At 43.4% G+C, this 122727-nt stretch overlaps 3 protein-coding genes across 7 annotated transcripts; all 3 read left to right on the forward strand.

Annotated features, from left to right (window-relative positions):
• The first annotated feature begins 6038 nt into the window (after nucleotides 1-6038).
• PAIP1 (poly(A) binding protein interacting protein 1) lies at nucleotides 6039-53632 on the forward strand. Its single transcript, XM_025179674.3, has 11 exons — nucleotides 6039-6433; nucleotides 8202-8371; nucleotides 12601-12789; nucleotides 25457-25569; nucleotides 30047-30158; nucleotides 31874-31999; nucleotides 38176-38282; nucleotides 42026-42143; nucleotides 42310-42364; nucleotides 45844-45937; nucleotides 51682-53632. The coding sequence occupies exons 1-11, from the start codon at nucleotides 6208-6210 to the stop codon at nucleotides 51773-51775; spliced, it is 1404 nt and encodes a 467-aa protein (XP_025035459.2). The 5' UTR covers nucleotides 6039-6207; the 3' UTR covers nucleotides 51776-53632.
• Nucleotides 53633-69644: 16012 nt separating this feature from the next.
• On the forward strand, nucleotides 69645-89493 carry C6H5orf34 (chromosome 6 C5orf34 homolog). Of its 4 annotated transcripts, none has more exons than XM_025179688.3 (14): nucleotides 69645-70318; nucleotides 70710-70923; nucleotides 71617-71706; nucleotides 75330-75982; nucleotides 76820-76921; nucleotides 78980-79103; nucleotides 80755-80846; nucleotides 81840-81909; nucleotides 82393-82563; nucleotides 83598-83725; nucleotides 85338-85418; nucleotides 87121-87209; nucleotides 87335-87424; nucleotides 88788-89493. In XM_025179688.3, the coding sequence occupies exons 2-14, from the start codon at nucleotides 70729-70731 to the stop codon at nucleotides 88976-88978; spliced, it is 2076 nt and encodes a 691-aa protein (XP_025035473.2). In that variant the 5' UTR covers nucleotides 69645-70318; nucleotides 70710-70728; the 3' UTR covers nucleotides 88979-89493. The 4 variants fall into 4 exon arrangements, with proteins under 4 accessions (XP_025035473.2, XP_014437260.2, XP_025035477.2 ...); XM_014581774.4 differs by having other exon boundaries at nucleotides 69646-70318; nucleotides 70696-70923; XM_014581772.4 differs by lacking the exon at nucleotides 69645-70318 and adding an exon at nucleotides 70338-70611 and having other exon boundaries at nucleotides 70696-70923.
• Nucleotides 89494-92468: 2975 nt separating this feature from the next.
• Nucleotides 92469-118439, forward strand: TMEM267 (transmembrane protein 267). 2 transcript variants are annotated; one of them, XM_075932503.2, is made up of 4 exons: nucleotides 92469-92628; nucleotides 98575-98962; nucleotides 108889-113530; nucleotides 113920-118439. In XM_075932503.2, the coding sequence occupies exons 2-3, from the start codon at nucleotides 98651-98653 to the stop codon at nucleotides 109222-109224; spliced, it is 648 nt and encodes a 215-aa protein (XP_075788618.1). In that variant the 5' UTR covers nucleotides 92469-92628; nucleotides 98575-98650; the 3' UTR covers nucleotides 109225-113530; nucleotides 113920-118439. The 2 variants fall into 2 exon arrangements, with proteins under 2 accessions (XP_075788618.1, XP_075788617.1); XM_075932502.2 differs by having other exon boundaries at nucleotides 108889-113525; nucleotides 113937-118439.
• The last annotated feature ends 4288 nt before the right edge of the window (nucleotides 118440-122727 follow it).

The following is a 122727-nucleotide window of genomic DNA, read 5'->3' on the forward strand; positions in this document are numbered from 1 at the left end:
TTATAAGCTTCCTCAATAAACCTGTAACTGTTTAAGCTTTAACCTGACTCCTTCACTTGCTGTAGCAGAACCAGGCACAATTTAAAAGAACTTCAGCCGGTCTTAAGGGACAGATATAGGGAGAGCTTGGGCGTTTGGATTTGTGTCACTCCCAGGTGGCAGATCTGTTGGTTGGCAGAATTGGGGCGCTCGTCAATCTCCTCCAGGTTGCCCGCTGCAAGGGACCCCAGTCTCAGCAGTTGAAGTCTCGGGTGTATAGCACACACACACACCACTCACTGCCCTGAACGTCGGCTGACACTACATCAATGACATCATCATATGGACCCATGGAAAACAAACTTTTGAAGAATTTCACAAGGATTTCAACAACTTCCACCCCACGATCAACCTCAGCCTGGACCAGTCCACATGAGAAATCCACTTCCTGGACACTACAGTAAAGTTAAATAATGGACAAATTTCCACCACCCTATACCGGAAACCCACCGACCACCACACTTACCTTCATGCCTCCAGCTTCCATCCCAGACACATTTCTCAGTCTATTGTATATAGCCAAGCCCTAAGATACAACTGGATTTGCTCTGATCCCACAGACAGAGACTATTATCTACTTTATAGAGTATTCCTAAAACTGAAATACCCACCTGGAGACGTGAAAAAACAAATTGACAGAGCCAAAAAAGTAATCAGACATGAACTACTTCAAGACAGACCCAAAAGAGAAAATAACAGAACTCCTCTGGTTATTACCTTTAGTCCACAACTCAGACCCCTCCAGCACATTATACACAATCTGCAACCCATCTTGGAACATGATCCCTCACTCTCAGAGGCTTTGGGAGAAAAGCCTATTCTTACCTACAGACAATCCCCCAACCTGAAGCAAATTGTTTCCGGTAACCATGCCATACAACCACATCATAAGCAGCCAGGAACACAGCCCTGCAACCAAACGCAATGCCAACTCTGCCCACATATCTATACTAGTGAATTCATCACTGGGGCCAACAACATAAGCTACCAAATCAAAAGATCATTTGACTGCATGTCCAGTAATTTGATCTATGCCGTGCCAGCAATGCCCCACTGCCATATATATTGGACAAACTGGACAATCTCTGCGGGAAAGAATCAATGGACACAAATCAGATATACGTAAAGGTAACATACAGAAACCTGTTGGGGAACATTTCAATTTTCCTAATCACGGTTTAAAAGATCTTCAAGTGGCTGTCTTGTCACAAACTAATTCTACTAGCCAGATATACAGAGAAGTATTGGAATTAGAGTGACGAGGAGTCCTGTGGCACCTTATAGACTAACAAATTTATTGGAGCATAAGCTTTCGTGGGCAAAGACCCACTTCATCAGATGCATGTAGTGGAAATTCCACAGGCAGGTATAAATATACGGGCATAAGAAAAGAGTACCAATCAAGAGTAAGGCTCGAGATAACGAGGTCAATTCAGTCAGGGAGGATAAGGCCCACTTCTAGCAGCTGATGTGGAGGTGTGAACACCAAGAAAGGAGAAACTGTTTTTATAGTTGGCTAGCCATTCACAGTATTTGTTTAATCCTAAACTGATGGCATCACATTTGCAGATGAACTATAGCTCAGCAGTTTCTCTTTGAAGTCTGTTCTTAACGTTTTTTTGTTGCAGGATGGTTACCTTTAAATCTGCTACTGTGTGTCCAGGGAGATTGAAGTGTTCTCCTACAGGTTTTTGTATATTTCCATTCCTGATATCTGATTTGTGTCCGTTTATTCTTTTACGTAGGGACTGTCCAGTTTGGCTGATGTATATAGCAGAGGGGCATTGCTGGCACATGATAGAGTATATTACATTGGTAGATGTGCAGGTGAATGAACCCATAATGGTGTGGCTGGTGTAGATATGTGGGCAGAGTTGGCACCGAGGTTTGTTGCAGGGATTGGTTCCTAGTTAGACTTACTGTAGTGCAGTGTATAGTTGCTGGTGAAAATTTGCTTCAGGTTGGCGGGTTGTCCGTGAGCAAGGACTGGTCTGCCTCCCAAGGCCTGTGAAAGTGAGGGATCATTGTCCAGGATGGGTTGTAGATCACTGACGATGCGTTAGAGAAGTTTTAGCTGAGGACCGTAGGTGATGGCCAGTGGTATTCTGTAGGTTTCTTTGTTGGGCTTGTTTTGTAGTAGGAGGCTTTTGGGTACACATCTGGCTCTGTTAATCTGTTTCCTCACTTCCTCGGGTGGGTATTGTACTTTAAAGAATGCTTGGTGAGGATCTTGTAGGTGTTTATCTCTGTCTGAGAGGTTGGAGCAAATGTGGTTATACCTTAGTGCTTGGCTGTAGACAATGGATCATGTGATGTGTCTGGGATGGAAGCTGGAGCCATGAAGGTAGGTTTAGCGGTAAGTAGGTTTTCGGAAGGTGGTGTTTATGTGACCATCACTTATTTGCACCATAGTGTCCAGGAAGTGGATCTCTTGTGTAGACTGGTCGAGGCTGAGGTTGATGGCGGGGTGGAAATTGTTGAAATCGCGGTGGAATTCTTCCAGAGCCTCCTTCTCATGGGTCCAGATGATGAAGATGTCATCAATGTAGCATAAGTAGAGAAGGGGTACTAGTGGACGAGAGCTGAGGAAGCGTTGCTCCAAGTCAGCCATAAAAATGTTGGCATATTGTGGGGCCATTTGGGTGCCCATAACGATGCCACTGGTTTGGAGGTATATATTGTCACCAAATCTGAAATAGTTGTGTGAAAGGATAAAGTTGCTCAGCCACCAGTTGTTCTGTGGCATCGTCAGGGATACTGTTCCTGACAGCTTGTATTCCATCTATGTGTGGGATGTAGTTGTAGAGAGCCTCTACATCCATGGTGGCTAGGATGGTGTTTTCTGGAAGATCACCAACGCATTGTAGTTTTCTCAGGAAATCAGTGGTGTCTCGAAGGTAGCTGGGAGTGCTGGTGGCATAGGGTCTGAGAAGAGAGTCCACATATCCAGACAGTCCTGCTGTGAGAGTGCCAATGCCCAAGATGATGGGGCATCCAGGATTTCTAGGTTTGTGGATCTTGGGTAGTAGATAGAATAACCCCGGTTGGGTTTCTAAGGGTGTGTTTGTGTAGATTTGTTCCTGTGCTTGTGTATGGAGTGTCTTGAGCAGATGGTGCAGTTTCTTAGTGTATTCCTCAGTGGGATCTGAGGAAAGTGGCCTGTAGAATGTGCTATCAGAGAGTTGTCTGGTAACCTCCTTTTGGTAGTCAGACCTATTCATGGTGACAACAGCACCTCTTTTATCAGCTTCTTTGATTATAATGTTAGAGTTGTTTCTGAGGCTGTGGATGGCATTGCGTTCCACATGGCTGAGATTACAGGGCAAGCGATGCTGTTTTTCCACAATTTCTGCCTGTGCACGTTTGTGGGAGTGGTGGGACAAAAAAGTCCTCAAGATAGGACAGACACTTCTGCCGGGCTGAGTGTGTAGTTGGATAGATTGATGATATTGCTGGCTGAGTTAAGGGTACCACTATTGTCAGGGCTCACCAAGCGGCAGCGAGCACCGCTTGCCAGCCGCGTGGAAGTGCATGCTGCGCATGCGCAGACCGCTCTACGCAAGCACTAACTGCACTGCACAGCCCCTCCAGCTTAAAATCTACTCACCATTTGTCAAGCCCTGACTATTGTGGCCCCTGTGGCAGGTAGGATTTTAGACAGTTTACATTCCTTTTTCCTCTGTAGAGAAGTGTGTAATGTAAATCGCCTGTCTTATTTTAGTAAAGTCCACCCATGTTTAATTTTGTGTGGAAGGTTGTTTTTGTTATGGAAGTCTCCAGATTTGAGAGCTCTTTTATGTTTTCCTGTTTGCTGTACAGGATGCTGATCAGGTGATTCCTCAGTTTCTTTGAGAGTGTATGGCATCATCTCTCAGCATAGTCTGTGCAGTATGTCAATTGTAATGGATTTTTCACCTTCAGTCCACTTGGTATGATGTCCATCTGCTTGCATTTGGAGAGAAAGATAATATCCGCAAATTCAATTCTCCTGCTAATGGACTCAATTGTGATGAAGGCTGGTTGGGGCACTATCTACTTAACTTTCAATAGAGGTGCAAACAGCTCTTTGAGTAGATTCCTATGTCAGGAAGGATACTATCAATTGACTTTGATTTTTATCTGCTTCATTTTAACTACCCTCAAAAAAGATATACTGGCATTAGAAAAGGTTCAGAGAAGGGCAACTAAAATGATTAGGGGTTTTGAACAAGTCCCATATGAGGAGAGATTAAAGAGACTGGGACTTTTCAGCTTGGAAAAGAGGAGACTAAGGGGGGATATGATAGAGGTCTATAAAATCATGCGTGGTGTGAAGAAAGTGAATAAGGAAAAGTTATTTACTTGTTCCCACAATATAAGAACTAGGGGCCACCAAATGAAACTAATGGGCAGCAGGTTAAAAACAAATAAAAGGAAGTTCTTCACACAGCACATAGTCAATCTGTGGAACTCCTTGCCTGAGGAGGTTGTGAAGTCTAGGACTATAACAGGGTTTAAAAGAGAACTAGATAAATTCATGGAGGTTAAGTGCATAAATGGCTATTAGCCAGAATGAGTAAGGAATGGTGTCCCTACCGTCTGTTTGTCAGAGGGTGGAGATGGATGGCAGGAGAGAGATTGCTTGATCATTACCTGCTTGATTCACTCCCTCTGGGACACCTAGCATTGGCCACTGTTGGCAGACAGGCTACTGGGCTAGATGGACCTTTGGTCTGACTCAGTATGGCCATTCTTATATTCTTACCCAATCTTCAGATACTCATTGATTCCCTTAAGACCCCCATTTTCTATACCCTCTGCTCCCTGTCTCCCACCCCCCTATTTTTATCCTTCCCTCCCCCTTCTCTATTTATTTTAGGTCTGCACCCCCCGCCAGCTGTTTCCCGCTCCCCCTTCCTCCTGGCCACCCTTGTGGCCCCCGATCCCTCCCAGCTGTGCTTCCCGCCCCCCCTTACTCTCGGCCAGCACCGTACCCTTCCAGCTGGTCCCCCCTCCCCTGATATCCCGCGGCCAGCCCTGTTCCACCTGACCCTCTCCCATGACCAGCCCTGCTTCCCGTTGCCCCCCTCATCTCCTCCGGCCAGCCCCGATGCCGCCCCCCCCCCCCCCGTTAGCTGTTTCCAGGGTCCCCCTTCTTGGCCAGCACCACTCCCTTCCTGGCTGGTGTGTCCCCCCCTCCCCCCCGCAATTAAGCATTTTTGGAGGGTTTTTTTTAAATGATTACCTGGTAACCGCTAGCAGCGATCCAGGTTCTCGGAGGTTGGGGGGGGGGGGGGTTTGCTCAACAACTTTGCACCCCCTCCCCCTTTATTTTCCTTCAACAAAATTTTTTCCTGGGCGTTTTTTTTTGGGGGGGGGTGTGGTGTTTTGGTATTTTTCTTTCAGCCATCTGGCAACCCTCGTCACCCTGCTCCTTTTACAAGCGCATGGGCATGGTGTTCTAGGACCAGCATCCAACCAGTTCTGAAGCTGTAGCCAATAGCATGGCTTTTACTATAGCGAACCGCTACACCCAAGGGGCCAAATAGCCACATGTGGCTAGTGTGTTGGGCACCACGGTGCTAGGAGGTTCAAGGGAAAATGTGGTTCTCAGACCATCTGGAAGGTTCCCTGGGAGTTTTGGCTGGTCGATCATTCTAGGTGAGCGAGCAAGGAACCCGCTCCCCTGGATCCAGAAACACACGCGCCCCTTTCCCTTGTGTGGCTCACAAACCAGCCCCCGGAGCCCCAAAGTGGTCGCCTGGGTCACATGCCCCTAAATCCAGCCCTGCTCTTGCACAGGGGCCCAGCGGGCACACAGAAGGCCCTTCCTCACACGGCGCCCCCCCCCCCCCCCCAAACCTGCCCCAAACCATTCGCAGGCGCGAGGCGGGGCGAATCCTGTTCTAGTCACTGCCCTGGGGGGGGGGGGGGGGGCGGGGCTCGATCTGCCTCCCCCCGCCCAGCGGAGCACAGAGAGCCTCGGCAGGGCCCGGTTACTATGGCAATGGGGCCTTGGTGGCCTCCCGGCCGCTAGGGGCGCCGTGAGCCGCCGCCGGGCCTGGGGTGAAACTGAAAGTAAAGGGCTGCGGCTGCAGCTGCCGTGAGGGAGGGAAGCGGCCCGCGGGAGCTGTCTTGGGCCCGGCGTCTCGCTCCCTCCCATGAGTGCTTGAGCGACCCGGCTCGAGCATGTCGGACTGTTTCGACCGGGCTCCAGGAGCCGGCCGAGGCCGGGGCCGGGGCGGCGGCGCCCTGCTAAGCGGATCCGGCACCGCGGAGAGCGGGAGCAGCGGGGCCCGTCTCGGGGGCAGCGGCTTCCATAGCCCGGGGGGCGCCGAAGCGCAGCACAAGCCGGCCTTCCTGCCGGAGCCGCTACGGCCGCCCAAGACTGTACCGCCGGGCACCGGAAGCGCAGGTATTGCCCTCCCTGGGCCCGCCACCGCAGCCCCGGGGAGACCCTCCCGCCCCCTTTCTTCGCCCTTCCCCCCGCTACTGGGCACTGGGGAACCCCCTTCCCCAGCCAAGAGAGCCGTCTCGCCAGGTGCTGGGCATGGGAGCCCCCCCAATACCCTTCGCCTCCTGCCTGCTTGCTGGGATGCCCTCCTATCTAATCCCCTGCTCTAGGGGCAGCGTGGGATCAGCCCCGAGACCCATGTCTCGTCCTACTGGTGAGACCTGTGTCTCGCCCCTCGCCCAAGGGCCTTGATAGAGCAGTGACCTAACCCATGCGCATTTTATCCCCCCGCCCCCCGACTGAAACAAGTGGAGTTAAGCCTGGGCAGGCAGCTGCCCGTTCCCACCAGGACCCTATCACCTTCTCGCTGATGCCTCCAGTCAGGTGGTTAGATGTGATGTTTCCATTATATATCGCCACAGGTTTCCCCTGATCTGTCATCTGCTGTGTTTTCTGCCCATCCACGCGTCTCTTTTATTTGGCACCGATTGTGAGGTTGGGATCTCCACCTTTTGTAAATAGTTACCCCCTCAGCTCTCTTACAACGGAATATTTTTTCTGTGAAAATAATTTAACTGAAGCAGCTAACAAAGACACAGTGCTAGGTATCCACACTTCGACTTCCACAACTCAGGTGGTTAAAGGTAACAAGTAAAGATATAAAAATACACCTGAACATGCAAATACTTTTTCAAAAAAAGAAATTCAGCTTGATATTTCTCTCAGGCAATAACTTACAAGAGGGTGAATGGGAGAGGGTGTCTATTAAAATATAAATTCAGTAATTTTCATAGTATTTGACAATAAATGAGTCTTACAAGATGTATTTTTAAAAAACTGTTTAGGAATCCAGAAGATTAGCCAAATGTTTCTTCAGAATTAATTCTTAATTCTTAAAAATTATGATTTCTGTGGTTTCAGATTTCTTAAATGATTGTGCACCTGCAAAATAGAAAAAATAGGCTTTTGCTTCTTTCCAGTGTATAGAAGAGGCCTGGAATGTGTTTTGTTAAAAACAAAATCATGTATGTGTTTCGGGACTGGGTTTTTTTTTAAACCAAAATTCAGAACTTCTCCACTCTAGAAATTTTTGTAATAATTAGAGAACTACTTAAGGGTGTGATTCTGCAAAAACTTATGTATGATTTACTATGAGTAATTTACTACTATTGTAGTAAATTAACCTACTTATAGTAGTAAACATAAGCAGATGCATAAGTGTTTTTATCAAAGCCTAAATTATGACATCATAAACTGAAAATTGAGCAATTGAAAGAAGAGATTTTTAGTCAGCTTGGTATAGAAATATTTTGGTAAAACATCTGAGAGAAAAAAATGTTTGCTACAGATTCAGAGCCTTCTCTCCTGTTTTAGTTAAGATATGAGAAATCATGAAAATCTGACATCCTCACAAGAATTTTTCTACCAAAACCATTGAAAACCACACTTGATATTTCTTAGAAATACTAGATTAAAAAAAAACTCTCAAAAGGTTTTTAGTGTTAGGTCTTCTTACACCTTAATGACTTAATGATCACAATATTGATTTTTAGAAGTTCTCTGCAGGTTGCCTTGTGTGTGACTCCTAAAGTCATCTTGCTTTCTCTTTCATCCACCAAGAATACTAATTCCATTGTATGGTGGTTTTCTTGTGTGAAATTGCAGAAATTTGATACATTATAGGATTGAGGTGTTAATGTAACAATGATGGCTTTTAAAATCTTTACAGAACATATCCCACAGACAAAAGTCAGCCCTATATCACAAGATAAAATTGCACCTCGTGATTGTGGATCAGCAATGGCTAAACCTCAATTGGTTGTGGCACCAGTGGCAACATCAAAATTGTCAGTGAATGCACCTGAGTTTTACCCATCAGGATATAATCCTAGTTTTACCGTAAGTGTTTGATATTCCAATTTTAATATCTAACTCAGTTCAAATTGTCAGATTTTTTTTTCTCATAATTTTTTTGTGAGAGATGTCACAGACTTGTAAGCACTAGATTACTATGTAAACTTCAGCCATGCCAGGAGTCCAGTCTTATGGCAATAAATTGGAAAGTTAAGTGATCTGAATGAATATCACAAACCCATCTTTGTTGTGGTTTGATTTTTCTGCCCTACATATGTGCATTCCTTCCTGATTACACCACACAGTGATTTGACCAGTACCCCAATAAGCAATCTCTTCCTGAGTCTGAAGTGCTGCTTCATGACTGGCTTACAAGTGTAATGCAATGGACATCTCTTCGGACCTATCTGCACTATTGTCTTCAATGATAACTCTGTAATAATTCCATTCTTGAGAAGGCATGTGTGAATTCCTGGAGTCTTGCTTTCCATTTATTCCATAATAATCACTCAGATCATTTAGCATTTAAGTTGCATTCTCTGAACAATCAACTTCAAACTTTATTTCTGTTATTATTTTGTAAATGGTGGAATTCTTTTATACAGAAAAACTGTTTTGAGAAACATAGGTGGAGAAATAAAACAGGGTTTTTTAAATATCCTTTGATATGCATATTTTTAAAATCACTTGTGATATACAAATGCTGATGTGTTGAACTGACTAACAGTAAAAACGTGTGCACTGATGAAACTAAATTCAAGTGACATCTGTGATTGGTATCTTGTATTTCTAAACATTGCCAATTTTAACAACAGCTATATTAAAACATGAGGAAAGAGAACTGATTGGTAACGGATAGAGTTGTCACTTCTAAATCAGTGGCTTGTATTTGGACCAACTTGCTATCAGCTGTTTTATCAACTAATCATCTGTAAATTAGGGATGGAGATTTGAGCTAAACCTTCACTGAAAAAAGTAGTCACTCCAGAGTAGAGGAACGTAAAAGTTGCCTTTTCTGCTCCAACGTGTTGTCATCTGCGATCATTAATGTTAATATTTTTTTATTTGATGTTGTTTAGAATGCTGATACCCATTTGCATGATTTAAGGACCAGGACAGAACTATAAAGGGAAGCAAGAGTGCATTGCTTTTTAAAATTATATTAATTTGTAATGCACAAATCAAAAGATTCAATATTTCAAAGCAGATTGCATAATTGGTGTCGGATAGAAAACTGTATACCCTGTTTAATATATGTGAACTAATGTTAAGATGTTTAGTGATTATTTGATCAGATCTCACAACCAAAGGACTGTAGATTTCAGTTAATTAAAAATCCCTTTCAGGGAATTAGTTTACCAGTTGGTTAAATGATTAAATGGGGACAGGCTGGGCTGGAGTGGTCCTTCAAGTGCTGGCAGGAGCTGCTCCAGAGCCCAGCTGATTCTGACCCCCCACAGGGCTGGGAGTTGGCAGCCCAATGTGGGTTGGAAGCAGCAGCCCCGTGCGGCGTGACGGCCACTTCTCGCCCAATGCTGTGCTTCCAGCTCTCATTCTGTGGGGGCTTGCTGGGGCTGGAGCAATTACCCCTGGATAATGCTTATTTGGTAACCAGTTACCTGTTAGTATTCCTAATCCCTTTAGCTCTTTTTTGCAAAAATAAGCAGTTGAACTCTGTTGTTCAGGTCCAAATCAAATTGCATAATTACTTTCTGCCTAATACTTTTCCCAATTCATTTGTAATATTCTTTACTTCATAGTCTTGTCTGAAGCATAGTGTTGCTGTTGACCGTTAAATAACTGCTATCATTCAGAGACAACTGAAGTGGTTCTTATAGCTTGTATTTAAACTTGCACAGCTATTTGGAGTCCTTTAGAGTAAGATGCTATTTGGCCATAAAGAAGCTGCTAATGGTATCTGTATTTCAGTTTATCACGTTTCGGAGTTAATTTTAAGACTGTTCTTTTTGTTAATACTTTATTTTTTTAAATTTAGTCATGGGTTTACAGAGAGAGAATTAAAAACAGCCTCTCCCACTTGCATCTGGAAAAAGTCTTGGTGGAGTTGGGCGTTTGGGTGGATGAAGGGTTAGGATCCAGATTAATGTGGTTTGAGCAGAGAGCATGAAGAACTTCCTGCATCCTGGAGTGGTTTCTGTGGGTGGGCCTGACCTAGCACCAGCTGTTTCTTGCAGGGAAAGAGCAAGTCCCATATTTCTCTGCCCCTAGTCCAGCTGGGATTAGCAGCTAAGCCTCAAACAAGGTAGGGATCACTCTCTTGGATGTCCCCAACCCTCCCTCTCTGCCGGGGATGATTTACCTCTCCATAGCCTACTCTGAACACTCAAAAAATCAGGAGCCTGTGCTGCTGCAGAGGGGCACTTGATTACTCTTGCAAACTCCCTTGGCTTCCTTATGAGAGAGTCATTTTTTCTGAGGAGAAGCAAAGAAACTTGTGGTAGATATCAAATATGTACATGGCTCAGATTTCTGCAGGAACAGAATGTATGATAATATCATCAGTGTCACCTGAGCAGAAGGCTAGTGTGCTTTCACATCAGTAACTACTGCCACAATTCATTAGCAAAGGGGGTAAGTCCTATAAGATTCATCTGCTACATATATAATCTAAAGGCAGAGGAGTATCTTTTCTGCGAAGTCTAAAGAAATCTACAGATTGGACCTCTCTGGTCTGACACCCTCAAGACCTTTGCGGTCCCAGATGAGGGATTTTGCTGGGCCAGGGGAGGTCATTTTTGGACCCTGGCCTCTCAGCCAGCTCCCCACCTCCCGATAGCCCTGCTGTCCTGCCAATCTTGTGGGCAGCCATCACTGCTTTGCTGCCCTCATCCACCTCCCTATACTACGGCAGAACAAGCTTGTAGCCAAATCTTTTTAACAAATTTTCTTTGATTACTTTTCTTTATAAAGAAATCCTTTGAGATTTACCATTGAAAGGTGTTATATAACAGCATTATTGTTTTATTAGTCGACTGAGGGTTCTTTAAGGTGTAGTGCTAGATTTAAATTGACCCTTTATCAGGTGCTACCAAGTTAGTCCGGTATTGGTAGCATTAACATGTATGATGTATTTTTCCCTCCCATTGGATACACAATGTCCTAAGATATAATGCTTCAAAACTGTACTACACTAGAGCTACATATGATGGATGTGGTAAAGAAGTTATCCTTTAAACTACAGAAGGTTCATATTAACATAGGGATATTTGTAAGCTAATTGAAGCTTGAGGTCATCCTCAAAAAATGAATTCATTTTTATCCTCCTCCCAGATGAATTGTCATCTTCCTCCCATCTCCAAGTCCTTCATTTTTCTACCAATAAAGGTGTCCAGTACATCTCAGTAACTGTTGCTTTTATTTTTTGTAGTGTCTGCACAGCCCGCTGGCTATGCAACCAATTTTTGAGGATGTTATTTGAACCTACACCTGTTCTTTTGTACCTGTCTAACCTGAACTGTGGTTGCTATGCAATAACTCAGGCATTATGGGAAATAATTTTATTTTAGAATACTTAATTTTTTCACTTAATAGTTTACTGGAATATCATAAAGACTGATACTACATAATGTAGAAGAATGTTTTGTAAGCTGTATGAGGATTTGTTAATTAAGTATTGCATAAAACAGTGTGTGTAAAATCATTGCAAAGTTTAGTATTGCTCAGATATTTAAAATTGACAACTATGTTTCAATAATATTTTAACTCATTGTAGAAAGGATTTGTCTTCATATATGGTCTAAAGGAGTCTTTACCAAGCCACAGCTCCCAAAAGTACTCTTGGTTCAATTTGATCCTTTCAGTAGAGTCTGTAACTTATTAACTAGTCATTGGTTTAATTTAGGTAATGCGTGATCCTGTATAATTAACCAGATACACGTTTTTATTTAATTTTAATACAAGGGGGAAATGTGAAATTGTTAAAAAATAAAATGTTTGGAAGTAATTGAGGCCACAAGCTTAGGAAGATTCAGAAAAGGATTAGAAATATATATGTTTAACAAGAATATCCAGAGTTATTTTGGAGAGGCTATTAACCTTCATTCTTCTTGGTTTAAATTAATGTCCACCTATTAGAGATTAGGATGAAATTATTGTGGGGGGTGGTCATCTTACAGCTGCTCACAGCAGGGTTCTTACACTTTCCTTTGAAATATCTGGTATTGACCACTGTTAGAGATAGGATACTGGCACATATTATATAGATTGCTTTTTAAGTAGCTTTTAACCAAAGGTATACTACTCCATTGCTGTAGGATTCTGCTTTTGAAGATGGATGTGATGGTTATCCAACTCTGACAGAATATGTGCAAGATTTCTTAAATCATCTCACTGAGCAACCAGGCTGTTTTGAAACTGAAATAGAGCATTTTGCAGAGACATTGAATGGTTGGGTCACTACGGATGAAGCATTACAAGAGCTTGTTGAACTCATCTATCGACAGGTAGTTTGTGTTCTGATTTATAGCATTGTTCTATTGTAGATTTTTTGCTACAGAGCATCACTTTATTAAGATACACATCACCAGGAATCCTAGTTTTCCATAATTAACCCCCCCCCCCCCCACAAAATTCTCAGGTTAAAAAACAAACATAAAAATCCATGTTATCAACACTTAAAATGAAATATAGCAGCAGAGACCCCACTGCCAAGACTTGACAGCATTAATTTCCCATATCCCTCTTGTGTGCTAGTGATATGGGGTTCTCCTGTGTGTGTGTTTATTTTTTACAAAATGTAAGAAATAAAGATTGTCTGTAAAAACTTCTGTGGATTTTTTGCAGCAAATGGGTATCTAGGATTGTTGCATATCACCATATATCAACTTCCATTTCTGTATACATATAATATTTTAATAATGTATTTTCATTCATATTAGGGATGTGAAAGCTTAACTGGTAAGCATCACCCTTAACGGGTGACGCTTACCGGTTCTGGTGAATTTGTAGGGATGGAGCAGTTCCCTGCCAGCCAGAACAGGGGGTTGCTCCAGCTCTGCATGGGGCCTACCACAGACTGGGGCTGCTGTAGTCATTGAGAGCAGCTCCTGTCTGTGGCAGGCCTGAGCCCATCATGGACAGAACTGACCCGAAACAACCACTGCCTGTGGTGGGGAGGGAATGCGCCATACCAGCCCTTGCTTGTGTCAGGGTGGTGGAGAGCGGCTGCCCCCCCCCCCCCCAGCAACCTCCTCTTTAATCAGTTAACCAGTTCAACATAATGTTTATCCAGTTAACCAGTTGAATGGAATTTTACTTTCCTAATTCATATGTAATATTGAAGTTTCTAGGAAAAGCTTTTGCCCTGTACATTGAAAATAGTGACTGGAAGTGGTTTACCGTTTCATTGCTGCAAGGAAAAGAAAAATATCACTTGGTTGGTCACACCTCTATTTCCAGTTGTATTCATTTTTGTATTGCTCTGATAACATCTTGCAACTTGGGCATAAACATTGTCAGTGCTTGAAAAAAAGCAAACACAACAGTGAGCCTCAGAGCTTAGGTCAGTGCACTCGGGTTTGCTCTCTGGAGTTAAAAGTAGTAATATAGATGCTAGGGCTGGAGATGGGGTTCTAAAACCTGGAAAAAAGCATGGAGCTCAGAGCCTGGGTTCTGGCCTGAGCCCAAATGTTTCCACTGCTATTTTTAGATCCATAGTGCAAGCCGGTTGACCTGGGATATGAGACTTGTTGCTGCCTGTCTTTGAATTTTTTTTTCCTATTTGCCATGTACACATACCCTTACTATGAGATTCACTGTTCTGTGGGATTTGAAAGAGATACTTGTAGTCATACTTCTGAGGTTCAGTTTTAGTGCCTTGCCATTTGAGGGCTGCCAGGGGAATATATTTAAGTTCGTATCATAGAGGTTTATGAAAAGTGACAACAGGTTCCTCTGAATCCTTCTTCTCTAAACATGAACAAGCCAGTTAATTACTTCCTAGAACTATTATTGCAGATTTTCTGTGAACTCAGACTAAGGATGTTAAGTATCGGGTAATTGATTAATTGAAGAGTTGATTCATTTTTGCATTGACTATTTGATGAGTCAGTAGGATGCCTCCACCTTCGAAGTGTAAAGGCGAAAGTGCCAAAGCCCCGGGGTCAGCTGGGGAGTCCCCAGCTGATCCTGGGGTCCACGCAGCACTTCCACTTTGAAATGTTGCTAGGAGCCTAACACTGGGCTCTCCGCAGAATTCAAAGCGGCAGCGCCGCATGGAGTGACTGACCCTGGGCTTCATGTGGCGCTGCTGCTTTGAAGTACCCCCGTCTGATTCCCCTCACCCTTGCTGCCTCTGTCTGATACAGGCAGCAAGGTGCGGGAAGTGATTAGTCGGCTGTCCTGTCTACTATCCGATAAGAATTTGCTTATTGGATAGTCGGCTAGTCCTTCACATCCCTAACTCAGACAGACATTGCTGCATCATTTAAAATTGTCAGTTTTTGAGGATTTTCTTCTTAACAGAGATTTACTTTAAAAAATAACAGCTGAGACTGTAAAACAATAGAAGGACCTACCAGTGTTGCTTTACATGGCTCAAACTGGGAAACACTTCTCTACTAGGGATGTAAAATCCCATTTAATTGGGGAGGTGGGCAGGGGGACCACTCTGACTAGGCTGTTCCAGGCCCTGCCTCCAGCAGGCCTCGCAGGGTTGGCATAGCCCACAGTGGACAGGGAGCTGCTCCAAGAACTGGTAAATCTTACCCATTAAGGATAAGGCTAGTCAGTTAACCATTGTCTCCATGCTGAAGGTTCTGTGCTCCCATTGGAATGTATCTGTTTTGGAAGGTCATGATTGAAGAAAGCTAATCTCTGGAGTAAAGAGGTTTAATCCCATGGATGGTCATGAATATGAGGCTGGAGATCTTGAATTGAATTATAGGAGAGGCATTGAAAAGAACAGTGTAATAAATGTTATCAGTTGCTTTTCCAGGGCTTTTACTTACATTTATGCAATGTTTGTAATTACCACTTGTTACAGAAAGTGAAAAATAACCAATATTAATTAAAAAAAATTGTGTACAGCTTTAAAATAGAACTTTAATTATTCTAAAATATTTCAGGAGGGTGTAAGTTTATGAAGTAGGTTTGGTATCTGATGTGTGAGATGATTGGAAAAATATTGAGCTGAATGAATGGTTGATCAGTCATATAGGAGCCTAGCCTGTACACATTTTCTCAGATTTTTTTCCAAAAAGACTGATTGCAATTAAGCAAACAGTTCTTTCTTGCCCTGATAAAGAAAGTAAGCATGATTGGGCAGCATCACTATTATTTCTCCAATTTTAATTATCCTCGAGCACCATGAATAGAGAACTAATGTGTGCAACTCAAGTTTAATGAGGAGTATAGAAGGAATAGGCAAAATTGTTTTCTCGTATATTAATATGGAAGAAGTAAGGAGGTTTCATTTAGAGTGAAATTGTCTGACAGTTTTAATGGTGTTTAACAATTAGCCAGTTTCTTGCTTTTGCTTGGTTTTTGACTCTGAGTACATCAAATGAGATAGGGAGCCCGGCTGAGGTAGATCACCCAACGTAATACAGTGTATATGGAGCCCCAGTGCACACAATTTTAAACATAAGGTACTTATAATATCGAAACTGAAAAGCTTGCAAGTCTGTAGGTAAAACACAATATAATTGAGTTCCCCATCTACTAATTAGGCATACACAAAAATAATTGTATCATTCTAAATAGCATTATGCTTTTACCAACTTAATTCATTTTTCAGCATCTGATCTATTACCAAAATTTCAAACAAATCAATTCGTGTGTTATAAACACTTGCTCAGTCGATGCTGTCCTAAAAAAACAGAAGTAGTTTTAAAAAAAAAAGTCTGAATTCTGTCTTTCATGATTTGACATGTACAACTTTTTGCCATTTTGATGCAACGGTGTTGTCATACTGTTCTTTGGAAACATAGGATTTGCACTAATACCCAGAATACAGGCAGTCCCCGGGTTACATACAAGATAGGGACTGTAGGTTTGTTCTTAAGTTGAATCTGTATGTAAGTCGGAACTGGTGTCCAGATTCAGCCGCTGCTGAAACTGACCACCAGTTCTGACTTACATACAGATTCAACTTAAGAACCCCAAGCTTCCCCAAGTCAGCTGCTGCTGAAACTGATCAGCGCTGATTCCAGGAAGCCTGGCGCAGAGCAACTCTGCCTCGGGCTTCCTGTAGTCAGCGCTGGTCAGTTTCAGCAGCGGCTGACTTGGGGACGCCTGGGGCAGAGCAGCTGGGGTGCTGCTGGGTTGCTCCAGTAGCACCGCTCCTCGGCGCTACTGGACCAACCCAGCAGCACCCCAGCTGCTCTGCCCCAGGCGTCCTGATTCAGCCACTGCTGAAACTGACCAGCAGCGGCTGAATCAGGACCTGGAGCAGAGCAGCTGGGGTGCTGCCGGGTTGGTCCAGTAGTGCCCAGAGCGGCGCTGCAGGACCAATCGACAGCGCCCCAGCTGCTCTGCTCCAGGGTCCAAAACAAAAGCCTGGTCTGCTGGGGGGGGGGGGGCACACTAGCCACGCCCCGCCCCCCCCCAGCAGACCAGGGACACCAGGAGCAGAGCCGCAGCGGCAGCAGACCACAGGCACCGGGACTGGAGCGGCAGCAGCGGGCGGGTTCCCGCGCTTCTGAGGCTTTGCTCTGGCAAAGCCTCAGAAGCGCGGGAACCCGCCCGGTGTCCCTGGTCTGCTGGAGACGGTCTCCAGCAGACCAGGGGCACCAGAGCAGCTTACGAACGGGGCTTTCTCGCCCCGGAGCTCGCAGGTAGCAATCCGCTACCTCGACCTCCGGGGCGAGAGCCCCATTCGTAAGTGCGGATCCGACATAAGTCGGATCCGCGTAAGTCGGGGACTGCCTGTATTCCATTTTTAAATATTAGAGAAGGATAAATTTTTAGCATTACGTTCTATCAGCTACATTTTGGGTGTCAGTAAAGAAATGGCTTTGCTTTTGATTCCACCTCTGACCTTGGTTGGCTCAGTCATGTTGGCAAAATAATGAAAAAGTTCCAGGGAAAATGGATTTTCCGTTTTGTTCATGTGTGAGTCTAGTTCATCACTGAGATCAGATTCCAGTAAAATTGTAACACTTTCATCAACCTATAATCTTTCAAATCTCTTTGAAGCCTCCTTCAGTTATGTTTGTAATTTTAGTACCCTCTTATGTCAAATGTGTGCTATTTTGATGGTCACCTTTTTGCATGGTGCAAATTTCATCGCAGTTGAATGCAAATACAGACACATTCTTCCTAAAAGATTCAGAGTGGTTTAGGGAAATTGGGGCACTTTTTTTTTTTTTTTCAACCAAGCATTAAGACAATTGGTAGGGTTTTGTTTTGTAATATAGTGTTGGTACTTCATCAGTGGGTTTTAAATAGTTTTGAATGTTAGGCATTTTGGATTACCTTATTTTATTTTCATTAAGCAAATGGTAAAGACCTCCATGTCGGTATTTTTCTCATCCTTCTTGAAAGGCATCTTTTGCATCCTGACACACAGCTGTATTATTTTAATTTCAGATGTCTAATTAACAATTAAATAGGAATGTGTTTTTCCTGTATGGAATCTAACCACTATTTGATTCTTTTTCCTGATTGCCAAATTTATATTCTCAGTGTTGACTCTTAATTCTTGTATTTCTCTATTTGCAGTGGAGTCAAAATGTAAACTTGTCTGTAGTATATTGAGGCAAAAGTGCTTTGATTTTCTCTTATTCACTTTGTGCTATACTGAAGCTGATATAACATAAGAGAACTTTGTATCTTTCCTACCAAATTCAACTCTGGAATAATCACAGAATTTTCTATTTTTGGGGTGTCACAGACAAGTTTCTTCTGAAAGAAATTGAAGTTGACAAGTTCCTAGAAGTTCTGATTATGATGCCTGTATTGAAACTCTGTTGCTTGAAGCATCCTCAAATTAATCAATTTTCTGTTATTTCACTTCAATAGACAAAATTTCAGCAACATAATTGATTTTGAAGAATCAAAAGAAAATGACTTCCTAGATTAAGAATAGCATGACTCTATTATCCATTTTCATAGACATAGTGACATAGAATCACAAAACTGAAAGGAACCTCAAGAAGTCATCCAGTCCTATCCACTGCATTCATGGCTGAACCAAACACCATCTTAGAGCACACCTACTAGGTGCTTGTCTAATCTGCTCCCAAAAAATCTCCAATAATGGAGATTTCACAACATCACTAGGCAATTTATTCCAGTGACTAAGCACCCGGACAGAAAGACTTTCCTAATGTCCAACCTAAACCTCCCTTGCTTCAGTTTAAGCACATTGTTTCTTGTCTTGTCATCAGAGGTTATAGAGAATAATTTTTCTCCTTCCTCCCTGTCACAACCTTTAAGGTACTTGAAAACTGCTATTTGGTCCTGTCTGTCTTCTCTTTTCCAGACTAAACAAACCTAATCTTTCAATCTTCCCTCATAGGTCATGTTTTCTTGACCTTTAATCACTTTTGTTGCTCTTCTCTGGACTTTTTCTAATTTGTACACATCTGTCCTGAAATGTGGTGCTTAGAACTGGACACAGTACTCCAGTGGAGGCTAGGGATGTGAAGGACTGGTCAACTATCTGATAAGCAAATGCTTATCAGATAGTCGACAGGATAGTCAAATAGTTGCTCCCTCTCTTCCCCCCCTCCCCCCCCCCCCCGTTGCCTCGGTCATAGGCAGAAAGAGGGGGAAGAAGAGGGGATACTTCAAAGTGGCAGTGTCGCTTGAATCCTGGGGCCAGACTCCAGGCGGCACTGCCACTTTGAAACACCACATGTAGCCCAAGGCCAGCTGGGGTGTCCCCAGGCTGCTCGCAGCATTTCAAATCATCAGCACTGTGTAGAGCTCGGGATTCCCCAGCTAATCCCGGGCTCCACTCAGTCCTGCCACTTCGAAACGTTGCAGGGAGCCCGATGCCCAGCTCCTCGCAGCATTTCAAAGTGGCAGCTCTGTGTGGAGCCCGAAATCAGTCCCCAGCTGACCCTGAGCTCTGCAGCGCTTTTGTCTTTGAAGTGTAACAACAGCCCTGGCAAACAGCATCGACAGTTCAATTAGTCAATACCTAACGTCTTTAACGGAGGCCTAATCAGCACAGAATAGAGCGGAAGACTTACTACTTGTTTATTACTTTTCAACACTCCTGCTAATAAATCCCAGAATGATGTTTACTTTTTTTTGCAACAGTGTCACGGTGTTGACTCATTTAGCACGAGGTCCACTATGACCTCTGGACACCTTTCTGCAGTACTCTTTCCTAGACAGTCATTGCTCTTTTTGTATGTGTGCAACTGATTTTTTTTCCTTCTTAAGTGGAATACTTTCCATTTGTCCTTGTTAAACTTTATCCTATTTCCCTGAAACTATTTCTCCAGTTGGTCTAAGCTATTTTGAATTATAATCCTATCCCCCAAAGCACTGGCAAACCTTCCTATCTTGGTATTGTATGCAAACTTTGTAAGTATACTCTCTAGGCCATTATCTAAATTATTCATGAAGATATTGAACAGAATCAGTCCGAAAACTGATCTCTGCAGAACCCCACTCATTATCGCCTTCCAGCATGAATGTGCACCATTGATAAATACTCTGAGAATGAGTAGGTCCATCTACTCATTGTATTTGTATTTCTCTATTTTGTTAATGAGACAGTCATGTGAAATTGTATCAGATGCCTTACGAATGTCTGGATATACAACATCTGCTTCCCCACTTTGCATCAACAAGACTTGTTACCCTGTCAAATAAAGCTATCAGGTTGGTTTGATGAAATTTGTTCTTAACAAATCCATGCTGATTGTTACTTATCTTATTGTCTTCTACATGTTTGCAAATTGATTCCTTAATTATTTACTCCCATTATCTTTTCTGCTGCAAAAATTAATCTGACTAGTCTGTAATTTCCTGGATTATTCTTATTTCCCATTTACAGATGGGCACTATACTTGCTCTTTTCCAGTCTTCTCGAATCTCTTTTGCCTTCCATGACTTTTCAAAGATAATAGAAGATATCTGAGCCATTAGCTCAGTTAGCTCTCTGAATATTGTAGGATGCATTTTATCAGGCCCTGATAACCTGAAGACATCTAACTTGTCTAAGCAATTTTGAACTTGTTCTTTCCCTATTTTAGTTTCTGATCCTACTCCATTTTCACTGGCATTCACTGTTAAGCATCCAATCACCACCAACCTTCTTGATGAAAATGGAAACAAAGAAGTCATTAAATACTTATGCCATTTCCACATTTTCTGTTGTTTTTCCTCCTTAATTGAGAAACAGCCTTACCCTATCCTTGGTCTTCCTCTTGGTTCTAATGTGTTTGTAGAATGTTTTCTTGTTACCATTTATGTCTCTAGCTAGTTTGAGTTTGTTTTATGCGTTGGCCTTTCTAAATTGGTCATTATTTGCTTGTACTGTTTGTTTGTATTCATCCTTTGCAGTTTTACCTAATTTGCATTTTTGTAGGACTCTCTTTTTTCATTTTTAATCATTGAAGATCTCCTGGTTAAGCCAGGATGGTCTCTTGTCATATTTTCTATCTTTTCTACACAGTGGAATAATTTTGTCTTGTGCCCTTGAAGTCTCTTTGAAAAATGCCAACTGTCATGAATTGTTTTTCCTCTTAGACTTGATTCCCATGCGACCTTGCCTACCAACTCCCAAAGTTTGTTAAAGCCTGTCTCTTTATTTTGCTTCTGTCCCTCTCCCCTCAACCATCCCTTTGAATTATGAACTCTATCATTTCATGATCACTTTCACCCAAGCTGCCTTCCACTTTCAAATTCTCAACTAGTTCTTTCCTATTTGTCACAATGAAATCTAGAACAGCCTATCCCCTAGTAGCTTTTTCACTTTCTGAAATTAAAAATGTCTCCAGTACATTCCAGGAACTTGTTGAATAATCTGTGACTGCTGTGTTATTTCGCAACAAATGTCTGTAGTTGAATTCCGCCATCACCACTAAACCCTGTGCTTTGATATTTTTTGTAGTTCTTTAAATAAAGATTTTAAAGAAGCCTCGTCTCTCTCTTCTTCCTGATATGATTGTCTGTAATAGACCCCTATCATGATATCCTTGTTTTTTACCCCTTTTATTTTTACCCAGAGACTTGCAATAAATCTATTTCTTTTCATTTTAACTTCAGTCCAAGTATATACATTTTTAATATATATAGCAACACCTCCTTTTCCCCCCTGTCTATTCTTCCTGAACAAGCAGTAAACTTCTATCCCAGTATCCCAGTGGTGTATTATCCCACCAAGTCTTTGTGATGCCAGCAATGCTATAATTGTAATTTTACTAGCATTCTGAGTTCTTCCTGCTTACCTCTGTACGTCTCACATTAGCATACAGACATGTAGGATATTGATTTGATTTCCTCCTTGTCCATTTCTGTCTTCTCTCCTTTATCCCTGCTATTACAGCCCATGCTTCCCCCCAATTTCTGACTCTTTTCTCACATCTCCATGTTTGATTTACCTGTGAGCTTTGGTCACCTGTCCCCTTTGAACCTAGTTTACAGCTCTTCTCACTAAGTTATGTAGCCTGTATCCAAATGTGCACTTCCCCTTCCTCAGTAGATGGATCCCATCTCTGCTTAGCAGTCCTTCCTGGAACAGCATCCTATGGTCAAGGAAGCTGAAGCCTTCCTGACTACATCATCTTCATAGCCAGGCATTCACCTCCAAGATGCTTCTGTCTCTGTCTGGGCATCTACCTTTGACCAGAAGAGTTGTAGAGAATACCACCTGTGCTCCATACTCCTTCACCCATACTTCCAAAGCCCTGTAGTCACTTCTGGTCTGCTGAGGGTGATACTGCATGGTGTCATCAGTGCCCACATGGATGAGCAGTATGTGGTTATAGTCAGAGAGCTGGATAATTGTTAAAAATCCCTCTGTAATGTCTTGGATATGGGCCCCTAGCAGGCAGCATACCTCCTGGGATGCAGTGTCAAAGTGAGAGATGGTTGTCTCAGAAGAGTGTCCAACCATCACTCCCCTGTGGTTTCTCTTGGTAGTGGTGGCTGGAAACCTTCCAGTCTTGGGGGTAAATGGCTTCTCTTCCACTTTAGGGTGTCATTCTTCATCTCTCGTTGCCAAGGCAGCATAATGGTTTTCCATCTCTGTGGTGGGTGAATTAGGGAGTAGGGGTAGAACATTGCCTGCTGCCAAAAATAACCAGCTGCCGGAGCTCTCTCTTTCACCCTGGTGTTTTGATAGCAGTCCCTTGTAGCTGGATTGCCTCCTCGGCCTTGCATGTATCCCCACCTGCTTCCTGATATATTCTGCCATCCAGCACCTTTCACACTGGATGGTTTCTTCCCTTCCCCCCTCCCCGCCCTTCTAGATTTCTGTGAGTGGGAACTTTAGGCCACAGTCTGCAAATCTATGCTAGGATCGGGGCATTTAGGTTGTCTATCTGGATAGAGGTGCAAGTGGAGGAGATGGAGTAGCATTGGTGCAAGTAATGGGGCCCTTTCTAATCATACTGATTATATTTGTATTCCCTCTCTAATTCCCTTTTGTGATATCCTGGTTGCTTAGCTTCTTGCTTTTAAGGCCTTCTCTCTTTGATCACAAGGTTGATTGAGGCTGCTCAGAGATGATCAAGGGAACAAAGGTTAAAACAGTCCCCAGATACACAATCCCAATTGACTCAGTAACTGAAATACAGGCAGTCCCCGGGTTACGTACAAGATAGGGACTGTAGGTTTGTTCTTAAGTTGAATCTGTATGTAAGTCAGAACTGGCGTCCAGATTCAGCCGCTGCTGAAACTGACCGCCAGTTCTGACTTACATACAGAATCAACTTAAGAACCCCCAAGTGTCCCCAAGTCAGCTGCTGCTGAAACTGATCAGCAGCTGATTCCAGGAAGCCTGGGGCAGAGCAACTCTGCCTCGGGCTTCCTGTAGTCAGCGCTGGTCAGTTTCAGCAGCGGCTAAATCAGGACGCCTGGGGCAGAGCAGCTGGGGTGCTGCTGGGTTGGACCAGTAGCGCCCAGAGCGGCGCTGCGGGACCAACCGGCAGCACCCCAGCTGCTCTGCCACAGGCATCCGGAGAAAAGCCTAGTCTGCTGGGGGCGGCGTACTAGCTGCGCCCCCCCCCCCCCCACCCCAGCAGACCAGGAAGACACGGGCGGCGGACCGAGACGCACCGCGGTCCCGCCGCCTGGGTCCTCTGCGGCTTTGCTCCCCATCTCCCTGGTCTGCTGGAGACCAGCAGACCAGGGAGATGGGGAGCAAAGCCTCTGAGGACGCCGGCAGCGGGACAGCTGCGGGGCGTCTGGGCTGTCCCACTGCCGGCTTCCCTCGCGGCTTTGCAAAGCCTCGGGGAAGCCGGCAGCGGAGCAGCCCGAGCCCCCCCCCACGACTTTGCAAAGCCGCGGGGAAGCCGGCAGCGGAGCAGCCCAGGCGTGCCTGGGTTGCCCCGCTGCCTGAGCCCCTCCACGGCTTTGCTCTGCGTCTTCCTGGCCTGCAGACCAGGGAGACGCAGAGAAAGCCCCAGAGTACACGGGCGGCAGGACCGCGAGGTCCTGCAGTCCGTGTACTCTGGGGCAGCCCCGTTCGTAACTGCGGATCCGACATAAGTCGGAACCGCGTAAGTCGGGGACTGCCTGTAATCAGACACACACATACAATCAAGTAAACTCACCCTAAGATTAATACTCGCTCGCATCTTATTTGTTCAGTGAGAGGATTTCCTTCTTCTCCTCTCTAATGCCCTGTTCCTAATTTAATGTTTGTTTTAATTATTTCAGTCCAGTCAGCCATTTGTTTTGTACCACATTCTTTCTTCAGTTTGAAGCACCTTGAGTCAAATTCATATGCTAATGTTTTTAGTCACTTTATTTCACAGGACAATAGCTTGTGCATTTAGCTTTTCCTTTTACAAGAGAAACCACCATCTATGTGAATTCAGCACTGAAGACTTAAGAATAAAATGAATTAGCTACCTTGGTAAAGAGCAATCTTATCAAATGCCAGTACACCTCCTTTTAGTTTCTAGTAAACCAAACCCTCTTAACATTTCAGTTGCACCAAGTCTCATGTCTTTAGCATCTGACAGTTGATTTTAACTGCTAGCCATGTCCTTCTTTCTAATCACTAATTTTTTTACCCATTACCCTTGTAGAGGGCTCTCTAAATTTCATGGTGGGTGTGACAAAAGTCTTGATGTCCTTCCACTTTCAGTTTCAAGAATAATTTTTTATTCACAGATCAAAATGTTTCTTCTAATAAAAACACAGACTTGCAAATATTTTGCTGATTTTTATTTTTAGATCACTCTGAAATAAAATTTAGATCTCCCTTTCTCCCAGAATTTAAATATTGTCCTTTCTTTAGGTGAGCAGGGAGAAAATCAAGGTTTTGCAATCTTGACTAACTTTTATAATGGCTTTGATTCTGTTTTTCAGATGTTAAGTGCTTTGCCTGTTGAGTGATGCACAAGCATTTTAGTTGAACTTGTTGCTATTTAATGTTGACAACATTCTTAGATGAAAGTTCAGAAACACCTAAGTATTGATGTTTAGGTAAACAATAAATTATTACTTGAAGGTAACTTTCAAATACACTGGGCATTGGGATGTGAAGGGGAGGAGGAATTAAGGACATGCAGAATCACAGGGTTAGCAGGGATTGCAAGAGTCATCCAACCCCCAGTCAAGAGACAGGTTTTGTTGTATGTAATCCATCCAAGACTATAGGCTCCCAACCTCCTTTTTGAAAACCTCCAGTGAAGGGGCTTCCACAACCTCCCTACAAAGTCTGATCCATTGTCCTACTGTTCTTACAGGACCTTCGTGTTGGTGGATGTTGGCATTTTTACAAAGTCAAAACTGCAAGGTGTGGGAAACCCTGATTGATACTCAATTACCAGTAGACTCTGAGCAGTCCCTTGCTGAAAATAAGCATGTTGCAAATAACAAATATTGAAATTCTCTTTTTGCTCAATCTGTTTGCTCAATGATATAGCCAGCTTTTTAGAAATCGAGAGGTGTTGATCAAGTGCCAATATCTTTGTTTCCTAATGAGTTAATTTTCATTTATTGTGAATAATTTATTTTCTGAATTTATTTTGGAAGGCCACATCTGTCCCCAATTTCTCCTACATGGGAGCACGGCTGTGTAATTATCTATCTCATCATCTAACCATTAATCCACAAAGTGGAAACTTCCGGCAGTTGTTACTTCAGAGGTCAGTATCTATATATATTTTGTATGATGAGGAAAAACTAATGTTTAAAAGTCATTTGTTTTCCTCCTTCTGTATCTACTACTGAACTTAATGCAAAGGAGTCTAACTACACATTAATATAAAGCAATGTTTAGATTGGGATTTTAAATGAAAGCTGTATATTTGAGACCAAACACCTACTATCTGATTAATTACTAATATAGCTGACTGCAAACTAGTTCTTGCAAAAATCAGTGTAATATCCCCCACAATCTTTTTCCAGTTTCACAACTTCTGAAGAATCCTGTACTATCTTTTGTTTAAAAAGAAAGTGTTCTTCCTCAGTGAAACACCTTCCCCTTGAAATTGAAGAGTGCTATATTACTGCAATGTGTCTGTATCATATTGCTTCTGAATTTCTTTTGCATGTAAATATGCTGTGCTGCAGCCATTAACTATTCTTTAAATTTCCTGACTTGTCTGTTTTAAAAGCATTTTTAGGATTTTAATATTTCATTTATTTGTTCTCTGGTGAAAAACCAGAAATGTAGAGAAATACACTTATTGAGACTATGAGGTTAAATGGAGTATAAAAATAAGACTATCTCTTGAGTTCTTTTGACAAGGCACATTATTTTGATTCAGAGTTCTGTTGAGGTAACCCTATTTTGAATGATGGCTATTCTTGGCCTTTAATAAATTGTAGGGGGTACTTTTTATTAGTCTATATGGTAGGGATGTTAAATATCAGTTAATCAAATAGTCAAGAAACCTCATGCATTTTTATCAGTTACTCAACTATTCTGTAGTACCCAGGGTCGGAAGCCAGTGCACTCCAGCCCCACTCCCAAGAAGCCTTCCTGCCAGTCCACACTGCTGTCTCTTTATCAAAGGTGGCAGCATGGGATGCCAGGAAGGAGCTGGTCAATCAGGGGAGTCAATTTAAAAACAAGCTCTCCTCGCGGACCAGCTGCCTGTTAATGCATGCTGATCTGTCCGGGATGGCGGTCTGAGCTCCGGACCTGGTTGTGAGCCGGGCTGCCCGCCTGCCTACTTCCTAATACACATTGAATGCAGAACCACAGCGGGTATAGGTCCTGAACCCATCACAAACCAGGACTGTGTCAGGCTGCTAACCAGCGTGCTAAAAAATGTATTGGGCGCAGGGAAGAAATATGTTTAGTTTATAAGCTTTTGTGTATCGGATAATCAACTACACTGTTAAATCCCTACTGCATGGCAAAAGGCTTGACAGATGAGTACACTTGAAGGATATACTTAAATTACCTTTTTTTCTTCATAAGATTTAGTTTTTAAAATGATTATTTTCCCTAGAATCCTTTTGGTCATTGTTAGAGCTGTAAAGTTCTTTTCCTCTTAAATTGTTTACACACTCTTGTAGTCAGTAAATTTGTAGCTGAACATAGATTGAAAAGTATTGAGGCTATCCTGTCAGTGAATCAGAAGAAATCTGCTGATTTCAATAGGAGGCACTAATTCTTTCTGTCACTTTATTGAATCTGAGTTTCTATCTTTTGACCTCCCAGAAAAGATACTAAACATTGAATATATTTTTCTTTTGAATTACTTTTGACTACGATGGATTTCTAGGAACTCTCCAAAGACTACTCCAAAAAACTCTGTTTCATGATTAATAAATGATTTTATTGGAGCAGGGTCCATTAGCTTATTGTTGAATAGTTATTTCCTTCTTTCCCTGTGTGATTTGTGAGCATTTTAATTATAGATGGTTTATATCCAGTTAATAACTGTAGGATTTGTATTTACAAGTTATATGTATTAATATTGTCAGTGATGGCCACCTGACCTTTGGTAAATTCTTCCAATAACTTTTTACCCTCACTTAAAAAAGTATACCTTACATCATGCATCTCATTTTGCTAGTTGTCAGTTAACTTTATTCTAATCAGTATTTTAGTCTTCTGCTGAAAAGGCAAGCTGAACCACAACTCTGAAACTAGGTATAGTACACAAGTGATTTGAGAGAGACAAAGTTCAGTTGCTATTTAGAGCAAGTTATTTTTGTAGAAAACAAATGAGAGGATTGTTCAACCTTCCTTCTAGTTTTGTTTTTATTTTGTAACAACTAAAATTGGAGATAACTCTTACGGGTGTAACAAGTTAATTTAAATGTTGTTATAAGAACTCAAGTTGCCTGGCTTTGTTTGTAGAATCCAGTTTTTTAAAAGTATGGTGTCAGGTTATCTGAAGACGCTGAAATGGGGCAAACTGCTATAAACCAGGGCTTAAACCCCAAGCTAGTTGTGTGTTTGTATGCAGGTTGAATCTCTAGTCTGGCACTCTAGGGACCCTACTTGTGCTGAATGAGAGAATTTGCCGAACCACAGGAGATCAGTATTGTTTAGCAGTATTACCAATACTTCCACTGCTTACTGAGCTCTTAGAAAATAGTTAGGGCTAAATTAAACCTAAATAAGAGCACAGAAGTTGAGAGCCAGGAATGATGGCTGTAAACAAACTTGATGGGACACAGGAAGGTTGGTCATGCCTATGATAAGTAGAAATCTGGCTAGCTAAATCATGCCAGACCATGGATGTTGCCGGACTAGAGAGGGTCAGCCTGTATTAGATTCCACCAATCAACTAACAAATGTAAACTTGGCAGACATTATAACAATCAGTCCCGTTGGGCCCTCCAATTTACTTTGCCATGCGCTCAAGCTTGCCTTTGTCATAGACAGTCCCTTGCATGAAAAATCCCAGTGATATTATTTTATATTCCAAAGGGCCAATCACTCATCCTAGGTCAATTTTACTGTAGATCTCTCACCAAAGATAATGTTTGTTTGTAGCCAATTGTTAGTCCTGTAAATCTTAGGTTTACAGGATCTTTTGAAAAAGGCTTCTATTTTCGAAAGCACTGCATCTAGACTGTGGTTTCATTTTCGAAATAGCGCTTTTTTGAAAGAGTGCCATGATGTGAATATGCAAATGAAGCGCAGGAAATTCAAATCCTGGCTTCCTTTGCATTTTTGAAGTGTCTAATTTACATCCCTCTGTCGAAAGAGGGATGAAGTCTAGACACACTGTATAGGCACTCTTTTGTTGGGTAGGAGATGATAGCTCTTGTGGAATATTGGTATTGCTTCTCTCCTGACTGCTAAAGGTGAAAATCCCACAAACTTTTTATAGTTTACAGAGCAAACGCATAAATATCACTGGACAATACAAGATTCAGATCATATTTGTAAGATTAATACATGCAGCATCATACAAGCATTTCATAAAGTCTAAACACTAATCACACTTTCTTAACTATAATACTTATTTTAACATTAGCAACACACAGGTGAGTCAGACTGGTTTCCAGCTATGCATTTGTCTGTGTTCAGTGAGGTTTAGGAGCCTTGGCATGAGCTGGTACCTCATCTGTGAAGAAAACTATATGTAGCTTGGGCTTGAAAAAAACAAAAGCAGGGACTTGTCCAAAATTAATTAAAGCAACACCTCTTCGGGAGTATTTGGGAATAAAAGTTTATGGTTCTCAGTCTCAGAATAAATCCGTTAAACCACAATTATGCTCAGCTGTCTAGAAGTAGTACACATACATTTAGGAAGATTTGCCTTGTTGGTCCATCCAGAAAACTTAGTTAAGGTTGCTTCATGTGGTTTTCTTATTAGTGTTGACATTAAAAACCAGGAAACAACATTAATATTTATTCCAATGTCAACTTGCATGTTCTTCTATTCAACATAATCCTAAATCAGTCATCCTTCTCAGCTTCTAGCAAAGTCCCTTTCTGTTCCATCAAATTATCACTGGCAATGCTTGAAAAGAATTGACCCATAAGATCTGTTGTTGTGCACTGGAATGCCCATTTCCAAAGACCTTGTTTGGTACGGGTACTTTTAATTCTATCAAAATTGCCTGTTATCCCTTTTAATTTTTTATGTTCTGTATTTCCATTAAACTGTAAGTCCATGATTTCAGTTTGATTTACAGTTAAACTATACATACCTCTTAACTGAGGGGTCAAGCTTAGAGTGGTGATGCATGTGGATAATTGATGTGAAATAGTCTGTGATGTTGCAGGCAAAGACATTAATAGGAGGATATAAAAAAACAACCATTTAAAAAGTATCCTACTCATCATCATCTTAATGTGTGTAAGTTGCTTCTTCTTGGACCCACTTACCATTATGGAGGGGGAGGGGGAGAGAGCATTTCAAAAAGTGTTCTGTTCCATTTTGCTGTCTGCTTCCATTCTTTCAGCTCTAGAAAACACGTGGCCTTTTTGAAATCATACAGTTAAGTTAATGTAAAAAAAAAACCACAACATATTCTTGGTATGAAGTTCTATACATTCCTTCATGATTCAGTGCCTTTTTTATTAAAGTCCTTAAGATACTGTCCAGTTTTGTAGTTCATAGCATGGTAGCATATTAAACAGTTAACTCTTACGAACATAAGAATTTCTAGCAAAACAGTAGTTTGATTGTGAAGATGTTTTTGTAGGTGTCGAACGGAGTATGAAAACAGAGATCAAGCAGCAAAAGGTGATGAGACTACTCGAAAACAGTTTCATGCATTTGTACTGTTCTTAGCTGAACTTTATCTTAACCTTGAGGTAAGAAAAAAGTTCTGCATGGCCTTTTGTTACCCATTTAAAGTTTCTTTAAAAAAAAAAAAGAGAGAAACTAGGGGGGCTGAGCCCCCCAATTGCTATGCTCACCAACCTCCCTCCTTGGCCCCTTCTCCTTCCCCCATGTGGCTGTGCCATCCCAGGTCCTTTCTCTTCTTCCCCCCACAGCCTGACCCTTCCCCTCCTTCCCCCTGCCCAGCTGAGGCCGTGCCAGGCCCGGCTCTGCCCCCTGACAGCCAGGGAGGGCCGGGCTGGCAGTGGGTGGTGCTTGGCTGAGGGGGGAGGAGGAGAGGGACAGAGAGGGAAGGGGGCTTTTGTCATTCAAACTATAACCAACTAAGAACTTGAAACCTGATTCAATATAATCAGAGGTTAAATCTAGACTACGCAGACGATTCGAGAATATAGGCAAATTCCATGGATAGTTGGAATATGGCTTTTTTGGCAATGTAAAAAATGAGGTTTACGTGGCTTTTTGAAAAAGGGGGAGGTGTTTGCTTTCGAATGTGAGATTGGAAGAAGATATGCAAATCCTGTGGAATTTGCATATCTTTTGAATCTTCTACGTAGTCTAGATGAGCCCAGAGTCTTAGAAAACAACACAAGAACAAGCCATTTATAGCATAAAAATGCTTCTAATAGTAGATGTGTCTCTTTGGCCAGGTCTATACTAGCCCAGAAGGTCAGCTTAAGGAATGCAACTCCAGCTACATCAATAACGTAACTGGAATCTATGTACCATTAGCTGAGCTTGGCTCCATCTTCACAGCAGGAGGTTGATGGGAGCAAATGCTTCCATCACTTGCCTTATTCCTCGTGACAGTGGAGATTTTTTTGCCTCATAAAACCACCAGAACGTATATTGCTGTACTCAAATCCAAGAATCAGCTCGTAGGGGAAGCTTCCCCCACCCCCTCAAACTCTTGTCAGTTAGCATTTGCCTTATACCTTGAAGCATGTCGGTTCATTTTACATATCTCTGTAACTTTTAAAATCTTACTGTGATGAATATCACAGGTTGATTGTGTGATATGATTTTGAGTATATATTTCCTTTCATTGTTTTTTAAATTTAATACGTTTCAATTTAATTGAATGGTCCAGTAAGTTTAAATATGTACTTTGCTGGTTTGGGGACCTAATCACAAAGGTAAAAATAATGTATTGCATAATTTGTTATAACTAGATCTCAAGAAAGCCGTTTGCTGATGGCAGTTGGACAGTTTCCCCAGGTGACTGCCATCAGCTCTTGCAGACTATAACCTTTTATTTATTTATTTTTTAATCTAGAACTTCTAATTACAAAGAGAACCTTCCAAATGTGAGCAGGAGGGAGATGGGGAACAAGATGGTATGGTAGAAAGGTTTTTATTGTGAAGAGCTGGGGATGACTTTGTCACTCCATGAATAGTGAAGTCACACAAGCATTTATGTAGGTCCTCCCTAAAAATGCTTACATCATCATTATGCAGTATCCTTTAGCATGTATTCTGTATGTTCAATTTTTTTTTTTTTTAAAAGCTACTTCAGAATTTTTTGGGGGGAGAGTTGTTAAACTTTCTCATGAGCTACCACCAGTCTAGTCCAATTGTTGTATTGTTGCATCAAACTGTTCAGAATTGAAGAGGAGGAAATTTTATAGCAAATATTATAAATTTGAATCTTTTGAAGTATTCAGACATGACTTTTGATCATTTGTAGATTAAGGGAACAAAAGGGCAGGTAACGCGAGCAGAGATTCTGCAGACTGGCCTTCGGGAATTACTGAATGCACTTTTTTCAAATCCCGTGGACAACAATTTGATCTGTGCAGTAAAGTTACTAAAGGTAGGAAGAGTTCAGTTTATACTTTCAAAAGAAAGAAAAAATTGTAACTGCTACTGTTTGCAAACTTTAATGGTTGATGAAATGTTGCAGGTTTTGTCATAATATAACCAGATTGCCCTGCTGTATGAAAGTGAGTACTTGACTAACACTACTTTTTTATATGAAAGTATAAATACTAAGTTCAAATCAATTAGCACCTATTAAATTGCTAATTTATTTTTTGCTTTCATAGTTTCATGTTAAAATAGCTCCTTTAAAGTGATTGCTATATTTTTTGATAGTTGCCTCTGAGATAATGAGAGAGAAAACATTGCCTGCCAGTTATGAAACATGCTGGAAATACAATATAGTGGCTGCTATGGTTTCTGCTGGTAGTCAGCAGATTATGTATAAAGTATATTAAGAATTGAAATAATTAATACAAATGTTTTTACAAAACATTTACAAGCATTAGCTGCTTTGCACACGGAGCTCTTCTTTGGGTCTGGAAAACTTTATTCACAACTGCATCACTTTGTTAATAAACTACTTATCCTTTTCTCCATTCAATGTGGGTGTTCCATCTTCTCGAGAGACAGTGGCTATGTCGATGAGAGAAGCCTTCCTGTAGTGGTGTGAATTGGGGGCTAGGTTGGTATAACTACATTGCTTAGGAGGGTGGATGTTCCTCAGTGACATAGTTATACTGACGTAAGTTCATATTGTAGACCAGAGTTTATCAACCTATAAGTCAGGACTCAAAATTGCATGTCTAGAATATTTCAAAAAGATATGTAGCAGCTTCTGCATCATGGAGGCAAACCGAGCCAGCCCCCTATTCCAGACACTGCAACCTCTAGGGTTCCAGTGCCACTTAGGTTTGACCCAGATGTCATGATAACAGGAGTCCAAGTAGGTCAAATTTGAGTGTGTGGTACTGCAACACCATTAGCCAGGTCACAATTCCGCTCTCACAAATTTGGTCCAGTCATGGACTCAGGGCTAGCATGAACTGCACTGCAATCTGGAACTTGCAGTGCCTGGAGCAGAGCACCAAGCCCAGCCAGCCCTACAGCACAAGCACTGCAAGAGCAGTCACTGTGAGGTGAGTGCAACCAAGATTCAATGGAAGCTACCCCAGAAACTACCTCCAAACTATTTAGTGCAGTGTTGGCCAAACTTTTCAGCATCATGCCCCATTTTTGATTTTTGAGAAACCCTCATGCACCACCACCCACAATAGCAGCAAAACTTGTTGAGCAAAAAAAAAAAGGAACTGACCAGGGCCAAAAAACAAAAATAGCAGCACAACTTGGTGGGGCGGGGCAGGTTGCCTCACGTCCCCCAGTTTGGGAACCCATGATTTAGTGGATCCTGACAAGCCATACCCATTTAGAAATGGGTCCTGAGCCCAAAAAGGCTGAGAACCACTGGTGTAGACAAGCGCTCAGTTTGCCTCCCATCTTAACATAAAGATGAAACAAATTGTTTAGCATAAGTAGTTAATACATTCCAATGGAATATTCCAGATGGAATCACCCATATGACTGGAGGGATGTTAATGGGCCACTTCCCCTTGAATGAGCCTTTTAAAATGTTAATTATTTATGCTAAATAATCTATTCCATCTTGCATTTATCTGTGACAACTGGTCTACACTGCAGAGTTAATTGAATGTAAGGCAGCTTATGTTGACCTAACTCTGTAAACACCTACCCTAAAATAAAGCTCCCATTGATGCAACTTGCCCACTACACTGATTTAATAAATCATACTACCAAAATAAGGAGTGTAGTATGGACATAAAAAGCAATTTATTTACTGTGATGGCTGCATGTGGACAATAACTTAGGTCAACTTCATTTTGTAGTGTAGACTTGCCCTTGAGTACAAATATGAATCCGCACAGCTGCACCAGTGCCCTGCTTGTAGTGAAGACACTCTAAGCCAGTGGTCTCCAACCTTTTTACACCCAAGATCACTTTTTAAATCTCAGAACAGGCAAAGATCTACAGCCCCGTCCCTTCATTGAAGCCCCGCCCTCTATTCTCCTCCTGTCCATCACTTGCTATCCCCAGCCCTTACTTACACACTCTGATAAACAGTTTATTTTTAAATTATGCGATACATACAATTAAAATCACATGTTTATAGTTATGAAATAAATAGTCTGTTTTTTATTCATGCTATTTAAATCTAAAATGAAGCATTTATAATTATACATTTTGTGGGGACAGAGTATTGTGGAGAGGCAACAGGGTGCTGGGAGGGCAGAGGACAGGATTCTGCAGCAGGGGACAGAGTGCCAGTGGGGACAGAGTTCGGGGAGTGGGGACGCGCCTGCCCCGGAGCCAAACCCCCCCGCGCAGGTCAGCTGCGCTTGCGCGCCTGCCCCGGAGCCAAAACCCCCCGCGCAGGTAAGCTGCGCTTGCGCGCCTGCCCCGGAGCCAAACCCCCCGCGCAGGGAAGCCCCGTGCACGCTCACCTGCCCCAGGGCCAACCCCGTACCCCCAGTGCAGGAAAGCCTCGCGCACGCCTGTCCAGGGGACCGACCCCCCACCCCCCCCCACCCACGCAGGGAAGCCCTTTGGGCACTTGTCCCGGTGCCAACCCCCTCCCCGCGCCGGGAAGCCCCGGGGCCAAACCCCCGCACGCTGGAAGCCAACACTACCTCCGTCTTTTCTGGAGGTAAGTAGCGGGACTTCTGGGGGGAGGGAGGGAAATGGGGGCGGGGCTTATAGGATGCCTCGCGAGCGACTGGTCGAGGCCTCGAGATCGACCAGTAGCTCGCAAGCGACCGGTTGGTGACCACGGCTCTAAGCAGACAGAGAGCTCTTCCATCAGCTTAATAACTCCAGTCCATAAGAAGTCCTCTTCAGCTGACATAGTATTGGATTTTTCACACCCCTGAGCGACATAGTATATACTGAAATAAATGTGCAGTGTAGGCCTTGCCTAAGCTTCTTACACAGAGCTCTTGGAAAGCTTGTCTCTCTCATCTACGGGAGTTGGTCAAATAAAAGATAATGCCCCACTCACTTTATCTCTCTGATACCTTGAGACTGACCTTACTACAAAACACTGCATAGAACATCTTGAAGTTTTGGCAGATAAGTAAAGGAGCAATTGGTTAGTTGGATTTTTTTTATTTGTTTGGCTGTTTTTTTAAAATGTAACATTTATTTGCATTATTTTGTGGTTGCACATAGCTTATGCAAATCATTGAGGAATCTAAGCAGTTCATCTTTATTGCAATTTAAGAAAAATAAAATTTACCTTTTGACGCAACAATAAATTAACAGAAACATAGAGGCTACGTCTACACTGGCCCCTTTTCCGGAAGGGGCATGTTAATTTCAGCTATCGTAGTAGGGAAATCCGCGGGGGATTTAAATATCCCCCGCGGCATTTAAATAAAAATGTCCGCCGCTTTTTTCCGGCTTTTAGAAAAGCCGGAAAAGAGCGTCTACACTGGCCCCGATCCTCCGGAAAAAGCGCCCTTTTCCGGAGGCTCTTATTCCTACTTCAAAGGAGATTGCCTTGTTCTGAGAAGTGCTTCCGTGATATCATCCGGGTGGTGGAAATAAGCCAAAATCAGCCTTTACTTCAAATAAATACAATTTTGAATTTAGATATTTAAGATTAGGCTTCTGAAACCATATTTAGGCATCTAATTAAATAGCCTGATGTTCATAGGGGCTGAGCCCCCTATGATTTATTAGTGAGCTGACTTCAAGGCTGCAGATGCTCTGTGCTTTGAAAAGTCATGTATTGAGGTTCTCACTCTAGGCTTTTATATTATCATTTAGGTGTCCAAGCTTCGGATTTCTGCAAATATCTACAGAATAGATTAAATATAAATTAGAGCTGTCAATTGATGTGATTAATGCCTGCAGTTAACACAGGGAACAATTAATGTGTTAATTTTCTTTTAATCACAGGTGTTAATGCTGCACTGCCCCTTTGAAGCGCCACTCCAGCACTTGATTGGGGCAGCGCAACACAGAGCTGGGGATCAGTCGGATTGCTCAGCTGATCCAGGCTTCACCTTGTGCTGCCCCTTTGAAGCGCCATGGCAGCACTTCAAAGGGGCAGCACATGGCGCTTCAAAGGGGCAGGGCTGCACGGAGCGTGGGGTCAGCTGAGGACTCCAGCTGAACCTGGGCTTCCACAGCACTGCCCCTTTGAAATGCCACTGCAGCGTTTCAAAGAGGCAGTGCACTTGATTAATCATGATTAAAAAAAGTTAATCATTTAAACACTTGACAGCCCTAATATAAATTAAAAATGTAGACCTCTTTATGAAGGTTTGTTTTATGTCTGTGGCATTAAGGTTTAGGGGAGTTCACCTCATTTTAGAAAAATAAGAGAGGTATAGGGACAAAGACTTTTATTCCTTCTGTAGCTTTTTTATATATCTCACTTTTTTATTCATTACATTTTTCAAACAGCATTTAATCTGTTTTACATAGATTTGTGGTTGAATATTTACTACACGTGATGAAAGATCCTGAGTAGTTCATGAAGTCTGTGTAGAAATATATGTTTGGCCTTTTCCATTAAGGTAATACAAATAACTCTCTGGCTTACCATGACCCATGGATATCTGCTCTCAGTTGCAAATTAAAACTACAAATCAAATTGTAGTTGTTTTATCAAATCTACAATATTTTGTTGTCTTTTTTGTTTTTGAAGTCATTAGGAAACATGCTTTTTAAAATCATTCATCTATGAAAATGTTACCAGCAGAATTGTTCTGTAATGATTTGCTAATTTAAAAGTGTTGCGGTCTTCCCTTAATTGAGTTTTTGGGATTTAGCGTAGCAACAATTCAGTGGAATTTTCTAACTGCAGAAAATATAGCAATGTAACGTTCTTTTTAAAGTTTGTTATATAGTAACTATAATCTCAAAGGATCCTGAAACTGTTTAACAATGTCTGGCACCTGTGAAATACAGCAACTCGGAATCAGCTAGTGTATAATACACAATAGAGGAGGCAGGGAAAATTTTGAGAGATCACCCCACAAATCCTGGCTCTTCTGAGAGTGCCAGGATATTGTTAATCCCTGCACAGAGCAGCCAAGAGGGCCTTGACTTTTTTTTTTTATGATAGCAACATTAAGGTTCATATTATTCATTTTATAGCCTTCAATTTATAGCCTTCAAAGTGAAGAAGGGCCAAATCAGTCTGGCTGTGATTCATGTCTGTTTATTGATATATTACTCAATAGACCAACCTCAGCAATTGTCATAAAATGCATCAATTGTAATTTCATCAGAAGAAAATAGATATATTTCAATTTTAGTAATGAGGGTTGAAATCTGACAGGGACAAAATTTCAAATGAGTCAAGTCTTCAGGTAAGGTCTAATCCTGCTACCTCTCATACCTGTAGCCATATTGGCCTCTTGTGATTCATGGAAGTTGTGTAGGCTTGCATACAAATTGTGATGTTTTTCAGATCTCCTAAAAATACTTGTTTTTTAAAGGTGAAATTAGCAACTTAGTACCAGTTTGTTTAGCTTTTTCTCCTAAATCTAAATATTACATTTATTGCAGGATTTAATTTTGAGATAACAGTGAAGCTTAGCTTTCTCATAGCATTTTGCCTAATTGCAAGCCTTTGAGGTACTTTAGGAAGAGCCTCTCACCTCCCAATGATGTGTGGATTTTTGATCAAACCTAGTGATATTGCCTTTTTATAGGAAATAATTATCATGAAAATAGTAAACTGGAAAAGTCCACATTGCTTGAAAAAATAATTTCAGATTGTGTGCACATGTTTAAAGAGTGAAACTTGTGTGACTGCTTAAAAACCTTATGAAATTATTGAAGTCATTTTTAAGTTGTGGTTAGGGTAAAGTTCTGAAGGTAACATAAATGGCAACAGGGTTGGGCATTCAAATAAGCAGCTTTAAAGAGAGAAGCTTCACTAACCAAACTCACCTTGTTTACAGAAAACAAAGGCCAGCTGTTGATGAACCGCTGACTCAATTTAATAAGAATTCATCAAAGTGTACAGTCTGTAATATTATGAATCTAAAGATACCTAGAAAATCAAGATTAACTTTTCCTTTAGAGAGGTCAAATAATGCATCTAAACTTGTCAGAGAATTCTATGAACCATTGTAACTTAGCTTTTGAAGATTTTCTCTAGTGAACTTACATGCTTTTTTTTTATTTTTTATTTTTAAGTTGACTGGGTCAGTTTTGGAAGATGCATGGAAAGAAAAAGGAAAGAGTGATATGGATGAAATGGTTCAGAGAATTGAAAATGTTGTCTTAGATGCAAATTGCAGCAGGTGAGAAGACAAATTAGTTGATCATTAATTCTTTGCTGATTTCCTAGTCCCGTGTGTGAATTTCCTACTGCTTTAGGGCTCCATGTGAATTTGAATATAGTGTAAATATGAAGTCTGTCAATGTGCAGAATGTATTTGAAGAATTATATTAATTTAATGAGGCTTTTTGTTCTTATGGGCCATAAGGTAATATTCTTTATACTATAACTGCTTCATATGTCAAAACCTGTTTCTGAAGATTGACTAGAATATTTGTACATGTATAAATTAGATATTTTAAGCAATTAATATAGATTTTAACTGTAGGTGTTAAAATACCTTTTCAGTGCTATGCTTCTTTAGTTGACATTTTTAGCATTTGTTGAAGTAATTTTGTCAGTTTCATTATTTCTTGATATTTTTGTTCACAATTTACCACCTTGTGATATCTGGTTACAGTAGAATACCATGGATATTGTATGCTTGATTGCAAATATGTCTTCATTATATTTATTATTTTGAACCAGCAACACTTCCCAGATAAACTGCTGTGCAGAAAAGTTAAGGTTCAAGAGAACATGTTGAATGCTATAATAAAAGTAGCAAAACTGTTCCTGCTATGGTATCTTGCATAGAACGTGTTGATTAAAGGCATTGTGAGGGAGATTGCCTTTAATACTATGAGGGTTTATTGATTCAGTGTCATTGATCATCCCCAGTGATCTGTTTGTGCATGTAAAGAAGGTGGATATATTCTATCTCCATAGTACTTTGTCTCTTACGGGTCTGATTAGAGGTTGGAGAAACAATGGAGGAGTGATTGAGTAAATGCCCCACACTGCTACATTCAACTTGTAGACCTCCCATAGAAATCTGATCAGGAGTTCCATTCATTCCATCCTTCTGAGTCTTTCCAAGGCTGCTATTACACAGCCACATAATGGCACCCAGACAATTGTAGCAGGTCTCTTGCCAGAGGGAGGAAGACCAGTGGAGCAGTTGTCCCTGCAGGAGCCTTGTTGCTGCTCAGTAGTACCTGTGATGGGTATTATACTTGCATCTACCTTTGCATAGAAACACATGAATTTTTGTGGAACCTCAAGATCACTGCGAATGGGAGGACCTATAGCCTCCTTTGTAACCAAAGCCTCACACCAGAGGAATAAGTCAAAGGTATATGCAGATAAGTGAATGTTGATTTTTTTTTTCACACCCCCGCCCCTCCAAAAAGCTTTCTTATGCAGGCTTTTTGGAGGGAAGGGTAACGAGTCAATTCCATTTTGGTGTAGAAATCACAGATGGAAATGCTGACGTGAAAGAAAATGTTAGACCAGGGCTGGCCAAGATGCATCCTGAGGGCCAACTCCAGCCCACCTAACATTTTGATCCAGCCTACGGACTGCATCTGGCTGCTTTCTATTTACAGGCTGTCCTCACTATAAGTTCAAGATACGTTCCAAAAAACTTGGACTTGTAGTGAAACAATTTAAAGTGGGAAATTTTTTTCACCTGGCAGACTTCCATTTGCACAGATGGGGTTGTGTGGGGCTTTTTTTGTGTATGCCTTATAATGCATCTGTTCCTTCAAGTGTCAGCTTTAGTGTGGAACGGGTATATACCAGGGCGAATTATAGTGCAGACACCCTGTTGCTCATGGTGCTACCTTGGCAGAGGCTGAAGCCATGAGCCTTTTCAATAGCTGCAGCAATCCCAGGTGGCTGCTAGGAAATACAGTAGCAGTAGGGCCAGGAGCCACAAGCCCTTTGCTGTGTTAATTCAAAGTCTCCAGCTCAGACAGCTCTGGGGGGAGACTAGTCCCCAGCCTCACCCCTTGCAGAAGGAGGGGCATGTGAAGCCAGCCCATGACGACATAGCAAAAATTCATTGTGTCCCCCTCCTCCTTCCCCCCCCCCATAAAAATTATTGCCCACCACTGTGTTAGATGGCTTGATTCACTCTTGCTGCAGGTTTGATATTTTACTAGAACTGAACTATTGTCTATTGTATGTCATCATTTTTGATTATTTAGAGAAGTATGAGGGGAAAGCAAATCCCTGAGCTTGTGCATTCTGTAGATCTAGTGGAGAGAAAGGTATAAAACCATCTAGCTGCATCTAGACTCCAGCAGGGAAAAGAGAATTTATCCAAAATAGAGCCTTGAACAAAACACATCTGAAGGGTTTGTTCTCTTCAGGGTCCAATTTCATAAAGAAATCCATATCTTCCTGGTGTGGAAGGGCTACTAGGACAATTACCCGGTACTGTGACTTCCTGAACCATAACTGGGTTGGTGTGGGGTTTTGGGGTTTTTTTTTTTGTTTGGTGCAACAGAACAAAAAACAAAGTTATGTCTGTTAGCAATTTTCCATAAATCAAAAGCCTTTGTCTTATCTTGGGTTTTATTTACTTAAAATTGTGTTAATAATAATTCAGGAGTTGCACTTCTTTTTTTTTTAATCATTCTATATGTTCATAGATAATTTTTTTTAGAACAAGTGAGCTTGGAAATAAGACAATTTTTTTTTGTCACTGTGCACATTTCATGGCCACTGATTAAATGGCCTTCACAAAAATGGGTTAGGGAAAAAATGGACTGTAAGTGGTATTTTCAACTATAAGTCCAAAATGATTATGACGAAATTAAAGTTTAGGAAAAGATTTCTCAAAACTAACAGTCATAGAGTATACATCTGGGAAATTTTCACGTTATCAATAAAAGAACACAAGTGCAGTACAGTCTCTGATTTTATAAATGAGTACTTATTTATGAATGCAATAGGTTTTTGTTTAGTTTGATGTTGCACTTGTTGTAAGCAGATGTTCTAGCTAAATATAGGGAAAGAACGTGACCATTTGTAATTGTACTGTGCAATGCATAAACAAGTAATGATGTAAAACATGATTTTGAATTTATTTATATGATGTATATTGTGTAGTCCTACATAAGTGGAAAATATAATATTGCGAGAGGACTAGTAGTCAACATTTCAATGTGATTCTCTTTGGGTACATCTACACTGCATGCTTATTTCGAAATAAGCTATTCCGGAATAGCTATTCCGAAGCAGCATGTCTGCATTAGAGAAGCCTTCCTCAGATTAATTTTGAGGCTTCCCTGCAGTGTAGACGTGCTATTTCAAAATAAGCTATCTTGATTCAGAGCCCCAGGTAGCACTTGGAAGGAATAATTTAGAATGGCCCTCATAGAGGGCCAATTTTAAAATAGCAGTGGAGCATCTACACACACCTTATTTCAAAATAACTGTTTTGGAATAGGAGTTATTCCTCGTAAAATGGAATAAGCCATCTGTTGTTTTGAAATTATTTCAAAATAATGGAATGGCTATGTAGATGCTCAACTTTCTTGAAATAACGCTAATTTTCTCAAAATAACGGTGCAGTGTAGACACACCCTTACATACTTTCTGTAATTACATTATACAAACAATGACTTCACTGCATCCATACTAAGACTGGCTCACATGTTCATTCAAAATCGCTTGAGGAGGCAAAATAGGTGGATTTCCTAAAACCGTTTTACTGTAGATTGTCTAGTAACTCTTAGGGTTTTGATATCTTACTGGTCTATTACTGTTTATCTTCCCCCTGCCTTTAGCTATAAATGTGTGAAGCATGCTCTTAAAATAATTTGAAGGGACTTTGATTTAAATAGTATATGCTGTTAGAGTATTCGTAAAGAAACTTGATTTATGTTTTACTACAAAGTACGTAAGCAGTCCTTGGTGCTTTTTGTTTATTTGCAGAGATGTAAAACAGATGCTTCTGAAACTAGTAGAACTACGCTCAAGTAACTGGGGTAGAGTTCACGTAACCTCAACATATAGGGAAGCAACACCTGAAAATGACCCCAACTATTTTATGGTATGTATATACTCAAACTTCAGTTGTACAAGTTGATGTATATTCATAAAAAATGCATAGCAATTTTGTTAACCTTGATAGATGGTCTGGGAGTAGTAAAGGCAATGAATAATGATGATGTTTATATTAAGTATGTGTATAATTTACTGTCTCATTTCAATTTTAGAATGAACCAACATTTTACACTTCTGATGGTGTTCCTTTCACTGCAGCAGACCCAGGTATGTTTCCAGTTTAGTACAATCGTTTTCCTTTAAAAAAAAATATCAAAGTTGAGTGAAATCCTGTCTAAATAAGCGGAAAGCATAAATATTTTTTAAGTAATAGAAGCTAATGCAGTTTCAGTGGAAATAGCATTTGTGTTGCTGTGTTGCATGTGAATTAATCTTTCCAGTGTGCCCATAGTTGGAGACCAGAGAGAAAGCAAAACTCTACTTATATCTCTCTTTCTGTACACAATTATAGCTGGAAGATCCTGCTTTGTTTTTTCCTGTATTCTGGCTAATGAAGGAGGAAGAAAGACCTCTTGTTTTCTATTGTATTCCTTATTCCTCTCTCTTAGCAGCAGCTTTCTAATGTGATATGATTTTTTCATTGTTGGGAGAATCTTACCCTGAAAAGAGCTGAATTAGGTCACAAGAGCCCATTATGGCTTGGGCACACATGCATCTGACTCTGGAAGTGGTATGAACCACACCACAGTGGTGGATGGTTGTTAGAAGGTTATAGATTGGAGTATTAAGTCATAAATCCAGTGTCTCTATTTAGTCTGATTTTTAGAGCCTAGCGCTACAGACAAGGACACCAACTCAAAGCAGCACCAGAGCCTGCCTAAACAACAGATAGAAAACCTGCAGACATATCACTGCTGCTACAATGTTCAAGACCCCTTCCCCACCACAACACATCCCTTGATCTATGAGTCCTACACATGCCTATCACAAGCAGTGTATTTCATCCACTGCACTAAGTGCCCAAATAGTGGGTAAAACAAGACAGTCATTCTGGTAAAATACAAAAACACTGTGGGTACATCTAGACTACATGCCTCTGTCGCCAGAGGCACGTAGATTAGACTACCCGGCACAGGAAAATGAAGCGGCGATTTAAATAATTGCCGCTTCATTTAAATTTACATAGCTGCCATGCTGAGCCGATCAGCTGTTTGTCGGCTCAGCGCGGTAGTCTGGACCTCCTGCGGTCGACATCAAAGGCATTTGTTGACCTCCCAGGTATGCCTCTTGGGTATTCTAATCTACATGGCTCTGGCGACAGAGGCATGTAGTCTAGACGTACCCTGTCACTTATTGGGTGAACTCTTTTCACAAAGGGATCACTCTACATCTGATGTGTCAGTCCTCAAAGGAAACCTGTAGAACACTCTCAAACCACAGAAAATGGATCATATATTGATTGCCTATATAAAATCCATGGTAGGCCCACATCTTGAATAAGTTCATGGATGATAGAACTGTTGTACTTCCTGAGACTTCCTGAGAAACAAACCCGGACAAAGGGTAGGCTGAAGCAATATTGCTTTTGGAGTTGTTTGTTGGTACAGAGTCTTAAGATGATTCTCGCACGCACGCTGGCAGTTTGGAGAGGCTGCAGAAAGCGTTACTTTCTCTGGTCTGCTTCCAGGTTTCTGCTGTGATATTACATCCTGTCCAAGAGAGATTGTTCTAGATGCTACTCAGTTAATTTATCTGCTTGCAAGGTCTTTATCTGCCTTAAAAGGTCACGGATCCTAAACTGCCTTTGGTTGGGTATTTCTTATTCAGACCTCACACACATTCCACAGGTTACATACCTAGAAACCATATTGCTTATGAATATGTAAGTAACCAGAAACTTACCATACATTGAATTACTTGACATACTAAAAGGACCTAATTTAAATACTATGGGTTAACATACCAAAGGCATGATAAGTACTTAACATAAATTGTAACTGAGAGGTAGGGTGAAGAGGAAAGCAGAGGAGTATGTCCAGTCAGCTAGACGCCAGTGGAGAGAAGGGTGAGGTTGTGTCCGACTGGTTACAAGAGCCTTCAATGACTATTAACCATGTTGGGCAGGGATGGTGTTCCTAGCCTCTGTTTGCCAGAAGCTGGAACTCTTAATTCCCTCTGGGACACCTGGCATTAGCCACTATTGGAAGACTGGATACTGGGCTACGTTGACTTGTGGTCTAACTCAATGGTTTTCAAACTATGGTTCACAACCCAGTACTGGGTCGAGGCATGTCTGTTGCTGGGTCTTGTTGCTGCAGGGTGATCAGTGGGGGTGCTAAGGCAGGCTTCTTGCCTGTCCTGGCACTGCAGGCTATGCGATACCCCAAAAGCAGCCAGCAGCAGGTACTGCTCCTAAGTGGGGGCAGGGAGCAGAAGAGCGCACAGGGCTCTGTGTGCTGTTCCTGCCCTAAGCACTAGCTTCACATTTCCATTGGCTAGAACCTGCTGCTGGCTGCTTCTGGGTTGCAGCATGGTCTGCAGTGCCAGAAGCTGCAGGAAGCCTGCCTTAGCACCCCCGCTGCACTCCTGACTGGAAGCTACTCAAGGTAAACCCCTCCTGCCCGAGCCCTGACCCGCTTCAGTTTCACCCCCGGAGCCCACACTTTAGTCAGATTACATTGGGTTGCGGGTATCAACAATTTCCTTCAACTGGGTCATGAGGGAAAAAAAGTTTTAAAACCACTGGTCTAACTCAAGTATGGCTATTCTTATGAGCTTTAGAGCTTAAATTCATAACTTTGCTATACATTACAAACCATGAACTGTCCAGGCAAACTGGATTTATGGCTTATTAAACAATCTACAACCTACTAACAGCCTCCAGCTCCTTTCCCCCTTCCTTTCCTCCCCATGATCGAGTGCTAATGGGGCACTAAACCTTGAATGGGGCCTTGAAATGTGTCATAGCTTTGATGTTCTGAGTATATTTCCCAACTCTGAAGAAAAACTCTGTGTAATCTGAGAAATGTATCTCTTACCAACAGAAGTTGGTCCAGTAAAAGATATTACCTCACACGCTGTGGGTGCGTCTAGACTGGCAAGATTTTGCGCCAAAGTGGCTGCTTTTGTGCAAAAACTTGCCAGCTGTCTACACTGGCCGCTTGAATTTGCGCAAGAGCACTGACGTTCTAATGGAAGAATTCAGTGTTTCTTGTGCAAATACTTTGACGCTCCCGCTCAGGGATAAGCCCTCTTGCGCAAGAATACTTGCGCAAGAGGGCGAGTGTAGACAGGCACCTTAATTTTTTGCGCAAGAAAGCCCGATGGCTAAAATGGCTATCGCGTCTATACTGGGCACGGATACTTTTGCGCAAAAGCACTTTTTGCGCAAAAGCATCCGTGCCAATCTAGACGCTCTTTTGCGGAAATACTTTTAACGGAAAAGTTTTTCCATTAAAAGTATTTCCGCAAAATCATGCCAGTCTAGACATAGCCTGTGTCATTAATACCCTGCACAGATACGGATATGATAATATTGCATGCAACATTGGAAATTAGAAAGGAAAATCCATTTCCTGCAGTATATATGTAATTGTTTATAGAGTCTAATAATTACATGTTCATTCTGTATCATTGGGTGCTGGGTTAATCTTTATTTCAATTCACATTCTAATTTTACAAGATCTCCGAGAAACATTTGTATGTTTAAAAGTAGACTCTTTATGAACTTTTTTTTTCTTTTGTAGATTATCAAGAGAAATACCAGGAATTGCTTGACAGAGAGGATTTCTTTCCAGATTATGAAGAAAATGGAACAGACTTATCAGGAGCTGGAGATCCGTATGTTTTGTTTGAGTCTGACACTTTTGTCCAAAACTTTCTGTTACGTTTCAGGGTTGTTTGTTACTTATTTTTTCATAAAGAAACACAATCAGAAGTTCAAAAAGGTAAATGCCTTATAGCATAGATATGTTTCCAAATATCACTTGCTTCATGGAATCTCCGAAAGAATTATATATTTGGCAATTTGTCAAAGCTGCAAGACCAGACTATATAAATGCAGGCAATACTACATAGACATAACATGTTTTGGTGGCAGCAACAGTAATAAAATAGGAGAAGACATTCATGAATAGGGAGAAAAGAGAAAGAGGTGAGGAAGGTTAAGTAGAATGGAAGTTTGGCATTCTTTGAGCCATTCAAGAACTAATTTTACAAAAATGGAAAAAGTGTTACGCCTACAGTATATCTCTGCAGTTTTTAGAACACAAAATACAGAGCATCTTATTGAGAGTTACAGTGACAAACTAAAAGTGCAGCGTTCTCAACATCAGAGTTAGAAAATTGGTAATTATTTTCACAGTAGGGTCAATTTAGCTGTATTGTGCAAACTATATACAGGCAGTCCCCGAGTTACGCGGATCCGACTTATGTCGGATCCGCAGTTACGAACGGGGCACTTCCTCTCCCTGGTCTCGAGCAGACCAGGGAGAGGAAGCAAAGCGGCGGCGGAACGCGCGGCCAGCTGAAAGCCCAGACGCGTCTGGGCTGTCAGCTGGCCGCGCGCTCCGCTCTGCTCTCCTCCCCCCCCCCCCCCCCTGCAGACCAGGGGGAGGGGGAGCAGAGCGGAGCAGAGCAGAGCGGCGGAACGCGCAGCCAGCTGACAGCCCAGACGTGTCAGCTGGCCGCGCGTTCTGCCGCTCTGCTCTGCTCCGCTCCGCTCTGCTCTGCTCCCCCTCCCCCTGATCTGCAGACCAGGGGGAGGGGGAGCAGAGCGGAGCACGCGGCCAGCTGACAGCCCAGATGCGTCTGGGCTGTCAGCTGGCCGCGCGTTCCGCTGCTCTGCTCTACTCTGCTCCCCCTCCCCCTGGTCTGCAGACCTGGGGGACGGGGAGCAGAGCAGAGCAAAGCCGCGGAGCCCAAGGGCAGCAGGATAGCCACGGCGCGTCTGGGCTGTCCCGCTGCCCGCGTGTTCCGCCGCTTTGCTCCCCGTCCCCCTGGTCTGCAGACCAGGGGGACAGGGAGCAAAGCAGAGCAAAGCCACGGAGCCCGAGGGCAGCAGGATAGCCACGGCGCGTCTGGGCTGTCCCGCTGCCCCCATGCTCCGCGGCTTTGCTCCGGACGCCTGTGGTACAGCAGCTGGGGCGCTGCCGGTTGGTCCCGTAGCGCTGCTCTGGGTGCCACTGGACCAACCCAGCAGCACCCCAGCTGCTCTGCCCCAGGTGTCCCCTAGTCAGCAGCTGCTGAAAATGACCAGTGGCTGACTACAGGAAGCCCCTGCCCCGGGCTTCCTGGAATCAGCCGCTGATCAGTTTCAGCAGCAGCTGACTTGGGGATGCCTGGGGTTCTTAAGTTGAATCTGTATGTAAGTCAGAACTGGCGTCCAGATTCAGCCACTGTTGAAACTGATCAGTTTCAGCAGCGGCTGAATCTGGACGCCAGTTCCGACTTACATACAGATTCAACTTAAGAACAAACCTACAGTCCCTATCTTGTACGTAACCCGGGGACTGCCTGTATAGTTAAAAACAAAAAACTACACAACATTAATGATACAAAGTCAAAGCGACAAGGAGTCCTGTAGCACCTAAGGGTATGTCTACACTACCCCCCTAGTTCGAATTAGGGGGGCAATGTAGTCATTCGGAGTTGCAAATGAAGCCCGGGATTTGAATTTCCCGGGCTTCATTTGCATGATGCCGGCCTGCGCCATTTTTAAATGCCAGCTAGTTCAGATTAGGCTTCCTATTCCGAACTAGCTGTACATACCCTTATAGACTAACAGCTGTATTGGAGCATAAGCTTTCGTGGGCAAAGACCCACTTGATCAGATGCATGCACGAAAGCTTATGCTCCAATACATCTGTTAGTCTATAAGGTGCTACAGGACTCTATCGCTTTTGCAGATCCAGACTAACACGGCTATTTCTCTGATACTTGATACAAAGTAAAGCACTCAAATCAGACTTCAATTCTGGCATTTCCTAACTTTTGAGTGACTGGTCCCGTTTCAGATTGGAATTCTGTAAGTAGCGGCAGAGGGGGAATCTAATTCTTCAAGGCACATTCAAATGCCTTAATAGTGAGAATTACCATCTTTTGTTTTCCTGCAGTCCAGTGTCTGAAGTCACTAGACACCTTTCATCTTCTGTAGTAAATGAAGTGTGGGAGGCTTATAATCAATAACTCTCATCAGTACACAACCTTGATCCATTCACAGAGCACAGTCTATCCTGTGCATTGAATGAGATGGGTCATATGGAAAAAAAGCATGTGATCATGTAACTATTAGTCTATCATAAGCGCACAAACAAGAGAACTGAATTAAGGTTGCGCACTCCTTCATATGCTAGCAAATGGGAGAGCAGTTTGCCCATCTCAAAGTTATGTACATTTTTTTTCTGAATAACGTAGTTGGATAAATATTTAGGCAAATGAGTATCTAAGAGACAATGTCAGTGGATAATGATTAAATGTCTCTTGTACTCTGTTACAAGTTGGGCTACAGTTCTGTAGCACTGCTGACTTCTGTTTCTATAATATTTAGACAGTAAATTCTGTGGTACACTTCAGGTAAATTTAAAAATAGGTTTTATTAAATGTAATGTGGAAAAGAATAATCAGTGCAATAACCCTTGATTTTATTTTAACACTGAATTTTACAATATTGCTACATTTTCAGTGTTCTACATATGTTAATGACAATGCAGAACTACACTTGCTAGAGGTTTTTCAACTCATGAGGTAATAGCTGAGGCTTTTGGAAGGAAAGAAATCTGTGAGAATAGGGTTTGGTTGAGTGCTTCATTTTTTTTTTCTAGAAAGAACTCCTAGCACTTAACGACCAGTCACTCTGCTGCCTTCTATCAGTAACCGCTATCAAATGAAACAATGATAGAAGGTTAGATAGATAGAAGCTAGAAGTTTTTATTAAAGTCAGAAACAGTGAAGTAAATCTTGACTTTGTCATCTGGTTTCAGGGCTTCACTGATTTCAATGAATATCACATATTTCAAATACAGTAAACTTCCGATAATCCGGCACCTTTAGGACCCAGGGGGTGCTGGATTATCAGATATGCCGGACTATCAAAAGGGGGCGCTATGAGGTGTCTGGAGTGGGGTGGGAGGGGATGCCACCCCAGACTCCTCATAGCCCCCCTTACGATAGTCCGGCTCTGCCCCAGGCGTCCCTGATTCAGCAATAGAGCAGCTGGGGTGCTGCCGGGTTGGTCTCGTAGCGCTGCCCCTCGGGGCTGCGGGACCAACCCGGCAGCACCCCAGCTGCTCTTGGGGACGCCTGGGGCAGAGCAGCTGGAGTGCTGCCGGGTTGGTCCCGCAGCGCCAAAGGACGGCGATGCGGGACCAACCCGGCAGGACCCCAGCTGCTCTGTCCCAGGGGTCCCCGATTCAGCCTGCTGGTGAAACTGACGCCGCTGGTCAGTTTCAGCAGCGGCTGAATCCTGATGCCTGGGGCAAAACAGCTGGGGTGTGGCCTGGTTGGTCCCGTAGCGCCGCCCCTCGGCGCTTCGGGACCAACCCGGCAGGACCCCAGCTGCTCTGCCCCAGGGGGCCCCAAGTCAGCTGCTGCTGAAACAGATCAGCAGCTGATTCCAGGAAGCCCGGGGCAGAGCAGCTGTGCCCCGGGCTTCCTGGAATCAGCCACTGATCTGTTTCAGCAGCGGCTGAATCGGGGACCCTTGGGGCAGAGCAGGTGGGGTCCTGCCGGGTTGGTCCCGCATTGCTGTCCTTTGGCGCCGCGGGACCAACCCGGCAGCACTCCAGCTGCTCTGCCCCAGGCGTCCCCAAGAGCAGCCGGGGTGCTGCCGGGTTGGTCCCGCAGCCCTGAGGGGCAGCACTACGAGACCAACCCGGCAGCACCCCAGCTGCTCTGCTCCCGGCTTCCCCGATTCAACTGCTGGTCAGTTTCAGCAGCAGCTGAATGGGGGAAGCCTGTCCGGCTGCCCCAGCACTTCCAGGTTCCTGATGGTGCCGGACCATCAGGAGTCCCGGAGCATTGGATGCCGGACTAATGGAGTTTTACTGTACATTGTTGCAGCCTTTCTGCATGTTTGGGGAGACAACATTGCATCCTTTCCATTAAGTCTGCCTTTGGAAGGTTTTTTCACAACCAAATGATTAGAAATAACAGCTTAAATCCTGATACTGTATTGCAAACTGCAATGGCAAGCTGCTGCTGCTGCCTGCACTGTGCTCCTCCCTCGACTTCAGTGGGGCTCTAACGGTATGTCTACAAAGCAAAGAAAAACCCATGCCTGGCCTATGCAGCCGATTCAGGCTCTCAGGACTTGGAATGCAGACTCTTAAATTGCTGTGTAGGACTCCTGGCTAGGGCTTGAGCTCCAGGACTTATGGAGTGGGAGAGCCCTAGAGCTCAGTATCTACCCAAAGCTCAGAAGTTTACATAGCAATGAAACAGCCCTGTGTTCTGAGCCCTGGAAGCCCATATCTGGCAAAAGCCGGGCCTGGGTTTTTCTTGCTTCATAGACGTATCCTTAATGTATGCATAACTCCGCATGCATGGGCTGCATTGCAGGATCACAGTCTTCAATTATACTCAAATTATGCATAATGTTTAGTTTAAGTAGCAAATTTTGAAGCTGTAGAATCTGAATACACATGACCTAACAATCTACTCCAACTGGAACAAATTTGTCACAATACATAAATAAAAGTTGAATATGATATTTTGAGCTGGAAAGTTGGCAGAATAATCTAGCATTTTGTTACCTATACTTCTAGATCAGCAAGCATGCATTGCTGAATTTGTTCAGGAAAGTTGTTTTGGGTCATAATATTCATTCTGAAATTTAAAAGTTTTTGTTCACTCATTTAAAGTGAGCTCAAAAGAACCCTGTAGACCAAAAATGGCTTAAGTAGTTGTAAAATTAATACTGCTGTTGGAGTTGTGCTGTTTTAAGTACTCAAAGATCATGGAATGGCAAACAAAGTTGTAAGTATAGTATGTGTTCAAGTGAAAACATTGGAGAAAGCAGGCTTCTCCCCCCACGCCCCCCAAGCTTTATGCCAGAGCCGGTAACTTATATGACTTTATAAGATTCAATGGTGACACATCATAAAGTGAAGAATAGTGTGAAACTATGATATCTTAGGGGTAGCCGTGTTCAGCTGGATTTGCAAAAGCGACAAGGAGTCCTGTGGCACCTTATAGACTAACAGATGTCTTGGAGCATAAGCTTTGCCCATGAAAACATATGCTCCAATACATCTGTTAGTCTATAATGTGCCACAGGACTCCTTGTCGCTTATGATATCTTAGGTACCTCAGGATATAGTTTTGGTTATTTAGTAGGTGTCCCTCTTCTACTTAATTACCAAACATTGTCCCAACATAACAGTGTATTTTCTTTGACTTGACTTTTTTTTTTTTAATCCTTGATTAGGGTTGTGGTATATTGATTATTTTTGAAAACACATTTTTGTCTCCAAATAATACCTTGATATTTAATGTTTTATGTTTTTTAGCATATTTATCTGTACAGTTTTCTTTAAGAAAACTAGTTATAGTATAACAGCAGCTCTTTTTTAAAATTGTTTTTGTAGGTACTTTGATGACATTGACGATGAGATGGATCCAGAAATTGAAGAAGCATATGAAAAATTCTGCTTAGAATCGGAACATAAGAGAAAACAGTGAGATGTTAGACACAACGTTAAATTAATAAAGCAGTTTAGGTTTGATTAGTAAACAGGGGAAACCAAGAGAACTTGGCACGCGTATACCAAATTAAGGATGTTGAGTTTCTCTGAGTATTAAAGTTATGCAATTTCCACTTTCTTAAACTTAATCTGCCAAAAATTGTAAACTTATGCCCTGTAACTTAAAATGTTGTGTATATATCATAGTTTATTTTATGTACAGTTAAATGAACAATGTTTTGGCTGCAATAAAATTGTTTTGAAAAAAATCACATGGAAATAAAATTTTACTAACTGGGAACTGTTCCATTAAAATGCTAAATTTCTCTTGGAAAAATGAGAACATTGTGTTTAAAAATAAATTGCTCACTTATTTTAGTCTACATTAGGATTGCCTCCCCCTTTTTATCATACAGGTGTTTTCTGGTATTACGGATTTTTAGGTTTGGAAACATAATTGCAGATGAGTAAATTTTTTAAAAATGTGTATCACGATCATGAAAAAAGCTAGTTAATTCTTTTCCAGCATATGTGGCAGTATTTGGGATTGTTTTCTGGAAAAAATATTTTTAATGTGTGACGTCGTTACACAAGCACTGTTTGGAAGCCAGCTGCTTTAAGGATACTTGCCTATTTTCAACATTTACAAGCAGAAGCATCTGCTAAATATTTTGCATTCTTTTACAAGAATACATTAGTCTTACTAAGTTTTAGCCCATCTTCTACTGTGTGCAGCTTTAAATCTATGTATTCTTGAATGTGATTAACATATCTATCCTTCTGAGACCTAGGACCAGTGATGTAGCCAGAATGGGACTGGTATGTGGGCCCCGACTTTGGATGGGTGGGCAGTGACTCGGGGGTAGTAGCCATGGGGCAGCCTCTCCCCTTCCCAAGCTAACTTTGGAAAAGGGGGAGGGATAGATGCTCTGGCCAAGGGCCTCACAAAAATCTGTGCTCTTTATCCCTCCACACCCAGTTTGCTTCCCCTCACTCTCCTGCCAGGCATGGGGGTGTGGAAGGGGCATGCCCCAGTCCAACTGCCCAGTGCTCAAGGAGAGTGGAGTCAGGAGCTTGCCCTGCTCAGTCGACCAGCACTCCCAGCATAGGGAGTAGAGTTGGGACATGGAGTCTTGCAATCCCCCATTGCTGCTTCCTGTCAGGAGTTCCAGGCGATGGAACTACAACTGGCTTCCAACTCTGCTCCCCACTGGAAGTGTGAGGCAGCAGAACAGGGCTAGCTGCCTGACCCTACAGGAGCATTGGGAGGAGAGGGGACAGTCCCCTGCATTCCAGTGGGAGCAGAGGCAGGGCTGGGGGTGGGTGCGCCTAGATGTTTGAGTGGGTCAAAGCCCACCCATGCCTGCTCATGGCTGCGCCCCTGCCCAGGACACTTTTTCCTCTAATTTATACACTTTATTCTGTTGATCCTATAGTTTGATTTGTATCCATTTTTAAATTTGAGATGTATTAACAAATTTTGCTGTCTGCTGCTGCTTGTATCCAATCTAATCATTTGTAGTTTTTCTGAAATACCCAAAGACCATTATTATTGCCTATCATTCAGTTCTAGTGATTCATGCTGTTTGGTATTGGATAGATGAAGTAAAACCTATTACCAAACTTAAAATGCATGTTTCCAACTTCCCAAGAAGCAAGTAAAATAGCTTATGTAAAGAAAACACGTTGTAAATATGCATGTAAATAGTTCTGTTAATATTGCACTGTAATACATTTGGTACAATAATTTGTGTGTCAGCTAATCCAGTTAGCATTGACTATGTTTTTTCTCTCTGTTACCTGTTAGCATATTGGTTGAGATTAAGTTTTGAAAAATAAAATTTAACTAGCTTTGTTTCCTTTGGAAGATTTTCATTTTTTCTTTTCTTTTCCTGTCTTGTTTGTTTTTTGTTGTTGTTGTTTTTTTAAGAAGTCTGACTAGAATCTTTTTTGTTTCCCCAGGTTTTTTTAATAGTATATATGTACCAAGTAAATATGGATCAACATAATATCTCCTATTCAAACATTTATCTAATTACACCTGCAAGATGGCAGCAAAATAAAATTTTTGATTACACAACTACATTAAGAAATGATTTGTTATACAGATTTCAAAAGCAAATTTATGAAAGGACAATACATATATAGCGGTATATTAGCATTTTTAAATATCTATACACAATCTGGAATTAGTAGGTAAGAGTAAATTACATTTCCCTTACATTGTGCAGAATAGATATTGCCACTTTCTCAAATACAAGTACCTCACTATACATTGATGCATTGTAAAACTGCATTGTATGTTTGCAGTAAATCATCAGGGATCCTGCCTTACTGCACAAAATTGCCAAAATTTTCTTCACTTGAAAAGTAGATGGCTTATGTATGTCCTACCTACATGCAGAGATACAGTATGTATTAGATGTGGACTCTCTTATGCCATTGGACATGTGTACCTATAGAAACATTTTTAATTGTTTCAATATGGGTTTCGTTAAGTTATGGGATTAATGTCAATGATAGAAATGCCAAGGTTCTGCTTTAGGGTAGAACCTCCAAGTTATGAACACTGCAGTTTACTAGTCCACCACAAGCCTCATTTGGAACCAGAAGTACTCAAGGAGTTACCAACAGAGATTTTTAAAAAGTATATGCAGTACAGTCCTGTGAATATAAACTGCTTTAAAAAATAAAGGGGCAGCAGCATTTTTCTTCTGCATAGTAAAGTTTCAAAGATGTATTAAGCCAATGTTCAGTTACAAACTTTTGAAAACTATACTGTTTTGTTCAAAGTTATGAACATTTTAGACTTACAAACCACCTCCATTCCCCAGGAATTTGTACCTCAAGATTCTACTGTATCTGCTTTTGGGTTTTCTTTAAAACAAAATTATTTGGATACATTCATGCACAATGTTTATAAGAATGTTTATTGTATTAAATTTGAATAAAGGTATTAATGTAAAAAAAATATTTTAATGCTTACAATACAGGCAGTCCCCGACTTATGCGGATCCGACTTATGTCGGATCCGCACTTACGAACGGGGCTCTCGCCCCGGAGGTCGAGGTAGCGGATTGCTACCTGCGAGCTCCAGGGCGAGAGAGCCCCGTTCGTAAGCTGCTCCGGTGCCCCTGGTCTGCTGGAGACCATCTCCAGAGCAAAGCCTCAGAAGCGCGGGATCCGCCGCTGCTGCCGCTTGAGTCCTGAAGCCTGTGGTCTGCTGGGGACGGTCCCCAGCAGACCACAGGCACCGGGACTGAAGCCGTAGCCGTGGGGGGGGGGGGTCCCGCGCCTCTGAGACTTTGCCAGAGCAAAGCCTCAGAGGCGCGGCACCCCGCTGCCGCTGCTGCTCTGCTCCCCGTGTCCCTGGTCTGCTGGGGGGGGGGGCGCGGATAGTGTGCCCCCCCCCCCCCCCAGCAGACCAGGCTTTTGTTTTGGACCCTGGAGCAGAGCAGCTGGGGCGCTGCGGATTGGTCCTGCAGCACCCGCTCTGGGCACTACTGGACCAACCCTGCAGCACCCCAGCTGCTCTGCCCCAGGCGTCCTGATTCAGCCGCTGCTGGTCAGTTTCAGCAGTGGCTGAATCAGGATGCCTGGGGCAGAGCAGCTGGGGTGCTGCTGGGTTGGTCCAGTAGCGCCGAGGAGCAGTGCTACTGGAGCAACCCCGCAGCACCCCAGCTGCTCTGCCCCAGGCGTCCCCAAGTCAGCTGCTGCTGAAACTGACCAGCGCTGACTACAGGAAGCCCAAGGCAGAGTTGCTCTGCCCCGGGCTTCCTGGAATCAGCGCTGATCAGTTTCAGCAGCAGCTGACTTGGGGAAGCTTGGGGTTCTTAAGTTGAATCTGTATGTAAGTCAGAACTGGCGGTCAGTTTCAGCAGCGGCTGAATCTGGACGCCAGTTCCGACTTACATACAGATTCAACTTAAGAACAAACCTACAGTCCCTATCTTGTACGTAACCCGGGGACTGCCTGTACTGCAGAATTAGGATTAAAAATTAAACATTGGAGTCAGAAAAAGCAGTTACGATTGATCAACCTTTAAAAGCTTGTTTAACACCCCTCTGGTTGTGTGGTTTTGATTTGTTTTTTAAATGAGGCCTTTTTTTATAGTCATTGGAGTAGTATCACCTATATTTCTCCTTACTGATCCAGCAAGAGTTTCCTGTTTCCCTTGCTGTCTCCTCTCTTGGATGGAGTTCTGGGTCTCACTCCCTTCTGAGAGTTCCCTGCCTTCACTGTTTTATTCCCAACTAGACACAGGCTAGCTAACAAGCTTTTCAGTGAAGTCTATTTAACAAAATAATTAGCAGCAGTTAGGTTACCACTAGTACTTCCCGAGCAAGCATTACACAGAAAACACTGAAAGCAGTAAAAGAGTCTACATGCTAATGAGCTTGCCAGAAATCCCACCCCAGCATGAATTCTGGCACAAGTCCTTCAAACCTCCAAAGGGGTCATTTTTGTGATTACAAGTTCATAACTGCCTTAGCTCAGAACCAGTAATTTTTAAAAGTTTTGTTCATTATACAGTTCAAGGGTCTTTGATCTGGAATTTTTCAGGAAAATGTAATCAACAGACAATGGATTTTTCTCAAGGCACAGCTTCAAAGAGAGAGACTCAGAGCAAAGTCATTGCAGTCACCTGAGCCCCAGTGTTTCCTAGAAAATCCATTCCAACATTCCTGATGCTTTCTAGAGATTCCATTAGTTTCCAAGAGACAGCACATACCATTCCTAAAAAAAATACACAATTGGATTTTTAATACAGGGAATCCTGAACTTAATTCAAGTGTTACTTTGTTACATCTGTCACAATAATAAAGCCTCTCATATAGAGGTTTTAAAGTGAATGTTAAACTGATTTTGATGTTTTCTTTTTCCCCCGTCTTTACTTGTGATTGTAAACGGGATGAATTCCAAGTTGAAGATTGAACAGGTAGAAACCAGCAGGCAACTGAACAGTGTTTCAGGTGCTAGCCGAACTCACTAACACAATCAAAATTCCAGTCTACTTTCTGTTGGGGTTTTTTGTTTTTTAGTAAACAAGTTAGTAGCAGAGTTTCATCAATTAGGTTTTAAATTATCCACCAAAATTATCTATTTTCTTCAGGGGTTTGATAGGAATATGCAATAAAGTTGCTTGTAAAAATGTTTCTGTAGGACCACAATGAGTGGTGAAGTAAGGACCTTTATCATGAGTTGCCCATTTCCTATGTAAGTTTTATAGCACATTCTTCACTATGCTGTTTTATCCAGAAACCATGTTGTTTTCTTGCTCCTCGATTGCTTCCCCAATTACGTGTGATTGGACAGTAGGAAAATGTTACTATTACTCCCACCAGTGAGCTGGCTCCAGAAAGCCATCACAATCACTTTCTCTAGAGTTGTAGAAAAAAACAGCAAGCAAATGGTCTGGTAGCACTTTATAGACTAACAAAATATGTAGATGGTATCATGAGCTTTCGAGGGCACAGCCCATTTCTTCAAATGACCGAAGTTATGATTAGAGGATAAGGAAACTCAAAATAAATAGGAGAAGGGGAGAGGGAAGGGGAAAGAAAGATGTTCTGTCGCCCACCCCCCTACCTCTATGCATAAAGTATCAGGAGAAAGGTTGCTAAACCTGAGTAGATAAAGATCAAAGTCAGTGGATGGCTAATAAAGATAGAATAGCATTCAGAAAGTAGTTAGCTCCTTCATTGATAAAGGTTCCACCACCCCATATCTTGATTAAGTCCATAATTAATTGAATTGAATTTGCATATGTATTGTAATTCCTAGCTTTCCCGGTGGATTTGTCTTGAAGAACTGGCCTGTGACAAGACCGCCACCTTCAGATCTGTGAGATTATGGTTAGGTAAACAGAAATGTTCTGCCACTGGCTTCTGAGTATTTTCTTTACGTATATCCAATTTGTGTCCATTGATTCTTTCACGTAGAGAACATGCAGTTTGACCTATATATAAGGGTGTGTCTAGACTACAGAGTTTTGTCGACAAAAGTGGACTTTTGTCGACAAAACTATACCTGTGTCTACACTACCGCTGAGTTCTGTCGACATAACGTCGACAGAACTCAGCAGTTTTGTCGACGCTGGTAAATCTCATTTTATGAGGCATAACGCCTTCTGTCGACAGAGTTCTGTCTACAGAAGCTGTTATTGCATGTAAACTGTCCTTGCGTCTACACTGCCATGTCGACAAAGCAGCTTGCTTTGTCGACAGAACTGAATGTAGTGTACACGCTCTTTGTCGACAGAAGCTTTGTCGACAGTATCTGTCGACAAAACTCTGTAGTCTAGACGTACCCTAGTAGAGGGGCACTGTTGGCATTTGATGGCGTAGATCAAATTACTAAATGAGCAGTCAAATGACCCTTTGATTTTGTGGCTAGTGTTTGCTCCAGTGATGAATTCATCAGTGTAGTTATGTGGGCAGAGTTGGCACCTTTTCTGTTGCAGGGCCAGGTTCCTGGAGGCTTATGATGTGGTTGTGTGGCATGGTTATCAGAAAGAATACATTTCAGGTTAGGGGGTAGTCTGTAGGCAAGAATAGGTCTTTCTCCCAAGGCCTCTTTGAGCATCTGACAGTAGCTCTGTTTTCTGGTGGTATTATCTATATTTGTGGATTAGGGCTGTTAATTGATGCCTGCAATTAATGCAGGACAGGATTAATGCATTAATTGCAGTCATTAATGCTGCCTCTGAAGTACCGCTTCAGCACTTCAAAGGGACAGTGCAAGTGGAGCTGGGGATCAGCTGGAGTCCCCAGCTGACCCTGAGCTCCATGCAGGGCTACTCCATTGAAATGCTGCTATGGTGTTTCAAAGGGGAGTTGCACATGATTAAACGCAAATTTTTTAATTGTGTGATTAATCATGATTAAAACATGTAATCCCTTGACAGCCCTAGTATTTATACTTCTCCCAAGTCATCAGTCCAAGTTTCCACTTCTTATAAGCTTCTTTTTTGTGTTTAAGCTCAGAAAGGATTTCCTTGGTAAGCCAATCTGGTCGCCTTCCACATTTGCTTTTCTTCTTCGAGTGGTTGCTCATGTCCATTCGAAGTAGGTGTGCGCACCGCGTGCACCACGTCTTCCGGAGCGTTTTCCCTAGCGGTACCTGTAGCGCCAGCGGGGCACCCCCTGGAGTGGTGCCGCCTTGGCGGGGCATAAGTACCCCTGCCAGCGCTGCCCCACCTCAGTTCCTTCTTGCCGCCGTGTTGGTCATTGGAGCGTCTCTCTCTCTATAGCTGTTAGGCTTAGATAGTTAATGGTTCCCGTTTCTCACATTGTAAATAGTTGTGTAGTTAGATAGTTAGGTTTTTTGTTTTTTGTTCCTTCCCCCCCTTGGGGGTAAGGAATGCCAGGGCCGCAAGGCTTCAAGGCGTGCGCTGACTGCAGGAAGTTTATGCCCAGAGGGGGCCCACACGACAGCTGCCTTAAGTGTCTGGGTGAGGCTCATTTGGCAATTGTCTGCAAAATCTGCAAGTCTTTCAAGCCTCGTACAAGGAAAGAAAGAGTTTCCCACTTGAAGTTTCTCCTCATGGAGACGGCGCTTCAACTGGCACCACCGGACCAGCCTGCGGTGCACAGCGCCCCGGCCTCCATGCGCGAGGCCGCACACCGACACTGGGCATCGACGTCAAGATCCCGGCACCGGTCTCGCTCTCCACCATCTAAGAAGGTGAAGAAGTCCTGGGGCAGGTCTCCGTCTAAGAAGCCGACGTCGGCTGGACACCGCACCGGCAGTTAACCGGTGTGTGTTTCCCCTCCGGTGCACCGTCGGCACCGAGGGGTCTAGTGAGCCTTGGTCGCCTGCCCTCTCATCTCCCGTCTACGCCGGACACCTTTGAAGTGGTGCAGGACCTAATAAGTCTTACAACCTCCCTTCCGTCGTCGGTCGACTCGGACGGGTCGAGGTCGCCCCCGGTGGAAGCTCGGAGGGCACCGCCGTCGCCCATGCATGGCCAGGTTCGGCATGCTATGGTGGCTTATGCGTCGGGACCAACCCCAATGGGGTCGGTTCCCGCTACTACTATGGCACCCTTCACGACGCCGAATCATCATTCTCAGGGAGCTTCGAGCCCTGGCAGGTCGTTGCTTTCCAAGTTGCCAGAGCTCCGCTTGGCCGTACCGGTGCCATACCCCCATTGCCATGTGGGCTCCCAGGAGTCGGCGTCCGTCTCCGTGCCGGCATCGACCCAGTGGTCTACCCCGGTACCGGGCCTGGGCACCCCGGTACCGTTTCAGTCGGGCACGACTCAGTCGGCATCAAGCCTGAGCAACTCGGTGCCGCACCTGCTCGCCACGTAATCGGCACCGGGCCTGAGCACCCCGGTGCCGCAGCTGCTGGCCGCACTATCGACACCGGGCCTGAGCACCCCGGTGCCGCAGCTGCACGCGACGCACCGGGCTTAGGCACCCCGGTGCCGCAACTCCAGGCATCGCAACCGACACCAAGCCTGAGCACCTCGGTGCCGCAGTTACTGGCGATGCAGCCGGCACCGGGCCTAGGCACCCCGGTGCCGCAACTCCAGGCATTGCAACCGACACCGAGCCTGAGCACCTCGGTGCCGCAGTTACTGGCGACGCACTCGGCACCGGGCCTAGGCACCCCGGTGCCACAAATGGTGCAGCCAGCACCGAGCCTGAGCACCTCGGTGCCGCAAATGGCGTCGCAAACGGCACCGGGTTTGGGTACCCCGGTGACGCAGTTTCTGACGGGGCAACCTGCACCGGGCCTGGGCACCCTGGTGCCACAGTTGACTGGTTCAGCGGAGTTCACCGCACCGGGTCTGGGTCCCCCGGTGCTGCAGTTATCAGCGGCCCTTACGGCACCGGACATGGGTCCCCCAGTACCTCAGACGGCACGTCTTCGCTGCGCCCACACGGGCAAGCTGGAGTCAATGGCCAAGTTTGCACCACACTCCTCGTCGGCTCCCCCTTGGCCTGAATCCGATTACTCTTTGGATTCGGACGCGGTGTCGGTGCGGTCAGGGTCTTCGGGAGCTTCCTCAACCCACAGGTCCAGATCCAGGCACCGGAGGGACCACAACCAGCAGATGTGGCCCCCTCATCTGCAGTGGCCCTTTTGGACTCCCTGGGCCTATCATCAGTGGCAGGGACAACCACCACCATCTATGGGGTCAGAGGCTTCAGGGCACCGTTCCCGCCCCTCTGCGTTCCTGTCTAGGGCGGCCCCCTTCCCCCTTCGAGTGCCGCAACAAGATCCTGCGGCACCGCAACCACCGGTACTGGAGACAGGCCCTCCGGAAGCTCAGACCATCCAATCGGCTCCGCAGTTGGTCATGACCGCTCCCCTGTTGATTCAGGAGTTGTCGTCGTCGTCATCCTCCCCCGATGAGGCACTGGCAGACCCAGCGCCCAGGCTACCATCAATGGATGCCAGAGCACATCAGGACCTCCTGCGGCACATGGCTTCCAACCTGGCTGTCCCGGTTGAGCCCATAATTGAGGATACTGATCCAATAGTAGACATCCTCATTGAGGACACCCCTGCGCGTTTCGCTCTACCGCTCAATAAAACTGTTTCAAAAATTACTAATGCCCTGTGGCAAATGCCAGCAACTCTGACTCCTACCCAAAAAGGGGTAGAAAGGCGTTATTTCGTCCCGCAGTCGGGTCACAAATTTCTTTACTCCCAGCCCATCCTGGGATCATTGGTCGTACAGGCCGCAGCCCAAAAAGAAAGGCTTCCCCAGCCCGGGCCTTTGCCGAAGGCAAGGGAACCTAAGAAGCTGGACCTGTTGGGCCGCAAGGTCTACGCTACTGGTGCTCTGCAGCTCCGTATCGCTAACCAACAGGCAATGCTGAGTAGGTATGCTTTCAACACCTGGCAGGCGGTCGAAAAATTTAGAGACCGACTCCCGATGGAGGACCACCAGGAGTTTGCAGCTATGGCTTCCGAGGGTAAAGTCATTACACGAACTGCCCTCCAAGTGGCTTTGGACACCGTGGACTCGGCAGCCCGCACCATGGCGACGGGTGTCGTTATGCGCCGTGGAGCGTGGCTCCACGTCTCAGGGATTCCCTCGGACGTGCAGCATACCATACAGGACTTGCCCTTTGAAGGGAAGGCCTTGTTCTTGGAGCACACAGATTCCAGGCTCCATACCCTAAAGGACACTAGGTCAACTTTGAAGTCCTTAGGCATACATACGCCAGCCACGCAGCGGCGACAAATGCCATATAGGCAGCAGGGTAGAGCACAGCCCCAGGTCCCCCGTGGGGATTTCTGGAGGCGCCGCTCCCGAGCCTCCGGTGGAGGTTCCTGGGCGGCTGCGCACCCTCAAGGGCCTAGGGGTCGACATCGTCGCCCCAGGTCAGATTCCCAGCGGGCAGGTCCCCACGGCCCTTCCAATCAGGGCAAGCCTCAATTTTGACATGGTATTCGAGAGTCCCGTACCAGTCTGCTACCCTGGGCCCGAATAACATCAGATGCCTGGGTCCTGAACATTGTACATACGGGCTATTCTATCCCGTTCCTGGGCCCACCGCCTTCAAAACCCCCTACCCTGTCCCTAATAAGGGACACCCCTCACGAACACATCCTGTTTCAGGAAGTGGGGGCACTCCTCGAAAAAGGAGCAATAGAAAGGGTCCCCCCCTACTCCTGTTATTTTGTCATCCCAAAACCAAAAGGGGGAGTTCGTCCTATCCTGGACCTTCGATACTTAAACAAGGTGGTGGTAAAACACAAGTTCAGAATGGTGACTTTAGCCTCGGTCATCCCCGTGCTACAAATGGGCGACTGGGTACGCGACTCTCCATCTAAAGGACGCCTACTTCCATGTGGCTATCAGGCCCGGTCACAGGAGGTTCCTCCGGTTTATGGTGGGCCGTTACCATTTTCAGTTTACGGTACTCCCCTTTGGGTTATGTACTGCACCAAGGGTATTCACAAAATGTATGGCTGTGGTTGCCGCCTTTCTGCACAATCGAGGGGTACACGTGTTCCCATACCTTGACAATTGGTTAATCCGAGGTCGCTCGTACGAGCAGGTAGAAGCTCACGTATCACTCATAAGAGCTCTCTTCCTAAGATTAGGGCTCATGATAAATGTCGAGAAGTCATCCCTGACCCCCTCCCAGAGCATAGAGTTTGTGGGAGCCCTCCTCGATGCGAAGGTGGCAAGAGCGTTCCTGCCCCACAGCAGGTTCCTCTCCATAGTGGAGCTGATTTCAGAACTAACCCAGTCCCCCATCACGACTCCTCGGGTCTGCTCCAGGCTCCTGGGCCATATGGCAGCATGCACTTACACGGTGCGACATGCCAGGATGAGGATGAGACCTCCTCAGGCGTGGTTGGCGAAGGCCTTCTGCCAGTCCAAGGGTCTATGGGACTCCATAGTATCAGTGCCCCCGGACATTCTGGACTCCCTACTCTGGTGGACCCAGGAATCCATGGTGCACAGTGGGGTTCCCTTCAACGCCCCTCCCCCCTCACTGACGCTAGTCACCGATGCGTCCGACCTGGGATGGGGTGCACACCTCTGGTGCCACAGAACTCAGGGCCTCTGGTCCCCTTCTGAACAGTCCCTGCACATCAACATCCGGGAACTGCGGGTGGTGAGGAGGGCCTGCGAAGCATTCCTGCCGAGGCTCTCCCACCGCTCCATCCTGATACGTATGGACAATACTGCAGCGGTTTTCTACCTCAACAAGCAGCGTGGGGCGCGTTCGCCACCCCTATGCAAGGAGGCTCTGCGTCTATGGCATCTGTGTGTCGCACAATATCACGCCTCAGGCGGAGTACCTCCCCGGGTGCAAAAACCTACTTGCAGACACACTGAGCAGATCCTTTGGAGCCCACGAGTGGTCACTCAAGGACTCTGTCCTCAGCCAGGTTTTCCGCAGGTGGGGCTATCCCCACCTAGACCTGTTTGCCTTGGCACGCTATGCGAAGTGCAGGAACTACTGTTCCTTGCTGGGGCTTGGGAAATATTCCCTGGGGGATGCCCTGATGACCGTGTGGCCAAAGGGCATTCTCTATGCTTTTCCCCCATTTCCACTAGTTTCCAGGGTTTTGACCAGAGCGAGAACTTTCAGGTCCTTGATCATCCTCAGAGCCCCCAGGTGGCCCCAAACAGTTCTGGTTCCCCATCCTGGTGGACATGCTGACCCAAGACCCTATAGCACTCCCTCCAGTTCGGGATCTGTTAACCCAACCTTGGGACGGGGGGGTAATGGTTCACCCGGATCTCCGGTCTCTTCACCTAATGGCCTGGTTTATCCGTGGTTGAACCAACCAGAAAGGAAATGTTCCCGACAAGTACAGATGGTGCTCCTTAGCAGCAGGAAGCACTCTACTAGACAGTCGTATGCTGCCAAGTGGCGGCGCTTCTTGTCTTGGGCATCCCGGAGAGTAATACAACTGTCCTCGGCCCCTATTCCAACTATTCTCGACTATCTCTTTCAACTCCGTTCTTCTGGCCTGTCCTTTTCTTCTATTAAAGTCCATGTGGCATCTCTCTTCGCCTTCCATGTTGGTACAGCAGGAGCCTCTCTCTTTTCTAACCAGGTGGTTAAAAGGTTTCTTACTGGTTTGGAGAAATTGTACCCCTCGGTGAGGGCTCCATACCCTGACTGGAACCTCAACCTGGTCCTTCACAGGCTTATGTCCCCTCCTTTCGAGCCTTTGGCTACATGCTCACTGAAGCACCTTTCATTGAAGGTTGCTTTCATAGTAGCCATTACATCTGCTAGAAGGGTATCCGAGTTAAGGGCGCTGACTATAGAGCCGCCCTACCTTGTTTTTTCACATGATAACGTAAGGCTACGGCCTCATCCAACCTTCCTTCCGAAGGTGGTTTCTCCTTTTCACCTATCTCAGGAGATTTATCTAGCGGTGTTCTTCCCTAAACCTCACGCATCCCCTAAGGAGCGTGTTCTACACTCCCTGGATGCCAAGCGAGCGCTGGCTTTTTATATTGACTGAACCAAGCCCTTCTGTAAATCCCAACAATTGTTCATTGCATTTGGGGATAAGGGAAAAGGTTCACCTATTTCTACGCAAAGGTTATCAAGATGGGTGGTGCAATGTATAGCAGAGTGTTATCAACTGGCTGGTAAAACCCCACCCAGGGTGAAGGCACACTCTACCAGGGCGCAGGCATCCTCGGTAGCCTTTGGCGCCCAAGTACCTATCACAGAAATTTGCAGGGCAGCCACCTGGTCTTCCCTCCACACGTTTGCAACACATTATGCGCTACCTCAACAGGCCAGGGAGGGCTCTGCAGTCCTCGAATCTGTGATGTAAATATGTAAATATATAGATCTGGTTGTCTTTGTTCTGGGTTGGAGACTTGTCACTGTTTATTTGTTCAAATAAACCTGTTTATTGTTCACCTTCCTTTATGACTCTGGTGCTATGACTGTTCCGACCCCTCCTCCTTGGGGTTAGCTTGGTAGTCACCTGCTTCGAATGGACATGAGCAACCACTCGAAGAAGAAAAGAATGGTTACTTACCTGTAACTGTTGTTCTTTGAGATGTGTTACTCAGGTCCATTCGACTCCCACCCTACCTCCCCTTCGTCGGAGTATCCGGCAAGAAGGAACTGAGGTGGGGCAGCACCGGCAGGGGTACTTATGCCCCACCATGGCGGCGCCACTCCAGGGGGCACCCCGCCGGCGCTATGGGTACAGCTAGGGAAAACGCTCCGGAAGACGTGCACGCAGTGCGCACACCTACTTCGAATGGACATGAGCAACACATCTCGAAGAACAGTTACAGGTAAGTAACCGTTCTTTTCTTAGTGCACATCAGAATGGTTTGTTCCTGTACCTTCAATAAGGCTTCTTTAAAATACTGCCAGCTCTCCTGGACTCCTTTCCCCTTCATGTTAGTATCCCAGGGGATCCTGCCCATCATTTCTCTGAGGGAGTCAAAGTCTGCTTTTCTGAAGTCTGCTTTTCTGCTCTCCTTTCTTCCTGTGGTCAGGATCCTGAAATCTACCATCTCACAATCACTACTTCCTAGGTTGCCACCCACATCTACTTCCCCTACTAGTTCCTCCCTGTTTGTAAACAGCAGGTCAAGCTGCACTTGGCCCCTGGTCGGTTCCTTCAGCACTTGTACCAGGAAGTTATCCCCCACATTCTCTAAAAACTTCCTGATTGTCAGTGTACTGCTGTATTGGTCTCCCAACAGATGTCAGGGTGATTATCAGGCAAGGATAGAAGTCCTTTCTTGGCAGGACACTGCCCCATCATCTCTCTCCTGCCTACAGGCTCCTGGCCTGGCCAGTACCTCCCCATGCCTGCTTGTCCCCAGGGCATAGGGATAGCAAGGCTCCCCGCCACACTCCGGGACATCTGTGCCCCTGCAGGAAAGGCTCCAGTGTACAGGCTTTAGATGGCCTTGCTTGAAGAACATCGCCTTTGTCTGACCCATAATGGCTGGGCTTCAGACACAGTATCTCCTGGGATGACTGTCCTTCTCTTCTTCACAGCTGGACCAGCTGCAAGTGGGGTAAGAACCACATCTTCCGCACCAACCTCCCAACCCCACGAGACCCGCAGGCGCCACCAATCCCACAAGGACCTTGAGTGTGAACACACAACCTTAGTTCCCTACAGCGGTATCTAGAAGGTTGGACCTGGAAGAGTGCTGTGCTGACCAGGAGCTGCACCGCACCACCAGGTAGGAGCTGTCCCAGGAGGCCCAGAGCATGTGCGCAGCCATGATTTGGCAGTCCTGCCGCTGTCCCCCTGCACCTACTCCTTCCCAAGTCCCCATCCACAACCTGCTCCTCTGGCTTCTCCCCTAACCTTGTTGTGGCTGCTGAAGGCCCTATACATGAGGAGGTGGAGCCACCTGAGGCAGGCACCAGTCGCAGCCCCATCCCTGAACCCCACCTTCTCCCCCTCCCAGGTTCTTTCCCCAGTGCCTCCCTAGTTCTAGATTTCCCAAATAAACAGACAGTTCATTCTTTCAACAGAAATAGGTCTTGTTTATTTTATGAGCTGAGGTAGAGGAGGGGGGAAGAATGGAGTCAACATTGTCCAGGATGGTGACCCTGCACAGCAGAATGGTGTTGATGGCCCTCACCACCTGTAGAAGGCTACAGAGAAACACAGCCTGTGGGAGGTCCTGAGCCCAACCTCCTTCCTACATACCAGGACCAGCCTCTACTTACCCCATCCCCTAGGAAGGCTTTGTGAAAGGGGGACTGAAAAACCACCCAGAAAGGGAGCTTCCAATCCCTCCTCTTCCCTATGGAACCCCATTCCAGTACAGAAAGGATATGGATACATTAGAGAGGGTCCAGTGGAGGGTAACCAAAATGATTAAGGGGCTGGAGCACTTGACCTACGAGGACAGGCTAAGAGGATTTGGATTTATTTAATCTTCAGAAGAGAAGAGTGACAGGGCATTTGATAGCAGCCTTCAACTTCTTGAAGGGAGGTTCCAAAGAGGATGGAGAGAGGCTGTTCTCAGTTGTGATGGATGACAGAACAAGGAGCAATGGTCTCAAGTTACAGTGGGGGAGGTCTAGGTTGGATATTAGGAAAAATTATTTCACTAGGAGGGTGGTGAAGTACTGAAAAGGTTATCTAGGGAGATGGTGGCATCTCCATCCCTACAGGTTTTTAAGTCTCAGCCTGACAAAGTCCTGGCTGGGATGATTTAATTGGGGTTTGCCCTGTTTGGGAAGGGGTTTGGACTCGATGACCTCCTGAGGTCTCTTCCAACCCTATGATTCTAGGAGAGGGGGAGGATGTTGCGGGAGCTATGTGTGTGTGTCAGATTCCAAGTGCCAGAGAGGGTGCTACTGGGTCCCCTCCACTTCTTCCCCCTGCCAGCAGTGGGGATGTGAAGGACTAGTCGACTATCCAGGAAGCAAATGCTTATCGGCAGGGCTCACCGAGCCGTGGCGAGCCCTGCTCGCCAGCCGCACTGTCCAGCAGCATTGTATGGTGCCTGGGATCAGCTGGGGACTCCCCCGCTGGCCCCAGGCTCCACATGGCACTGCCACTTTGAAACACTGCGGCGGGCTCCATGTGGTGCTTTTGCTTTTGAAGTGTAGCAACAGCCCTAGGGCTCCATGTGGCACTTTTGCCTTTGAAGTTTAGCAACAGCTGGAGGGCTATTGCTACACTTCAAAGGTGGAGGTGCCCTACTGATTAATCAAATAGTCAATGCAAAATACATCAATTAGTCAATTACCCAATAATTAACATCCTTACCTCCCAGGTTCCCCTGGCAGGGGCTCAGTGTCCTCTGCCTCACCATGCTTGCCCGGGAGTGGATGCTGCTCCAAGAGTGTGGGCATGACCGTGTGCAGTGTACAGCCCTGTTGTATGTGTGTGTCCATGACCCCAGCCTCCTTAGTGGTGGGAAAGTGTCCCACAACAGGGTCAGGAGTAAGGCAGGCCTGTGCAGGAACCCTGTGAGCAGAAGCAAAAGGCTCCTCTGTGACAGCCTGCTGGGGCTGTCTGGTCCGGACTAGCACTGGCTGCTGTGTGATGAGAAGGCCAAGTGAGGACCATGCAACCCCTCGCTGCCTCTCCCCACGTGTCTAGGGAAAGTAATGGAACTCACCGGATTAGCCTTCCCTAGCTTTGTCCAATCCCTGAGTAGCATCCTGGGAATGGGGTACTGGCTCCAGGGCCAGGGTGTGTTTCTCCTTGTCCACAGCCACACCCTCCAGGAGGCTGATGACAGACATCTCCAGCCTAGAGTCCACAGGTGTGGGGGGAGGGGCAGACTGACCCACTCACCATGATACAATGGAGCTGATGAAAACAGGGGCAGGAGTGGGATGTTGTCCCTGAGCAGGAGCTGTGCTCCCTGGCCTTGGTGTAGGTCTGCTTGACCTTCCTGCGCACCTGTTCTTGTGTATGCATGTGTCCCTTCTGGCACAGGCTGTTGGCCATCTGAACATAGATGTCGGCATTCCTGTGCCTGGTGCAGAGATTCTGGAAATTTGCCTCCTGTCCCCAGATTTCAGTGAGATTCAGGATCTCTGCACCAGACCAGGATGCTATCCGGGGGTGAAAGAGGAGGGCATGAGTCCCCAGCTGGCTGCAGCTGTTCTGGCAGTCATGTGGGGGCTCATTTGGAGCACTGGGATCTGCCATGGTAGCAGTGAAGCCAGAGCAGGGTGCTGCTGTGTGGCATGATGCGAGCCGGGCTCCTGTCATGCCACAAACTGTTTGCCCTTTGACTGCACCTTTAAGGGCTGCAGGGGAAGGGGAACTATAGAGTTCTGATGAGTGTGGACAAAGTGGTTACCAGGGCACCTGTGAGAATCCCTGGAGGCCACTTCTTTTGTTACACATGCCCTATTTTGAAATAGCTATTTTAAAATAGGTGTTATTCCTCCTGAAATGAGGGTTATAGATTTTGTAATAAGCCCATTATTTCAAAATAATTTTGAAATAATGGGCTTGCTATGTAGACACACCTTGTTATTAATAACGCTGCAGTATAGACATTCTCTACGGTGCCACAGGACCACTAGTTGTTTTTACATGCATGGCAGGAAGAGCTCCTCCAGGAGGTGCTGGAGCCCAGCCACAACCCCACACTGCAAGCATGACAGCTCTGTGCTCTCAAGTCACTCATCTCAGCCCTAAGACAGAACATGCACTGCCTGGGCAAAGGAGCCTTCCCAAAAGAGGGGGGGGGGGGGGAAGAGGAGTTACTCACCTCCCCCCAGGCCCTGCCCCCAGCCAATCTGTAAGCCATTAGCTGGAGCAGAGAGCCCGCCCCCACGCACAGCTGGGGCAGGTGAAAACAGCCCCCTGCCCCTGGCAGATGGACAGTTTGTGACTCCCCACAGCTCACATGCTGCTCTGACCAGCAGCCAAGCCACAGGGGCAGCTGTGGGGAGCCAGTGCAGAGTCTTGGACCCTCCACCCGTCCTGGGCCTGGCGAGGAGCCGGAGTGCAGGGGGTGAACGGACCATGGCTGGAGGGGGGAGGAAGAGGGCTGCTCTCATTCCCCCCCCATGAGGGAAGTGGCTCCCTCAACTGCCGGTGGCCAGGCTCCTCCCGCGCTGCGCTCCACCTGGCCTCTGGGAGAGGAAGGCAGGGCCAAGGCAGACTAGACACGCTTGCCCCCACCGCAGCCCTGCTTTGCAGAGGCGCCCCGGAGGGTGCTGGGACAGTTGTACCGCGCGGCGCGCGAAGGCCCTGCCGCACGCGGCAAACCCCGCGCAGCCAGGCAGTGGCGCCCCCCCAGCCCGGCGCAGGCCCGCTCCCCACAGCCCCGCCCACCCCGCTCCGGATTGGCCCGCCGGCGCCGCTGCTCTAGCGGGAGATTCGAGGAGCTCAGGCGGGCTCCGTGCGATCCAGCTCCGGCCGCTCGGTCTGTGCTGGGGCCAGGGCTGGCCGCGGAGCTGCCGCCCTGGGGACAGTAGCGAAGCGCGCCCGAGCTCTGAGGCTGAAACCCGCGCGTAGGAAAGGGCGGTGGTTCCTGCTGCGCCCCGCGCCCGCACTGCCGAAAGGGCGCCGCCTGGGCTAGCTGCTGCCCCGGGGCGGTGGGCGCTACCTGCTGTTAATAACCCAGTGGTAAGCGTGGGGAAACACAAGCCCGTTCACTTAGCCTGCATTGAGGGCGTCAGCCCTGACCGCCCGCCCAATTGAAGTCTGGATATTTACTTTCCCGTAGTACTGGGGAGGTTTGCCGTGGCACATAGTAAATCTGTAAACGATGCTTTAATAACTGTGTCTATCCATATAACATGGAGCGCATGCCTTTGCCGTTCAGTCTATGCTGCTAAAAAAGTCAAAACTTGCTCCTCCACCCCGTGACGGGATAAATTGTTAGTTGTGGATGTAGGAATTGACAGTAAAGCTCTGGGGTAGGTATTCTTCTGTTTAATTTTTTGTATATGCATATTAAGAGGGTGAATTTTATGGTCTAAGTCTGTTGTCCTCTAATGTAGGCTTTCTTCGACAGTCATCTTCCTTTTACTGCAATGACGCCTGAAAGTCTCATGATCCTTTACGAGGATGACTCTGTAGAGGTGTACTATATGGATGGCTCCAGACTGTTGCTTTCTGCCTGTGGCTCTGAATTTCTTTTTGAAAAGGCACTTCCTGCCTCTGCCCATCCTCTGCAGCCAGCTGAAAGAATTCGCCAAAGGACTCAGTTTGTTATTAGTACCTACAGAGTACGTGAGTTAATTTATTTTTCTATGCTATCTCCAAATACAGCAAAAATAAAGGAGAAGTGCAGGTATGATAAGAAGGTATATTTTTATTTATTCCATTATAGCAGAAAACATATAAAAAGAATGTTCTAAAAAAGGTAGTTGAAATACTGAATGAACTGCCGGCGTTAGTAAATATTTCAGAGGGATAGCTGAGTTAGTTAGTAATAGCAAAAACTTAAAAACAACAAATAGTCTGGTAGCACTTTCAAGACTAACAAAATATGTAGATGATATCATGAGCTTTCGTGGGCACAGCCTGGTCATCTGAAGAAGTGGGCTGTGCCCACAAAAGCTCATGATACAATCTACATGTTTTGTTAAGTCTTGAAAGTGCTACCAGTCTATTTGTTGTTTTTTAGTAAATATTGTCAGCTAATGTGTATTTCTCAAAGCTTATTGTGGATGGACAATATTTCTGGCCTTTACTGTTCCTAAAGGCTGTGTAGCCATCTTAATATTCATTGGTAAGTCAGTGTCTTTCCTTTATAAAGAAATTGTGGTGGTATTGTTGTTTATCAATGTACAAATTAGGCTGGATTCTTAATTACTCTTTTCCGTCCTCAAAAAAAGAGGCGATATAAAGCAACTACTGAAATGTTCCCATTGTGTAGCCAGTTTTGTTTTAATATATGTCTCATACTTTTTCCTCAGGAACAACTACTACGAGCACTAGAGTTCCGGAACCAGTTTTGTACTTGCCTGTATTTACCTTCGAGTATCATACCTCCTGAAAGGAAAAATGTAAGTTTTTGCAAAATAAGCTTCAGTGAGAGTCAGATACTACAAAAATAAAGTAAAAGTTACTGTATGTGGGGATTTTTTTATTTCTGCAAAATGCAATTTGTTTGGTAAATTAGGTTTTAAGTTACACAAGAAAGGCCATACTGGGTCAGACCACTGCTCCATCTAGTCCACGAAGCCCAGTATTATGTCTTTCAACAGTGACCAATGCCAGATGCTTCAGATGAACAGAATGGGTAAAATCAAGTGCTCCATCTCCTTTTACCTGTTCTCAGCTTCTGGCAAACAGAGGTTAGAGACACTTCAGAGCATTGTTTGACATCACTGCCCGTCCTTGTTAACAGCTATGGATAGACCTGTCCTTCATGAACATACCTCGTTCTTTTTGAACCCTATTATTGTCTTGGCCTTCAAAACATCCTCTAACAAAGAGTTCCACAGGATGACTGTACGCTGTATGAAGAAACACTTCCTTTTGTTTACAGGCAGTCCCCGACTTACGTCCGCACTTACGAACGGGGCTTTCTCGCCCCGGAGGTCGAGGTGGCGGATTGCTGCCTGCGAGCTCCGGGGCGAGAGAGCCCCGTTCGTAAGCTGCTCCCGGTGCCCCTGGTCTGCTGGAGACCGTCTCCAGCAGACCAGGGGCACCAGGACTGAAGCCGCAGCAGCGGCGGGTTCCCGTGCTTCTGAGGCTTTGCCAGAGCAAAGCCTCAGAAGCGCGGGAACCCGCCGCTGCTGCGGCTTCAGTCCCGGTGCCCCTGGTCTGCTGGAGACGGTCCTCAGCAGACCAGGGGCACTGGGACTGAAGCCGCAGCTGCGGCGGGGTCCTGCGCCTCTGAGACTTTGCCAGAGCAAAGCCTCAGAGGCACGGCACCCCGCTGCCGCTGCAGCTCTGCTCTCCGTGTCCCTGGTCTGCTGGGGGGGGGGGGGGGGGGGGGCACAGCTAGTGTGTCGTCGTCCCCCAGCAGACCAGGCTTTTGTTGTGGACCCTGGAGCAGAGCAGCTGGGGCGCTGCCGATTGGTCCTGCAGCGCCGCTCTGGGCACTACTGGACCAACCCAGCAGCACCCCAGCTGCTCTGCCCCAGGTCCTGATTCAGCCACTGCTGGTCAGTTTCAGCAGTGGCTGAATCAGGACGCCTGGGGCAGAGCAGCTGGGGTGCTGCTGGGTTGGTCCAGTAGCGCCAAGGAGCGGTGCTACTGGAGCAACCCAGCAGCACCCCAGCTGCTCTGCCCCAGGCGTCCCCAAGTCAGCCGCTGCTGAAACTGACCAGCGCTGACTATAGGAAGCCCGAGGCAGAGTTGCTCTGCCCCAGGCTTCCTGGAATCAGTGCTGATCAGTTTCAGCAGCAGCTGACTTGGGGAAGCTTGGGGTTCTTAAGTTGAATCTGTATGTAAGTCAGAACTGGCGGTCAGTTTCAGCAGCAGCTGAATCTGGACGCCAGTTCCGACTTACATACAGATTCAACTTAAGAACAAACCTACAGTCCCTATCTTGTACGTAACCTGGGGACTGCCTGTATTTTAAACCTGTTGCCTATTCATTTCATTGGATGAGTCGTCGTTTTTTGTTACTAGGAGTAAATAACACACCTTTATTTAATTTCTCCACATCAATCATGATTTTATAGATATCTATCATATTCCCACATATAGTGGTCTCTTTTTCCAAGTTGAATTACACTATGAATTTAAATTTGCAAAAGGTTTGAAAACATATTTTAATCAAACTTAGATGAATAGATGGTAGGGATGTAAAAACCTAGTTAGTTGGTTAGTTAACTGGTTTAATTGTTATGTTTAACCAATTAAACAAGTGTGGAAAGGCTGGGCTGGTGTGGCCCCCTTGCCATGGGCGGAAGCTGCTCTGGCTGGGGTGGAGCGCCCCTGCCCACAATGTGCTCCATGGGGCTGGAGCAGCAGCGGAAGGTGCTCCAGCTCCCACCAGTTAACTGTAACCACTAAGCATCACCCAATAAGGGTGATGCTTACCGGTTAACTATTCACATCCCTCAGGATGGTCTCTATTGCTGAATAATAAAGATAATACTTTACGTTTGGGGTGGTTGGTTTTTTTTCAATTTACCAGTATGAGTAAAATCTAAAACTTGAAGTACACATTAGGATGTAAGCAACTAGTCAACTACCCGATAATCAAATGCTTATCGGGTAGTCGAGTAGGAACTTGACTAGTTGCTTTCCCCATTCCTTGCTGCCTCTATTAGAGAGAGGCAGCAAGGGGGGGGGAACATGAGGCAATGCTGGGGGGGAGGGCAGTTTAAAAGCTAGTGCCACCCCCAGCACTGTCTCCGTGTGGGACAGGAGAGGTAGGGTGCAGTGGGGAAATGGCATGAGCAGGGATTCAAACAGTCCCGCTGGCACCTGCAGCTCTTGTACGTTTCAGAGGAAGAGGCACAGGGGACTGCTTTGCTCCCTTCTGATGTGGTTCCGTCAGCCTCTTTCCCTTTGAAAGTACAAGAGCGGCCACTGCTCTTGTATATATCAAAGGGAGAGGCGCAGTGGGATAGTGAGCTCCCCCTCCTTATTGACTAATCAGGTAGTCAATGGAAATTCCATCGACTACTCGATAAGGTGATTAATCAAAATTTAAGATCCCTAGTACATATTCTATATTCATTTTGACCTGTACTCAGGGTTTGAGGTAGATACAGGATTTGTTTTACCTTTTAAGATGTTGGAAACTTTTTATTGTAATATTGTGTGCTTTTACCAAAATAAACAAATGATGGACACAGTGCGGAAAAGTTATACAAGAATGCAAACTGAAGCCATATCTTTACTTGGACTCAACTAGGTAATTGAATTGGGATTGATCTAAGGTCTGATTGAGAAACCTTTTTTGCAAATAGGTTTAACAGGGACCGTTTCAGGTACTTCTGAAATTTGATATTACAAAAGGTCTGAATTCATTATAATATTTTAAATTTTTCTTCAGGAACATTAAATGCATTTTCAAAAAAGAGATCCACAATACTCACTCACTTATAGGCGCTGCTCTGTCATTAGGCTTGGAAGGATAAGCTATTTTTTGTGTACAGCAAAATTAACATTTACCAACTAAAATAAACATATTTCTGTTGATCATTTAATTGGAATTTATGGCCAGGCAAAGTTTAAACAAGTGCCACTTGAAAACATATTGGAGTTTGATTTTTAAGGATAATTGCTTTGTATATTTTAGCATGTGATGATTAGCTTTAACTTTTTGACTCTCAATATCTACTGTTATTAAATAACTATTATCTGACCTCCCTTCCTGTAATTTTGCAAATAAAAAGGGGTCAAAATAAACTCTATCAATTTAAATTATTTTTTAAAGAATCAAATTCTGTCAAGACTACTCGTTGGCAATCTCAGCAAGCAAGGACAAAGATTAAATGACCACGAGCAAGTAACTAAATTACTCCTTTAGCACTGGGTAGTATCCTGGTAAACCAGGAAGAGGCACACTTGCGAAATGAAGTTAGGTATCTTGTCTTCTGTGCTATCCTATTTTATATATAAACAGAAACTTTCACTCTTCACCACTGTCATCTTTCATAAAAAAAAATGTAATTCACTTATAATATATTTTACTAACTTCTGTTCCTTTTCCTCTTTTTAGATTCTTCTCTCTGATATCTCAGAAGTTAGTTGGCCTAGCCCCAATGCCACTGATGCAATAATATGTATGGATAATGGCAGTGTAAAAATTTCATCCTTAGATGGTCATGCCTATCTCTGCATGTCAGAACTGCAGCAGGAGTTTACAGTGGAGTTTTTATGTAAAGTAAGCCACAAGTCTGCAGCGTCTTCACCGTTCTCTGAAAAAAATAGCAATCATCAGTGTGGAAAATCAAGCCAAAATTTTGTCTCAGAAATGTTTGTTAAACAGATGAGAATGGAGAATAAGAAAGAGGAACGTTGCTGTACTAAAAACAAATACGGGGAACTGGATAAAACAAAGGATTATTTAAGCCAAATAAAAGGACAAGATGAGGCTCCACTGTCTCTTACATGCTGTCCATCCGAATATGTGTGGGTTAGGCAGCGCTGGTCTGTTTCCTCATATCCAGAAGAATGGCAATACCCTTTGTCGTTGGCATTAATGTTCTATCAGTTGCACACTTATAATGCATGTAAAACAGGTGTGGAGAATAAATGCACTAGAAAGATAACTGCAGGATCGGATATTTTAAAGGAAAGTGAAAAATCAAAGACAGTTTCTCATTTGCGTGGAGCTTTGCCACTCAGCTGTAGTGCACCACACCTACACAGGTAACTGAGAAAATTTGTTTGCTTTTCTTCAATGTATTTTACAGTTCCCTAACAAATCAGCTAAATCAGATCTTCAGCAATGTACATTTAAAATGTTTTTCTTACAAACTTTATGAAATTTAGTATTCATAAGAGTAATAGTACATAGATCAGTATAACAAATTATAATAGTAACCTGAAGAAAAAATGCTATGCTGAAATATTTGGTATATTATAGAGAGAGAACCTCAACTTGGACAAGTATGCAAGTAAAAATAATGGGGATATTGGAAAAATATAACTTTTGAATTTGGGGAAAGTAATGCTTGGGAATTTTGCCAGTGTCAAGGATGCCTTTTTTTAAACTTTGTGTATTTTCAGAAAAAGGAGGATAAGATGTATGTATTTATATTTGTTTATAAAAGGACACATCCATTCTTGTTGTCAGTTCACCAAAAAAAAATCATATTTGATTTTAAGTAACTTGGTTCTACCTAAAGGGAGCTATATTTTGAAACTCCACTTAAATGGTAATAATTGAGCAGATTGAGTTTCCTTGAAACAGTTTGTAAGGGTGATAAAGTTTGAACACTCTCTCATGCACCAGTTTACTCTGAGACCTTTCATGGACTGAAGAGTAGGGTGGTTCTCAGTTCATCAATGTGCAGTTCCTGAGACTGTGCTGTTCCTGCTTCTTTAACTGAATTGAGTATTTATGTACATATTTTATAAAAAATTAAGCACATTGTATAAATTATACAAAGATTTTCCTGGTTTTATTGAAAAGTGCAAAAATACAAGTAATAATAATGCTAAACTTCAAACTTATCACAGTTTTTCTGTCTATCTTTTTCCCAGGTGGAGTTTCTGTAACTCTTTACTACAGAGGGAGCAAGATAGTGAATATAATTCACACCCTTTACTAATAAAAATTGTATGGTGCCAGGGTATTATTTACAGGTAAGAAACACATAACTTTGGTCACTTCTGGAAGCTTGTGCACTTTTGTGGATATTGGGAATTTGAAAATGTCATTCTATTTTACTTCCTGAGGAGTGAGTTTAAATTCTGGCTATGTTTATGCTGTGTTTTCAGGGTTAATTTACTCTGAAATAAAACTTCATAGACTGTGATTTGGCCATTGTATTAGCTTGGCAGTAACATTTCTCACTGTGTTGAAAAATGTTTTCGCCAGTCTTCTTTGTTTAATTTATCTGAATTTTTAAAAAAAGTGCGTCATAATTTCTTGTGCTTGAAAATTCTGAAATAAGTATATATTCTAGTGATGTAAAAGTCTAACTGGCTAAACAGTAAGCTGTTGCTTATTGGTTACCATTAATGGTTAAACTCTGCATGAGCTGGCAGCTCTGTGGTTAACCGTGTAATTGATAGAATTTTGATCGCTTACACGATTAATATTTTTATTCATTTTTTACATCCCCAATGTATTGCACAGATAAAGTTAGGACTCATAAATAAATAAGAGAACTGATTATATATTAGTATTGAGCACCTGTAGCTCTTATGGTTGTCAGTCAGAATTGAGTACGGCTTGTTTAGGACTAATTTCATGTAACAATGTTAATCTCAGTTTCTAAATTAATCTAGATTTAACAGTCAAAAGTTATATTTTTCCAAACTCTGTTATGGACAAACTATATACATGTATATGCAAATCACTTTAACAGATTATTTAAATGCTGCTTTCACATTTGCATTATAACTGTTCATCTGAAATGTTACTATTTAATACACTGAAATGAAAGACATTTCAACTGTGAAGAATGTAATACTATAGTGGGAAAGCAAATACTTTAAAGCTTCATTCTACTAAAGTCAAGATCATAAAAAATGCATCATGGCCTGTGAAATCTGGTCTCTCTTTCTCCCTCTCCTCCCAGAAATTTTTTGTGTGTTTACCTTATACTATACAGATTTCATATAGAGAACAGCATTTTTCAAGTTGGAGATCCTGACCTGAAAAAGAGTTTGAGGGGGATGGTGAAGTTATTTTAAAGGGAGGGGTGTCACGGTATTGTCACCCTTACTGCTTCACTGCCTTCATAGCTGGGCGGCTGAAGAGTGGTGACGACTGACTAACGGCCTAACTTTGCAGTCAGCAATACCGAAATAAGGGTCGCAATACCATCCATACTTCTGCACTGCTGCTGGTAGTAGCTCTGCCTTCAGCACTGGGCTCTTGGCCAGCAGCCACTGCTCTCCAGCTGCCCAGCTCCTCCTGCAAACCTCCTGCAATAACCTTTTGACATTCACATCCCCTTTGTGCACACAACTCCAATTTGAGTAAGGCCCCTACAATTACAACACATTACATATATGTTACAAGTGAAATTTCAGATTTGAATAGCTGAAATGAAATTTACAATTGTAAAATTCCTGTGACTGTGAAATTGACCAAAATGGACTGTGAATTTGGGCCCTACCAATACTATACCATAGCTGAGTAAAGCCTCCTGAACTTCAGTGGGGTTTTCGATGGGCATAGCGTACTGCCCATTCAAATTAAGTTGCAGGATTGGACTATAGTCATAGTTCACATAATGTTGTGTGATCTTGTAATGAAAAATCCTGTGTCATATCAAAATAACCATGCAAGGAAGAGGTGGCCATATAGCTAAGGTAAAATTGAATCTGAATTTCTTTGCCTTTTGGGGGTTTTAATCAGAACTTCCTCCTAATATGGAAACATACCCCCCACTCCTTCATCATTGTATATTTCACATCCAATGCCATTGGATAAATTATGTTTTTATGGGAGAGCCTTTTTTAAGTTTCTTATATTTAAATACCTATCTCCAATTTGTAAAAACATAATGCTAAGCTTCCCTTTTAAAAGGGAAAGTAAACAATAAGGATATTGTTTGGGGAAACAAGGAAATAACTTTTCATGTGGAGGCTTTAGTGAAAGGATTAGTAAATTACCCTCTTTTTTCCTTTAAATGGCAATACTCATAGTTTTTAACTTCTTTTGTACTTTTTTATCCTCTGATCTCTTAGGCTTAGCCATGATATTGCAAACTTTATAGAAATTTATCCTGGAGATGAATCAGTTTTCAAGTCAGAAGGAGCATTTTTGGGAAACTATTTCACACACCACTCAATTTGCAAAGAAACAAGACAGGTGGGAATCACGCTATTTAAAAATACCAAACTGTTTTATTACCTGATTACTTCTATAATACAAATAAGAGGCAGCATGGTACAGTGGATGTGACCTAGCAGGCCTGTATTCTACTTACTCTGGGACTGAACTACTAAACAAGTCACTTCACCTCTTTGTCTCTGTCCCTCTGACTCTTTCTTTTTTTTCTTATCTAGTTAATGTTCTTTAGGGCAGAGACTGGCTGAAGTGTTTGTACAATGGGCACAAAATGACTTGGGGATATCTCAATTTTAGCTAGTGCTGCCATAAAATAAATGTTTAAAAATATGGTAACAGCTAGGACCATCAAATCTGGTGTGTGGCTCCCTCTGATCATAACTTAAAGCAAAGTCAGGGTTTGGTTGAGGCAGGAAAATGGGATGTGCCTGGAATTTGATTATTTTCCATAATATGGAGAGGACTGATTCGAGGCACACAACACTGAAATCACCCCTGTGAATTCTGGGGACCGCTGTATTGCTGAGTGGCCACTGGGGGCAGCTGCACTAGGAAGGGAGTGGCAGGCTGGAGACAGGGTTCACCATCTTGCTAGCCACCAACTCAGGTAAGTGGCTCCCCTGGCCACAGTGTCTCCCCCATCCCTGCCAGCCACAGCATTGGGCAGTGGGGCTCAGGGGGAAACCCTGCAAACCCCACTGCAGTGGCCTCCAGCCTGCGTAGCACCTCCTCCCCCAGTCTGGGTCCACGGAGTGCCATTGGAAGGTGTCCACAGCCCCCTTGTCCCAGGGAACACGAGCAGGTGGCCTGTACCCCTGCCTGCAACGCCAGGTAAGTCAAAATGGTCACAAAGGAATGTTGCAAAGTGTTACTTGTTTGGGCTGTCGAAACCAGGATCTTAAAATGAGGGACTTGAAGAGCGTATGGATAACATGAACCTTTATGTTTACATCTTAGGAGTTGCTTAGGACCTTGCCCTGGAAATAGTTATGTTTTGGTTCCATCTTCTTCTTGGTCTGATCAGAATATCTTTCAGAATCAGAAAGCAGGAACTTACCATCACAGTTGGGCCATTCAAAATAGGGGCCTCAATCTTCAAAATGTTTCTATTCCATCAAAATGATCCAAATCAAAATAAGTTTCTAGATCCATCAAGGGAATATCACTTTGTTTTAAGGTTTTGGTGCTTTATCATGATGATTTTGTAATCTCGCCAGAACAAGATGTATTAGTTCAGTCTGTATGTATTTTCTTCGATTCTCTTCCCTGCTCCCTCTCAAAATTTTATTTAACATGCTTACAAAGTGAAATGTTTCTCCTACAATCTTTCAACCACTTTAGATATTTTAAGAATTTAAAGCAGGATAAGAGTCAACACAACAGGTCTCAAAACTGGTTCATTATTTGGATTAGCATCACCATGTACATGCGGGCAAAATCTGCCCTCTGATAAAAATATTCAGTTCCTGTTTAGTCTGTGCAAGTTCTGTGACTGTAGAATGTGGCTTAATGAACATGACTGCCCTTTAGCTTTGAAATTATATTCTTATTCATCCTTCAACACAATCATGCTGCTAAAACAGCATGGGTGAAGGGATCACCAAAACTTGATACCTTGCTAGCTCTTAAATACCACACCATCTATAAATAACTCTTCTACTTTATCTTCTAGAGAGAAGAAAAGATGTATTCAGCAAATAGTCTGCCTCCTGATATACCAGAAAGTCCATACTCTGTTTGTTCCATTATTACTCAGGCAATCAGGTGAACTATTTCTTTGTTTGATTTTTCGTTTATATTAAGAGAAATCTAGTTGAGGGGCAGCCAGAATATGGCCAGTCAAACATTTGGATGCAGTCTGCCACATTGTTTTGGGCCGCCAATGTCCTGCAGCCCAGTAGGACCATCAGGCAGGCTGCCTTCCATGGCTGCTCATGCCACTCCAAGTGACCAGCTGCTGAGGCTATGTGAATCTGTGTCACTGGGAGAGGGGCTCCGTGTGTGGTCCCCAACCCCAGCACAATCCTTGCAACTCCCATTAGCCAGGTATGTGGTGAAGCTCTCCCCCCTCCTCCTAAGGGGTGCATGGCACAGACTGCTCCAGCAGCTGATTGCTTTTTAATGGTGTGTGGGGCCACAGTAAGTAGAGTTACCTGAGAATCCCACTGAACTGCTGGCCAGGAGCCGCTTACTGTGGTAGGTGCCTCCTAGTCAGAGCCGGAACCTGGCACCCTATCCCATCCCTTGCTCCAACTCTCTGCCCCAGGTTACAACCCAAACACTCTGTACTCCTTCCTGCAGCTCTGCTCCAAGTCACAACCCCCTTCTGCACCCAAACTCCTTTCCAGACCCCACACCACCTCCTGTACCCCAGTCCCCTACCCGAGTTCCCTTCTACACTCAACCTCCATCCCAGACCCCACATCTCCTCCCTTAATCATAGAAGAATGCAGCCCTCAACTGCTTACCAAACGCTTGGTGTGGTCCCCCATCAAAAATGATTGCCCCACCCCTGCTTTACCCCTTCGGAAGGGCATTCAGTAACACAGACGACAAGATAAGGATTGTTATTTTATTCTAGTTAGACTTCAACTATAACTGTGAGTAAAAAATAAAGTAATTCATATCACTGGTACCAGAAGCATATATAAACCTAATGAAATACAGACCCTTAACAATAACTGTGTGAATGAATCTACATTAAGCATGCAGTGCAGCATGTTTTCTGCATATGAGATATGTATTTTTTCTTTCCAGAATTCTCCAGTATTGTTACAACACTAAACTTTCATTAACCCATAATTACAATATTTGCTGCTGGAGAATGGTATGTAACTGAAGACTTGTAAGTATGCCAACACTTTTACTATTAGCATGTGCTTAGTAGAGTTGATAGACAACAGCTTCTGGAAAAGGAAAGGTAGTGTTGAAATCACTAATACATTTGAAATTATTAATATTGTTATGGGAAACCACCAAACATTCATTTAACCATAAATTCCTTTTATTAAATCCAAAGGCCAAACATGCATAAAAATCTTCACTAATAAAGAAATTTACAATGTCTAAACAGTAACAACATTTATAAGCATTTTATAAAATCACTAGATGGGGGGAAGCTTGAACTCATTGAATGTCTGGGGATTGTCAGCAAGTCAGAGATAAGGACCAGGGCAGAGATGCAGGTTACTGATGTTCAGTAAAAAAGCTGTACTGAGAATCTGGGTACAAGTTAAATACTAGTAATGACATCACTTTATTTTAAATATAGTAACTTTTTTTTTTTTCTTGAATACTTGTTTCACATTAGATACCAGGGACAGATGGAAGAGAAATGCTGCCAGTACCGTTGCATGAAAGAGTTATTCCCAATGTAGGAAGACTTGTTGCATATTCAGATAATAAAGTGCACGCTCTATTTTGTGATGGGATGATCTTGAATATGGTTTGGGACTTCAGCTCTTGCTGTGGAAAAACACAGGTGATTCTCAGGAGCAGATAATCAGCTATTTTTATAATCTTCCCATCTGAAGGTGACATAAGTTGAATAAATGTGAAGTCTAGGGAGAGTTTTTATATTCGGTTCTGATATGCGCAAGAATCGTGCAGTTGGGAAACCTCTATATGCCCTAGGTTTATAAATCACACTGGTTCACTGTCACAAGCTGGTAAATGGATAATTCATATAGTTAAACATCTGACCTCTCTTCGTTTGCCACTGTCGATTATATTGTCAATATTATAACCAGAGGACTCCCAGAAAAGGTTTCTCTTTTAGCCTGTAATGACAACCCTTGTCTCATAATCATAACTAAGGAGAGGAGCGCTGCTACTTATAAGTTGCTATTATGTGCATTTTGTTGGAACTATTTATCCTTGAAATATATACTAAGTATACTGATAGTATGAGAGCATGTTCACTTTCTTTTTGTGAATTTGGAATGGGTGGTGGTGTCTCAGATGACCATTTCCTTACATAAAGTGTCAAAGTAAAAGGGTGGCGTATAACTTAATTTATATTTACAAATTATATAGCACTAGAAGATTTACCTGGAGTTGCTCTACCCCAGTGTTTCTCAAAGTAGTCCATGAAATCAGTGTTTGGGAATACTTTGCACTAGGAACTCCCAGTCAGAGTTTATTTTCTCTCTGCTCATGTCACTAGACAATACCTTAAATTAGGGGTCCCAACCCACAGTCTGAGAACCACAAAGTGGGTTGCCACCCCATTTTAATATCGTCTCTGGGGTTGAAGCCTGAGCCCCACTGCCGGGTGCCAAGGGCTTTGGCTTTGCCTCCTGCCCCAGGACAGCAGGGCTTGGTCAGGCTCAGGCTTTAGTCCCCCTTCTTGGGGTCATGTAGTGATTTTTGTTGTCAGAAGAGAGTTGCAGTGCAACGAAGTTTGAGAATCTGTCTTATATCCATAGCCAGATAAAAACATTTGTAGATATTTCTTTTTGAACAAGCATATGTAGTTGTGGTTACTTTAAGAATGCCTCTTTGATTCCATTGCAGAACAATGATGCTCTTTCCTCTGACTCTTCCAAGATAAATCAAGGTGCTATCACAGAATGGTGTAAAGTGCTTTCTCCTGATGGGGAACAGCAGCTAATTAAGATAAGCCATCCTGGACTGTATGAAAGGTATAACTGATGCATGGAATGAATTGATCAAATTAATAAATTCAGTATGAATCTTTTTTGTCAAGAAATGTAAATAGTTGAATGTATTTCTGTAAAATTAGACTATGGAAAAAGTTGTACCTCAGTAGCTAGCAAAGATTCAGACTACATAGCTCAGAGGTATAGCCAATTAGTTTGATAGGATTTTCACATATTAATTTAATCCCTTTCCTATCATTTTGAATAATAGCCAGGGCTCGACAAATCCACTTATCTACTCCCCTGTGGCGAGTAGATTTCAGCTGGTCACCCTGTTCACCGGCGGTTCGGCATGCGCAGTGCGGGTCTCGCGCATGCGCAGTGTGGGGCTGGCGAGTGATTTTTGCTGCAGTTTGTCGAGCCCTGATAGCTATTAGAAGGTGAAGCAAAGTCTGTCACCTGAGGGAAGCACTCGAGGGACTGTCAGGGATCTAAAGCTCAGTTTATCCTATAACTGAAACAGTATTTTTAGTGCTTTTTTGGCACAAATAATTTATCATAGGCCAAAGCGCTAGGGAGAGCATTTTTTCCTTTATTTGTATACCTAATAGTCTCTACTACCTATAGGAAGCAAAGAGGTTGCTTAACTTAAATTATCTACAAGTTATTTTTACAAATATTAACACAAAATTGACTAGGTAGCAATTTTGAAATTATTTTAATGTTAATTTTCTGTATCCCTTTCATACATTTCTTAAGGCCAAATGCTACTTGGCATGATTATACAAATAGTTAAATTGTAATTAGTGCAACTGCTGCTGTGAATATGTAAACAAGACAAGCAGCACTTCAGCCCTTAGTTTGCTCATTATCAGGAAGTTGTGTTAATGATGCAGTTAACAGTTTACTTTCTAAAATAAAACCCATGTCCTTATTCATTGCTTGTAAGGCACCTACTTAAGCCGGGGGTTCTCATAACAAACTTTTCGGTTTGTCTGCTAGTATACCAACTTTAGAAAAAGCAAATAAATATGCACGTATATGTGTCCAAATCTTATTAATTTATTTATGATGGGATTTTTTGTAGATTCAGTCATAAAAATAATGTGTAGTTGTCTCTTTTTTTTTTTTCCTGGACCTAAACAGAATAGAAACACAAATAAGGTGCTTTGCATGTAGTTTGGTATACTTTTTTGGTTGCTGGTTGTTGTTTTTCAAACTTACTGGCTACTAAGTCTGTTTCTGTGAAAAGTAATATTTGTACATTGGTTAGTATCACCTTTCACAGCAATAGATCTGTTGGGAGGGGGTTTTGTGGAAAAGATGGAATGGGGGCAGAAAGGGGCAGAGCGGGAGTAGAAAGAGGTGGGACAGGGTTTTGCAGGGATAGGGCTTGGGGAAAGAGGTGGAGTGGAGACAGGAAGAGGCAGAGATAGTCCTGGAGCTGAGGGGGGGATGGACCTGATGAAGGGTTACTTGTTTTGCTCCTTTATTGAATTCACATAAGAATATCTTGGAGATTAGCTTTATTCTGTTCTACCCTGACTCTAGATTTACTCTTTAAAGCTGTCAACTTTCTGGTTGATTTAACTAAGGTATATTTGTCTGATCTAAATGATTGTTGTCTTTTTTATGAATTATCTTATTAATACAGGTACATCAGAACAGTTATAGCATGGTGCAGAAGTTTGAATGATGATGAGGGAGATACTCTATCTGAAACCGAGAGAAACTGGTACTCATCATATATAACTTGCTATTAAGAATATAGAAAGAAACCAGCAATGTTTTAAACCTTAAATATGACACACCATACTACTTAAATTTAAACCCACTTATTTTGTGTGACCCCCCCCACATCATTTTATCTTACAGACTAGGGATGTAAGCGAGTAGTCGACTATCTGATAAGTAAATGCTTATTGAATAGTCGACTAGTCACTTGCCTGTGCCCCAGCTGCCTCAAAGAGGAAGCAAGGGCAGAGGGGGAGCAGGATCCCATGCTGGGTGGAGCCAGCTTAAAAGCCAGTCCCCCCTCCAGCATTGCCTCCATGGGGAGAAGGGGTAGGGGTGCAGCAGGGAACTGGCGGTGCTTCCGCCTTTAAAATGTAACAAGAACAGGGTTCTTGCTACATTTCAAAGGCGGAGGTACCCTTATCAACTAATCAAATAGTTGATGCCAATTACATCAACTATTTGATTAGTTGATTAATCTACATTTAACATCCTTATTTTAGACCATTCAGGAAGCTTGTGTTTAAACAGAGGCTTGTTTCCTCATAACTATTTTCTGTTTCTGCACTGAAGCTATAATGCTGAAGCTTTTGCCAATGCAGAAAAAAATATTAAATAGTGATTTGATTTTGTTTCAAAAAGAGAAAGTGGGCTTTGAGAGAATCATCCTTATTAAAAAAAAAATACTTCCATAACTGCATAAGGAATCCAGAAAATTGTAGTCCATCTATACTCTTTCCCCTCCTCCCCCTAAATATATGCTTGCTTATGACAATCTACTTCTATAAAGATCTTACAGTCAGAACAGCAAAGTCTTTCACATTTTAAATTCTGTGTACTCCCCATTTTTGGAAGTACTCAGCATAATAAGCACTAAGAATACTGATTGTTTAGTTTGAAGCATGGATGACAGTTTTGTACCCTTCCTGCTGCTAAAATGTTTAATAGCTCCTGTTCTAACACAAGAGCACATCTTGTGCTCCTACAGAATCTGTAACAGTAAAGGGTTTACTTAATCACAATTCTGTCTGATGTATTTTTATAAACTGCTATTACAAATAACTTCTAAAATTCTCAGATATTTAAAATCTTTTGTTGTGTACTTTCTGCATGTCACAGAATTTTATATAAACCATGTATATACAGTTTTCCCAGTATGTATGATTTTTAAACAGTGATAAGAAGAGACAAATATAATTTTTTAAAAAATAGGGAAATATGATCACAACCCCACAGTAATTGGCAAGGATTTTAGGGACAGCTGCAGTACTTTGAAAGTTCTTCCAACTTAAATTAACTAGAGTTAAATTATCTAAATTTCTGTGTCTTTTAAAATTTATTTTGTGTGTGTGTATACACATACACACACTATTCCTTAGCACTCTTCAAGCATAATTTAAGAATATAGGTACACAAACATAATTTGATCGAAAAAACTCAATAAAATTGGTCGAGGGAGAATATTCTCAAAGTAGAACCCTCAGCCTTCAAACAATTGTATATTCAACCTTTTAAGATCAGCATTTCCATTGACCTTAAAAATAAGAAGTGGGGGAAGAGGCAAGAGCAAATCATTATTTTATTTGTACAAGTCATTAGTAAAATTGCAAAAGGAAATAAAATAAGGGCAAAAATACAATTGACAAACTTTTCATTATCTATCTGCTCCCACTAAAATAAGTACATTTTTAATCTTCTTACAGGTCTGTTGTTGCTGAACTTGAGAAAATACAAAGATTTAACTGTATCCTTTCAACAAATATTTCTTTAACATATTTTGAATATATATATGGTAATATATTGGATAATGTTTAATGACCCTGTGTCCCTTTATTCCTTTTATTAGATAAGTCTCTCCTTTCAACAGTTACTATTTAAAAAAAAAAAAAAAAAGTTTCTTCCTGTTATTTATTCTAGGAATGCTTTCCATGCACACCACTGAAAACTCCAGAAAACTACACACAAATCCTCAGAAGAAAATAGCTCTATTGTTCAATCTTCTTTATTGTATCTTTTCATTAAGTGCCCCGGGTGTGTCTAATACAGCACCTTAAACTCGAAATAAAATATGCAACTTATGTAGCTCAAATTGACACTCTTATTTTGATTCTATTTTGAAATACCTTATTTTGAAATTTGGCACAGCTATACAGTAAGGATGTTAAATAGTGACTAATTGATTCAATTAGTTGATAGGGCGATTCCACCTTTGAAGTGTAGTAACAGCCCTAAAGGGCTGTTGCTGCACTTCAAAGGTGAAAGTGCTGCATGGAGCCCAGGATAAGTTGGGGACTCCAGCTGATTCTGAGCTTCACGTAGCGCTGCCACTTTAAAACGCTGTGTGCAGCCTGATGCTGGGCTCCTCGTGGCATTTCAAAGTAGCAGTGCCACATGGAGTCCGGGATCAGCAGGGAAGTCCCCAGCTGATCCTGGGCTCCATGCAGCGCTGACACTTTGAAACGCCATGTGCAGCCTGGGGACATCTCAGCTGGCCCCAGGCTGCACATGGCGTTTCAAAGTGGAAGCGCCGTATGGAGCCTGGTGTCTGGCCGCAGTCTCAAGCGGCGCTGCCTCTTTAAAGTGCCCCTTCTCTTCTCCCATCTTGCTGCCTCTTTCTGATACAGGCACCAAGGATTGGGGAGGGAGTGACTAGTCAACTATCCGATAAGCATTTGCTTATCAAATAGTTGACTAGTCCTTCACATCCCTACTACACAGCACTAAATTTTGAAATAATGTCCTATTTCGAGACACCCTCATTCCACGAGGGTTAAGGGATAACAGGGATGCCGAAATAGTGCACCCGTTATTTTGGAAAATATTTCAAAATAACAGGTGGCTTGTTAAAATGCAGGGCAGCTATTTCAGGATACTTCCAGTATCCCAAAATAGCCACGCAGTGTAGACATACACTGTCAAAAGAGGTGATGAATGTGTCTTTTGGGCATATATTTGGGATAGATAATGAAGTTATCAAGTGTCTCAGCTTTGCTCCAGTGTTTAGCCTCCTGCAAAACAACTGTTATTACATATACTCAGAATAATATATAATTGTCCCTAAATCTACTTCAAAAGCTTGTTAATAGGCAATATCAATTTCTTTACACTGCACAATCTGGCATCTCCCATGGTGGCTTCTCTTCTAAATACAGTTTCTGATGTATAAAGAAAAATTCATTTAACATAAAGATTTGATTGAAATAAGATGTAGAAATTTTAAAGAGCTTTCATTTATTTGATTCCATAGCTGTATTTATTAGTTAAAGTATGCAATGGATAAAACAATGGTTAAAATATTTTAAAAGCATTTCTTTCATTGTTAGAAGGGAGACAAAACAGTTTGAAGCTTCCTTAACCAACCAACTGCTAGTTTTACTGGAGAACAGCAATGTTCCAAACAAGACACCGGCTATGAAAAATAATCCGTCTCATATTACCGATAGACAGCCAGAAAACAGTTTGTCAGAGGATATGAGTAAAAGGAGTATATCAGAGGCTTTAGAAAAAACTTCAAAAGTTATCCAAGATATTGAATCTCTCCTGGCCTCCTCTGGGAAGTGACACTTGAACAAGTACTTGAAAGCCAGGCATTATTTAAAATATTTATGGGCTCTATTCTGTAGTCTTGTGTATCAGTGGGATTTGTGGGTGAGCAAGGAACTAAAGAGTTGGATGCTGATACTTTTTGCTCCAAATAAATGACTTTGACCTACTGTAACAAGAGAATGCTAACATGCCACCGAGATATAGGCCAGAACAGAAATTATATATATTTATCTAGTCTTGTTCTATTTACAGGTAGAGATTGAGTAACAGTGCCTTCTTTAATAGAAATTTAAAATGGTAGTGCATGTTTGTAAATTCCAGTGTATGTGACTTTTATACGGAACTGTTTTAACCAATTGAGTTACTAGTAAATAACTGACAAAGATCATATGGTTAAGCAATTTTTAAATTTGAAAATGTTTGTTTTATTTAACAGATCAAAGGACTATTCAATATGAACCCTGAATTATTTTTGCTCTGATATTTTTTTATTGTAAAATAGATTAAAAAAACCACTTTATTCTCTAAAAGTTTTACTAACCCTTATTTTTCAGTTAATTACTGTTCCCTTGTAGTGTCTTCCCAAAACTCCACAGCTGCCTGCCATAGTCTGGTGAAAATGAGTGTGGGTGTGAGTATGAGGGGGGGATGGTGTGGGTAAGGGTTGGGGCCAGATCATGGGGAATGGTGCTTTGGTTTTCTGCGACTAAGGCAGCCTATACAAATCCATTGACAGCTGTGGCTTATTTTTATGGATGCAGAAATGAAGTTTCTATCTAAAATCCTGCAAATTTGTGGATATCCACATCTTCAGATGTGGATATCTACAAATCATTTTTGCAGGTGCGGATACCAGTTTTGAGTCCGCACAGGGTTCTACCTGTGCAGAACAGTGTAGCAACACAACCTTGAACTTCTGGTAGAATAGTGATTGAAATGTAGCCGTGTTAGTCTGCTGTAACAAACAAAAAACAGGACTATGTAGCACTTTAAAGACTAACAAGATGGTTTATTAGGTGATGAGCTTTCGTGGGCCAGACCCACTTCCTCAGTTCAAATAGTGGAAGAAAATTGTCACTACCATATATACCAAAGGATACAATTAAAAAAAATGAAACATATGAAAAGGACAAATCAAATTTCAGAACAGAAAGGGGGTAGAGGGGAGAGGTAACCATCTTGTTAGTCTTTAAAGTGCTGCATAGTCCTGTTTTTTGTTTGAACTTCTGGCTGCAAGCTGGCTGGGGCAGCTGGCAGAGTGGTTTACAGCCTCTTCCCTAGTTGGTGCTTATTTATCTAGGGAAAGTTTTACAAGTGACCGCTGCTTATGGGGCTGGCTGCAGGTATCACTTGGACGGCTGCTCAGGCCACAGGCTGGTGGTATGTAGAAATTCACTACCTTGTAGGAATGTGCTACTGCTAGCACTTTCTCATTTGTACTATCATAAGGAAATAGTCCTGTAAGAAACTGCTACCAGAAGTAGCACAATCTTACAGGGAACAGTTCCATACATTTCTGTGTATAGAACTGCTCCGTGTAGAAATGTGCTACTGGTGGCAGTTTCTGATCCTCAGCAGTAAGGAACTACTCCTGTAAGGAACTGCTACTGGAAGTATACCACAGTAAAAATAAAAGGTAGCATGTACTATAAGAGAGTTACAGAAAGAATTGCTATTACCGTATATACTCGAGTATAAGCCGACCCGAATATAAGCCGAGGCACCTAATTTTACCACAAAGAACTGGGAAAAAATATTGACTCGAGTATAAGCCTAGGGTAGGAAATGAGGCAGCTACTGGTAAATGTAAAAAATGAAGATAGATACCAATAAAATTACATGAATATTTATTTCAAAGAAAAACAATAACCTAGCTCTGTAAGTGGAAAAGGGGGTCAACAAAAACAATATGGTATCAAAAATACCGTAACTTTAAAAGTACAACAACCTTAGCTCAATCAGCAACCAAGCTCAATCAGCTCCCCATAGCTCTTTTCCTCAGGTGTCCCGGCTTCCTAGCTGTTTTTGTGTTTTTAGCTGAGGGAAACTTGCAGATGGCAACTCCCTCTGCACATATACCATTCCCCCGACACAGAGGATAAAATATTTCCACAATCCCTGGGCAGATCCTGCTTTCCATAAGGATTTTATCCTTTCCATTCAGGCCCCTTACCTTATCTCTTCTCTTCAGCCTGCGCCGAGCCGCGCTTCTGCCTCCGGACCCGCCCCCTGCCCACAGCACAGTGACAAGCCAATCACTGGCAGTCACTGTGCAGCCAACAAGCCTATGTATGTGCACTGTTCATCGCACATACATAGAGCTTTCAGACCTCAGAAATTGACACGAGATACTTTGATGATGAATTTACAGCACAGTCCATAACAATAACACCTCCTGACAGATACGACAACCTGGATGCCTTAGAACCTGACCAGCGTACTCACTTTCCTCAGTTCTCGAGACGCTGACTCGAGTATAAGCCGAGGGGGGCATTTTTCAGCACAAAAAATGTGCTGAAAAACTCGGCTTATACTCGAGTATATACGGTAAGTGTTTTTGAGCATTAACTATTAAAACAATAACAAATAGTATGTGACATGCATTACACAGAGTAATAGAAATAACATTTGCAAAGGAGCAAAATTACAATTAAAATGGGTTACGGCAGTGTTTCCCAATTTTATTTGGCCACAGGACCCTTTTAAACTTGAAAGAATTTTGCGGAGTTGAAAAAGTAGACCACAAATAAGTACGGAAAATAATTAAGAAATGTTAAACAAAGTGATGAGATCAATAACGTTTAGTTCAATTGCACATGTTTAAAAACAAAAATCACATCGTTTTTAAATCATAAAATGTTATGGTCATGGAATTTTCTCACTGAATCCTTATTTTCACTTCCCAGAACCCTGCAGAACACCATTTGGGAATCATTGGGTGACAGTGATGGGAGTGAAATTCAGTGATTCACGGGCAGCAGACAAGACAAATGTGTGAAATGTTCTGAGACACCATGTTCTGTCTTTAGCCCCTTTTCTCATTTTAATCCCCTTTAAAATGTACTAAGCAAAAACTTCTACATAGGAAGGGAAGGGAGAGGGGGCAGGGCAGTCTGCAGCCCTATTGAGCATGCTCAGTGCGTCCCATTTGAAAAAAATATATAAAAAAGCAGGTTTAAGCAAATTTTAAAAGCCCCTCGGCCACTCTTTAACTTGTGCCTCATTCCCACTGGGGTGACTTTTTACCCCTTCTGCCCTGCCTGTGCTGGGGATTTGTCCTCAGCTGAATTTACCAGCTGCTCCTCCCCCCACCAGCCCTTAGTTTTGCTCGAGTACCGACTCTAACCCTGCCTGCAGCGCGCACACCCCGGCGCCACCGCCCCGTTAATTTTCATCCCCTTCCTCTGCGTAGCCCCTTTTAAAAAGAAGTCAGCAAAAACTTATGGAGTGGGCAAGGCGAAGGGCAGTGGCTTCCACCGCGCTACTGCGCATGCTCAGTGCGTCTGCGCGTGGCCGCGGCCGCAGCGCCTCCCCGCGGGCGGAGCCGGGCTGGCTCTTGCCGCGGGGCACCGCACTGTGCCAGGCCGCCAGTCGGAGCGTGCGCGGGAGCAGCCGGCCGGCGGGGGGGCAAGAGGCGTACAGGCAGCGAGGCCGGGACAAGAGAGGTCGGTGCTGGGGCTGGGTCGCGGCGGTCGAGGGAGGGGAACGCGGGGCTGGGGCGCGGAGGGAGCAGCCTCTTCCCCGCCTCCCCCCGCGCTTGGCTGCGTCGCTCAGGGCTGCTGCTGCGGATTCCTGTGCTGCCGTCGTTAGGCTCCTGTGTCACCCCCCCCCCCCCCCCCGGGACTCGCCCTCACGCGGCCCTGGGCTGCGGTTTAACGCGCGCTGAGCCGAGCTGCTGCCTTGGCCGGGCTAGGGACTAGAGCTGGTCACTCGCCCTGGTGGGGGGCGGCCGCGCCTCCGCCAGGCTGCTCAACTCGTGCGCGCGGAGGCTTCCTCTCCTCCCCCGCGCCCATCCCAGCCCTCTCCTGCTTGCCCCCTCTGCTGCCTGCGGCCAGGTGCCTAGAGAAGCATAGGAGCCACGCTGCGGCCCCGAAAGCCGAGTTAGGCGCCGCTGTCTCTCTGTAGGGTGGAGGGGGAGAGACGCAGTTATCAGCAAAATAAACCACAAAACTAGGATCCGTGTAGGCGCTGGAGTTGGGGCTGCTGCGGCCCCTCCTGGCTTGAAGTGGTTTCCATTATATTCAGGGTGTACCCTGGGGAGAACCACGCAGCAGAGCAGGAAGGACCATGTGCCCCCCTCAGGCCATGGGGGAGAGCTGTTCTATCAGGGCCTTCTCTATGGGGGCTGTGTCTACACTGGGCCACTTATTCCGGAAAATCAGCTGCTTTTCCGGAATAAGCTGCGAGCTGTCTACACTGGCCCTTGAATTTCCGGAAAAGCAACGATGCTCTACTGTACAAAATCAGCCACTATTCCGGAAAAACTATTCTGCTACCGCTCGGGCATAAGTCCTTATTCCGGAACACTGTTCTGAAAAGGGCCAGTGTAGACAGCCCAGTAGTCTTTTCCGGAAAAAAGCCCTGATCGTGAAAATGGCGATCGGGGCTCTTTTCCGGAAAAGCAGCCTTGCCAATGTAGACGCTCCTTTTCCGGAAACACTGAAAACGGAATAGTATTCCGTTTGAAGCATTTCCGGAAATTCATGCCAGTGTAGACACAGCCTGGCAGTGTAAAGCCTGGCGCAGTTTTTCCCTACCCCCGAGCAACACCTCCACCACAGGTACCCCCACCCCATCCCTTTCCCATGACCCAACCCTGCTTTGCTTCTGCTCTGCTCCCTCCTGCACTCTTCTACCTCCGAGTAATGTGAGTGGGAGGATTACTGGGGACACATGCCCTCTGCCCTCACTGTGGTGGCAGGAGCCTGCTCTGCTCCCCTTCCACTTACCACAGCCTGAAAGATAGACAGTAGGATGGACTCTAGCAGGCTGCTGGGTCACCACAGCCCCTGCCAGCACAGTGAGTGGAGAGGGCTGATTCCTGTTGCCACCCCATCCTCATGTCATATCCCCTGGTAATCCCTTGGGCTGGCCCTGTGAGTTCCATCCAAAAATCAGATGAGGCTGCCAACCTGTACTACCCAATGTATGCGGTTACTCTGTGTCCCATCCATTGGGTGGTTTGAGGCAACTGCCCTGTGCTATGAGGGTCCACTAGGGCCTAGCACAGTCTGGTGGATTAGTAGGGCCTGTCAGACCTGCTCCCATGCTCACTGGTGGCAAAGCGCTGGGCTCCAGCACATTCTACTACCTTAGCTCCTTGCCACAGCACTCCAAAGAGGATTTGTGGGTAGGAGTGGAACCTCTCCTTACACTCACTGGCAGTGGAAAGCAGAGCAACACAGCTGGAAGCCAGGGGAGCAGGACAGACCACATCACCATGGGGAGAGGGAGCCAGACCACTGCTGCTGGTGCTAGGTGCCCCCATAGTCTCCTGGGATGCATCACTCAGGGGAGGGCCCTTGGGGGAAGAGGTGGAAGGGGTATATCCTGGGCCCCACACCCTCTTCAGGACAGCCCTCCCTTGGACTAGAGATGGTGTGGGGAGGAGTCATAAGGTGGGAAGTCATGAGGCCAGTGCCCCCTTGTATCTCTCCCCAGCAGTCGCTTATGAGGTGTACAGTTTGGTTCAATGGTTCTCAGCATAACCACTGTACAAATTGTTACAGCACCCCTGCTAAGTGTGGTTGCCTAAACTAGCCAATCAGAGATGCCAACAATTGGGATGTGTCTTTTTTCCTGTCCCTCCTTCTGAGGTAGACACCTAAATCAAGGCTACGAGGAGACACTTAACAAAACAAGCTGCTGTTGGGAGTCAGGCATCTTAGGCACATAAGTTATTTCGTGTGTGAATGGGTTAGGTGCTTGCCTTACACCTCACAAAACAGGAGGTGATGATGCTCACCATTTGACTTTTCACAGTGTTTAGAGCAGTCTAGGGATGTCATTGTGTAGACGACTACATGATTAACCAATAAATCTGATAATCTTGTTGACTACATGCATTTTCCCCCCCTCCAGCCCCCACTTGCAGTCTCTGTATCAAAGGCTGCAAGTGGCAGGGAGCAGAAGCAGGTGTCTTGACTATAGTGAGCTAGCCAGACTAAGGATGTTAAGTATGAGGTAACTGACTAATTGAATAGCCTATGCATTTTTGCATTGACTATTCAATTAGTCGATAGGGTGCCTCAACCTTTGAAGTATAACAACCCTAGGGCTGTTGCCCGGGGTCAGCTAGGTACTCCCCAGCTAATCCTGGGCTCCAAGTGGCACTGCTGCTTTGAAATGCTGGGAGGAGCCGGATACCAGGCTCCCCGCCACATTTCAAAGCAGCAGCAGCACCACACTGAGCCTGGGGTCAGCTAGGGACTCCCTAGGTGATTCTGAGCTCTAAGCAGCACTTCCGCTTTGAAATGCTGTGAGGAACCTGACACCAGGGAGGGGTTGCAAGTGCTTTGGAGGATAGAGTCAAAATTCAAAATGATTTGGACAAGCTAGAGAAATGGTCTTAGGCAAACAGGATGACATTTAATAAGGACAAATACAAAGTACAGGCAGTCCCCGACTTACGCGGATCCGACTTATGTCGGATCCGCAGTTACGAACGGGGATGCCCCGGAGGACACGGACTGCGGGACCTCGCGGTCCCGCCACCCCTGTACTCCGGGCAAGAAAAGCTGCTCCGCGTCTCCCTGGTCTGCAGACCAGGAAGACGCGGAGCAAAGCCGCTGCCCTCCCCTCCCCCCCCCCCTGGGCTGCCCCCCAGCCCCCTCCCCCCCCCGGTTTCCCCAGGGGGAAACTCTGTCAGGGTGGTTTAACACTGGAATACATTGCCTAGAGGGGTTGTGTAATCGCTATCACTGGAAATTTTTGAGAACAGGTTAGACACACAACTATCAAGGATGATCTAGACCGTGCTTGGTCCTGCCCCCATCCCAGCGGCTCCCTCACCATGCTATCTGTCAGCCCTGCCTGTCGGAGCAGCTGCCTGCCGCATGAGTGCTGCTGCCCAACTCTCCAAAGGAGATGGGAGATGAAAGATTTTTTTTGTGCGCAGGCACGCACCTTAGAGGAAACCATGGTTGTCTGTAGTCAAGTTGATGTCATTTTTCATTTGGTCTTAATATTTGTTTAGGAACTTATCAGGTAAAAATCTGGTGACTGGGGATGTTGGATTTCTTCCATATTTTGATTTTTTTTCCTGTACTTGTATATATTTTATAAGTAATTTGTAAAGTTATTTTGTAAAGGTGCTTTCTATTACTTGGCTTACTTTGTTCAAAGATAGGACAAGCAGTCTGTATTGACAAAGGTTTCACTGTGTATGTATTACTTTACCTCTGTAGTCAGAAGTAAGAAGTGTGAAGATCACAAAATGATTTGAATACACCAAGCAGCTGCAGATGTTACAATCTGTAGGCAGTAAGCCAAATTGGCTATTTGAGTAAGCTGATGCAACAGTAATGAATTAAATAGTGATATGTCCACTTCAGCTGTGCATGCGTACATATATATGTACGTTTACATAGACAACTTTCACTGTCTTCTCTTTCAAAATAGGAATCCTATATAGGGTGTATTGCATGAACGCTGACATGTAAATCAAGTAGACATGGTCGTTTTTTAAACTATATTTCTCCATTTTTCCAGTTCTCTTCCTCTCCCCTCCCTCCCCCTGCACTGTGCCAAACACTTGTTTAATAAGCACTGCTACTTGGCTGGCTAGGAAACGGTTTGTGAGATGCTGGGGACACGTTTCTTAAACTAAAAAAAATGTGATTTCTTCAAAATGATATTTTAAATTGTGGATAATCTTAGGAAAAGTATTAAAGACAGTTGCTGAAGAAAATGGTGCATGTTATATGATTACTTGGAAGGGGTACAGCGATGGTTAAACCTGACCTACTTTTTCTAATCTTTATGCAATGTTCATGTATTATTCATTCTATTTTCTTTTTCAAATAAACGCTTCAAGCAGTGAACTTTTTTCTTTAAAAATGAATATCAGCTGTCCAACATATGAAGCAGTTTTGGACACTCCTACAGTACACCTTCATGTTTTTATGATGAAAGAAATATTTGTTAAGAAAATATATTTCAATTTAAAATTTCTTATGATTTATAATAGAGAACTTGGTTACAATCATGAAAAAATTGCATAATGGTGACTTCCAAAAATAACTTTTCAGGGCATCACTTAACAGGAGTGTGAAAATAAATTGTTCTATTTCATTAAAAAAAATTATGTATAAAAAAATAATGTAAAAGAAAGGACTTTGTGCTAATCAGAGCTTTACTGCATTGTACAGAGATAGCAACCATCATGTAAAGAGTACATTTTAAATAGAAAATATGCTTTGAAATGTAATTTGTTTGCCCAGTTTTTTGAATAATGCAAATGATTATAACTATCAGATGTTTAGAACTTAGATGCAGTTTTTCAGTTTTGAATCTAACACTTTCCAAGCTAAGGAATAGAACAGGTTTCACCAGCTACATAAGGTAGAGAGTTTTCTTCATATTGCTATTTGTTTAATGTTATATCCCATAACAGGATCTATATGGTTTTAAGAAGACATTATTAGGGGGATTTAGTTGTTCCTAAGATGCAGTGCCCTTGCAGCAGAGAGTTTTGTAACAATTGCAAAGTGTAACTTATTTGATAAATAATTTTTCCAAGTGATATATTATTAGTGTTAATTGCTTTCTAATGTCTTTTTTTAAGCATTTTTGTTCTCATAGTTTAATGTGAAAATAAAAATTACTTGGGTTAGCCCAGCATTCTAAAGAACTGTGAAGTGCTAATAAGAGCAGCATATTTAGATTTCCTCTGAAGGAGTAAAATTCTCCTCAGTTCTTAAGCTGAACTATATTGGCTTCATGATGCTATCTGTCCTGATTATGGCAGAAAATTCCTCTTTTATTGAACAGTTGTTTGTTTTGCGTACTTATCTCTGCTTCTGGATACAGTGCTTAGTGAGGTATACATGTAATTGTGTATGTTAATAAACTGCAGGGGGAAAGAACAGTGGTGTGGGTGTGTGTTATAAACATATTTCTAGAGGAGAAAAAGGCTGAATAAAAAGGTAGTAAAAGGTTGCAAGTAAATATGTGAAATTTAAAGCATAAAAAGCTCTGAGGTTTTGTGGATCTCATCAATCCCAGAATCAAAACAACATGGGTATAAAGTAGAGGCATTAATGTGGTAAAAATTCTAGGGAAGGGGGAATATTGGAATAAATCTGGGATATGATTGGATATAATCTCAGATTTTGTTTTGTTAAATAAGAAATGTCAAAAGATAGTCAAGGCATGATGTGTACTAAAGTGTTTATTCTCATTAAATCACCACATACATTTTGATTCTGAACCATATTGTTCTGATTAATGAATTAAGTTTATTGTATTTAATATTTTTGTGAAATCTTAGATTTGAAACAGTGAATTTACTATTTAAATATGTTTTATTACACTGCAGCTATAGTTGGGTTTAACAAGTATTTAGTGCTAGATGATACTTCATTGAGACTTTTCTCTCTGATAATTTACAGAATGACTGAAGATTAAAAGGACAATGGGCTGCATGTATCCTGATGGCATCTTGTGTACAGTGACACATCACTTGCTATGGCATCTGAAGCTGAAAAGACTCATGCTCTTCTCCAAACTTTCACCACAGCTTCAGTTATTTCCAGTCTAGGATTGGGTCTATTCTGCTTCATAGCAGACCGACTTCTACAGTTCTCTTTCATTCAGCAGCATGACTGGCTCCGAGCTCTCTCTGATAATGCAGTGCACTGTGTGGTGGGAATATGGTCCTGGGTGATAGTCATTGGGCTCAGGAAGAAGAGTGACTTCGGTGAAGTCATTTTAGCTGGTTTCCTCTCTTCTGTCATTGATGTGGACCATTTTTTTCTAGCTCGCTCCCTTTCATTAAAGGTAAGCAAAGTTGATCAAAGTTCTCTTTGTTTTCTTGATTATTTTTGCATTTCTGCTACTTCTAAGCACTATATCACCTGTTGGAGCCTAATTTTTGAAGTCAGAGATCTCGTTGACTTGATGTGTTTAATTTACTGTATGTTTGAGAACATTTGTCTGTATCTGTCTGTATCTGTCTGTCTGTCCTCCAGCTGTGTCTGCTGCAGCTGCAACAGCCATGGACATGTGCTTTTTACCTTGGCCCCAACCTGCTGTGATGAGAGAGGGCTGGGGTTGGCCCCAGGGCAGCCTGTATACTGAACCTCTCATACCCTGGCCCAACCAAACTCCCACTCCCTAGGTAGACTTTAGAGAGGGCAGGGCTGAAGTCCTGCCCCTTCTCCCCAACTCGTATGGGGACCTGCATGATCCAAATAATGCAAGGTAGATCATCTAGTTGCTTACATAATGTTTTTAATAAAACATACATAAAAAGCTATAAAAAACAATGAATGGTCCTATAGTACCTTAGAAACTAACAACAAATTATAGATAATATCACGAGGTTTCATGGGCACAACCCACTTCTTCATTCGTTGTTTTTTATGTTTTTGTAGTTACAGGCAGTCCCCGAGTTACGAGGATCCGACTTATGTCGGATCGGCAGTTACGAACGGAGTTTGCTCCACGTCTCCCTGGTCTCCTGGAGACCAGCAGACCAGGGAGACGGGGAGCAAAGCCTCTGAGGACGCCGGCAGTGGGAGACCAGCAGACCAGGGAGACGGGGAGCATGCGGGCAGCAGACAGCCCAGACGCTCCACAGCTGTCCCGCTGCCGGCGTCCTCAGAGGCTTTGCTCCCCGTCTCCCTGGTCTGCTGGTCTCCAGCAGACCAGAGAGATGCGGAGCAGAGCTGCGGAGGACCCGGGCAGCGGGACTGCAGTGCGTCTCGGTCCACCGCCCGCGTCTCCCTGGTCTGCTGGGGGGGGGGGGGGGCGCAGCTAGTACGCCCACCCGCCTCCCCCAGCAGACCAGGCTTTTCTCCGGACGCCTTTGGTAGAGCAGCTGGGGCGCTGCCGGTTGGTCCCGCAGCGCCGCTCTGGGCGCTACTGGACCAACCCGGCAGCACCCCAGCTGCTCTGCCCCAGGCGTCCTGATTCAGCCGCTGCTGGTCAGTTTCAGCAGCGGCTGAATCAGGACGCCTGGGGCAGAGCAGCTGGGGTGCTGCTGGGTTGGTCCAGTAGCGCCGAGGAGCGGCGCTACTGGAGCAACCCAGCAGCACCCCAGCTGCTCTGCCCCAGGCGTCCCCAAGTCAGCCGCTGCTGAAACTGACCGGCGGTGACTACAGGAATCCCGAGGCAGAGTTGCTCTGCCTCGGGCTTCCTGGAATCAGCCGCTGATCAGTTTCAGCAGCAGCTGACTTGGGGACGCCTGGGGTCCTTAAGTTGAATCTGTATGGAACTGGCGTCCAGATTCAGCCTGTTGAAACTGATCAGCGGCTGATTCCAGGAAGCCCGGGGCAGATCAACTCTGCCTCCGGCTTCCTGTAGTCAGCGGCTGGTCAGTTTCAGCAGCGGCTGAATCTGGACGCCAGTTCCGACTAACATACAGATTCAACTTAAGAACAAACCGACAGTCCCTATCTTGTACGTAACCCGGGGACTGCCTGTACAGTCTAATTCAGCTGCCTCTCTGAGAGATAAAAATCTATATTTTATGTAGAATTAATTTACATCTCTGCAATTTTTTTAAGTATGAAGGCCCAAAGGAGCATTTTTTCTGTCTTTAAAATCAGATGTAGTTATTTAAGTTCTGGAAACTCTATGCATATATCTCCTAACATTTGTGTATCACTCACTCTGTTCGCCGAGTCACATTTTTATGTGTAGTTACAAACAGTGTGTGTCTACTTAAATGAGAATAATTTTTTTCTTTTAAAATAAATAGTAAAAGCAGCCAGATGACAATACACCCAACCATTGCTTAGTTTAAATAAAACTAACTATGAAATATGAATAGGTATGAAGGCAAATTGAATTCTAAGCCTAATTAGGGATGTTTTGCACACTCAGAAAGGGGGAGGAAATAATTAGAGCTTTAATTTTAGGATCATGACTATTTGTAGGGGCCATTTAAAATCACTTGTATGTTGTAATTATTTGTGCTTGCAAATTGTGGAGGAAAAATGGGGACCAGCATTTGAAAAAAATCTCATCTTTAATCACCAATGTGATGTTCATCGCCAGCTACCATTAGGAGGTACTCGAGAATGAATATAACACTAGTTGATTTTCTTTGGATTAATAAGAGCAGGAAATATGACACTGATATTAAGAAATGTGTATGTACCAAAGATGGTGATTTTTTTGCAGGGCTTTTTGTTTCAGAACAAAGTTCTTCTGCTAGCCTTGTTAGAGAGAACCAGATTTGAGTGTTCTGTGTAACACATTAGTTAAATTGAATAGAAATTAAAGAACAGTATAAAAATGTTTCAACTTCGGGGAAAAAATTCTAAATTAAATTTTTAAGGAACTTTTTTTGTGAAAAAGGCACTATTATTTGTAATAGATATTTTAAAATCATATTTCTGCTTGAAAATGTTGCGTCTCCTGTTATGAGATATACCTACAATAGCTGTAAATGAAAGCTCAGGGAGGGAATGGTCTTGTTTTTTTCAGTTTGTTTTCTTTCTGCATTTGATTGCACTCTTTTGGTAGTTTCCCCTTTGTTTGCGTGGGTCTTTCATATAACAGAAAATAGGGACATTTTTAAAACAGAAAAATATTAAGTCATAAAATTGTCAGAGGACACTTAATTCATTATTTGAAACCAACTAAAGTCATTCCTTAATTATTTCCAGTAGATGGCAAATTCACCAATATGTGTCAGTGTAGAAAGGATAATATTTGCAAGTACAATACTATAGCTTGTACTGTCATGCCTGTTTACAAATACAGTAGTCTGTTTGAACCTACTTTTGTGAATGATTATAGTTCGTTTTTTTAATGCGCTTTTTTGAAATTTTGCATTAAACGTAGAACATTAATGTACTTGTTGTTATAGTTTGTGGTATAGTATAATACAGTGTTTCTCAACCATTTTTTTTATAAAGTACCCCTTTAAAAACATTATAAGTACGCCCAGTAACTACAGTTTTCAGCATATTTTTTTTCAAATTCCAACTCTGATTGTCATATTATGCAAATTCAACCACCAAAATTACAATAGTTAATGAAAAACAGTGTGCTTAAATTACTGTGACAAGAATAGTACTTTCATTAGCTACAATCTAGAGCAGTGGTGGGCAACCTGCGGCCCATCAGAGTAATCTGATTGCAGGCCACAAGACATTTTGCTGGCCTTGATCATCCACAAGCACTGCTCCCCTCAGTTTCCAGTAACCATGGTTCTCTGTTCCTGGTCAATGGGAACTGTGGGAAGCAGTAGCCAGCACATCCATGCATCCCCTTTGACTGCAGGCGCTGCTTCCCACAGTTCCCATTGGACCAGAACAGAGGACTGTGGCCCCTGGAAGCTGTGGGGTGTGGTGACCGCAAATGGCCACTGCCAGTGAAATGTCTTGTGGCCCACAATCAGATTACCCTGATGAGCTGAAAGTTGCCCATCACTGCTCTAGAGGTACTATATTGAGACTTTTCACCTCTAGATTTGAGTAATGAAAAAGTACTTCCACTAATAAAGAAAGCATAACATCCTCTGACACCTGTCAGATGTCATCTTGTTTATTTTTCTTCAACATAAATCTGTAGACTCTAATCCTACACTTGAAATCAATGGTCACTTTATCATTAATTTCAGTAATAACATTATAATGTATTTTCTTCACTATTAGAAGTGGACACTCCTGAAGTACCTAAAAGTATCTAAGAAAACTTCTTACTTATTCTTGTTACAAAATTATGTTTTAAGTAGCACATGTCATTCTCTAGGGGTATGTCTACACTACAGCACTAATTTGAATTAACTTAGTTTGAATTAGTTAATTCGAACTAAGCTAATTCGAATTAGCTCATCTAGATTTAAATACTAGCTCGAATTAGCATTTTGCTAATTCGAACTAGCATGTCCACACTGAGTGGACCCTGAACTGAGGTTAAGGATGGCCGGAAGCAGTGCCAGCAGGGCATCAGATTAGGTCTTAGAGCGTGGAGATGCTGTCTCAGGCTAGCTGAGGGCTGTGCTTAAAGGGACCCGACCCCCACCCCGGACAGACAGTTCTCAGGGGTTCCCCGCTTGCAAAGCAGTCCTGGCTTGGAGTGCCCTGAGTGCCCACACTCGGCACATCACAGCACTCAGCCATCAGCCTGGCTGCACTTGCCGCAGGCTGCCATCTGGGGAGGGGGCAATTGGGGGGCTTCAGGAGAGTTTCCACCCCCAGGAGCCCACAGAGCCAGCCCAGTCCTCTCCATCGGGGGCTCGTACCCCATTCCTCCCTCACCTCCTTCCACTTACCGCTCCCTAGCCCCCCTTCCTGATGTACAAAATAAAGGACAATTGTGTTCAAAAAACGGGACCAACCGGCAGCGCCCCAGCTGCTGTACCACAGGCGTCCGGAGCAGAGCCGCGGAGCACGGGGGGAGAGGGACAGCCCAGAGGCGCCGCGGCTGTCCTGCTGCCCACGTGCTCTGGGGCTTTGCTCCCCGTCTCCCTGGTCCCCAGCAGGCCAGGGAGACGGGGAGCAAAGCGAAGCAAAGCCGCGGAGCACCCTGGCAGCGGGACAGCCGCGGCGCGTCTGGGCTGTCCGCTGCCCGTGTGCTCCCCGGCTTTGCTCCCCGTCTCCCTGGTCTGGGGAGACGGGGAGCAAAGCCGCGAAGCACGCGGGCAGCGGACAGCCCAGACGCGCCGCGGCTGTCCCGCTGCCGGCGTCCTCAGAGGCTTTGCTTCCCGTCTCCTGGTCTCCAGCAGACCAGGGAGACCGGCAGCAAACCCCGTTCGTAACTGTGGATCCGACATAAGTCGGATCCGCGTAACTCGGGGACTGCCTGTATAGTAACTGTAGATAAATGGATTAGTCACAAAGAATTCTGCTCATTAGGTTTATCATTTATACCTATTAAAATGTACCATGGATAGATGTGATGTCCAGGTTGCCTAGTGATGGATAGCTGCTCAGCTTAACATCTTATATGAAGGATAGGAATTCTTATATTGGAATACCTTTTACTTTTAATACTGTGATATTAGTACTTGTAAGGATCCCACACTCTGGTACAATCTCCTTTTTACACTAAAGATTTGTATTAGGAATGCTTAAAGTCTTGTAATAGGGTAACTGTTGAAAATCTCAGCGGTTACACGGTTACCCATGTTGGAGGTTTTGCAGCATAAAGCTTAACTTACACTGCAGAGCCTGCAGCGAAGCCTCCCTATGAGCGGGACCACCAGCGCTTGCTTGCCCAGCTCTCAGGGAGGTGACTTTGCTCAGAGTAACCGACACCTACCTGCTGAGAGAGACTCACTGCTCTGTCCTCAGCAGGGAACAGCTGCTGTCTCTGAGGGAGAAGTGCCTGTCCCCAGCTAGGCAGCTCCATGCGCAGAGCACTGTGCTCCTGGCTGGAAGAGGTTAATTAAGTAGCTGCTGGGCCATAGTACTGCACAGCTTAGAGCAGTGGTCTCCAACCTTTTTACACCCAAGATCACTTTTTAAGTCTAAGAACAGGCAAAGATCTACTGCCCCGCCCCGCCCCTTCTTTGAAGCCCCGCCCTCTCTATTCTCCTGTCCATCACTTGCTATCCCCAGCCCTTATCCACTCTGTTAAACAGTTTATTTTTAAATTATGCAATATATAAAATTAAAATCACATGTTTATAGTTATGAAATAAATGCTCTGTTTTTAATTCATGCTATTTAAATGTCAAATGAAGGATTTACAATTATACATTTTGTTCTCTGCCATTTTGTAAATCTAAAATCAAGTATTGATAATTATATATTTTTTCTTCCAATAACAAAGTCTCAGTGTGTCACCTGTGACTGAACAATATCTGCCTGTGTCTTGAAGTCTGGGTTGTAGTCTGAGATTGCTAGTCATATACAGTCCATCAGATGGGCATCTGTGGTCCTGTGCTCAGCCTCGGAAGCTTGATCCAGCACAGCTGGAGCTAGACGCAGCCTCCCTGGGCTGAGCGCAGGGCAGCCGGACTGGAGGGAAGAGAAGTGGCTGCCTGGACAGCTGGCCATGGCGCTCAGCTAGGGTGCACCAAGCTCCATGTGGGCAGGCGCAGAGGAGAAGCTGCCGATCAGCTGGAGTGCGGGGCAGCCTCTTTCAGCTGAAAGCCACAGTTAGCTTGCTGGGGTGTTTCAGCCCTCCCAGCTCCCACCATTCCTCGCAGCTACTCACCAGTGTTGTTGCTCGGTGAGTAGCTGCTCCTCAAATGAGGAAATCAAATGTAAATGTACTGCGCAGTCATGCAGTTCAGAGAGGGCTCAAGAGCTACTCTTAGAGCCCCTGAGATCTACCGGTAGCTCGCGATCTACTGGTTGGTGACCACGGGCTTAGAGGGAATCTTGGCTGTAATTATCAGAGGGGTAGCCGTCTGAATCTGCAAAAGCGACGAGGAGTCCTGTGGCACCTTATAGACTAACTGAAGTGTAGGAGCATAAGCTTTCGTGGGCAAAGACCCACTACATGCATCTGACGAAGTGGGTCTTTGCCCACGAAAGCTTATGCTCCTACACTTGTTAGTCTATAAGGTGCCACAGGACTCCTCGTTGCTTTGGCTGTAATTGATATCAGTATATTTTAAAAAGTTTAAAAATATCCACAAATATTTAACAATTTCAATTAGCATTTTGTTCTACCATGTGATTAAAACTGTAATTAATTGCATTAGTTAACTGCAATGAATCAACAACCCTATTTTTTTATTATTTCTAGAGCCCTGTGTAGATACAGTATCTGCTGATCAGCAGGGCTCTAATCCTGAAAGACACTGCTGCCAATAGAGAGGAGCGCGGTCCTGTCACTCATGGAAGCCAACACCCCGTTCCAGCAACTCCTCCCAGCCAAGCAGCTTAGGACCCCAGACTGGAGACGCTGTGGCTAGAGGCAGTACAGCCACATGGCTGGGAGGAGCTGCTGGCATGGGGCGCTGGCTCCCAAGAGTGATGGGACTATGCTCCTCTCCATTGTCTGAAGTGTCTCTCTGGAGTAGAACCCTGCCGATCAGCAGATACCAGTGTCTATCTGCGGATATCCATGTCTGCAGGTAGACATTTGTATACATGCAGAGCTCTAATTATTTCCATTGTGTAATCATTTATAGATTAGATCAATATGAATCCCGCTTCTGCAGCTTTGTTCACCATAACTGCCAAAACTTACACTTTATCTTCAGCTTTATAGGAAATAAACCCCCTCACCCTGAAAAGCCTAATATGCTTGCCATCCCTGTGTGTCTGTTTCCTAAAGATGTATACTAGTATTTTCTTTAATGTTTCTGGTTTCATGGGAACAAAATCAGCAGTAATAAGGGGACTATGCTCAGCAATGTCCCCTGCTGTTTCCTTCCTCATCCTCTCTTCCTGCCCTATATGCTCTTCTGTTATCACCTGCATATGCAAGCTTCTTCTGTAGGAAGCTGATGGTGTTGATGAGATCACAAAGTATAGGTTGGACCTCTGTGGTTCAGTAGCCTCGGGACCTGACCAGTTCCGAACAAGGGAATTTGCCAGACTAGAGGAGGTCCCCTGATATCCACTCCCCAGACCACCTTTCCTTTCTACTGCCAGCCCTAGCCACACACTCCCCCCACTGAGCTGCCATGCTGCTGGGGCCCCAGCAGCCCAGACTGCCCTGACCCCAGCCCCGCTATCAGGGCTGCCGCGTCTCCAGCCCCAGCTCCATTATTGGGGCTACCGTGGCTGCTGCATCTCGAACCCTGGCCCTGCTCTGCAGCAGCAGCAACTGCCATGTCCCTGGCCCTGCTACTAGGGCTGCCACAGCCCCTGCTGTGCTCCTGGGGCTCCGGTGCCAGCCCCAGTCCCACCAGGCTCTGAGCCGCCAGCCCTCTTACCACTGGGGCTCCCAGCCAGAACTCCCTAGTCCAGGAACATCTGTGGTCTTGGCGGACCACGGATATTGCTGGATGAGGGAATCCCAGTTTTGGGACGTCCAGCCTGAACTGCCTAATCTTTTCTTGACCTCCACAAAGCACTAAATAACTTGTTAGCTGCTCAGCTTTTGCTAGTGGTTTGTATCCATGTTATGAAGGAATTTGGCTTTAATCCTGACCAATGAGAAATCTTGATAAGTGATCATAACCAGTGTCGCCATCCTCTCTATCTATGTATCGACGTCCCTGACAGAAGTAGATTCCTACAGCATGAAGAGTAAAGAGCCCATAGGAAGCAAATTTCCAATCAAGATATATATATTTGCAATAATTGTCAAAGATCATGAAAAACTTGGATTGGGCTATTCAGTCACATGAGACATTGCAAACCATCAACATCGTAGGCTGCAATTCCCAAGTCTCTCATTGATAAAAGAATGCCAACAAAAAATGTTTCCATGTGGATGGAGGGGACCAGTTGTCTGGAATCTTGCCACTACCGTTTATTATATAGAAAAAGAAAATTGTTGCTATTGAAGTTCAGGCAAGACAAAGTTTCTATTTTTTTAACTTGCTCTGGGTTCTACAATAGTATTATGTTTTTAATTTGTACTTAAAGCTGTTGAGTGCTGGTCTAGAACTTGTCTGTGCAGTTACGGTCTAGAAAAATATTTCTCAAAATTATTAGATTTTTTCAGAGCACCATAAATCAAAGTATTCTTCTGCAGTGAAGAGTACATATGTGTTTAGCTTTATTGATTATGTTTAAACTACATGACACAAAGCAATTATTAACTCCTGAAGCCCGTCCCATCATATAGTGATCTCTGTGTAAAACCTGGGAAGGATTCTTTGTGGATAGTTTCTTCTTTAGTTGCTGCAAAATCCTCTTCAGCAAACTGAAACACTTATATTTCCGTTAGAGTGAATGCATCCTGCCTTGTTAACAAACTCTACTTGAATTCATGTTGCAGACATTCAGTGAGGATACAAATCCTTGCTTTCCGATTACCTGGGAAATCAGTAGTTCTTTTGAACTATTTTTCTTTACCTTTTAGAATATTAGTTGGAAAAAATTGTCATGCTAAAGAAATGTATGGCTGCATACCTAATGGAGACAGTTTTAGATATTTCTAATAGGCTCATTTGCATGTTTTCCTCCTACATACATATATGGTAAACATTTATTGATCCTCTTGTGACAAACAGTCCATTTGATCTCATCTTAAGCAAAATCTTACGCTTTTATTCTATCTTGACAAATATGTCAATAGAAGCTGATATCTTCTTGGTTTTGAATTAATATTAAGCAAGTTCAGTGTAATGGTTGTTAACCAACATTTGGTTTTAAAAATGTAATGTTGACCTTAACTATACATATAAACAATTATTTAGCATTTGGAAATGTTCTTTGTGCATAAACAAGGAATACTGACCAAGAAGATGGCCGAAATTAGTGTGGGGTCATTTTTAATTGGATTTTTTTTTCACTTAGCTTTGTTGGAAATTACCTCTATCATTAAATAAATTATATCTAATATTGACAAATATAATATATTTCAGTGCAATAAATTTAATGTAATACAAGATGCCTTTAGTTTTTTATGAAAATAATAGTATATTATACAGTTGTGTATTTCCTATTAATTGTCTTATATGTGGTATATTGAATTTCACCACAGCAGCATAGTAGATAAGAACAGTTTGCTCAATTCCTGAGGGAAATAAAGATAATAGAAAAAACAGTTTTTATTTACACTTTTGTGGGAAACAGATGTTTTCCGTTCACTTGATATTCCATCTGTAAACATCCAAGAAGAATTTTTACGTTGTTGATGGTATTAGTCGCCAACTGTATTTTTCCTTTCCACAGGCTGCTCTGACTCTTCCACAAAGACCACTTCTTCATTGTTCTACTGTGATTCCTGTTGTGGCTGTGACATTAAAGTTTATTATGCACCTTTTCAGGCTTAAGGACTCATGGTGCTTTCTTCCCTGGATGTTGTGTATATCCTGGACTTCTCACCATGTCCGTGATGGAATTCGTCATGGCCTCTGGATCTGTCCATTTGGAAAAACTGCTCCTTTGCCGTACTGGCTTTATGTGGCAATCACAGCATCTTTACCTCATCTGTGTTCATTTGTTATGTATTTAACAGGTACTGGAGAACTAATGTCTATAAAGCATGGAATTCGCATTGATGTCTAAGGATGATGTCCTTGGAAGTCACTTGTTTTGAAAATTACAGTGATTTTGATCCCTGTGCATTCCACATGATTTCTAAGTTAGACAACCTGAATTCAGGCTATGGAGCCCTTTGATTCCAAATTTGATTATTTATGGCTACAGAAATCTGTTATATGAATGGTGGTAATGTAATTTCTAGGCACTCTCTTCATGAAATCTGTAGTCTTACATGTCAGTTCTATAATAGCAAATTCTATTTGCTATATATAAAATTCAGTCATTCCTAAATATTTACATTTCCTCCTGCTGTTATCTCTGCTATAATAGTGCCATTCCTCTGGGTACCTTCCACATTTGGAAATATATCCACTCTTTGAGTAATCACATTCTTTCTATAATTAACATTTGTACAGCACCTCAAAGATGTAAAACATTATAAATGTGCCAAGTGTTAGTAAGAATTCAGTGCTGCATATCACTTCTGAGTAATATTCAACAGCTGGTTTTTGTAACTTGTTAGTTTACCCCATTTGAGTCTAACCTCTTATATTCAACTGGCTGGTTTATCTAGGACAGTGACTGCTATTTAGTAAAATGTATACCAAGCACTGCTCTTGCATAGTTGCCTGATACTCATTTTCCAAACAATTCTTACCCAGGCTTTTTGGTTGGAAAAGAAAAAATAATTAGTTTAGGAGTGTTGTGTCTGTGAAATTACAGAAAGTTTGCATTATTTAATACTAATAATTATTAATTGTATGTGATATTTAAGCAAATGAATTTATCATATTAAAGGCTTATTTCCTGCAGGAAAATGAGCTTTAAAGACATTTCAGTAGAGTCCTAAGGAAATTGAAATGACTGCAGAAATATACCTAATAAGAGTGTACTACTGTATCTATTACCTTTTACTGTGAAGCTTTTTTAGCTACAGCAGCTTCTACTAAATATAATATTGTTCTTCAACTAAAAAACAAAATCACCTCACTATACTAAAATGTAATTATTTTAGGTTAATACAATGCAACTTTGTGTGTATGGCAAATTAATGAAAATGGCAGAAATGTGCACCAGGAGCTTATTCAAAGTAACCTTTCATTCTGTAGAAATCTCTCAGAACGTCCCCAGAACAGAGCTGTGTGTATTAGGCTTTAGTTGATAGCATTATAAGTTAAGAAATATCTGCATCAACCTCTTCCTTAAAAACTTAGCCTGAGATGGTGTTTTTATGGAAGAGAAATTGTAGATTAGATTTGTTTAAAGCAGCAGTAGCTAGCAGTCAAGTGAAATGTCTGTATTTTGTGTATTTTAGAACTCTCTAAATTTACCTCTGCTACTGCTGACTTATGGGAGCTGCATAGACCTTTTGTGTTATACAGTTGTGCAAACTGCACCCCATTTTGAAGAGATACTTCCCGCCAGTCTTGTCTCAGAAGCAGAAAACTCAGCACCACTTGAGTATTATATGTTAATTAGGCTTGGAAGAAAGTTGATTCAGTTAGTCTGCTTAGCATGAAACATAAAAGTCTTAAAAATAAATATTCTGCCTGGAAAGAAAAATTGAGAGCAGTAGAGCATGAAAGAGGAAACAACTTTAAGGGTGCTTCGCATAGTATGTGACTCTTTCTCTTTTATATCCAACAAATGTTGCCCGGGCAACATGGTATAAAAGGCAAGAGGAAAGTTGAGCCTCCCCAAATGGCCTTGTCTGGCATGGCCCATGCTCTGTTCTCAGACACCCTCCTGCTTCCTAGTGCTATGCAGCAGGGGGTTCTTCCCCATATCCAAGAACCCAGGCTGAGGCTAATGGGGCCAGCCTGCATCCAGGGACTTCGTCCAATGCTCCTGCACTGAGCTTAATGGGAGGCACTGCCATCCCAGTGCTTTGGAGATGGGGGAGAGGAGGTGATGCTACCTACCTGCCTAGCTCTGGGAGAGGATAATGCACCACCCATCCATCTACCTGATGGTGGGTGCTTCCAGGGGGAAGGGCGGGGGAGTCCTCTGGAAGCAAAAGTTGCAGGCCAGGCTGTGGGCTAGACCAGTGTTTCTCACTCAGTGGTATGAGTACCCTTATGGGTTCTAGAAAGAAGTCGGGGGGTGGGAGGGGTACGTCAATACAACTGAAATTTGGAGAAAACCGAATTTTTGTTTTAAGTTTGACAGCGCTTTATTATTTTTATACTTTTTACACCCAAACATTTCATCGCTCACCCAGCTACAATTAAGTTGTTTAAACAAATGTATTGCAATGGTAGAGAAAGATTTGTTTGTGTCTGAGAACTGTAGGTACTGGGGGTACTTGTTTTTTTTTAAAGGGAGTACTTTATAAAAAACAAATTGAGAAACATTGGGCTAGACTATGTAACCCTAGAGTTCACCCACCATCCAGGACTGCAGCCTAGAATGCAGCACTACAAGCATTTTCTATTGTATAGAGCCCTTTTGTGGATTTGGATGTCTGTTCATTTAAATGAAAACAATAAACAAATGAAAACCCAACTCCATTTGGAGAATCACAGTCTGTTTTCTGCTCTTAAAGTTTATTTAAAAATTATAGGCTATGACATGTTTAGTACAGGCAGTCCCCGAGTTACGCCTGAGCAAAGCTGCCCGCTGCCCGTGTGTTCCGCCGCTTTGCTCCCCGTCCCCCTGGTCAGCAGACCAGGGGGACGGGGAGCAAAGCAGAGCTGATCAGTTTCAGCAGCAGCTGATTTGGGGATGCCTGGGGTTCTTAAGTTGAATCTGTATGTAAGTCAGAACTGGCGTCCAGATTCAGCCACTGTTGAAACTGATCAGCCACTGTTGAAACTGTTGAAACAAACCTACAGTCCCTATCTTGTACGTAACCCGGAGACTGCCTGTAATTAAAACCCATCCATCAAGAAAATCTATATTGGAAGATTTCTTCTGCTTGTGTTTCATAGTACAATATTATCTGTATGATTTACTTTTATTCAAAGACTTATATAAAAATGAAAATGAAACTCACAAATTGATGGGGGAGAGGGACTAAAAATTCTTAAAGATAATTACATTTTCAGGTTATATTCACAGCATTTTTGTGCCAAATACATTTCTGCCAATTTTCCATAAGATTAATAATATAAAAAAGTTTGGTGGTTTTTCTAGTAGTTTCCCTATGAATGCTCTATTCTTGGTGCACATGTTCCTAATGCATCCTTGATTGGAGAGTTCTATTAGCAGTCTCCATTTGGCCTGTGTATACGCTGTTAGTATCTTGTGCCCTGCACTGAGGCTTTATCAGGGTGTGAGGTTGAATCACCCCCTCTGTTCCTTCTCAACTGCCTCAGTTTGAGGCGGAGCTAGTGTGTTCCTTTCTCGCCTACTTCAGTTATGGAGCTTAGTTAATTGGTTTGTTAGTTGTAGTTACTTTAGTGTTTAAAACAAATAAAAAATCTCTCCCTGTTTGCTTATAAAGACTTGTTCTGTTTCTGTTCTGTTCCTGTCCTCTGTGAGGCAGAGGACTGGTTCACCAGAGTTTAAAAACTGTCTCTTGTGTAAAAATGCCATCCCAGTGGGTGACAGAAGTTCAAGTGCATTTGCTGCCTGGGTGAGTCAGACATGCTGCAGAGTGCAACTTCCATCTAGTTCTGAAATCTAGGGTTTGGAAATAACTAAAGTCAAATGTCAGCTCCTCACAATAGAGCATATCTTCTGCCCTCTTTTGGAACCAGGCCAGGACCCCACTGAATATCGGTCTTCACGAGTTTCTAGTGCTCCTTCTGCCTTGGTGCAACATTTTCCTAGCAAGAAATAGTGCTCAGAGCTCTCCTCCCAAATGAATTCAGAAGAGGAAATCTAGTTCCCCTCTCAGGGATTTTCCCTCAAAAAAACTTCTGTCTCCATCCTGATATACAGCCTCAAAGAGGTCTTCCTCAAGACTTGGCACCATAAATGGGAAAGGCCCTGCTGGGGGAAACATTAGAAAACACAGTTTTAGGAAGCTGGGCTCTAGGAAGATTCTGGTACCTTGGCTGGGGACAGCATCTAACAAGATCTATACTGTCAAGTCTGACTCCTCTCTTGATGCCCTTATGAAATGTCACAATGTGATATACCCTCCAACCTCATCAATGCCAGCTTCAAAGCACCTTAAGCTGCAGGTTCTATTGGACAAGGACAAACAATGCCATTCAATACTATAGCACTTTATCTACTAGAAAGACTTGGCAGTGACTTCTCAACCAGAGTCTCCAAGTCTCCATTGCTGGCAGGTAGTCAACAGCTTTTGCTGCCAAGAACCTCTCTGTCTCTAGATCCTTTTGCATTCCTGATACCATGTCCCCCTTTTCTCTAAGGCTACGTCTACACTGGCCCCTTTTCCGGAAGGGGCATGTAAATTTCACCAGTCGTCGTAGGGAAATCCGCGGGGGATTTAAATATCCCCTGCGGCATTTAAATAAAAATGTCCGCCGCTTTTTTCCGGCTTTTAAAAAAGCCAGAAAAGAGCGTCTACACTGGCCCCGATCCTCCGGAAAAAGTGCCCTTTTCCGGAGGGTCTTATTCCTACTTCAAAGGGCACTTTTTCCGGAGGATCGGGGCCAGTGTAGACGCTCTTTTCCGGCTTTTTTAAAAGCCGGAAAAAAGCGGCGGACATTTTTATTTAAATGCCGCGGGGGATATTTAAATCCCCCGCGGATTTCCCTACTACGATAGGTGAAATTAACATGCCCCTTCCGGAAAAGGGGCCAGTGTAGACGAGCCCTAAGAGTATCCACCATTAGAAGAAGGATGTTGATAATGGCCTATCCTTTGCTGCTTCCATTCTTCAGTACACCCTCACACTAATCCCTTCTCCTGAAGGGGCAGGGAAAATGCTCTAGGATCTCCTCATTCCTGCCGGGAGCAATCCTGCATTCCATCCCCTTCTCTGTGGGCCATCTTGGGACCCTTATCATCAGCTTTCCAGGGGCCTGGCCTTATCCCATTGGGATGATAGGGAGATCTAAGCTTTTCCCTCATCCTACCCCAGGACAGGAGAAAATATTCTGAGGTGCAAGAGGCCAATGTGGATACGTCTCAAACCACCATCTTGTCCTCTTTGCTAGATGTGGCCCTGATGCCTCCCCTTCTTTCCATAGCCAGTTCAGGAGCTTGCTAATCAAGTGCCAAACTCTGCAGATACTCCTTGTGAAGGCTGGAGAACTGCAGCACAAGCTGTTGGGCATTCTATGCTCCAACACCATCTAGAGTTTCCCCTTCTGTTAATGAGACTCTACTGGACCTGTTCGGATCATCTGGCAAACCCTGGCTTCGTAATACCCACTTGTAAGAGGTACCACATGAAATATGTTCCCACAAAAAATCTGAATTCCTTTTCTTCGCTCACCTCCCAATTCTCTGGTCGTTGATGCAGTGGATGAATGGAGCAAATTGCTATTATAAATTCACCCTATAAACAGACCAAAAACTCCTGGATCTCCTGGGAAGGAAGGTGTACTCATTGGCTATGCTGCATTTACTCATTACAAATTACTAATCGTTGATGGCCAAGTACAACTTTACCAGCTGTATGAAATATGGATCACACAAAGGGGCTGTAAAATCCCATCCTGTACAATTCTCCAGATTACAGAGATCCACAGAACCACAGGAAGAAAGGCAGGTTCCAGAAAGACAGTCTAATCTATCCGACATGGATTCATAACAGGTGTCATCATCATAGCAGTAGTTTTGATGGGACAGGCATAAGTTCAAATTTCCTCCTTCATTAGCTTACTAGCTTCATAGTTTTGCTTATCTTCTCCTATTTCTAGAATGCCTGGGATTGTATATCTTTAGACAGATGGGTGCTGGAAGTAATATTACTAGGTTACACCATCCATATCACTTTATTTTCTTCCTCGCTCCTCATTCCCATTCCCTGACCCTTCAGAGACCCCTTTCACAAGCCCCTACTAAGGAAGGAAATGAACACTTCTATTAGATGCACTAGAACTGGTACCCGCCTGACAAAAGGGAAAGGGATTTTCTTTTGAACTATATCCTTGTATTACAGAGGAATGGAGAGTGGAGACCAATTCTAGATATCTGTCCAAATTCATGAGACCCCCAAAAGTTCAGGATGATTATCCTGGTGGCTATAATTCCTTCTCTAGATACGGGGAATTGTTACTTGGCCCTCGACCTCCAGGACACGCACTTACATGTAACAAAGCATTCCTTTCACAAGGGATTCTTCTGATTAGTGAAGGCCGGAATCATTTTCAGTATTGAATGCTCCCATCAGCCTGTGCTCAATTCTGAGGTTCTCGAAGGTTCTATCAGTAGCAGCTGCTTATCTGTCACCAAGCTATCGTGAATAGGCTACTCAAGACTTGATCTTACCAAGAGGAGGTGTCCATATTCCACCAGGAGAGGGTGTCCTTGCTGCATAAGTGAGATTCAGTAGCTCAGTGAGAATGAAGAGTGGTTCCCGATGCAGCCAGATATAGCCTCAGTGCAGGGCAAAAAGATACCAAGGATGCATGCATGTGCTGAGTGGACACTACTGATGAAAATTTCCTATGAAGGTCATGTAGGTTGCCCATGCACCAAGAGTGGAACAACCATAGGGGGACAGCTATTAACGAACCACACAGCATGAGATGAGTGACCTGTTCTTCTGTGTTAAACATTGCTAGAAAGAAAAATCACTTAATAGTGTCATTTTAGTTTAACTGTGACCATCTTAAATGTTTCAAAAATGGTGAACTTGTTTTCACTGATGCACTTCTAACAGCTTAAATTACTATAGCTATTTACTTTATGTTTTTAAATTTTTAGTCTCTTTTGTTCTATCCAGGTTTTATACCACCCTTATCATCACAATGTATGAGTTCCTTTCAAAAGTGCATTAAGCAACATAACTATCATCTGTCACAAGTGGCTTTCTCTAATTTCCCTGTTTCCAGGAATTTTTAAACAGTTAAAATGTGGTATGGACACAGCCCTATCTCATTATTTAGCAAAGGTCAAATCAGAAAAGCACTCCTTGCACTTGGAAATGGAAAGTGATAGGGATTATGATTGTTCTTAGACCCTGCAAGAGTTTGTTTCAGTCTTGGACCAATTTCCAAAAAATCTGTCTTCTGCACAAAGCTTTTCTCTTGTAGTAAGTAACTCAGTGTATTTGAATGCAGTGCTGTAGCTTTGTCAGTCCCAGGATATTAGAGACACAAGATGAGTGAAAGAATTAATATATTTGAGGTTTACTGCTCTCTTTACAGTAAAAGTATAAATATGTAAAGTGTGCCAGTCTTAAATACATTGAAAATATGATAGTAAATGCAGGATCATAGCTTAATTTAAAATGTGAGATACTCACCAATGAGGTTTTCCCAGGTGTTAGTCTAACAGTTACTTCAGTGTACAAAGATTGCTAACATTCCTAGTTTTATTTTCAAAGTGCAACTATATATATTTTTCTCCCAAATAAACTGTTTTGGTGGTATATGCTGTTCCTCTATTCTGGTAACTTGGTCTTCTTTTTTAAATACGTATTTAATTTAACAGCTGCTATTTAAAAATGCAGCAAACCTGTATAAATAGGATGTAACAATTATTTTATTTATCCAAAGGCCTTATTAGAAAATAAGACATACATCCTCATAAAAATCACATGGCTACTCTATTTTAAAGTGAAGTTGGTATTTTTTATGGGTACTGATGCAGTTTTTCTTTAAAAAACTTTAATACTGATTGTGCCTTAAATTAATCTGTAACAAATTAGGGATGTTAAATTGTGAGTAATTGACTAATTGAATAGTCGATACATTTTGCATCAACTATTCGATTAGTCGATAAGGTGCCTCCGCCTTTGGAGTATAGCAACAGCTCCATGTGGCGCTACTACTTTGAAACACTGTGGGGAGCCCGGTGTCCGGCTCCTTGTGACATTTCAAAGTGGCAGCACCACATGGAGCCTGGGAATAGCAGGGGAGCCTGGGCTCAGCCCAGCGCTGCTGCTTTGAAATGCCACATGCAGCCTGGGGACACCCCAGCTGGCCCTAGGCTGCACGCACCCTTTCAAAGTGACAGTGCCGCATGGAGCCCACGGTCTGGCCCCGGGCTCCACGTGATGCTGTCGCTTTGAAGTACCCTGACTCTTCCTCTTCTTCCCCGCGCTGCCTCTTTCTGATAGAGGCAGCAAAGGGGGGGGGGGGAAGCGACTAGTCGACTATCCAATAAGCATTTGCTTATCAGATAGACAACTAGTCCTTCTCAAACCTATAACAAATTATAACCATTAACTGATCATTGCCTTGCCCAAAGCTATAACTTCATGTACTGAGTTAAATTGAATTAAGTATATTGTTAAATATCCATGCTCAGGTATTCACTTGTTATTGGAATAACAGTCCCCTTGACTGTGGAAAAAGCTACTTTATGTTTCTATTTTGAAAGCAATTGAGGAAAGGGGAACCATGTGTTAATATATTAAGAGCACTTAACTGTGTTGAAAATGTCAAGCTTGGAGCTTGTAAATGTGCATTTGCATTGTAATCATTCACTCCAATAAAAATGAAATTTATGAGCTACATAAATAAACCACAACAAACATATAAATAAACCAGAGAGTCTTTAGTTAACAGAAGAGAATTAAATCAACCTACAATTCTCCTTTTATGTAAATTATACTCATCATAGGCTGAATTTTATTGTTAGTATTACATTACTTAAATTTTGCATCTGTGTAATGGAGTGTAGAATCTGGTCTTAGGGACACGATCTTTCTCCCGTCAGGTAAATCTTGCACTGAAGACCGTCAGTGAGAGTTTCAAAGAGAGAGATTAGGTGAGGTAATATCTTTTATTGGGCAAACTTATGTTGATATGAGAGACGCTTTTGAGCTACACAGAGCTCTTCTTAAGATATTCCCAGCACCACAGCAAAATGCAAAATAGAACAGATTGTTTAGCATAAGAAGTTAGCATATATTGTAAGAGACCATTGAAGGCAGAGTTTTGTCAGGTTAAAATGTGCTGAATCCCTTAAATGTATTGCTATCTTTTCCCATTTGCATTATCACCATCATTAATGGCACTTATAAAATCCTGCTGTTTACATTCTTTAAGTGGAGTGATCTGAAATTATAGGATTTTTGTTCAGATGTTAACTCATCAAATTTGGTTGTTCGTCTAAATTGATCATAAGAGTGAATACTGTGCTGTAAGACTGTTTTGTTTTACTTGTAACACTTTATGGAACAATAAAGTCGCTTGACAAAGTAATGATGATTGTGCTTGCTTATTACACTCAGCCCTCTTCCATTTCTTGCAGCCTTGATGCTTAATTATCATTTTCCATCTTGTTTCTTTGAGTGTAGTTTTTGTAACGATTCATGGGAGGAGTGGTAATTAAACAGGAGAACCTCACTGGGCTTACAGTTACATTTTGAAACAATAGTTACATCAACATAAGGCTAAAGAAAATTTCACTATGATGAGATTCCTTAATTAAAATGGTGTTTTGTACCTTTGAGAAGTTTAAAGCCATCTCTTAATTTATAAAATGATTTGTTTTAGCAAAGCCAGTTTTATAAAAAATGATAGTGCCTACAAAGCTTCATTTTTTGTGAAAATGACTTTTTGCCAAAGGAGACCACAACATACTAAAACTTTTAAAAGTGTAATTCCTTCTTAGGCTAATTATATACAATGTTTCCACAGAGAAGAAATAATCTGCAATTATAAATGCCTTTCTAAATTCTTATGTGTACTGTGATTCAATATTTCTACAACAGTGTGACCCTAACAGTTTTTCTTTCCAGATGCATCTGAATAGGAGCTAAGGTGTTGTATCGGGATAATGAAAAGAAGCCATTCTGTACTAAGCATCATTGTTTGAGGTTTATATTACCTGTTTAATTAGAACATAAGAACGGCAGTACTGGGTCAGACCAAAGGTCCATCTAGCCCAGTATCCTGTCTACCGACAGTGGCCAGCACCAGTTGCCCCAGAGAGGGTGGACCGAAGACAATGATCAAGTGATTTGTCTCCTGCCATCCCTCTCCAGCCTCTGACAAACAGAGGCCAAGGACACCATTTTATCCCCTGGCTAATATCCTTTTATGGACCTAACCTCCATGAAATTATCTAGCTTTTCTTTAAACTCTATTATAGTCTTAGCCTTCACAGCATCCTCTGGCAAGGAGTTCCACAGGTTGACTACACACTGTGTAGTCTCTTGGAAAGCTTAAATATAGAACATCATTAAATTAGTATCAATTTAACAGAATACTTGCAGCAATTATCTCTGACAGAACTGTTGATATTTTTACTTCGTGTAACTTGATCCTACTTCTATTTCAAAGGTTTATCTGCGACTGTTTTTGAGCCAAAGTCTTGTGCAGTAACAACATTAAAAGAAATGTTTGCTTAAGTGTTAGTGGAGTGCAAGGAGATGATCAACAAAATAATACTTATATACAAATATAAACTCACACACAATTTCCAGATATTAACATCATCTGTTTAAGTGAATATAAAGAAAACAAGCATTGTGAAAGGAATGGAGAGTGGTAGAAAAGAAATTGCTGTGTCTCAGTAAGAAAAGGTAGTTATGGGATAGTACAGTAGTCAACAATTATAGTTTAAATACACATGGTCTATTTGAATTAGCACAAGTAAGCTAAAATTGTCTGAAACAGATCTTTATAGGCATGATATTAGTGGCTCCTTGGTGACATCACAAACTATATATTGACTTGCTAGAAAGTGAAAAACTATGATGACTGAGCATCTATGCACCATGATCAGAGTGAAAAATCAGATATAAAAGCACACAATTTTATACTAAATAAATAAGAGAGTCAGAAAAATACTGCTCTTGCAAGGGTCTTTGGTGAGGAAATAGAGAATGGAGAATGAGATTAAAAGCAGAATTTATGTGTGGGCAAGATTTGAAAGGCGAAGGCACAAAATGAGCTCAATCTAGTTAGAGACATAAAGGGTAATAAGAAGACATTGTACACATATATTAGAAGCAAGAGGAAAACCAAGGACAGGGTAGGCCCATTGCTCAGTGAAGAGGGGAAAAGCAATAACAGAAAACTTGGAAATGGCAGAGGTGCTTAACTTCTTTGTTTTGATTTTCACTAAAGATTGATGGTGACTGGATGCCTAACATAGTGAATGCTAGTGGAAATGGGGTAGGTTTAGATGTTAAAATAGGAAAAGAACAAGTTAAAATTTACTTAGAGAAGTTAGGCGTCTATAAGTCACCAGGGCCTGATGAAATGCATCTAGAATACTCAAAGAGCTGATAGAGGAGGTTTTTGAGCCTTTAGCTATATCATCTTTGAAAAATCATGGAAGTCGGGAGAGATTCCAGAAGATTGGAAAAGGGCAAATATAGTACCCATTTATGAAAAAGGAAATAAGAACAACCCAGGAAACTGTAGACCAGTCCGTTTAACTTCAAGATGATTGTCCCTGAGGGTGCTCCACCACCAGCACTTCCTCCCTCTGCTTCAGACTTGCTGGTTTTTCCTTCTGGAGCAGAGAAGGAACTGAAGGGATTGTTGGCTGTGCTTGCATAACAGCCATACTGCGCATGCCATCTGCTTTATATGTGCAGCCTACTAGAGGTCACTACTTGCTACCAAATATCTCCAACTAGGCGTGCAGCGGCACCCAAACATCTAAGGTGGAGTAACCCTCTCTTCTGTCCAAGAAAGATAAGGGAGCAAATAATTAAGGAATTAGTCTGCAAACATCTGGAAGATAATACAGTGATAGGTAACGACCAGCATGGATTTGTAAAGAACAAATCATGTCAAACCAATCTGATAGCTTTCTTTGACAGCATATCAAGCCTTGTGAGAAGCAGTGGATGTGGTGTACCTAGTCTTTAGTAAAGCATTAGATATGGTCTTGCATGACCTTATTGATAAACTAAAGAAATACAACTTAAATGGGGCTACTATAAGGTAGGTGCATAACTGTCTGGATAACCATTCTCAGGGAGTAGTTATTAACGGTTCACAATCATGCTGGAAGGACATAAAAAGTGGGGTTCTGCAGGAGTCTGTTTTGGGACCAGTTCTGTTCAATATCTTATTCAATGATTGCAGAGGATACCAAGCTGAGAGGGGTTCCAAGGGCTTTGGCGGATAAGGTCATAAATTCAAAATGATTTGGACAAACTAGAGAAGTGATCTGAAGTAAACAGGATGAAGTTTAACAAGGACATACAAAGTACTCCACTTAAGACGGAACAATCCGTTTCACGCATGCAGAATGGTAAGTGACTGTCTAGGAAGGAGTACTGCAGAAAGGAATCTAGGGGTCATAGAGGATCACAAGCTAAATAAGAGTCAACAGTGTGATACTGTTGCAAAAAACAAACAAACCATGATTCTGGGATGCATTAACAGGAGTGTTGTGAGCAAGACATGAGAAGTCATTCTTCTGCTCTACTGTGCACAGATTAGGCACAACAAGGCACAATACTTAACTGGAGTACAGACGGTCCCCGGGTTATGTACAAGATAGGGACTGTAGGTTTGTTCTTAAGTTGAATTTGTATGTAAGTTGGAACTGGTACATATTGTAGGGGAAACTCTAGCCAAACATTTCTCCAGAGCTCAGTTTTATTCTCCCACACCTCACTTCCCTCAGTCCTTTATTCTCAAGCTGAGGTGTCTGCTGAGAAAAGCCTCTCCACGTCTCCCTGATCTGCTGTGGGGGGCGCTAGCTTCGCGTCTCCCTGGTCTGCTGGGGGGAAGCAGCTAGTGCGGGGTTGCCTCACCCCGTTTGTAAGTAGGGATCCGATGTAAGTCGGATCCATGTAACCCGGGGACTGCCTGTATTGTGTCCAGTTCTGGGCACCACATTTCAAGAAAGATGTGGAGAAATTGGAGAAGGTCCAGAGAAGAGCAACACAAATGATTAAAGGTCTTGAAAACATGAGCTATGAGGGAAGACTGAAAGAATTGGGCTTGTTTAGTTTAGAAAAAGAAGTCTGAGGGGACATGATAGCAGTTCTCAACCACCTAAAAGTAAGTTACAAGGAGGAGGGAGAAAAATTGTTCTCCTTGACCTCTGATGATAGGACAAGAAGCAATGGGCTTAAATTGCAGCAAGGGAGGTATAAGTTGGACATTAGGAAAAACATCCTAACTGTCAGGGTGGTTAAAAACTGGAATAAATTGCATAGGGAGGTTGTGGAATCTCAATCAGTGGAGATATTTAAGAGCAGGTTAAATATCCAGGTTAAATACTGTATAGACATCTATCCGGGATGATATAGATGGTGCTTGGACCTGCCATGAGGGCAGGGGGCTGGATTTGATGATCTGTCGAGGTCCCTTTCAGTTGTACTATTCTCTAGTTCTAAAATTTCTTAAAATGGTGCATGTAAAGACTACATCAGGAGTTCTCAGACTTCATTGCATCATGACCCCCTTCAGCAACAAAATGACTACATGACCATAGAGTAGAAGAGGCTGGAGCCAGAGCCCAAACCTCATGTCCTAGCCAATTTAATGCTGACTCTGACATTTAAATGAAATTGTG

Source organism: Pelodiscus sinensis, chromosome 6, assembly GCF_052426305.1.
Source record: "Pelodiscus sinensis isolate ZL-2025 chromosome 6, ASM5242630v1, whole genome shotgun sequence".
NCBI lineage: Eukaryota > Metazoa > Chordata > Testudines > Trionychidae > Pelodiscus > Pelodiscus sinensis.

What these genes read in the sequence shown, in the direction of transcription:
- PAIP1 (XM_025179674.3), top strand. Translation starts at nt 6,208, where the DNA reads ATGTCGGACTGTTTCGACCGGGCTCCAGGAGCCGGCCGAGGCCGGGGC. An exon ending in CGGCAGTTGTTACTTCAGAG is followed by an intron (nt 25,570 to 30,046) that starts GTCAGTATCTAT and finishes ATGTTTTTGTAG; the next exon opens with GTGTCGAACGGAGTATGAAA. An exon ending in TTTCACTGCAGCAGACCCAG is followed by an intron (nt 42,365 to 45,843) that starts GTATGTTTCCAG and finishes TTTCTTTTGTAG; the next exon opens with ATTATCAAGAGAAATACCAG.
- C6H5orf34 (XM_025179688.3), top strand. Translation starts at nt 70,729, where the DNA reads ATGACGCCTGAAAGTCTCATGATCCTTTACGAGGATGACTCTGTAGAG. An exon ending in ATTATTACTCAGGCAATCAG is followed by an intron (nt 80,847 to 81,839) that starts GTGAACTATTTC and finishes TTTTCTTTCCAG; the next exon opens with AATTCTCCAGTATTGTTACA. An exon ending in ATATTTGCTGCTGGAGAATG is followed by an intron (nt 81,910 to 82,392) that starts GTATGTAACTGA and finishes GTTTCACATTAG; the next exon opens with ATACCAGGGACAGATGGAAG.
- TMEM267 (XM_075932503.2), top strand. Translation starts at nt 98,651, where the DNA reads ATGGCATCTGAAGCTGAAAAGACTCATGCTCTTCTCCAAACTTTCACC. An exon ending in CTCGCTCCCTTTCATTAAAG is followed by an intron (nt 98,963 to 108,888) that starts GTAAGCAAAGTT and finishes TCCTTTCCACAG; the next exon opens with GCTGCTCTGACTCTTCCACA.